Source organism: Mirounga angustirostris, unplaced genomic scaffold (genome assembly GCF_029215605.1).
Source record: "Mirounga angustirostris isolate CCGP_5_RB_7025 unplaced genomic scaffold, mMirAng1.0.hap1 SCAF_4, whole genome shotgun sequence".
In the NCBI taxonomy this organism is placed as follows: Eukaryota; Metazoa; Chordata; class Mammalia; order Carnivora; family Phocidae; genus Mirounga; species Mirounga angustirostris.
The window spans coordinates 169894200-170019687 of record NW_026991712.1 but is presented as its reverse complement, the minus strand read 5'-3'; the positions used below and the strand labels follow the sequence as shown (position 1 = coordinate 170019687).

At 44.0% G+C, this 125488-nt stretch overlaps 1 protein-coding gene and 1 pseudogene across 10 annotated transcripts; both read left to right on the top strand.

Annotated features, from left to right (window-relative positions):
- The first annotated feature begins 2652 nt into the window (after nucleotides 1-2652).
- On the top strand, nucleotides 2653-3219 carry LOC123858423 (large ribosomal subunit protein uL11-like; annotated as a pseudogene).
- A 50858-nt stretch (nucleotides 3220-54077) lies between these two features.
- Nucleotides 54078-119871, top strand: WDTC1 (WD and tetratricopeptide repeats 1). Of its 10 annotated transcripts, none has more exons than XR_010411041.1 (16): nucleotides 54078-54384; nucleotides 72892-73039; nucleotides 74488-74571; nucleotides 98941-98987; nucleotides 99390-99501; nucleotides 102191-102378; nucleotides 105126-105308; nucleotides 106063-106157; nucleotides 106575-106690; nucleotides 108118-108193; nucleotides 108786-108894; nucleotides 110234-110407; nucleotides 113468-113703; nucleotides 115185-115414; nucleotides 116292-116484; nucleotides 117886-119871. XR_010411041.1 is itself a non-coding variant. In XM_045898348.3 (16 exons), exons 2-16 carry the CDS (start codon nucleotides 72992-72994, stop codon nucleotides 117953-117955), a joined length of 1854 nt encoding a protein of 617 aa, XP_045754304.1. In that variant the 5' UTR covers nucleotides 54078-54384; nucleotides 72892-72991; the 3' UTR covers nucleotides 117956-119871. The 10 variants fall into 10 exon arrangements, 9 of the variants coding, with proteins under 9 accessions (XP_045754304.1, XP_054369025.1, XP_045754303.1 ...); XM_045898348.3 differs by having other exon boundaries at nucleotides 115185-115365; nucleotides 116350-116484; XM_054513050.2 differs by having other exon boundaries at nucleotides 115185-115400; nucleotides 116350-116484.
- Nucleotides 119872-125488: the final 5617 nt, after the last annotated feature.

Here is a 125488-nt window from a genome sequence, read left to right as displayed (position 1 = left end):
AGCCTGCTTCTCCTTCTCCCCCTCCCCCTGCGGGTGTTCCCTCTCTCGCTGTGTCTCTGTCAAATAAATAAATAAAATCTTTAAAAAAAAAAAAAAAAAAAGAATAGAGCCTGGCCTATAGAACCATTATTATGGTTCCGGTGTTGCAGATAAGAAAACAGAAGAGAATTCCTTAGCTAGTGTATAAATAGTTATATGAGTTTGCTAGAGCTGCTGTAACAAAGTACTACAAACTGGGTGGTTTAAAGAACAGACATTGGGCGCCTGGGTGGCTCAGTTGGTTAAGTGACTGCCTTCGGCTCAGGTCATGATCCTGGAGTCCTGGGATCGAGTCCCGCATCGGGCTCCCTGCTCTGCGGGGAGCCTGCTTCTCCCTCTGACCTTCCTCCCTCTCATGCTCTCTGTCTCTCATTCTCTCTCTCTCAAATAAATAAATAAAATCTTAAAAAAAAAAAATAAAGAACAGACATTTTGGTCTCATACTCTGGAGGCTAGACGTCTAAAATCAAGGAGTCAGCAGAGTTGGGTCCTTCTGAGGGCTGTGAGGGAGAATCCGTTCCTTTCTTCTCTCCTAGCTTCTGGTGGTTTGCTGACAATCTTTGGTGTTGATTGATTGTGGCAACATGACCAGTCTTCACGTGGTGATCTCCCTGGGTCTCTGTGTCTGGGTCCAAATTTCCCCTTTTTACAAGATCACCAGTCAGATGGATAAGGGCCCACCTTAATGACCGTATCCTAACTTGATCATCTTCAATAACCCTATTTCCAAATAAGTCCACATTCACAGGTCCTGGGAGTTAGGACTTCAACATCTTTTGGGAGGGTACAACTCAACCCATGGCAGTGGTAGAACTGGGATTTGAACGTATCATGTTCGTTGGAATTGGTAAGATTCAAAAGGTCATGGCTGTACACAGGAATCATTGGAAAGCTTAAGAGCAGCACCCAGCAAGCACCACATATATATGTCATTATCTTTATTTACATGTACTGAGGGCCTCAAATGTAGACTTTTAGTGTTAGGACTACATGAAGTTACACAGTCACAGGGACACATTGACAGACTAGAAGGAAGGCCCTCACATCTGTGAAATTGGTTCCATCGTGAGACCACACCACCTAGAGTGTGCTATGAATTTAATAATTTCATATAAACTATATCACTGTGTATTGTTCATGTTAAAAAAAAGGAATCAGTTAAAATGTACTGTAATATTCGTAAACCTGTTTTAGCAAGTCCTCATTTTTTAACCATTCCAGGCCCATACTTCTTGACTCAGAGAAGCCATGTTTGTGCAGACCCTTCTGCAGATCTCGGGCAGTCTCAGGATGCTTGGATCCTGGGTGGCATCTGCCCCTGCCTAGGCCATGTCTTCTCCCCTGTCCCCTCATTGAATCTTTTCACTAAAAGTAACGGGAATTTTCTGGAATTGCTGTAGCTATGACATCAATAGATATGTGGCAAATAATGTGTGGTACTAGGAAAGACTATGCTGGCCACTTACTAGTTGTACATCATGACCAAATCAAATTTTGTTATCATCACTCAGTCTGTTCATGAGTTCAAGCCCCACATTGGGTATAGAGCTCACATTAAAGAAGCAAAAACAAAAAAAGAGGTGGGTAGGGTCATAATACAGACATACCTCAGAGATATTGCGGGTTCAGTTCCAGACCACTGAAATAAAGTGAGTATCACAATAAAGCAAGTCAGATCAATTTTTTTGATCTCCCAGTGCATATAAAAGTTATGTTTATATTAGAGTGTAGTCTGTTAAGTGTGCAATAGCATGATGTCTAAAAAAACATTGTTCAAACAAAACAAAACATTGTTCACACCCTTTTTTTTTTTTTAAGTAAGCTCTGTGCCCAATGTGGGGCTTGAACTCACAACCCTGAGATCAAGAGTCACATGCTCTACTGACTGAGCCAGCCAGGCACCCCTGTGCATACCTTTATTAAAAAATACTTTATGGGGGGTGCCTGGGTGGCTCAGTTGGTTAAGCGTCTGACTCTTGATTTCACTCAGGTCATGATCTCAGGGTTGTGAGATTGAGCCCCGTGTTGGGCTCCACGCTCAGCAGGGAGTCTGATTCTCTCCCTCTCCCTTCCCTTCTCCCTCTTCCTCTACCCTTCCCCCTGCTCGTGCACATGCTGTCTCTCTCTCAAATAAATAAATCTTAATTTTAAAAAAATACTTTAGGGGCGCCTGGGTGGCTCAGTCGTTAAGCGTCTGCCTTCGGCTCAGGTCATGGTCCCAGGGTCCTGGGATCAAGCCCCGCATCGGGCTCCCTGCTCCGCGGGGAGCCTGCTTCTCCCTCTCCCACTCCCCCTGCTTGTGTTCCCTCTCTCGCTGTCTCTCTCTGTCAAATAAATAAATAAAAGCTTAAAAAAAAAATTTATAAAAAAAATACTTTATGGGGCACCTGGGTGGCTCAGTTGGTTAAGCGACTGCCTTCGGCTCAGGTCATGATCCTGGAGTCCCTGGATCGAGTCCCGCATCGGGCTCCCTGCTCGGCAGGGAGTCTGCTTCTCCCTCTGACCCTCCCAACCCTCCCCCCTCTCATGTGCTCTCTCTCTCAGTCTCTCTCTCTCAAATAAATAAATAAAATCTTTTAAAAAAAAATACTTTATGGCTTTTTTTGGCTTTCAGCTCAGAGGAGGTGAAGGTGCAACTGTCTTCGGTGGTCCCGAATCCAGGTTCATCCGACACCAGCTACCTCCACCATGCCACCCAAGTTCAACCCCAATGGGATCAAAGCTGTATACCTGAGGTAAGCCGTTGGGGAAATCAATGCCACATCTGCCCTGGCCCCGAGCCATCTCCCCAGGGTCTATCTCCAGAAAATGTTGGTGATGACATCACCAGGGCAACCAGTGATTGGAAGGGTCTGAGGATTACAGGGAAACTAACCATTCAGAACAGACAGGCCCAGATTGAAGAGATACCTTCAGCCTTGGCCCTAATTATCAAAGCCCTCAAGGAACTGTCAAGGGACAGAAAGAAGAAAAACATTAAGCACAGTGGAAATATCACTTTTGATGAGATTGTCAACATCGCTCAACAGATGCCCCTGGATCTTTAGCCAGAGAGCTCTCTGGAACCATTAAAGAGATCCTGGGACTGTCCAATCTGTGGGTTGCAATGTTGATGGCCACCACCCTCATGACATCATAGATGACATCAATAGTGGTACAGTGGAATGCCCAGCTAGTTAAGAACTACAAAGGAAAATATTTTATTTATTTTTTATTTTTTTTAAAGATTTTATTTATTTATTTATCAGAGAGAGAGAGAGAGAGCACAAGCAGGGGGAGCATCGGGCAGAGGGAGAAGCAGGCTCCCCGCAGAGCAAGGAGCCCGATGCGGGACTCGACCCCAGGACCCTGGGATCATGACCTGAGCCTAAGGCAGACGCTTAACGACTGAGCCACCCAGGCGCCCCAATCATGAATGTTCTTAATGGCATTTAGAATGATGAATCCTTTCCAGAAGGTTTTCAATTTACTTTGCCTAGTCCATCAGAGGAATTGCTATCTAAAGCTATAGCCATATGAGATATAATTTTTTTAATGTATTTCTTAAATAATAAGACTTGAAAGTCAAAATGCCTCCCAGATTCATGAGCTGTAGAATGGACATTGTATTAGCAGGCATGAAAACAACATTAATCTTGATGTACATCTCCGTCAGAGCTCATGGATGACCAGGTGCATTGTCAATGAGCAGTAATATTTTGAAAGGAATCTTTTTTTCTGAGCAGTAGGTCTCAATAGTGGGCTTAAAATATTCAGTAAACCAGGTTGTAAGCAGATGTGCCGACATCCAGGCTTTGTTGTCCCATTGATAGACCACAGGCAGAGTAGATTTAGTATAATTCTTAAGGACCCTAGGATCTTCAGAATAGTAAATGAGCATTGGCTTCAACCTAAAGTCACCAGCTGCATTAGCCCCTAACAAGAGAGTCAGCCTGTCCTCTGAATCTTTGAAGCTAGGCATTGACTTCTCCTCTCCAGCTATGAAAGTCCTGGATGGCATCTTCTTCCAATCGAAGGCTGCTTCATCTACATTGAAAATCTGTTGCTTAGTGTAGCCACCTTCATCACTGATCTGAGCCAGATCTTCTGGAGAACTTGCTGCAGCTTCTACATCACCATATGCTGCTTCAGCTTCACCTTGCACTTGTGTTTTATGGAGATGGCTTCTTTCCTTAAACCTCATGAACCAACCTCTGCTAGCTTCAGACTTCTTCTGCAGCTTCCTCCCTTCTTTCAGACTTCATAGTAATGAAGAGAGTTCGGGCCTTGATCTGGATTAGGTTTTGGCTTCACCAGGAGTAGATTTACAGCTGGTTTGATCTCCTATCCAGACCACTCAAACTTTCTCTATGTCAGCAATAAGGCTGTTTCACTTTCTTATCATTTGTGTGTTCACTGGAACACACTTTTAATTTCCATCAAGAACTTTTCCTTTGCATTCACAACCTGGCTAACTGGCACAAGAGACCTAGCTCATGGCCTATCTTGGCTTTCGATGTGCCTTCTTCACTAAGCTTAAACATTTCTAGCTTTTTATTAAAGTGAAAGACGTGCGACTCCCTTTCATTTTAACACTTAGAGGTCATTGTAGAGTTATTAATTGGCCTGATTTCAATATTGTTGTATCTCAGGGACTAGGGGGCCTGAGGAGAGGGGGAGAGATGGGAGAACAACTGGTCGGTGGACCAGTCGGAACACACATATATAAGTCTCTTGTCCTATATGGGTGCGGTTCATGTCACCCCAAAACAGTTACACTAGTAACATCAAAGATCACTGATCACAGACCACTGTAACAAATACAATAATAATGAAGAAGTTTGAAATATTATAAGAATTACCAAAATGTGGCACAGAGGGGTGCTTGGGTGGCTCAGTCTTTTAAGCATCTGCCTTTGGCTCAGGTCTTGATCCTGGGATCCTGGGGTCCTGGGATTGAGCCCCACATCAGGCTCCCTGCTCAGCAGGGAGTCTGCTTCTCCCTCTCCCTCTGCCCTTCACCCCCACTCATGCTCTCTCTCTCAAATAAATAAATAAAATCTTTTTAAAAATGCGGCACAGAGACATGAAGCGAGCAAATGCTGTTGGAAAAATGGCGCCAATAAACTTGCTCAATGCCGGACTGCCACAAACCTTCAATTTGTAAAAAAAATGCAGCATCTATAAAGCACAACAAAATGAGGCCGGCCTGCACCTGCCTGGTAAGTTATTTGAAGGATTAAATGGCTGGCGTATGTCAATCTAGGTTCCTGGCAATAGTTAATGCTCAGTAACTGTTCATTTCTTTCTTTCCTTTATTATGTAATATCACTGCCCTGCAAGTCCCTTTTTTCCAATCTCCCCTTCACTCGCTCCTTTCCAACCATACTTAGCCTCTTTGGTATTTCTCCGACTCTCTGCCTCAGGGCCTTAAGCATTTGCTGTCCCTTCTGCCTGGAACACTCCTCCCCAGATATCCACTCAGCTCCCTCCCTCACATCCCTCAAGCCTTCCCACAAGCTCCCTTCTGCACGTGGCCTACTGCCTGATAACCCTATTTAGTAGTGATGTTTCCCCTGTCCAGCCACCACCACTAACCACCCAGTCCCAGCCCTTTCTCAGCTCCTTTTTTTCCCCCCATAGCACTTTTCACCTTCTCACATAGGGTAAAATTTACCTATCTACTACATTTATTGTTTACAGCCATTTCCTGCATAGGATGTAAGTAAGATCCAGGAGGGCAGAAGAACCCTCATGAGTGAATGAATGAATGAATGAATGACAGGATATATTATTTGTATGTGAGAAAATCAAGGCTCCAAGAGGAGAGCTGCTTGCGTCCACCAAACTAGGGAGAAGAGCAGTTAGATGTGGATCCAAGTCTGTCTGACTCTGAAGCCTAAGTTTTTCCCCATTTCTAGGTTGATAAACAGAATTAAAAAAAAAAAAAAAAATTTTTTTTTTTTTTTTAGTTGCCCACACCCTGGGTAACTAGAAGAGAGTTAGGAGGATGGTCAGGAGTTAGAATTTGGGATTCAGCAAGGGGACTTTTAAGCTAAGATCATAATTCCCTTAATAAACATTTAGTCCCTACTATGTGCAAGTCCATGTGCTTCCTGCAATGGGAGCTCGATGATGAACCTGATAAACACCCATCCGTGTACTTGATACTCACATCCACTCACTGCCTGGACATCCCATGGGCACTTCCATCTCCAGGTACAAAACGCAGCCCCCCATCTTTCCCCCAAACTTGCTGCCACTCCATATGTTCCACATCCAGATGGCTTGGCCCTGCTGGAGAGGTTAAAATTTAGCAGGCCGGAGGGGAAGAGCTCAGGGTTGGAATTTTTATTAAGTGCCTTTGGGAGGTTTTGAAGCAGATGGTTCTGGGTCCTCACTTTGGAAAACTCTGGTCTGATCTATTAAAGTAAACTTTGGGGGTGACTGGGTGGCTCAGTCGGTTAAGTGTCTGGCTCTTAATTTTGGCTCAGGTCATGATCTCAGGGGTTGTGAGCTTAAGCCCTGGGCAGGGCTCTGCCTCTCTCCCTCTCTCTCTGTCCCTCCCCCCACACTTTCTCTCCCTCCTCCACCCCCAAAATGTAAACTTTGTATCACTCCCACCTCCAGCTGGCTATATACAAGTGGGACACACACAGCTTTCAGGGAGAACTTTCTGAGCCATGATCATCCTCTGTTTAGACAGCTGCATACCCCATTCTCCGCAGAGCACACAAGGTACTCTTCAGGCCCACAACTATCTCCCCCAATTATTTATAAGACAATTTGAAAGTATAAAGAGAACATAACAGGGCGCCTGGGTGGCTCAGTTGGTTAAGCAGCTGCCTTCGGCTCAGGTCATGATCCTGGGGTCCTGGGATCGAGCCCCACGTCCGGCTCCCTACTCGGCAGAGAGCCTGCTTCTCCCTCTCCCTCTGCCTACTTGTGCTCTCCCTGTCAAATAAATAAATAAAATCTTAAAAAAAAAAAAAGATAAAAAACACCAAAGTTTTCCCTTCTGAATTATCAGCTGTTATAGTTTCTTGTATTTGCTTTTAACATTTATTTGTTGGTGATGGGTTTTTTTACAGATATATGTACTGTTTTATCAAATCTTAAAAAGTCTCTTTGAGGGACGCCTGGGTGGCTCAGTTGGTTAAGCGGCTGCCTTCGGCCCAGGTCATGATCCCAGGGTCCTGGGATCAAGTCCCACATCGGGCTCCTTGCTCAGCAGGGAGCCTGCCTCTCCCTCTCTCTCCCTCTGCTTGTGCTCTCTCTGTCAAACAAATAAAATCTTAAAAAAAAAAAAAAAAAAGTCTCTTTGACCCTGCATTGGCATCAACCTCTATCATGGATGTAATGTATGGCAACTTCTATCAATGACAGGCAACTTCTATCATAAGTGTAATGTATTATTTTGACACTTTAACAAACATCTCCTCACTATGCACGCCCTCCAGCTACTGCCAAAACCTGGGAGAACCGTCTGGACTGCCCACACCACCTCTCTTCCCCTTCTCCAAAATCTGGTCCAGTTAGGTTTTCACCCCCATATGCTGTACCTAAACCTTCTTTTTTTTTTTTTTAAGATTTTATTTATTTATTTGACAAAGAGACACAGCGAGAGAGGGAACACAAGCAGGGGGAGTGGGAGAGGGAGAAGCAGGCTTCCTGCTGAGCAGGGAGCCCGATGCGGGGCTCGATCCCAGGACCCTGAGATCATGACCTGAGCCAAAGGCAGATGGAACGACTGAGCCACCCAGGCGCCCCTGTACCTAAACCTTCTTGTCAATGTCACTAATGGCCTCTGTTGGAGAGGAAAAGTCTCTTCCTCTACCCATCGTAGGGTCCCCAGCTGGGGCCCCATAAAGGAGACTGGCCAAAGACGATTAACAAGGGAAAAGCAAACAGAAGTTCGTGAACACGTGTATCGTGTACCCACAGATGAGGGACTCACAGGTTTAGTTAGAACTTGGGCTTTTATATTATCTTAGCAAAGGAACAATACATTTTTAGGGAAGTGACAAGACAAAGGAAAAGAACCTGTCTCCAGGGGCAGCGAACTGTGGGAAGGCAACCCCGCAGCAAGCTCCCTGCGCAATAGGGAGCCTGCTTCTCCCTCTCCCTCTGCTCCTGCTCTCTCTCAAATAAATAAATAAAGTATTAAAAAAAGAAAGAAAGAAAAGAAAAAAAGAAACTCTGCTCTCTCCCGGTTTTTCCCCTGGTCTTCCTCCACTCGCTGGCTGTTCCTTCTCAGCCTCCTGTCGCCGAATCCTCCCCTTCTTGGCTGCCTTCTCCTCAGCTTCTCGCACAGTCTCTGCATACTGAGGACCCAGGGTTTGGTTCTCACCTTTGCTGCTCTGTATCTAAACTCACTTCTCTGGTGATGTGACCCTTTCTTGTGCTTCAAAGAACATCTATTTGCAGACCATACACAGATTTTTTATCTCCTCTCCTCTGTACTCCAGACTACTGTGTCCAGATGAGCACTGTGCACGACTCCCTGCTTGTCCAACAGAAAACTCAAACTCAGCACGTCCAAAAGGGAGCTCCGGGCCTCCCCACCCCCGCCCTACCCCATCCCCAAACCCGATTTTGCACTGTCTTCCCCATCCAGGAAACAGCCACTCCATCTTCCCACTTACTCAGGCCAAAAACCTGAGTCACCCTAGACTCCTTTCTTTCTTTCCTGTCCATCCTCAACAAATACTGCCAATTGGATCTGCAAAATACGTCCAGGACCCAACCACTTCACACCTCCACCGTGACCACTCTGGTCCAAGCCACCGCCATTTCTTGTCCAGGTTATTACAAAAGCCTCTGAGCAGTCTCATCTGAACAAAGCAGCCAGAGGGAGCCCTCTAAAGCCTAAGTCAGATGCTGACACCCCCTGCTCAGACCCCTCCAAGGTCCTCCTTATAACTTCTAAGCCCCCCCCAATGTAGCCCCCACATCTCTCTGGCCTCACCTCTGACCTTTTCCCCTTCTTCCCTCTGCTTTAGCCACCCTGGCTTCCTTGCTATTTATTTTTCAAATACTCCAGGTTTACTGCTTCCTCAGAGCCTTTGACTTTGCTGTTCCCTCTGCCAGAAATGCAGTCACCCCCAGATAGCTGCATGGTTTTCTCCTTCCTTGGGAATTTTTGCTCAGATGTTATCTCTCAGTGAGGCCTTTCCTGAATGCTGCATCCTCTCCTTAAAATGTAATACCCCCACCCCCTTCTTCCTCTTTCCTCCTCTTTATTATTTTTCTCCACAGCTCTTTCACTGGCTACACACTGCATACATTACACATTTGTACGGCCTGTCTTGCCGTCGCTAGAATGTAAGCTCCGTGACAGCCCAGATTCAAGGCAGAGAGCGTACAAGTTAGTAGGACAGACTTGGAGCCAGGCCTCCTGGATGTGAATGACCTCACTACCATGGTCTAGTCATGTGACCCTAGGCAAGGTCACTTCACTGCGCTGCACTGTAAGATGTGAGTAAGAGGGCGCCTGGGTGGCTCAGTTGGTTAAGCGACTGCCTTCGGCTCAGGTCATGATCCTGGAGTCCCGGGATCGGGTCCCGCATCGGGTCCCGCATCGGGCTCCCTGCTCAGCGGGGAGTCTGCTTCTCCCTCTGACCCTCCTCCCTCTCATGCTCTCTGTCTCTCATTCTCTCTCTCGCAAATAAATAAATAAATAAATAAATCTTAAAAAAAAAAAAGATGTGAGTAATACTAGAACCTATGTCATAAGGTTACTATGAGGATTCAATGAGCTAATGCATGTAAAGTACTTAGAATTATACCTGCTCTGTAGTAAATGCTGCATAAGTGTTTGCTATGATTCTTATTATTAATTATTATTATTACAGAGTGCTTGGCTCACAGCAAGTCCTATATAATTGTCAGCTATTATTGTTCACTGCTGTATCCTCAGAACTGAAAATTGCACTTGGCACGTAATAAGGCACTCATGAAAGTTCTATTAGATGAATGAATTAGGATACATGTAAACATAAACAATATATGATGGGGCGCCTGGGTGGCTTAGTTGGTTAAAGCCTCTGCCTTTGGCTTGGGTCATGATCCTGGAGTCCCAGGATTGAGCCCCCCCCACCTCCCCACTTCCCCGACCCCCGAATCAGACTCCCTGCTCAGCGGGGAGTCTGCTCCTCCCTCTGCCCCTCCCCCCTGCTCATGAGTTTTCTCTCTCTCTCCCTCACAAATAAATAAATAAATAAAATCTTTTTAAAAAAACAATATATGGTGGGGCGCCTGGGTGGCTCAGTTGTTAAGTGTCTGCCTTCAGCTCAGGTCATGATCCCAGGGTCCTGGGATCGAGCCCCGCATCGGGCTCCCTGCTCAGCTGGAAGCCTGCTTCTCCCTCTCCCACTCCCCCTGCTTGTGTTCCCTCTCTCTCTGTCTCTATGTCAAATAAATAAATAAAATCTTAAAAAAAAAAAAAACACAATATATGGTATTTTTTTGTGTCTCTTAAATTTATATCAATGACATCATATCATATTTGTCCTTCTTCCTCTTTACCTTTTCACTCAATATTGTATTTTTAACATCTAGCCATGTTGATATATGTAGATCTTGTTCTTTGCTTTGAACTGCTCTATAGTAAATAGTTCATCATATTAATATATCTCAATTTTTATTTTATTTTTTTTTAAAGATTTTATTTATTTATTTGAGACAGAGAGAATGAGAGACAGAGAGCATGAGAGGGAGGAGGGTCAGAGGGAGAAGCAGACTCCCTGCCGAGCAGGGAGCCTGATGCGGGACTCGATCCCGGGACTCCAGGATTATGACCTGAGCCGAAGGCAGTCGCTTAACCAACTGAGCCACCCAGGCGCCCCTCAATTTTTAAATAAAGATTTATTTATTTATTTTAGAGAAAGAGAGTGAGCATGAGTGGGAGGGGCAGAGGGAGAGGGAGAGAGAATCTCAAGCAGACTCCATGCTGAGCGTGTGTGAAGCCCATTGTGGGGCTCGATCTCATGACCCTGAGATCACAACCTGAGCAGAAACCAAGAGTCAGACACTTAACCAACTGCACCACCCAGGCACCCCAACATATCTCAATTTTTTTTTTTTAAGATTTTATTTACTTACTTGACAGAGAGAGACACAGCGAGAGAGGGAACACAAGTAGGGGGAGTGGGAGAGGGAGAAGCAGGCTTCCTGCTGAGCAGAGAGCCCGCCCGATGCGGGACTCGATTCCAGGACCCTGGGATCACGACCTGAGCCGAAGACAGACACTTAACGACTGAGCCACCCAGGCGCCCCGTCATATCTCAATTTTTAAATGTGTTTCCCTATTGATGGACATTCAAGTTGCTCTAATTTTGTTATTGTGAACAATGTCATATCAACTGCCCTTATACATACCTCTTGATGTACATGCTTAAGAATTCTTCTCCCTATATACTTGAAAATGATTTCCAGATTGTAAGGTTTGTACATTCTCTGCTTTCCTAGACTAAAGACTCATTTTTTTAAATCTCTACACCCTACATGGGGCTCAAACTCACAACCCCGAGATCAAGAGTCACATGCTCTACTGACTGAGCCAGCCAGGTGCCCCTTCCTAAGGTATCTTTTGCTCTCTCACCTGTAAGTATGAGAGAGCTACTTTTCCCATATCTTCTCAATAGTTTGAGTCAGACTTTTTATTCTTTGTTAATTTGATGAGTAGAAAATAATGTCTCAGCATTTTTTAAAAAGGTTTATTTATTTATTTGAGAAAGAAAAAGAGAGAGCAAGAGCGGGAGGGACAGAGGGTAAGAGAGAGAGAACCTCAAGCAGACTGCACCGAGCGCAGAGCCCGACGCAGGGCTCCATCTCACAACCCTGAGATCAGGACCTGAGTCAAAACCAAGAGTTGGAGGCCTAATCAACCGCACCACACAGGCGCCCCTCAGCATTTTTTAAAATAAACTTTTTATTTGGAGTATTTATTATTGGAGTATCTTTAAATCAACAGAAAAGTTGCAAACATAGTCAAGAGAGTTCCCATTTACTCCTCACTCAATTTCCCTTAATGTTAACATTTTACATTACCATGACAGATTTGTCAAAACTAAGAAGCCGGGTGCCTGGGTGGCTCAGTTGGTTAAGCGACTGCCTTCGGCTTGAGTCATGATCCTGGAGTGCCGGGATCGGGTCCCGCATCGGGCTCCCTGCTCGGCGGGGAGTCTGCTTCTCCCTCTCCCACTCCCCGTTTGTGTTCCCTCTCTCGCTGTGTCTTTCTCTGTCAAATAAATAAATAAAATCTTTAAAAAAACAAAAACAAAAACTAAGAAGCCAACATTGGCTTATTACTATTTTTATTTATTTTTTATTTTTTAAAGCAATCTTTATACCCATTGTGGGGCTCAAACTCACAACCCTGAGATCAAGAGTCGCATGCTCTATGGACAGAGCTAGCCAGGTGCCCCAGATTATTACTATTAATTAAACTCTAGATTAATTCAGATTTCACTAATGTCCTTTTTCTGGTCCAAGCTCCCATGTAGGACACTACATTGCATTTAGTCCTCATGTCTCCTTAGTCTCCTCAGGTCTGGGACAGTTTCTTAGTCTTTCCTGTCCCTATGACCTGCATAGTCTTCAGGAGCACTGATCAGATCTTTGGCAGAATGTCCTTAATATGGGTTTATCTGATGTTTTCCTCATGACTAAACGGGGTTACGGGTTTACGAGAAGAATAGCACGGAAGTGAAGTGCTCTTCTCCACACATCCAATCGGGGGCACGTGCTACCCACGTGACTTGTTGCTGGTGACATTATTACCGTTAAGCACCTGATTAATGTGGTGTTTCCAGGTTTCTCCACTGTGAAGTTACTATTTTTCCCCTTGCCACACTCTGTTCTTCGGAAGCGTACCTAATGGTGTGATTCTGCATTTCTCTGCCTTAGGGACTTCCTCTCACAGGATTGCCTGTTCCCGTGTTTTGCCTATGTTTCAACTTCCTTCCTTATCTTTAGTTCTTACTGATTTCTAGGTGTTCTTTATATATGAATTGCAATTATCTTCTTCCAGGGAGCCATTTAGTATTTTAACTCTGTTGACAATGCCTTTGGCCACATATAAGTTCTTTATTTTAACCTAATCATATTTACAAATTATTTCCTTTATTCTTTGTGCTTTTTGAACCACCTTTGGAAACCCAGCTGTGACTCAGCAATCCTCTGATAACCATTGGTTCTCTATTCACGTTGCCCCTTTGCCTTGAATGCCCTTTCTCCCTTTTACTCTCAGGCAAACTACTTATCTTTGCTGCCATAAAACAAATGCAACCTCCTCTGTGGTTATCCCCAATTCTCCCAAGTAAAATTAGTTGGTTGCTCTCTCCACAGTTCTCCCACAACTTATTGCCCATATCTTTATTAAAGCACATATCACACTCCATTCTGTTGCCCTTTGCTCATTTGTGTATCTTCTGTTCCACTCGATTATTGCTCGAGAGGGACCTCATGCAATTCACCTCTGTCGTGCAACCCTAGGCATGATGCAGTCAACGTTTATTGAAGGAATGGATGAGGCTATAGTCTGGATCAGTGATCTTCAGACTTTTCTTTTGTGGCCCCTTAAGAGATTTTTTAAAACTCTGCATCCCTTCTGTATTTGTGAGGATTTCAACAGGAAACAAATGGCACACTCAAATTAAGACAATTCAAGATGGTTATACTATATACAAAGGGGTAACTTAGAAACTGTGGTCAAGGTAGAGAAAATCACAAGGGATGATGCAGGAAGCTGGGATGGGCAGCAGTGCCACCTGAGACCTAGAGGGGCAGTTCCTCTGCTTGAGAGGAGCACTAACTTTCTGTCCAGGGACAGGGTCAGACTGACTAGACCTGCAGAGGTAGGAACCAAGGCAATAGAGACCCTGACCTCACTTTCTTTCTTCCCCCTCTGTCTCCTGCTAAGACTCCCCATTGGCCAAACCCAAGCCAAGGTCAGAAGTCACAGAGCCGGGCAACCCTCTCGGGTCCCCTCCCTCTTTGGGAGCTTTGTACTATCACTTTGCTATCGCTCAATAAACCTTGCTTTGCTGCCCACACACACACACACAAAAAAAGTCACAGAGCTGTTGATGTCCTCCATCCAAGTGTTACAGGATTTCTTCTCCTTTAGTGCCCTTGGGTCTTGGTCCCACTGCTTTGAAGAATGAAGCGGTAGACGAAAGAGTGGTCTATAGCAAAGTGGGCAGTGGGCAGCAAAGCAAAGTTTATTGAGCGATAAAGTTTATTGAATGATAGAGTACATAGCTCCCAAAGAGGGTTGCCACCGGAATTTTTTAAGATTTTTTTTTTGAGAGAGAGAGAGCATGAGAGGGGGAAGGGTCAGAGGGAGAAACAGACTCCCTGCTAAACAGGGAGCCCAATGCGGGATTCAATCCTGGAACTCCAGGATCTGACCTGAGCCAAAGGCAGTCGCTTAACCAACTGAGCCACCCAGGTACCCGCCACCTGAGCTTTTAAGTCTAGGGGGTTTTGTGGGCTTGTTGCCAGGCTGTTTTGATCTGATTAACCCTTCTTGCACCTGTCATCCAATCAGGTTTTTGTCATCTATCTATCACGTGGGAAAAGGTGGAGGGCTCCCTGCAGGGTGGTGTAAAATCCTTTTAAGGGTGGTTTCCGCTTAGGGCAGGAGGGGTGGGGAGGGGGGAACCTTGTCCCTGCCTGCCTTTCTTCCAACTATCCTTTATCATAAGTGAGCCAACTAGGGGAGAAGAAGAGGGGGAGGAGGGGGAGGAATGGATCTGCGGGTCCACAGGCGGGATATCTGGCATTTTTTTTTTTTAAGATTTTATTTATTTGACAGAGACACAGTGAGAAAGGGAACACAAGCAGGGGGAGTGGGAGAGGGAGAAGCAGGCCTCCCGTGGAGCAGGGAGCCCGATGCGGGGCCTCGATCCCAGGACCCTGGCATCATGACCTGAGCTGAAGGCAGACGCTTAACGGCTGAGCCACCCAGGCGCCCCTGGCAGATTTTTTGATTGACAACTAAAATGTTCATCATAAATGTAAATTGTTGCAAAGGATATACTTCCTAGCATATTGTAAATATCAATATTTTAAATAAAACTGTTCCATCATCCACATACTCACTATCATTCATTCCAAGAAAATACCGGAACAAGCTCTACTTTGACAGAAATGCTATATCATTTTTTTTTCTTCTTGAATGTATAGTTATTTACATTTTGCTTCCTTTCACACAGTGTTATCCTAGGGTGATGTATTTTATGCTTGGAAGTCTATTATTGATTACCTAATTCATACTTAAACAGAAATTTATACATAAAATTACAATTTAAAAATTTTTGAAATTTGGGACACCTGGGTGGCTCAGTCGGTTAAATGTCTACCTTTGGCTCAGGTCATGATCTCAGGATCCTGGGATGGAGTCTCGCATCTGGTTCCTTGCTCAGTGGGGAGCCTGCTTCTCCCTCTCCCTCTCCCTCTGTGCTTTCCCTCTGTCTCTCTCTCAAAAAAATTAAAGAAAAATTTTTTTGAAATTTAAATATCACCAGTATTTTTATACGTATTAGTACACAATTGATCAAAGCAAGATAACATTTTTTTTAAGATTTTATTTTATTTTTGTAAATATTTTTATTTATTTATTTGAGGGAGAGAGAGAGAGAGATAGCGAGAGACAGCACAAGAGGGAAGGAGAGGGAGAAGCAGGCTCCCCGAAAGCAGGGAGCCCAACGCAGGCCTTGATCCCCGTGATGAAGGGTAATTGGAAGGCAGGCAGGCAGGGATAAGTTCACACACACACACACCCTTAAGAGGAAACAACCCTTAAAAGGATTTTACACCACCCTGGAAGGAGCCGTCCGGGAGGGTTAATCAGATCAAAACAGCCTGGCAACAAGCCCATAAAAACCCCTAGAGGTAGAAACTCCGGTAGCAACCCTCTTGGGTCCCCTCCCTCCTTGGGAGCTTTCTACTATCAGTTCGTTATTGCTTAATAAACCTTGCTTTGCTGCCCACCACTCTTCATCTGGTCTACCTCTTCATTCTTCAGAGTGGCGTGACCAAGAACCGTGGGCACCGACAGGGAAAAAATCCTGCAACGCCAGGACCCTGGGATCATGACCTGAGCCAAAGGCAGATGCTTAACCGACTGAGCCACCCAGGTGCCCCAAGATTTTAAGTAATCTCTACACCCAACATGGGGCTTGAACTCATGACCCCAAAATCAAGAGTCTCACGCTGGGTCAATAGGTTAAACGTCTGCCTTTGGCTCAGGTCATGATCCCAGGGTCCTCGAATAGAGTCCCGCATCGGGCTCCTTGCTCAGCAGGGAGCCTGCATCTCCCCCTGCCTGCCATTCTCCTTGCTTGTTCTCTCTCTGAGACAAATAAAATCTTAAAAAAGAAAAAAAACCCCACAGGCCCCCAAATGGCATTACTTGGGCCAGGCCAAGTCACCAAACCAGGGTTATCCAATTGCTCTTCAACCTCCCTGAAAAACGTAAATCCTAATCAGTCTGTCAGGAATTTTCTGATAAGCACCAATGAGGTAATCCATGCAGAGGCCTTCTCGGTCTCCCAAAGGAGGCTGAGGTAGTCGGCCTAAGACCCCTTGCCTTTCCCCCTAAGGGAAGACAATCTTGCCTTTTCTTTTGTTTATAACTTTCTACTTGCTAGATGGGATGCTACCCGATTCATGATTGAATTACTCAGTTGAATTTTGTTTCTTAACGTAAGTAATTATTAAGGCAAGAGTAAAATAATACTGAAAATGCATCTCTTATTGGAATAGACATTTGGGTGCTTGGGTGGCTCAGTCAGTTAAGCGTCTGCCTTTAGCTAAGGTCATGATCCCAGAGTCCTGGGATCGAGTCCCGCATCAGAATCCTTGCTCTGTAAGGAGCCTGCTTATCTCCCTCTGCCTGCCACTCCCCCTGCTTGTGCTCTCTCTCTCTAATAAATAAAATCTTAAAAAAAAAAAAAAAGAAACAGAATTTTTGCAATGAGTTTACATATTTCTTTTTTTTTAATTTTTTTTTAAAGATTTTATTTATTTATTTATTTGAGAGAGAGAGAGAGAGAGAGAGAGAAACAGCATGAGAGGGGATAGGGTCAGAGGGAGAAGCAGGCTTCCCGCCGAGCCGGGAGCCCGATGCGGGACTCGATCCCAGGACTCCGGGATCATGACCTGAGCCCAAGGCAGTCGCTTAACCAACTGAGCCACCCAGGCGCCAAGTTCACATATTTCTGGATAAATATTACTTATTGTTGGAATAAGGCTGGGTTCAGCCACAATTTTATATCAATTTTTTATGTCTATAAATAGAATCACTGAGAAACCATGTTACCATAGGTAAGATGAGAATGAAAGGAGCTTTGTTATAGCAATGTCACCTAATTATTTGAATTCCTTCTGAGTTACAAGCCAAAAATCTCATAGTGATCTATCATCAAAAGTTATTTTTAATGACAACAAAATTAGAACCTCCTTCAACTGTATTGAAAGCAAGGAACTAGCAACTGCCCAATTTGCAAAATGCCTTATTATTTAGTCATTAGAATCCTTCACCTTTGGTTGGTGCCCTGAAGGCACAACACCCCACCCCACCCCCCAATGCTGTGGGTAAAAACCTAGGTTGTTGTGTTTTTTTTTTTTTTTTAAGATTTTATTCATTTGAGAGGGGGAGAGAGCATGCACGCAAACAAGGGCGTAAGAGCAGGGACTCAAGAGCAGGGAGAGGGAGAGGCAGACTCCCCGCTGAGCAGGGAGCCTGACTCAAAACTCGATCCCAGGACCCTGAGATCATGACCTGAGCCGAAGGCAGACGCTTAACGACTGAGCCACCCAGGCGCCCCTAAAAACCTGGATTGAATGGCTTTTGTAAAGCATAAGCAGGGGAGATGGGAAAGAAGATGGCCCTGGACTCCAGCATGTGTTCTCCAGATGGATTTTTGGAAAGAGCACAAGTTTGAGGATCTGGACATGGTTCTTGGGAGTATCTGTGTCCATTATCCCTACCCTCAAGGCGCTCCCAATCTAGTAAGGGACGGAAGTTAGCAAATTGCCAAAGTACAGAATCTATGGAGGGGTTGGTGAGTAGTAGTGTTGGAGGTGTTCAGAGTTTACTCTGGCTGTAGCGACCAGGAAAGGCTTCGTGGATGAGGGGGCATGTGAGCTGCTTTTCAGTTTGGTACGGTTCTGACAGAAGAGATAGGAGAGAAGGAATTCTAGATGGAGCGTACCGGATAAACAGAGGCTTAGAAACAAACAACCAAAGGACATGTTTGGGGAATAAGAACAATGTAGTAGAAGCAGAATGTAGGTGTAGGTAAAGTGTAGGAGAAAGGCTGAAGACGCAGAATCAAACTCTCAAGGATAAAATCTGTGTTAAAGATCACATAATCCTGGAGCGTCTGGCTGACTCAGGCAGAAAAGCGTGCAACTCTTGATTTCAGGGTTGTGAGTTTGAGCCCCATGTTGGGTGTGGAGATGACATAAAAATGAACAAGTAAAACTTAAAAAAAGGATCATGTAATCCTGATGAAATCAATTGAAGATGACATAAACAGACGGAAAGATAATCCATGCTCATGTATTGGAAGAACCAATATTGTTAAAATGTCCATACCACCCAAAGCAATCTACAGATTTAATGCAATCCTTACTAAAAAACCAACAACAGGGGCGCCTGGGTGGCTCAGTTGGTTAAGCGACTGCCTTCGGCTCAGGTCATGATCCTGGAGTCCCTGGATCGAGTCCCGCATCGGGCTCCCTGCTCGGCAGGGAGTCTGCTTCTCCCTCTGACCCTCCCCCCTCTCATGTGCTCTCTCTCTCTCATTCTCTCTCTCTCTCTCAAATAAATAAATAAAATCTTTAAAAAAAATAAATTAAAAAAAATAATAAAAAACTGACAACATTTTTCACAGAACTAGAACAAATAATACTAAAAATCGTATGGAACCACCGAAGACCCCAAATAACCAAAGCAATCTTAGAAAGAAGAACAAAGCTGGAGGCATCACAATCCCAACGTGTACTACAAAGCTGTAGTAATCAAAACCTTATGGTTCTCACACAAAAATAGAACCATAGATCATTAAGAACAGAGTAACGAGCCCAGAGATAAACCCACACTTATATGGTCAATTAATCTATGACAAAGGAGGCAAGAATATGCAAAGGGAGAGTCTCTCCAACAAATGGTGCTGGGAAAATTGGACAGCTACATGCACAAGAATGAAATCAGACCACTTTCTTACACTAATCACAAAAATAAACTTAAAATGGATTAAGTTTAAACCATAAAACTCCCAGAAGAAGGGCGCCTGGGTGGCTCAGTCGGTTAAGCGTCTGCCTTCGGCTCAGGTCATGATCCCAGGGTCCTGGGATCGAGTCCCACATCGGGCTCCCTGCTCGGCGGGAGGCCTGCTTCTCCTTCTCCCACTCCCCCTGCTTGTGTTCCTGCTCTCGCTGTGTCTCTCTCTGTCACATAAATAAATAAAATCTTTAAAAAAAAAAAAAAACTCCCAGAAGAAAACATAGACAGTAATTTCTTTGCCATCAGTCATAGAAACATTTTTCTAGATACGTATGTCTCCCGAGGCAAGGGAAACAAAAGCAAAATTAAACTATTGGGACTACACCAAAATAAAAAGCTTTTGCAGAGTGAAGGAAACCATCAACAAAACAAAACGGCAACCTACTGAATGGGAGAAGATATTTGCAAATGATATATCTGACAAAGGCTAATATTCAAAATATAGAAAGAACTTATACAACCCAACACCAAAAAAAAATAATAATCCAATTAAAAATGGGAGGAGGACTGAATAGACATTTTTCTAAAGACATGTGGCCAACAGACACATGAATAGATGCTCAACATCACTCATCATCAGCTAAATGTAAATCACAATCACAATGACTTAACACCTTACACCCGTTGGAATGGCTAAAATTAAAAAGACAAGTGGGGCGCCAGGGTGGCTCAGTCGTTAAGCGTCTGCCTTCGGCTCAGGTCATGATCTCGGGGTCCTGGGATCGAGCCCCTCTCTCGTTGTGTCTCTCTCTGTCAAATAAATAAATCTTTTTTATTTTTTTTATTAAAGATTTTATTTATTTATTTGAGAGAGAGAGTGAGAGAGAGAGCACAAGAGGGGCGAGCAGGAGAGGGAGAAGCAGACTCCCTGCTGAGCAGGGACCCCGATGCGGGACTGGATCCCGGGACTCCAGGATCATGACCTGAGCCGAAGGCAGTCGCTTAACCAACTGAGCCACCCAGGCGCCCTTAATAAATAAATCTTTAAAAAAAACAATAAAAATAAAAAGACAAGAAATAACAAGTGGTGATGAGGATGTGGAGAAAAAGGAACTCTTGTGTCCTGTTGGTGAGGATGTAAATTGGTGCAGCCACTGTGGAAAACAAGTTCCTCAAAAAATTATAAACAGAATCACCATATGAGCCAATAATTCCATTGGTGGGTATTTACCCAAAGAATACAAAAACATGAATTTGAAAGGAGATATCCATGTCTATGTTCATTGCAGCAGTATTTGCAATAGCCAAGACATGGGAACAGCCCAGGTGTCCACCCACAGATGAATGGATAAAGAAAATGTGGTATATATATATATATATATATGCACATATAAGCACATATACATATGCAACAAAATGGATGGAGCTAGAGGGTATAATGCTAAGTGAAATAAATCAGAAATATACAATACCATATAATTTCATTCATATGTGGAATTTAAGAAACAAAACAAAGAAGAAAAGGGACCAAACCAAACAAAACAAAACAAAGACTCTTAAATACAGAGAAACAAACTGATGGTTTGCAGAGGGGAGATGGGTAGGGAGAAGGGAGACATAGGTAAAGGGGATCAAGGGCACTGAGTAATTTATAGAATTGTTAAATTATTATATTGTACACCTGAAACTAACAGAACATGATATGTTATACTTCAATAAATAAATATCGGGCGCCTGGGTGGCTCAGTTGGTTAAGCGACTGCCTTCGGCTCAGGTCATGATCCTGGAGTCCCAGGATCGAGTCCCGCATTGGGCTCCCTGCTCGGCAGGGAGTCTGCTTCTCCCTCTGACCCTCCCCTGTCTCATGCTCTCTCTCTCAGTCTCTCTCTCTCAAATAAATAAATAAAATCTTTAAAAAAATTTTTAAAAATAAATAAATAAATAAATAAATAAATAAATATCACCTAATCCAATCTTCACTGATGCCATCACCATTCTACCAAAATCCAGTTGGTGCTCAAATACATCTGGTCATAAGGACACCCCTGTCTGATAGAAATATAATGCAGGCCATGTATATAACTTAAATTTTTCTGTTAAATACCAAAAGAAAGTCAAAAGGAACAGGTGAAATTAATTTTAATGTTTTAGTTAATTCAACACATTCAAAGCATCATCCTTTTAACAAATAATCAATATAAAAACTTGTTAAAGAGATATTCTACATTCTTTTTCGTATTAAATCATCCCAATTCAGACCCAGCCACGGTTCATGTACTCACTGGCCACATGTCGCTAATGAATGAAGCACAGATGTAAGGGAACCCATTACATCTTTAGATGACTCTGGTAAGTTAGAAAGTTTTCCCCTGGACGTAGAAATGCTGGCTTGATTTCTTCCTTAAACATCTGCATCTTCCAACTTGTTTACCGTGGACATGTATGAATACAGAACCAGGATAGGAATGAGTGCCAGGTGCTACAAATGCTCATGCGAGGGGCACCCAATCCTGGCCTTGCAGGTCAGGGGAAGGTTTCAGGAGGAAGATACAAAGGAATGAACATAATTAGCGGTAAAAACAGACTTGATTATCTTCAGTTTATAATTATTCTTTAAACGGTACTTATCTGCTTAATGTACATTTCTGTGTAGGTGTATTTCACAATTTCAAAACACAGGTCTAATACTTTTCATTTAAAAAAGAAAAAAAAGGTCTACTCCCCAGTAGCAACAAGCAAGGATCCAGCATCCAGATTTTGGGTTCTAAAAAATATTCTCCAATAAAAAGAACCAGGGATCTTTGGAGAAGCTGATTCTAGACTTTAGGATTTTATCGTGTGGCAGTGGGGGGAACATTGAAGGGGTGGGGCAGAGAAAAGGCAAGATGAGCCCAGAGCGTCTCATAGTGCCAGAAAGTAAGGAAGTACTCAAAAAACAAAAGGATGGGGGCCATGGCAAAGGGACATAGGAGTCAACCTTAAAGAACACTTAGTGGCCAAAGCTGGGACAACTGGAGTAACAAAATAAATAACATAGTATTGGATTATAACCCAAAGTATGAAATAAATATATATGAGTTGAGTCCATATTGATATAATAAATAATTGAATAAATGAATAGGGAAGAAGAGACAGATCTTCAAAGAATTCCAAATAATTTTATGTACTCGTTCCCCCTTCCAGAAAGTAGAGCTTAATCCCACTCTCTACCTCTTGAGTGTGGGCTGGACTTGGTGACTTGCTTAAGAACAGAGCATGGAAATAGCAGAGGGGGGCAGGGAGTAGGGTGTGGAGTGGGTGGAAGTATCTTTACAGGAGAGAAACCTGGCAAATATCACGGAGTGATCCACATTAACGTCACCAGCCATACGTCAACACCACCATAAGTCACGTGGGTAGCACGTGCCCCCGATTGGATGTGCAGAGAGGGCACTTCACCTCTGTGCTATTCTTCCCGTAAACCCATAATCCTGTCTAGCCGTGAGGAAAACATCACATAAACCCATATTAAGGACATTCTGCCAAAGATGGGATCAGTGCTCCTGAAGACTATCTGGGTCAAAGGGACAGGGAAGACAGAACCTGTCCCAGACCTGAGGAAACAGACATGAGGACTAAATGCAATGTACTGTCCTACATGGGAGCTTGGACCAGAAAAAAGACATTTGTGGGAAAACTAGTGAAATCTGCAGTCAAATGCTCTACCCCTGAGCTATACCCCCGAAAACTAGTGAAATCTGAATACGTCTGGAGTTTAGCTAATGAAATAGATCGATGCTAAGTTCTTAGTTTTGACAAATGCACCTCGGTAGATGTCAGATGTTAATAGTAGGGGAAGTGGGGTGCCTGGGTGGCTCGTTGGTTGAGCGACTGCCTTCGGCTCAGGTCATGATCCTGGAGTCCTGGGATGGAGTCCCGAGTCGAGTCGGGCTCCCTGCTCAGCGGGGGGTCTGCTTCTCCCTCTGACCCTCCCCCCTCTTGTGCTCTCTCTCTCTCTCTCAAATAAATAAATAAATAAAATCTTCGCAAAACAAACAAAAAATAAATAAATAAAAAGGAGGTCATGCTTATTCCAAGCAGAATGTAGGAAGCATGGGAGGGGGTAGGCTGGGTTCTGGTTGAGCCTTTAGGACTTTATCCTGTGGCTGTGGGGAACCACAGAAGGCTATTGATTGAGCAAGGGTGTGGCTGATTACATAATGACTCAGTCAAGTTCACACATTTCAGCTTCCTGAGGCCCCTACAACCCTCCCCTCCTGATGCCCGTTCCTTCCACGTGCTCTTCCTTCTTTGCCTGCAGAGGTCAAGCTCAGACAAGAATCTAAGTCATTAGCACACAGGTGATTACCTCCACGTTGCACCCTGCCGCCCCCACTCTGGGCTCGTTCAGTGGTCCTTAGGGGTTTGGCATTTAGAATCTCAACATGCCACACCTGATAAAGGCTGGAGCCTCCCACCTAGCACACAGACCCCCCAGCAGGGTGGAGCTTTACCGTACAAATCACCGAGCTCTAGGTTGAGTCATTTTTTCCACCACACCCCTCTGCTCACTCCTTCCTCCCAGAGTGAAATGAAACCAGTCCATCAGTAGGGACAGGAGACTCAGGGATAGAAGAGGGACCTTAAGACTGAACCTAGGAGATTGTGCCATCAGGAGAAGTGTCCGTTATCAGTCTCTCTTCAACAAGGCTTGCTTGGAAACACAAATAAGTCCAGGTCAGAAGCTGGGGGAGGAAAAGAGAGGAAAGGAAAATGAGGTCTTGAAGGAATATATATATTGGTGTACACTTTTCCCACCAGCAGTTGTAGCCATGGGAGTTCAATCCTAGAATTTATCAGATTCTCACCTCACCTCCATTAAACCAGTTTCCACCATCCCATACCTTTTAGTCCCTCCATGGAAAAAAGAAAACAAAAGGTTAAAGTTATTGAAGAATCTGCTCTGTGCCAGGCACTATGCATAACTTCATTTAGTCCTCTGTATTAGTATACCCATTTTATAGGTGAGAAAGCTGAGGCTCAGAGAAGGTAAGTGACATGCCCAAGGGCGTGCAGCTGGTAAGGGGCAGAGCTGGGAGGAAGCAAAACCAGTTTCTGACCTCAGTCCCTGCCATGGCTAGAGCAGCCACAGCCTACAGGGAAACTCTCACCTCTAAGCCTTGCCCTTCTTTGTGCCCAGAAGGGTGTCCCCCTGCTCCCCATATGACTCCCTCTCTTCGTTCATGTCTGCCTAAAAGTCAGAGAAGCCTTTCTTTATCACCCCATCCAAACAGCAGCCTCCATCACCCACATCCCCTTACTCTGTGTCATTCATGGCACCTTAACATATTTATTTCTCTGCTTCTTGTCTGTCTCCACCCACTAGAACGTTAACTCCATGAGGACAAGGACCTGGTCTGTTTGGTTCACTGCTGTATTCCTAGTGTCTGACACACAGTAAGTCCCTAATGTACTGAATGAATAAAAAGAGGAAATTCTCCCTCCTTCCACTAAGAGTATTTGACCCCCTATTCCCCTATTTCAGGTGCGAAATCCTCCTGCCCTTCGAAGCCCCTCCCCTCTGGTCTCCCTTCAGGGACCACTTCTCCCTCTTCTTCTCCAGCCCAGGGATCGACACAGCCACCCATGCGGTTGCTCCAAGCCAGAAACCAGAAGTCATCCTCAACTCCTTCTTTCTGCCCGACCCCCCCCAACACACCCCCAGTTTCCAATCACCAACTCCAGTCCATTCTGCCTCTTAAATTGTCTCCCACATCTGCCATGTCTCCCAATCCCTGCAATGCTCCCTCCACCAGGCAGCCCTCCGTTCTTGCCTGGGTGCTGCATCAGCCTCCTCACCAGTCTTTGCCTCCAGTTTGGCCCCTGCCATTCAGTCTCCACATTAACAATCAGAGTGATTGGTCTAAAGCTCAAATTGCCTGGGTAAACATCCCATTGATTTCTCAGTGGCCTGAAATAAAGTCTGAGATCTTAATGTGACTTACAAGGCCCTGCCCCATCTGGCCACAGCCTCACTTCTAATGCACTCCACTCCTCCTGGTCGAACTACTTCCGGTTCCTAAATGTGCTCATATTTCTTTTGCCTGGGAGTTCTGGCCAACTCTTGCTCATCATACAGGTCTCAGCCTAGATGCTACTTTCTCCAGGAAGCCCTCCTCAACCTCTTCTGCCCCATCAGGCTGGTTTAGGAATCCTCAGTGTATAGAATCAGGGCTTTCTCCCCACCCAGAAGGATCCCAGTGGTCATCTGGTCCAATTTCATACCCTCTTCCCCTGCATCCTTAATGGGTGTCCCTGCTTGAAGAACCTCCACTGATTCTCACCTTTCAAGACCCATCTCAAGTCCAGACTTATCCAGAAAACCTTCTGGGGAGTGAAAAGAAGGATGTATCTGAGTCAGGATGTCCCTAGCTCAAGTCCCACCTTTGCTACTTCCTAGTGCGACCTTGGGTATGTTACGTTACCTCCAATAGCCTCAGTTCCCTCTGTAAAAAGGAGATGACAACATTAATTTCCACCTCACGGTTGTTACAAGTAAAATTATAGATGTTAAAGGACAGTGTAAACACTGAAGTGTTATGTAGACATGAGGATGATTATTATCTTCCCTGCCTCTGTGTTCCCGCAGCACCTCAGACCGTGACCCACCATTTTGCACTTAATTATACCCTGTCTCCAATGATCTGTTCTTCCTTCTGTGTGGTAGCCTGCTGTTTACCACCACTGTGGCAGCCTGCTGGGATCACATATTCTACACCCCTTCTGCATCCCCTAGAGTTCAGATACCAGTCCCAAGCAAATAGACGGTGTATGTTATTACTGTGATTATAACCAACTACCATTTACTGATCACCTATTATGCACTAAGTACTTTATGTATTATTTCTAATGCTCAAAACTACCCGAGATAGATATTTTTTATCTCCACTGTGCAAACTGAGGCTCAGAAAAATTAAATAACTTGCTCAAGTTCATAGAACTGTTACGATCTTGTGGGTAAGAACCTTGAGAATCTTTCTTGCACTGTCCCCAGCGTGATGTTAAGAGGCTCATGGATCACCTGCTGGCTCTTTGCTTGGTCATCAGTTGAGTTGTGTCTAGAGAAAGAAAAAAAAAATCATACTGGGGGCTTGGCAGAGGAAGCGGCTGCCCTGCCATGGATCCGACACAGGGACAGACTTTTGACATGTAAGTTAGGTATGGCTCCACCAAGAGCAGTTACAAAACTTGTTCCTGTGGATGGAGGGTGTGGGAGGTGGTCGGGAAAAGCTCTGGGACATCTGGCAGTGTCAGCACTGCTTGCCCAAGTCTGTGAGAATAGACTGAAGTGGGATCTCAGGGCCAAATTAGGCACAGGAAGGGAGTGGTCCACTCACAGGAGTTTCCATCCTCCTTGGCCAAGAGATTGATCCAGGAGGAGGAGGTGCAGGGTTCATAGTGCACCACTAGGTGGCACTGTGCAAAGAAGACAAAAATTACCCAGTTAGAACATTTTTTTAAAGATTTTATTTATTGGGTGCCTGGGTGGCTCAGTTGGTTAAGCGACTGCCTTCGGCTCAGGTCATGATCCTGGAGTCCCGGGATCAAGTCCTGCATCTGGGCTCCCTGCTCAGCAGGGAGTCTGCTTCTCCCTCTGACCCTCCTCCTTCTCATGCTCTCTGTCTCTCATTCTCTCTCTCTCAAATAAATAAATAAAATCTTTTTAAAAAAATTAAAAAAAAAGATTTTATTTATTTATTTATTTGAGAGAGAGCGAGAGCACAAGAGGGGGAGTGGAGGGGCAGAGGGAGAGAAGCAGACTCCCCACTGATTATGACCTGTAATCGTAAGATTATGACCTGAGCTGAAGTCTGACACTTAACTGAGCCACCCAGACGCCTCTAGAACCTTTCAACATGAATAATTAGAAGGGATTTTAGAGCAAGCAAACATAAAGTAAAAGCCTCCTTTTACGGAAGAGATGTGAGGCCCAGAGAAGTTATCCGAGTTGCCCGGGTTCTTGGGCCTGAAACCACTACCAGAGACCTCTGTCTGTCTCTTTCTAAGCTCTGTGCACTTCACCTTCAATGCTCATGAAATCACATCTAGGTGCCCATCAACTCAGGGTGTGGTCTTACTCAAATCACTGACATTTTTTTGAGCCTCAGTCTTCCTGTCCATTGAATAAAAGATTTGTCTAGGCCTGTGATGTCCAGTGTGGTAGCTACTAGCCACATGTGGCTATTTAAATTTAAATTAATTAAAACCAACTACGATTTTGGGTGCCCTGGTGGCTCAGTCTGTTGAGCGTCTGACTCTTGATTTAGGCTCAAGTCATGGTCTTGGGGTCATGAGATTGAGCCCCGCGTCCAGCTCCACGCTCAGCGGGGAGTCTGCTTGAGATTCTTTCTCCCTCTCTCTCTACCCCTCCCCCCCAAATAAATAAATATAAAAAAACCCCCAAAACCCTGGCCTTTAAAAATAACTAATTACAGGGCGCCTGGGTGGCTCAGTTGGTTAAGCGACTGCCTTCGGCTCAGGTCATGATCCTGGAGTCCCGGGATCGAGTCCCACATCGGGCTCCCTGCTCAGCAGGGAGTCTGCTTCTCCCTCTGACCCTCTTCCCTCTCGTGCTCTCTGTCTCTCATTCTCTCTCAGATAAATAAATAAAAAATCTTTAAAAAAATAAAAAATAAAAAAATAAAAATAACTAATTACAATTCAAAATTCCATTCTCAGTTACACTAGCCAACCTTTCAAGTTCTCAATAGACAGTTGCGGAGAGGGGCTATCATATTTGACAGCACAGACATCGAACATCTCCACTGTTGTGGATAGTTCTAACAGACAGCATTGACTGGCAGCAGTATCCGATGGATCCTCTGCGAGAGCATTGGAGAGTATAAGACTAAATGCATAAGGTTTCCCATTTCTCAGCCAGAGTTTTTAACCGCACACAAGCACTGGGAGATACAGAAGACAGTGAGATGGGTAAAAATCCAGCCCTTGTGGAGCTGACATTCTAACACACCTAAGGTACTAAGTCCAAAAACCACAGCTCCTGCAATAAAGGTACACTGTTTTAAACTTGAATGTGTCTAATTTATCCAGTTAAAATACAGTTTCTGGTTCAGCAGGTCTGGAGTGGAGCCTATGACCTTGCATTTCTAACAAGCTCCTCGGTGATGCTATTGTTCTTGGTCCCAGAGCACTTTTTTTTTTTTAAAGATTTTATTTATTTATATGACAGAGAGAGACACAGCGAGAGAGGGAACACAAGCAGGGGGAGTGGGAGAGGGAGAAGCAGGCTTCCTACCGAGCAGGGAGCCTGATGAGGGGCTCAATCCCAGGACCCTGGGATCATGACCTGAGCCAAAGGTAGACACTTAACAACTGAGCCACCTAGGCGCCCCCCCCACCCCCCCGCCGAGCACATTTTAAGTAGCAAGGATTTGGAGAATTTTGTGGCAAGACAAAATGGGGATGTGTGATTCAAATAAATTACTGTGTTTATATTGTGGATTTTCCTGGGAAGCCTGGGTTCAAATCTCACTCCAGGGTAGCCTATTCTTCCTGATCCTCAAAACTTGGTTAGAAAGGCTCTCCTGGGCCTCTGTCCTTCCTCACACTTCCATAGGATGGCACTGTTCATGCTACATTGCCTTTCCTTTAAAATCTTTGTCTCAGGGGCACCTGGGTGGCTCAGTCGTTAAGCGTCTACCTTCGGCTCAGGTCATGATCCCAGGGTCCTGGGATCGAGCCCCACATCGAGCCCCACATCGAGCCCCACATCGAGCCCCACATCGGGCTCCCTGCTCGGCAGGAAGCCTGCTTCTCCCTCACCCACTCCCCCTGCTTGTGTTCCCTCTCGCAGTCTCTCTCTCTGTGTCAAATAAATAAGTAAAACCTTTAAAAAAAAAAAAAAACCTTTTTCTCAGGGGCACCTGGTGGCGCACTCGGTTAAGCGTCTGACTCTTGGGGCCCTTGGGGGGCTCAGTTGGTTAAGTGACTGCCTTCAGCTCAGGTCATGATCCTGGAGTCCCGGGATCAAGTCCCGCATTGGGCTCCCTGCTCAGAGGGGAGTCTGCTTCTCCCTCTGACCACCCCCCAACTCATGTGCTCTCTCTCTCTCTCTCAAATAAAATCTTAAAAAAAAAAAAAAAAGCGTCTGACTCTTGGTTTCAGCTCAGATCATGGTCTCAGGGTCTTGAGATGGAGTCTCACATCAGGCTCCCTCTCCCTCAGCCGCTCCTGCTCCTTCGCTCTCTCTCTAAAATAAACAAAGAAATCTAAAAAAAAAAAAAAAAATCTTTGTCTCAGCCTCCCTCCTGAAGCTGCAACTTGTCGTCAGTCTCATTTAGTTCTATATCCGTTAATTCCCTAAGTACTGAGAGCATCCTGTGTGCAGGTATCCGCCAAGCTACCTGTGGAGACCCTGCAGGCAGATGATCCTGGCCTTCAGAGGGCTCACAGTATAGCAAAAGCTGACAGTGAAAAATTTCATGGCAGATGGGGTACGTGTCACAAAAGAGGAAGTAGAAGATGCCATGGGAGATTATGACCAGGGACCCACCCTAGTTTTGCTCAGGGAAGGCCTTCTAGAAGAAGAGGCATTTCATCTGAGAGCTGAAGAAGAAGTAGGAGTTAGCCAGGCAAACAGAGGAGGTATCCTAGTTACTAGGAGCACATATCAAATTCCCCCAAACGTTACTGGCATAGAATAACTATGGGACAAAAAAATATCGCTGTGGCCAGTGTTGAAAACACACTCGGCCCCAGCGGGAGGAGTGTAACAGTGTAGAGAATGCTTGAGCAAAAATCTTCCAAGGGGGAAAAGGCAGAGCCCATCTGAGGACATAAACACAGCCGAGGAAGACTGGCACGTAGCCAAGAGAAAGAGACTGGTATAAAATGAGACTTGAGAGGTCAAAACCCCCAAATCCTCATCCTTGCCCTTGAGGAGCTTGTCATCTTAACAGCTGTTGTACCTGCCTCGTGTTTCATAATTTACTATCAACAAAGCAGTACCTGAGTTATTTCCTCATTTTTTTTTTTTTTAAGACTTTATTTATTGGAGAGGCGCCTGGGTGGCTCAGTCGTTAAGCGTCTGCCTTTGGCTCAGGTCACGATCTCAGGGTCCTGGGATCGAGCCCCGCATCGGGCTCCCTGCTCAGCGGGAAGCCTGCTTCTCCCTCTCCCACTTCTCTGCTTGTGTTCCCGCTCTCGCTCTCTCTCTCTGTCAAATAAATAAATAAAATCTTTAAAAAAAAAAATTTATTTGAGAGAGAGTGGGCAAGAGTGAGCGTGAGCACAAGTGGGCAGAGGGACAGCGGGAGAAGCAGACTCCCCACTAAGCAGGGAGCCCTATACGGGCCTTCTCATTTATTTTAAATAACAACCCCGTATCAGGGGCCCTATTTACAGATGAAGACACATCAGTGAGGGAAGTGGGAGGCAGTGCAAGAGGGGCAGGGGGACTCAGTGATTTTAGTTAACACATGGATAAATATTTCACATGTTAATAGCTAACGTGTTTTTTCCTAGAAAACATCAAGCTCATGATGTCACTGATACTATAGCCTGGGACAAATCAAAGAAGTGACTTGATTTAAAGTGGACTTATGGGAAACTATTCAATGAATAATAGTATAGAAGGTCTGTGACTAGGGTAATAATGGCAAAGATGGAAGTGAAGAGAGGTTGAGAAATGTTGGCAAAGGAGTAAATGTGTGGGATCTGTCTGGACTCAGATCAAATCTTGGCCAGGTTCTAAAGGCAAATATCCCAAGAGAGAGCCAGACACGTTGTTTAGCTATCTTGTGCCTTGGCTTTCTCATTTTTACAAAATGAAAACAATTGTATCACCTCCCTTCATAGGGTTGTCATGAAGAGTAAACTAGTTAATAGCCGTAAAGTGCTTAGAATAGTTCCTGGCCCTTAGTGCTATGTGAGTGCATGTGAAGCAACTGAATTAAATTAACTGACTTAAGGGATGCCTGGGTGGCTCAGTCAGTTAAGCATCTGCCTTCGGCTCAGGTCACAATCCCAGGGTCCTGGGATTGAGACCCTCCTTGGGCTCCCTGCTCAGTGGGGTGTCTGCTTCTCCCTCTTCCTCTGCCCCTCGCCCTCCATTCGTGCTGTCTCTTGATTTCTCTCTCTCTCTCAAATAAATAAATAAAATCTTTAAAAAAATTTGAAGAACAAAAGGGAATGTTTTGGCTCTGGCAACTGAAAAGTTCATGAGTATCTGTTTGTCTGCAGGCTGAATCCAGCAGCTCAAAGTTCTCTGGCTCTCTTCCTCTTCCTCCCTCTCTCTCCCCACATCTCCGTTCTACTCCGCTCCGTGTTGACTCATCCTCAGATGACCAACCTCTCACTCAGTATTGGTCACTGCAGCTCCAGGGTCAGAGGAACACAGCCATCAGTCCAGAAGAAAGAGACACCTCCTTGCCAGTTGTAGGAAAAGCCCCTGAATTCGCTCTGATTGGTCCCACCTGAGTCAAATGACCATCCCTCCACCCATTGCTGTGGCACGTGGGAGGATTGTGCCACATGGCTGGCCTGGTCACAAAAGCGGCCCCGAATCTAAGAGGTACAGCCAGTTCACCTGAGCCACATGGACTAAGTGTGTAGGTGGGGTGGTTCCCTGAGGAAAATCCAGGTGTTCTTCAAAGAAGAAAAGAGATTAGATACTGGGTAGGCAAAGAAGCAAACAGAGAAATCTTCTAAACTAAGTAAATTGTAAATGATCTAAGTTCTCCAAACCTCATTTTCCATGTATGTAAATGAATACAATCTAAGACAGTTCCTGAAGAATAAAGTTATGACAAGTATTAAAGAAGATAAACATTTACTAAAGCTTAGCACCATATCAGTTATACAGTAAGCACTCAATAAATATTAATTATTAGTAGTGATACCCAAGTCACAGAGTTAGTCATTAAATCTCATCAGCTGAGATTTAACCTAAGTTTTCTGATTCTAAGGCCAGTAATCTTTATACATTTCTATCCGCTTTTTATAACAGCAAACCCTCCTATTTCCGTAGTATTTTGTAGTATACAAAGAGACTTCCTCTACATTTTTCTTACTTGATCTTCCTGGTAACCTATTTATTTGCTTTATGCGAATGTTGCATAGTTGGAGAACTGGAAGTTTGAAGAATAAGACATTTCCCCCATTGACTTCTTCAACAAGTATTAAATATACACCATGTTCTACTGAGCATGGCCTCTCCAAATGCTCAGCTTCCTTCCATATTTCCAATCATCTAGACTCTAGAGCAGTGTATTTCAAGTTCCAGGTCTTTACCCATTAGTGAGTCATGAAATCAATTTAGTGAGCTGTTATCAGCATTTTAATTTTTAAAATGAGATAGAAAACACCATGTATGGGCACCTGGGTGGCTCAGTTAAGTGTCTGCCTTTGGCTCAGATCATGATCCCAGGGTCCTGGGTTTGAGGCCCATATTGGGCTCCCTGCTCAGCAGGGAGCCTGCTTTCTCCCTCTCCCTCTGCCCCTCCCCTCTGCTTGTGATCTCTCTCACGCTCTTGCTCTCTCTCTCTAATAAATAAATAAAACCTTAACAACAACAACAACAACACCATGTGCATCTCGAATAGGGAGCCAGAATATTGGTTTGTGAAACTCCTTTTATTATAGTTCTGTGTATATGGGTGGATCCTGGGTCATGATGTAAAATGGGTTCCCTCTGTGAGACCTTGTTAAGAAGTTTGAGAGCCATTGACCAGGGGAGGAGCTCAAACTTTTTGATTTCAGGACTACCTTACAATCTTAAAAATTATTGAGAACCTCAAAAGCTTTGTTTTTTGTGGGTTATATCTATTGATATTTACCATGAGAAATTAAACGGGAAATTTTATTTTTTTTCTTCTTATTATTTTTTAAGATTTTGTTTATTTATTTGACAGAGAGAGAACAGAAGCAGGGGTAGTGGGAGAGAGAGAAGCAGGCTTCCCGCTGAGCAGGGAGCCCGATGCGGGGCTTGATCCCAGGACCTTGGGATCATGACCTGAGCCGAAGGCAGACGCTTAACGACTGAGCCACCCAGGCGCCACCCAAACAGAAAATTTTAAATCATGAACGTGCACAAGCATACATACCATCAGCCATCAGATCGATCTCATTATCACGTTTTGTAGCCTTTGCACACTATGACAGTGGAGAAAACAAATAACTTTTTAGAAAGATTTTATTTATTTATTTGTCAGAGAGAGAGAGAGGGAGCTCAAGCAGGGGGAATGGCAGGCAGAGGGAGAGGGAGAAGCAGGAGCCCAATGTGGGGCTCGATCCCAGGATCCCAGGATCATGACCTGAGTCGAAGGCAGACACTTAACCAACTGAGCCACCCGGGCGCCCCAGCAAATAACTTTTTAGCACTATTACGGATATTGGTTTGAATATGCAGACTCCCTGAAATGGTCTTGGGGATTGGTCTATAGGATATCTCTGTTTAAATGTTTCTGCCAATTTCAAATTCACCCTTTCCAAAATGAAGTCTTCATTTTCCTCCCCAAATCAATAGGCCTTCCCAAGGTGCCTATTTTTGGTGGCACTACTCTCCTTCAGTGACCCAGCATTCAAACTAAGGATTCTGTTTGAGATCTGTTTCTTTTATCCATCAGTCAATACCACCAAATCTCCTCTACCTCTCTTCTCTCTTCCAAGTGGACAAGGCTCAGAATTATTATTGGGAGGTGGCCTCGTGTAATGATTAAGAGCATAGATGGGCAGCTGTACAGACCTTGCCGTAGAACTTGGGGCAATTTACTAACGCATGTGCAAAATTCAAAAGTACTAAAAGATATAGGATAAAAAGTAAATCTCTTTCCCTCCCCTGTCCCAGAGCCACCCTTTCCTCACCTATGGGGTAGCCACTTCTTGAATATGAGCTCTCAGAGTTTCCGATTTCATGTCATCCCTTAACTTTTCTGTCTGTCAAACTCCAGGCTCACCTCGAACCCCTCCCTGGCTCTCCCCAACAAAACAGAATTTGTTGCTCCTTCCTGTTGGCAAACTCTACATAAACTTCTACAAAACTTAGCAAATGTACTGCTTTGAACATAGATGCATTTATTTTTCCCACTATATATATATATATATATATATATATATATATATATATATATACATTTTTTAAGATTTTATTTATTTATTTGAGAGAGAGCGAGCACATGAGCGGGGCGGGGAGGGGGGTGGGGGGCGGGCAGAGGGAGAGGGAGAAGCAGACTCCCACTGAGCAGGGAGCCTGGCGAAGTGCTCAATCCCAGAATCCCAAGATCATTATCTGAGCCAAAGACAGACACTTAACAGACTGAGCCACCCAAGCACCCCTTTTTGTCACTATATTATAAGCAAATAGAACAATGTCTTTTGTCTTTATAAGCCTGATGTCTACCTAGTTTGGTGCATAATGCAGTGTGAGTGTTCAGTGAATCTCTGACAACTAGATGTATTTCCCCTGATCAATAATTTTCAAAGACTCCCCAATGCCTATGGGGATATCAGTCTAAACTCCTCAAAGGGGGTTCCAATCCTCTCCATTAAACTTCAACTTCCCTAGGGGCACCTGGGTCAGTCGGTTAAGTGTCTGGCTCTTGGTTTCAGCTTAGGTCATGATCTCAGGATCCTGGGATTGAGCCCTGAGTCAGGCTCCGTGCTCAGCGGGGAATCTGCTTGGGATTCCCTCTCTCCCTCTCCCCCTGCCCCTTCTCACCCCATTCTCTCTCTGTCCTTCTCAAATCTCAAAAACAAAACAAAGCAAACAAAAAGAAAATTAGAACAACAACAAAAACAACAACAACAAAAAACACCCTCACCTTCCCTACCCAAACTGGCCCTCTGGGAAATCTAGCAGTAGCCAAGATAGTCTCATTAGAGCCCGTCTGCCAAATGGTTCTACAGCTGGGCCTTTGCTTGTACTGTTGCTCATCAGCTAAAATTCCGAAATCAGGGGTGCCTGGGTGGCTCAGTTGGTTAATCAACTGCCTTTGGCTCAGGTCATGATCCCGGGGTCCTGGGATCGAGCCCCAAATCGGGCTCCTTGCTTGGCGGGGAGCCTGCTTCTCCCTATTCCTCTACCTGCCACTCCCACTGCTTGTGCTCACTCTCTCTTTCTCTCTCTGTGTCAAATAAATAAATAAAATATTTAATAAATAAATAAATAAATAAATAAAATTCTGAAATCAAGTATTATATCATGTACATCCCATATTTATTCAATATGTAAATGCTTTATATGTCTCACAAGAAATTGTCTGGTTTGAAAAGTTGCATGAAATCAACCCCCTTGCAACATTGTTTAAAATAGCAAAAGATACTGGAAGTAACCTAGTTGTTTATCCATACATGTATGGGTGGTTAAACAACATCTTTGCTACATCTTTATGTCATCTTTTCTCAGTGGTATGTTATACAGCTTTTTTTTTTTTTTAAAGATTTTATTTTTATTTATTTGACAGAGAGAGAGAGAGAACGTGAGAGAGTGAACACAAGCAGGGGGAGTGGGAGAGGGAGAAGCAGGCTTCCCGCCGAGCAGGGAGCCCAATGTGGGGCTCGATCCCAGGACCCTGGGATCATGACCTGAGCTGAAGGCAGACGCTTAACGACGGAGCCACCCAGGAGCCCCTGTTATACAGCTTTTATTTTTATTTTAAATTAAAAAAAAAATTTTTTTTTTTTTTAAGATTTTATTTATTTATTTGAGACAGAGAGAATGAGAGAGACAGAGAGCACATGAGAGGGGGGAGGGTCAGAGGGAGGAGCAGACTCCCGGACAAGCAGGGAGCCCGATGCGGGACTCGATTCCGGGACTCCAAGATCATGACCTGAGCCGAAGGCAGTCGCTTAATCAACTGAGCCACCCAGGCGCCCTATTTTAATTTTTTTTTAAAGATTTTATTTATTTGACAGAGAGAGACACAGCAAGAGAGGGAACACAAGCAGGGAGAGTGGGAGAGGGAGAAGCAGGCTTCCCGCCGAGCAGGGAGCCCGATGCAGGGCTCGATCCCAGGACGCTGGGATCATGACCTGAGCCGAAGGCAGATGCTTAACCATCTGAGCCACCCAGGCGCCCCTGTTATACAGCTTTTAGATGACCTAGATCTAGATATATCAATCTGACTAAATTTTAAGTGGAATCACACAGCATGCCTAGCTCCTTTCTGTGGTGTTATGTTTATGAGAGTCATCTAGGTTGTTGCTTGTGGCCATAGTTTCCCTCTTCTCCTTGCTATATAGTATTCCACTGTATGAATACATCACAATTTATCTGTTTACTGATCTATTTTACTATTGATGACCATTGGGTTGTTTTCAGGTTTTGGTGGTTACGATTTTGCTGGTTGTCAAAAATATTCTTGTGCATATCTTATTATACATATGAACATAACATATGCTCACAATCTAGCTAGAGTAGAGGATATGCATGTATGTTCAGATTTACTTGATAATGTCAAATTGATTTCCCAAATGGTTGTACCATTTTATATTCCTATCAGTAATAAATAAGAGTTCCAGTTGCTTCACACCTCCCAAAACTTGGTAATGTCAACCTTTAATTTTAAACATTTTTGTGGGTAAGTATTGAGATCTCATGTAGTTTTATTTATTTTTATTTTTTTTAAGATTTTATTTATTTGAGAGAGAGCGAGCCAGAGAGAACATGAGTGGGGTGAAGGGCAGAGGGAGAAGCAGACTACCTGCTGAGCAGGGAGCCTGATACGGGGCTCGATCTCGGGACTCTGGGATCATGACTTGAGCTGAAGGTAGACGCTTAACGAACTGAGCTATCCAGGCGCCCCGAGAGATCTCATGTAGTTTTAATTTGCAACCTCATGACTGAGGTTGAGCAACTTTTCATATGTTTAATGGCCATATGAATTTCCTCTTCCTGTATGTGCTTATTCAGGTAACTTGTCCATTTTTATCTTGCCCTTTATTTTATTAAGTTTATTTATTTATTTTTAAGTAATCTCTACATCCATTGTGGGGCTCGAACTCATGACCCCTAAGATCAAGAATCTCATGCTCTTCCAACTGAGCCAGCCAGACACCCCTATCTTGCCCTTTATTTTTAAGTACATCTGTCCTTACTGATTTGTAGTAATTCTTTTTTTGTGTATGACTTGTAGTAATTCTTTATATGTTCTGAATATCAGCTCTTTTAATTTATATATGTTGCAACTATCTTCTCCCCTTTCTCCCTCTTTTATTTTAGCAGTATGCAAGGTTGCCCATTCTTCTCCATCTTTGTCAGCATCAAAATGTAATTAAAAAACAAAGAAATGTGTCAAAAAGCATCTCTCTCTCTTTTTTAATTAACAGATTTTATTTTTTAGAACAGTTTAAGTTTTATATAAAACTGAGTAGATAGTACAGAGAGGCCCATATATCCCTTTTCTATCCTCCCCAACAGTTTCTTCTATTATTAATATTTTGCATTAATATAGTACATTTATTACTGTTGAACCAATATTGCTATATTAACAAAGTCCATAGTTTACATTAGGGTTCAGTGTTTGGGTTGTGTACAGCAATATGGGTTTTGATAAATACATAATGTAATATCCACCATTACAGAATCATATAGAATAGTTTCACTGCCCCCCAAATCCTCTTTTCATCCATCCCTTTCTAATTCCTCCCCAAGCCCCTAGAAAACACTGATCTTTTTATTATCTCTATAATTTTGCCTTTTCCAGAATATCATACAGTTGGAATCGTATAATATGTAGCCTTTTCAGATTGGCTTCTTTCACTAAGTGATATGCATTTAAGTTTCCACCATGTCTTTTGTGGCTTAATAGCTCATCGCGTTTTGTCTTTTTTTTTTTTTTAATCACACATTTTAAATTTTTGTATTTGTTTTAAATTCTGGTATAGTTAACATACAGTGGTATATTAGTTCCAGGTGTACAATATAGTGATTCAACAATTCTATACATTACTCAGTGTTCATCATGATGAGTGTACTCTTAATCCCCATCACCTATTTCACCCATCCCCCCCAAGCACCCTCCATCTGGTAACCACCAGTTTGTTCTCCATATTTAAGAGTCTAAAAAAAAAAAAAGAGTCTTTTTTTGTTGTCTTTTTATCATTGGTCATTTTTTCCCCTTAAATTCCACATATGAGTGAAATCATATGGTATTTGTCTTTGACTTATTTCATTTAGCATTATATCCTCTAGATCTGTCTATGTTATTGCAAATGGCAGGATTTCATTCTTTTTCATGACTGAGTAATACTCCATTCTGTGTATATGGATATATATGTGTACGTATATACACACACACACCACATAAATATATATGGATATATATAGATATATGTATCCATATGCATATGTATATATGTACCCATATATGTATATATGTGCATATATGTACATATATGTATGTATGTATATCCACATTTGCACAATGTAATATTAGTCATAAAAAAAGAATGAAATCCTGCCTTTTGCGGGCACCTGGGTGGCTCAGTTGGTTAAGCGACTGCCTTCGGCTCAGGTCATGATCATGGAGTCCCGGATCAAGTCCCACATCAGGCTCCCTGCTCAGCAAGGAGCCTGCTTCTCCCTCTGACCCTCCCCCCTCTCATGTACTCTCTCTCATTCTTGCTCTCTCAAATAAATAAAATAAAATAAATCTTTAAAAAAAAAAAAAGAAATCCTGCCTTTTGCAACAACATGGACAGATCTAGAGGATATAACGCTAAGTGAAATAAGTCAAAGACAAATATCATATGATATTTGGTATATATATGGATATATATATGGATGGATATATATATATACCACATCTTCCTCATCCATTCATTTATAGATGGACATTTGGGTTGCTTCCATATTTTCTGATAGTTCATTTCTTTTTTATTTTTTTAAAGAGTTTGGTTGTTTTTTTTGTTTTTTGTTTTTAATTTTTATTTATTTTTTGACAGAGAGAGACAGCGAGAGAGGGAACACAAGCAGGGGGAGTGGGAGAGGGAGAAGCAGGCTTCCCTGCTAAGCAAGGAGCCCGATGCGGGGCTCAATCCCAGGACCCTGGGATCATGACCTGAGCCGAAGGCAGATGCTAAACGGCTGAGCCACCCAGGTGCCCCGGTTCATTTCTTTTTATCATTGATTACTATTCCATTGTATGGATGTACCATGGCTTATTTATCCACTCACTATTTGAAGGCCATTTTGATTGCTTCCAGTTTTGGGCAGTTACGAATAAAGCTGCTGTAAATATTTATATGCAGGTTTTTGTTTTGACATAAGTTTCAATTTATTTGGGTGAACACCTAAGAGTACAATCACAGGATCATATGGTAAGACTATGTTTAGCTTTCTAATAACTGCCAGGCTGTTTTCCAAAGTGGCTGTGCCATTTTACGTTCCCACCAGCAATGAATGGAAGTTACTATTGCTCTAGCCAAGAATACTTTATCCAGCTAGGATGCCATTCAAAGTAGGAGAGATAAAAAGTTTCCAGGACAAACAGAAACTAAAAGAATTTGTGATCACTAAACCAGCCCTACAAGAAATATTAAAAGGAATCCTTTAAGCAGGGAGCCCAAAAGTAATATAGACCAGAAAGGAACAGAGACAATATATAGAAACAGTGACTTTACAGGAAATACAATGGCACTAAATTCATATCTTTCAATAGTTACTCTGAATGTAAATGGGCTAATCAAAAGACCCAATAAAAAAACACAAGGTATCAAGTTAGATAAAAAACCAAGATCCAGGGGCACCTGGGTGGCTCAGTCGTTAAGCGTCTGCCTTCGGCTCAGGTCACGGTCCCAGAGTCCTGGGATCGAGCCCCGCCTCAGGCTCCCTGCTCAGCGGGAAGCCTGCTTCTCCCTCTCCAACTCCCCCTGCTTGTGTTCCCTCTCTCGCTGTGTCTCTCTCTGTCAAATAAATAAATAAAATCTTTTAAAAAAAAAAAAGCAAGATCCATCAATATGCTGTCTTCAAGAGACTCATTTTAGACCCAAAGACACCTCCATATTTAAAGTGAGGGGGTGGAAAACCATTTATCATGCTAATGGACATCAAAAGAAAGCTGGGGTGGAAATCCTTATATCTGACAAATTATATTTTAGACCAAAGGCTGTAATAAGAGATGAGGAAGACACTATATCATAATTAAAGGGCCTAGCCAACAAGAAGATCTAACAATTGTAAATATTTATGCCCCTAACATGGGAGCAGCCAATTGTATAAACCAATTAAAAACAAAATTAAAGAAATGTGTTGATAACAATACAATAATAGTAGGGGACTTTAACACCCCACTCACTGCAATGGACAGATCATCTAAGCAGAAGATCAACAAGAAAGCAAGAGCTTGGAATGACACACTAGACCAGATGGACTTCACAGATATATTCAGAGCATTCCATCCTAAAGCAACAGAATACACATTCTTCTCAAGTGCACATGGAACATTCTCCAGAATAGATCAAATACTGGTTCACAAATCAGGTCTCAACAGGTACCAAAAGACTGAGATCATTCCCTGCTTATTTTTGGGCCAAAAATGCTTTGAAACTGGAACTCAATCACAAGAGGAAATTTGGAAAGAACTCAAAGACATGGAGGCTAAAGAGCATCCTACTAAAGAATGGATGGGTCAATGAGGAAATTAAAGAAGAATTTTAAAAATTCATGGAAACAAATGAAAATGAAAACACAACTGTTCAAAACCTTTGGGATGCAGCAAAGGCAGTCCTAAGAGGGAAGTATATAGCAATACAAACCTTTCTCAAGAAACAAGAAAAGTCTCAAATACAGAACCTAACCTTACACCTTAAGGAGCTGGAAAAAGAAAAGCAAATAAAGCCTAAACCCAGCAGGAGAAGAGAATTAATAAAGATTAGAGCAGAAATCAATGAAATACAAACCAAAAGAACAGTAGAACAGATCAATGAAATTAGGAGCTGGTTCTTTGAAAGAATTAATAAGATTGAGGGACGCCTGGGTGGCTCAGTCAATAAGCGTCTACCTTCAGCTCAGGTCATGATCCCAGGGTCCTGGGATCAAGCCCCGCATCGGGCTCCCTGCTCCACAGGAAGCCTGCTTCTTCCTCTCCCACTCCCCCTGCTTGTGTTCCCTCTCTCACTGTGTCTCTCTCTGTCAAATAAATTAAAAAAAAAAAAAATCCTAAAAAAAAATTAATAAGATTGATAAACCCCTGGCAGACTTGTCAAAAAGAAAAGAGAAAGGACCCAAGTAAATAAAATAATGAATAAAAGAGGAGAGATCACAACCAACACCAAAGAGATACAAACAATTATAAGAACATATTATGAGATATGCCAAAAAATTAGGCAATCTGGAAGAAATGGATGCATTTCTAGAGATGTATAAACTACCAAAACTGAAACAGGAAGAAATAGAAAACCTGAACAGACCCATAGCCAGCAAGGAAATTGAAGCAGTAATCAAAATCTCCCCAAAAACAACAGTCCAGGGCGAGGGGAATTCTACCAAACATTTAAAGAAGATTTAATACTTATTCTTCTGAAACTATTTAAAAAAATAGAAATGGAAGGAAAACTTCCAAAATCTTTTTATGAGGCCAGCATTACCTTGATCCCCAAACCAGACAAAGACCCCACCAAAAGGGAAAATTACAGTCCAGTATACCTGATGAACATGGATGCAAAAATTCTCACCAAAACACTAGCCAACAGGATCCAGCAGTACAGTAAAAGGATTATTCACCATGACCAAGTGGGATTTACTCCTGGGCTACAAGGGTGGTTCAACATCCACAAATCAATCAATGTGATACACTACATAAATAAAAGAAAGGACAAGAACTATATGATCCTCTCAATAGATACAGAAAAAGCATTTGACAAAGTACAGCATTCTTTCTTGAATAAAACTCTTCACAGTGTAGGGATAGAGGGAACATACCTCAATATCATAAAAGCCATATATGAAAAGCCCACAAGCAAATATCCTTCTCAATGGGGAAAAACTGAGAGCTTTTCGCCTAAGGTCAGAAACATGGCAGGAATATCCACTCTCATTACTGCTGTTCAATATAGTACTAAAAGAAAAGATAGGAAAAAAAGAAAAAAGAAACATAGTACTAGAAGTCCTAGCCTCAGCAATCAGACAACAAAAGGAAATAAAAGGCATCCAAATGGGCAAAGAAGTCAAACTCTCACTCTTCACAGATGACATGATACACTATGTGGAAAACCCAAAAGATTCCACCCCAAAATTGTTAGAACTCATACAGGAATTCAGCAAAGTGGCAGGATATAAAATCAATGCACAGAAATCAGTTGCATTTCTATACACTAACGACGAGAGAGAAGAAAGAGAAATTAAGGAGTTGATCCCACTTACAATTGCACCCCAAACCATAAGATACCTAGAAATAAACCTAAGCAACGAGGCAAAGGATCTGTACTCAGAAAACTATAGAATATCCATGAAAGAAATTGAGGAAGACGCAAAGAAATGGTATTCCATGCTCAGGGAGTGAAAGAACAAATATTGTTAAAATTTCCATGCTACCTTGAGCAATCTATACATTCAATGCAATCCCTTTCAAAATACCATCAACTTTTTTCATAGAGCTGGAACAAATAATCCTAAAATTTGTTTGGAACCAGAAAAGACACCAAATAGCCAAAGGAATGTTGAAAAAGAAAACCAAAGCTGGTGGTACACAATTCCGGACTTCAAGCTCTATTACAAAGCTGTCATCATCAAAACAGTATGGTATGGCACAAAAACAGACACATATATCAATGAAATGAATAGAGAACCCAGAAATGGACCCTCAACTCTATGGTCAACTGATCTTCAACAAAGCAGGATAGAATATCCAATGAAAAAAAGACAGCCTCTTCAACAAATGGCATTGGGAAAATTGGACAGCCACATGCAGAAGAATGAAACTGGACCATTTCCTTACACCATATACAAAAATAGACTCAAAACAGATGAAAGACCTAAATGTGAGACAAGAATCCATCAAAATCCTAGAGGAGAACACAACCAGCAACCTCTGTGACCTCAGCCACAGCAACTTCTTGCTAGACACATCTCCATAGGGAAACGAAGGCAAAATGAACTATTGGGACTTTATCAAGATAAAAAGTTTTGCACAGCAAAGGAAACAGGCAACAAAGCCAAAAGACAACTGACAGAATGGGAGATGATATTTGCAAATGACATATCAGAGAAAGGTCTAGTATCCAAAATCTATAAAGAATTTACCAACTCAACACCCAAAGAACAAATAATCCAATCACGATAGGGTAGAAGACATGAACAGGGATTTCTCAAAGAAGACATCCAAATGGCCAACAGACACATGAAAAAGTGCTCAATATCACTCAGCATCAGGGAAATCCAAATCAAAACCACAATGAGATACCACCTCACACCAGTCAGAATGGCTAAAATTAACAAGTCAGGAAACGACAGATGTTGGCGAGAATGTGGAGAAGGGGAAACCCTCCTGCAGTGTTGGTGGGAATGCAAGCTGGTGCAGCCACTCTGGAAAACAGTATGGAGGTTCCTCAAAAAGTTGAAAATAAAGTTACCCTACAACCCAAGAATTGCACTAGTGGGTATTTACCCCAAAGATACAAATGTAGTGATCGGAAGGGGTACATGCACCCTAATGGTTATAGCAGCAGTGTCCACAGTAGCCAATCTATGGAAAGAGCCCAGATATCCATTGACAGATGAATGGATAAAGAAGATGTGGTATATATATATAGATATATATATATATATACAATGGAATACTACTCCGTCATCAAGGAAAAAAAAAAGAAATCTTGCCATTTGCAACGATGTGGATGGAACTAGAGGGTATCATGCTAAGCAAAATATGTCAATCAGAGAAAGACAATTATCATATGATCTCACTCATATGTGGAATTTAAGAAACAAAACAAAGGATCATAGGAGAAGAGAGGAAAAAATGAAACAAGACAAAACCAGAGAGGGAGACAAACCATAGGAGATTCTTAATCATAGGAAACAAACTGAGGGTTGCTGGAGGGAAGGTGGGTAGGGTGATGCAGTAACTGGATGATGGACATTAAAGAGGGCATGTGATGTAATGAGCACTGGGTATTATATAAAACTGACGGGGACTCCTGGGTGGCTCAGTCGGTGAAGCATCTGCCGTCAGCTCAGGTCATGATCTCAGAGTCCTGGGATTGAGCCCAGCATCAGGCTTCCTGCACAGTGGGAGTCTGCTTATCCCTCTCCCTCTGCCCCTCCCCCTGGCTTATCCTCTCTCTCTCTTTCCCTCCCTCTCTCTATCTCTCAAATAAATCAATAAAATCTTAAAAAAAAAAAAAGACTGCAGGAAGTAGCTACGATCAGCTGTCGCCCTTCATCTCTAACAGCAGTTAGGGCTACCTCTTCAGAGGCGGGGGAATGATGAAGGATAATTGGAAGGCGAGCAGGCAAGGACAAGGGCCCCCAACCCCTGCCCTAAGAGGAAAACAACCTTTTTTTTTTTTTTTAAAGATTTTATTTATTTATTTGAGAGAGAGAGAGAATGAGAGACAGAGAGCATGAGAGTCAGAGGGAGAAGCAGACTCCCTGCTGAGCAGGGAGCCCGATGCGGGACTCGATCCCAGGACTCCAGGATCATGACCTGAGCCAAAGGCAGTCGCTCAACCAACTGAGCCACCCAGGCGCCCCAAGAGGAAAACAACCTTAAAAGGATTTTACACCACCCTGGAAGGAGCCTTCACCCTTTCCTATATGATAGGTTTCCCAAAAACCTGATTGGATGACAGGCACGGGAGGGTTAATCAGATTAAAACAGTCTGACAACAAAGCCCATAAAAACCCCTAGAGGTAGAAATTCCAGTGGCAACCCCCTTGGGTCCCCTCCCTCCTTGGGAGCTTTTACTATCACTTTGCTATCGCTCAATAAACCTTGCTTTGCTGCCCACCAAAAAAAAAAAAAAAAAAAAAAAAAAATTTAAATTAAATAAAAGACTGATGAATCACTGACTTCTACCTCTGAAACGAATAATACATTCTATGTTAACTAATTGAATTTAAATTTAAAAATTAAATTTAAAAAAAATCAGCCAACTAGTTAACAAAAAAGTTACCATTGCTCTACATCCTTGCCAGCATTTGGTATTGTTAGTTTTTTGGATTTTAGCCATTCTCATACATTTGTAGTAATATCTTGTTGTTTTAAGTTGCAATTCTCTCTTTTTAAAAGATTTTATTTATTTACTTGAGAGAGAGAGAGGGAGAGTGAGAGGGAGAAGCAGACTCCCCACTGAGCAGAGACCCTGAGATCATGACCTTAGCCAAAGGAAGATGCTTAGCTGACTGAGCCACCGAGGCGCCCAGGTTGCAATTCTCTAAAGACAGCTGATGTTGAGCATCTTGAAAGCATATGCTTGTTTACTGCCTATATATCTTCTTTGGTGAGATGTCCAGATCTTTGTCCATTTTTTATTTTATCTAAAAAAATTATTTTTTTAATTCATTCATTTGAGACACAGAGATACAGAGAGAGAGAGAGAGAGAAAGCAAGATCAGGGGAAGAGGCAGGGGAGAGGGAGAAGGAGGCTCCCCGCTGAGCCAGGAGCTGGACGTGGGGCTCGATCCCAGTACCCTGGAATCATGACCCCAGCTGAAGGCAGATGGCTTAACCATCTGAGCCACCCAGGTACCCCAAGATCTCTGTCCATTTTTTAATTGGGTTGTTTGTCTTCTTGTTGAGTTTTAAGAGATCTTTATATGATTTGAATACAAGTCCATTAGCTGATATGTGTTTTGCAAATTTTTTTTCCCAGTCTGGGGCTTGTCTTTTCATCCTCTTAAAAGTGTTTTTTGCAGAGCAGAAGTTTTTAATTTTAATGATGTCCAGGTTTTCAAGTTTTTCTTTCATGGATCTAAAAACTCATCACCCCACTCAGGGTTACCTAAATTTTCTCCTTTGTTATCTTCAAGAAGTCTTATCGTTTTGTGTTTTACATTAAGTCTATGATCCATTATGAGTTAATTTTTGTGAAAGATATAAGGGCAGTATCTAGGTTCTTTTTTTTTTTTTTTTTTTTTAGTATGTGGATGTCCAGTTATTCCAGCACCATTTTTTTTTTAAAGGTTTTTTATTTATTTATTTGACAGAGAGAGACAAAGCGAGAGAGGGAGCACAAGCAGGGGGAGTGGGAGAGGGAGAAGCAGGCTTCCCGCTGAGCAAGGAGCCCAATGTGGGGCTCGATCCCACGACCCTGGGACCGTGACCTGAGCCGAAGGCAGACGCTTAACGACTGAGCCACCCAGGTGCCCCATCCAGCACCATTTTTTGAGAAGAATATCTTTTCTCCATTAAATAGTCTTTGCTTGTTTGTCAACAAACAGTTGACTATATTTGTGTGGGTCTTTTTTGGGGTTCTCTATTCTGTTCCATTAATGTATTTGTCTGTGCTTTTGCCAATACCACTCTGTCTTGATTTTTTTTTTTTTTTTTTAGATTTTTATTTATTTATTTGACAGAGAGAGACACAGCGAGAGAGGGAACACAAGCAGGGGGAGGCGGAGAGGGAGAAGCAGGCCTCCCGCCGAGCAGGGAGCCCGATGCGGGGCTCGATCCCAGGACCCTGGGATCATGACCTGAGCCAAAGGCAGACACTTAACCAACTGAGCCACCCAGGCGCCCCTCTCTCTGCCTTGATTATTATAACTTTATAATAAGTCTTGAAGTTGGGTAGTGTTAGTCCTCCAATTCATTGGTGTTTTAAAATTTGAATGTCACAATTTCAATGTGTTCTACATACATACTGCTAATTTCTATTTATAACTCTTGTCAAGTAGATGGTGGCATATGGTATACTCTATTTACAGAAGCATAAAGAGTCTAAATAACCTGTTCATCCAACAGGTAACAGAGTCTTGGCTTTTTAGTGCCTTGGTGCACTAACCTGGTCCCTGGGGAAGGAAACTTGGTCTATCGACTGCAAGGTTAACTCTTCCCCATGTACATTAAAACACTGAATTCTATTTTATCTGTTTTTTCTGAGTTTGATTATCAGAAGTTATCTCCCTGATTTTGACTGATACTAGGAACCCTGGCACTGCCGAGAATCTAACCATACAGAACTAGGTGTGGCCCCTGGACTCTGAGTTATGCCCCAAACTACCATCTTGAAAGGTTTTACAGCACATATTCCTAGTGCGGCTAGCCCAATATCTATTCATTAATCTCTTTTCCTTGGCCTCCTCTTGCAATATAGAGGCTGGAAATGCTAAAAAATTGCTTTCCAGACTTTCCCAAACCTACCTGGTAGGTAGTTACAAGACAGTTCTGGCAGGTAAGATACAACACCCTTTGGGGGCCTCTAAAAAGCTTTTGCTTTCTTTCTTTCTTTCTTTCTTTTTTTTAAGATTTTATTTATTTATTTGACAGAGAGAGACACAGCGAGAGAGGGAACACAAGCAGGGGGAGTGGGAGAGGGAGAAGCAGGCTTCCTGGCTGAGCAGGGAGCCTGATGTGGGACTCGATCCCAGGAACCTGGGATCATGACCTGAGCCCAAGGCAGACGCTCAACGACTGAGCCACCCAGGCACCCCAAAAGCTTTTGCTTTCTTAATAAAAGACAGCTAGTGATGCTTTTCTCCCCTGCCCCACCTCGATTCTTTTTGCCTTTATCGTAGATAGGATGCTTGGTGCTGCAGCAGCCATTTTATTACTAGAGTGAAAAACCAAAACTAAAGATCGTGGAGCAGAAAAAATAGAAATGAATTATGCTGAGCAGCTGAACTAATTACAGCAATTGCCTACCTCAAGACCTCTTGTTAATGTGAGAAATCTCACCTTCATGGTTAAAGCCACTGCTGGTCAGGTTATACATTACCTGTAACTGAAAACAGTTCCATCTGCTAACCCTTCTAGTGGGGCTATCCTTGCGTAGATATTTTTGGGGTGCTTCTTTTGGCAATGCCATAGGATTCCTTGACATATTCTCTTGAATGTTCTCCTCACTAACATCAATCTTTGTGCGCCCCCCCCTTTTTTTCCAGCTGTATCAGAAGGAAATGGATACATTTTGTTTAGGAAAGAAAAGACTCACTAGGGACATGAGAGCTGTATTCATTATCTGAAACTTTTTTAAGTGGAAAAGGGATTATTATGACTGCCACTCTTGCCACCCCTCACCAAATTGGCCTAGGCCTTTACAGTTTACACAAATACCACCTCATTTAATATATAAAATCTATGTTGTTACAGAGAACAGAGTTAAGACAAATAAGAACTTTTATTAAGGGCTGCCTCATGATCAGAGTAGTTCAAACACAAAAATGTGTTTCTCTGTGAGACAGAGAACATGCCTTCCTGGGAAGGACCGATCAGAGAACTGAGGGTGCCTAGCAGGGAACCCTTTAGAGCCTGCTCAACTTTAACATTCAGACCCTAGTTTGGGGAATGAGATTGGCTAATTCTTTCTTGGCCGAGCTGAGTAGAGCTTTAGAGAAAGAACCGATCAGTTAGATAAATGGGAGTAGGAGCATGATTCCAAGTAAAGGGAACAACTTGAACAAAGGTGCAGTGTCTTTAAGATGAGTTTGGATACTCTGGATGGACCAGTTGGACTGGAGTGGACAGGTTGGGCCCTTGGTAATTTGTGACTTTAGGCTAGTCACTGAACTGTTGTAGGCCATCGTTTTCTCCTTGGTAAAATGAAGAGACCAGCTGAAATCAGCAAGTCTCAACCTTTTCTTACAGTGACCCAGACTGTACTCCCCAAATGTTTGCAACTACAAGTCCTAAAGAAAATACAAGGAGGTAGAACCTGTTGTTTTTTTTTAAACAATGAGATTCTTGTATAATAATAATTACCAGAGTACAGATACAGACTTTTAACTTTTTTCTTTCTTTTCTTTTTTTTTAAAGATTTATTTATTTATTTGAGAGAGCAAGAATGAGAGAGAGTACATGAGAGGGGGGAGGGTCAGAGGGAGAAGCAGGCTCCTCGCTGAGCAGGGAGCCCAATGCGGGACTCGATCCCCGGACTCCAGGATCATGACCTGAGCTGAAGGCAGTCGCTTAACCAACTGAGCCACCCAGGCGCCCTAACTTTTTTCTTTTTACTAGACCTTTAGGCTGGTGCCTGTGTCAAGATGGATTTTTTGCCCCTTATTTAATTTTAAAAATTTTAACAAATAGGACCGTCTGGGTGGCTCAGTCGTTAAGCGTCTGCCTTCGGCTCAGGTCATGATCCGGAGTCCCAGGATAGAGCCTGGCATCCAGGGACCCTGTTTCTCCCTCTCCCACTCCCCCTGCTTGTGTTCCCTCTCTCGCTGTGTCTCTGTCAAATAAATAAATAAAATCTTTAAAAATAAAAAAATAAAATAAATATTTAACAAGCAATTATAAACTATTGCAAACTTTCAGAAAATAGTTAATAATATAACCCCCCAAGATAAAAATTTAATATTTGAATATTTTGCTATATTTGCTTCTGATCTTTTAAGATATAAAATGTTACAAATAGGGCTCAGTCGTTAAGCGTCTGCCTTCAGCTCAGGTCCTGGTCCCAGGGTCCTGGGATCAAGCCCCGCATCAGGCTCCCTGCTCCGCGGGGAGCCTGCTTCTCCCTCTCCCACTCCCCCTGCTTGTGTTCCCTCTCTCTCGCTGTGCCTCTGTCAAATAAATAAAATCTTTTAAAAAAATAAAAATTAAAAATTAAAAAAATAAAATGTTACAAATATAGCTAAAACATCATCCCTCATCTCTTCTTTCTTCCTTTTTCTCAGTGGCAACCATTCTCCCAAAATTGCTGCGTGTCTTTCCCATTTCAATTTGTGTACTTTTACCACATATGTATCTATAATATGTGATATTTTTGTGTTAAATTTTACATAAATATCATACTGAATGCATCATCTTTCAACTTCCTTTTTTCCATTCATTATTATGTTGTAAAGATTTATCTATCTTGATAACATGTAAATAAATTAATTGGTTGTGTAGTACTTCACTGTATGAACAAACGATAATTCATTCATCCTTTCGCCTCCAGAAGGACAATTAGGTTGTTTTGACTTTTTTTTTTTTGCTATTACAACAGGGCTGGAAGTAGTGTTCCTTGCCCATGTCTACTTGTACACATGTAACAGTTCCTCTAAAGTATTAGAAGTAAAATTTCTAGGTTGTAGAACAAGGGCATCTTCAATTTTAGGTTGCATATCCCTCCTTTTGCCCAGGAGTCCAATCCAGAGATGAAAATGGTTGTATCAGTGATTAGCTCTGCAGAGCTGATCAGCTGGGGCATTATCTAGTGCACTTAGGGGAGAAAAAGGAGCTACATTCATTGTCACAAGCCTTATTTGAACAATCTTTGTCTTCTTCCAAAAGCCAAACAAGAGAATATTGGAATTAGTGACTTAAATATCGACCCAACAAAATGATTGCTTCTACCGTATCCTGGACAGATAATTATACATCCTATCCTTGAATACTACCAAAAACAGAGTTTACAACCTCCCAAATCAGCCCAGTTCTATAAGTTAGAAAGTTTTCTCTTAAATTATCTAAAAACATCTCTGGATGGGAGGGGCGCCTGATTCTGAACTTAACTCTCACGTGAGCCTGTTTTTTCTATGTAAAAATGGGAGTAAGAATAAAACCTAATTCATAAGGTGGTTATGGGAATCAAATGAGTTAGTGTGTGTGTGAACGTATGTGTGCGTGTACATAGATAAATGTATGCACATATACACAATGTATATGTATATACATGTATACATATGCAATATACTCATATAGCACATATGCATATATATTCATATATGTAGAAAAGAGAGTGCATGGGAGGGCAAGTGAGCTCCTGGTAGATAATAAATAATCAATTATTTTCATTTTATTTATTTATTTTTATTTATTTATTTGACAGAGAGACACACGAGAGAGGGAACACTAGCAGGGGGAGTGGGAGAGGGAGAAGCAGGCTTCCCGCTGAGCGGGGAGCCTGATGTGGGACTCGATCCCAGGACCCTGGGACCATGACCTGAGCCGGAGGCAGACGCTTAACGACTGAGCCACCCAGGCACCCTATTTTATTTTATTTAAGAAAATAATCAATTAATTTTAGCTGCAGCTATTATTTAATGAATGGGGGGGGTGGTCAGAGGGAGAAGGACAAGGACAAGCAGAGCCTGATGTGGAGCTCGACGTGGGGCTCAATCCCAGAACCCCAAGATCATGACCTGAGCCGAAGTCAGATCCTTAACCAACTGAGCCACCCAGGTGCCCCTCAGCTATTATTAATATTCTTCATCTTATTGATGAGGGAGCAGATGTTAGCTGAAAACAAAGCGTAAGCTGACACCCTGCAACCTCCCCCCACTCCCTACTCCTGGGCGGGACAGGTATGACTTTCTTCCAGAAATCTCTCAACTATCTTAATGTCAATAACTAGCTAGAGGGGAAAACAACCTTAACTTGACAATGGCAAGGCCTGGGGTATCTTGTAGGTATCTTGTAGGTCCGTCCTCTTTAGCATATGAAAGTTCTTTTGGAACCTCCTTTTTCCTTACTTCCCCCAACTCCCAAGTATATAATCAGCCACTCCTCACTACCCCTGTGTAGTAGCTCTTTCTGCCCAGAGGCCCTCTCCCTATGCTTTAATAAAACCACCACTTTGCACCAAAGACGTCTCAAGAGTTCTTTCTTGGTCTGGGCTCCGGACCTCACCCCACCAAACCTCACCTATGTTCCAAAACCACATCACTATCATCCATTCCTTACCAACAAAAGTTCATTCTGCCAACACTTACTTACTGTCTACTATGTGTCAAAGACTGCTAGGAGCCACAGACATATCACCCACACTTCCCTGTTGGTATTTCTTAAGAGCCTCTGTGACATTGCCAGCATAGAGCAAGGGCTTAAAATGGGAATTCTGGATTCAAATAATCCGGGTTTGAATCCCAGCTGTGCCACTTCCTAACTATGCGATTTGTGAGGATTGTTTAATTCACTGATAAGAACTTACCTCTCATGGTAAACGCACCATATATGTTATTTTTCTTTTTTCTTTTCTTTTTTTTTTTAAGATTTTACTTATTTATTTGACAGAGACAGCGAGAGAGGGAACACAAGCGGGGCTGGGGGTGGTGGAGCTGGAGAGGGAGAAGCAGGCTCCCTGCACAGCCGGGAGCTTGACGCTGGGCAGATGCTTAACAGACTGAACCATGCAGGTGCCCCATGTTAGTTATTTTTCAATTTAATTGAACCAGTGACCCTAGCCAGGGTTTCAGCCTGAGCTTGGAAAGCTATGGATAGATAATCTCAGCTTTCTTCTAGTCCCAATGTTTATGATATTTTATATTCAGTGAACATCTGTGGGGGAGAGATCAGGAAGAATGACCCACATTTATAGGAGAAAAGCATTTCACAAAGCTGAATTCACAAGTAGGTTCTAACTCCTCCAAATGGGATGAAATCACCCTTTGGGAGCTCACAGACTAATTTATACACTTGATGTGAGCAGAAGCAGGAAAAAAGCAACTCATGGAGTGACAAACATGGAACAAACACTATGGATGCTAGACATGTATGTAGGCACCGCCTGGTTCTCACGGGAGGGACAGGCAGTGTCCAAAAGCTCAGACTCTGTAGTAATGCAGATCTAGGTTTGAATCCCAGTTTGGTTCCTTGTCAGCTATGTGACCCGGGGCAAGTTGGTTTTAATCTCTTTGTGCCTCAGCTTTCTTTTCCGTGAAACACAGTAAGAGTATCTAAGAAATTGTACTCAATACAGTGGTGACATAGTAAATACTAAATAAAAGCGAATTATTATTATCTGACAAATGACACCCACCCTATGGGTGAGTGACAAGTTTCCATTCTCAAAAGATGATGACAATTTCTTTTTCTGACCTGAGGCGCCTCATGGGTGGGGCCTGGTCTCTGCCTTCCCAAGTTAGGCATGATGCCTCCCTTGTCACCTTGGGAACTTCCTTAGAGAGGACGGTGTCTCCTCAGTCAGACTTGGCACTCCACTAGGCTGGAACTGCAGCTTCCTTAGAAGGGGGGGATCAGTGGTGTTAGTCTCCACCAGTTAATCTTAGAAGGACCTCGTCTCTCTCTCTCTTTCGGTCAGCCTGAGGGTTTCCATAGTGTGTGATTGGCTCCCCTCCAAGCCACTCGGTTGTAGGACTGATTACCTTTTATCCTCTTCAGGCCCAGGAGCAAGAGTGAGGAATGTGCCACTCAGCAACAACCCCAGGGCAGGAAAGAGTAAGACGAAGCTCGGCCCTAGGGGATGGGAGGGGGGCATTGGGGCCCCAGCCTAAGTCTCCCAATTCAGGGGATCTGAGGAAGTCTTGGTGAGGCTCTTAGGAGACTTGTGTCGGGCTCTGAGGGGCAACGGGTGAGTGTTAGGGGTGCCCCAGAAGCAACGTGAGGGAGCATTTTCCTTGGATGTGGGGTGGGAGGTGCGTCAGGGTAACTAATGGCAACTGGGCGGGGTGAGCCCGCTGGGCAGGAGCTCTTCCACGGGGAAAAACTACGATTCCCAGGATGCCCCGGGGCTTAGCCCGGCTTTCCCGCCTGCCCACTGGCTGCAGGTCCGACGAGCGCAGGAGCGGATTGGTTGCGGCGGTGCGGGGGCTCCCCCACTAGCAGGTTAGTAGGCACCGCCGGCAGCAGACGTTGACCGGGCGCGCGGGGCGGGGGAGGGGCCCGGCTAGCCATTCTGGAAACCGCCGGACGCTCTCTCCGTAGCGTAGCCGCCGGCTGTGAGGCGCGGGGCGGGGGCGGAGACTGCGTGGCGCAGGCGCGGTGCTGGGCTTCTCCTGGGTCCCCAGACAGCTGGAGGAGATAAACAGAGGAGGAGGAGGGAGGGGAGTGCGTGTGTGAGAGCGCGCGAGGGAGTGTGAGTGTGTGTGAGCGCGGGTGTGAGGCGGTGCGCAGGGGCGGGCGGAGGCGCTGTCCGGCCCCGGCCAGGCGCCGGGCGGGGAGCATGGGAAGGGGCTAGAGCTGCCCGGGCCCCCCAGCCCCCTCCCCGGGATCCGCGCCCCCCCCCTCCCGGGAGAGGGGCCGGGCCCCCTGGACGGACATGGGCTCCTGAAGTTGCGCCGCCGCTGGTCCTGGGAAGAGGCCTGACAGGTACTGGTAGCCACCGCCCCCTGCCCTCGCCGGGCGCCGAAGCGAGAACCGGTTCCCGCAGTCCCCGCACACGGGCCGCCCGCTCTGGGCCAGCCGCAGCCCTGCCGGCCCGGGGGGCCTGAGGCCGCCAGCCTCGGGGCTCCGAGGTGTCCCGAGAGGGGACAGGCCTCGCTGGGGCGAGGGGCAGAGTGGGCCGGGGGCGGGGTGGGGATGGAGGGCTGGCCGGGACCTGGGTGGTGGGGGAGGCTCTGGGAGTCCAGGGAGGCTTTGCCGAGGGAGAGGTGGAAGTCGTCCCATCACGGGACTTTTTTGCGGAGTTTTTGTTTGACATCTGATCTGGCGCCGGTGTCAGGAAGAAGGGGGCAGGTGGAAATGCCGGGAGGGCTACGTTGACCTGACCTGCTCTCTTAGTTTCCTGCTCTCCTGCTCTCGCTCTGTCTCGCTCGCGCTCGCTCTCGCGCTCTCTCTCTCGCTCGCTCTCCCGCTCTCTTTCTCTGTGAGAGAGAGAGAGAGTGTGTGTGTGTTTGTGTGTGTGCGTGTGTGTGTGTCCGTCCCTCCGTGGCCAGGCTTCTTGCAGCCGCAGATGCCTTCAGTGGCCCATCCTGGCACCAAGCTCAACTCTGCTAAGGTGTTTCCATCATGCGACTGTAACGCCCTTACAGAGGGCCTTTACTTGGGAACGGGCTGTTCAGGACCCACTTCAACGGGAAATAGGAAGTGTCGAATAGAAGAGAGACTGTGACCAGCAGGATCCAATTCTTGTCACTGAAAGCTGCAGAAAGCTGCAGTGGGACGCCCCCTTGCCAGCCAGATTGAATTTGCTTAGTGACCTCTGACTCTCCTCTGTAGGTGTACCACCAGGGTCTCTAGAAAAGAGGTAGCAGGACTTAATGACTAAAGTCTAACTGCCTAATTTGACTATTTTCCTCAAAGTCCTTTTCTTCTGTGACTTTAAAAAAAAACTTCTGAGGTAGTGGTAGAGCAACTTTAAAGTTTTCCTCTTAAGTTTGAGTTTAGAAACCTGATAGGGTGTCTATTACTTCCCCATTCTTCCCAAGGATGGGGTAGATGATCAGGGTAAAGTGGCAGTTAAGCGTTCCCTTTTAACAAAGTCTTAAACAGTTTTGAGAAGAAACTATTCAGACACCACCAGACTCAAAGACACTATGAAATCTCTGCCTAGGGCACAGGTATGCCCAGTGGTCTGAACGAAGCTTTTCTGTACCTTACAGTCCCTCCTGAGTGGCTAGTGTCTTCACTAAATGAAGGAACCACTTAAGGCTATTTCTGGATGGAATTGAAACTTGTCTGCTGAGTATAATAACTGGATCCTCTAGCACAGACCAGGGAGTAACTAGAAAGGCTCGTTTGGGCTGACTCTTGAGACTTAACAATGGATCTTCATTGCAGGTTGTTGTGTTTCATTGGCAGATGGAAAAACCTTTTCTGCCATAGTTTGTGTTCCTGCTGCTTTAATACTGGGGTATTTTGACCTATTTGGGGGCACTTATGTTCAAGCCACCTGTCAATTTGTAGAAGCAGTGCTTTGGGTCAACTCTGAAGAATAATAGAACAACAATTCATATTTCTGCCTGAGACTCCTTCCCTTGCAGTTACTGAAAGAGAATACGTGTAATGATTATGGTGATGGTATTAACATTGGCGATTTGCCACTTGGGGATTTTAGAGTTGTCATGCAGCTGACAAATTTTCTAGCTGGAAGGAACTCAGCAGTGACTCATGGGACATCATATTAGGGTTTTTTTCACATACCTAGACTTCAGGACCTGGAAGGATACAACTGAAAATCTTAAAGCCCTCTGCTAAATATCTTTGGACTTTGAGGGGCCAACTGCTGCAAAGACCCAGAACTATGACTTCAATAATTTTTAAATTATTTTCTAAATATTTTCTTCTCTCCTTTTTGAATTAAGGAATGTGGCCCACATGTGCAGTCGTGGGTCTCAAAGAAGGGATCATAAACAACGTGTAATATGGTGATACTTCCCTTTCTTTTGGGTCACTGATTGAATGATCCTGATTCCTTTCTTCTTTCATCCTTACCTTTCTGGATTCCACTTCATCTTTGGGCTGCCATTGCAGAGAGACTCACATAACTCCTTGGCTTCAAAAGCACAACCCTTGGCAAGTTCCATCAGAAACTAACTTTGGCTAACTTTGAGAGATATTTACTAATTAGAATACATTCTAAAAAGTGACTGACATTTATTGAGGGCCTGGTATCTATTGGGCTGTGTACTAGCTAGTATTTTACTTTATCTAATTTAGCACTCATAACTGCTCTGTGAGGCAAAAATCATTTTCCCTATTATACATATGAAGATATGAGCACAGAGAGGTTAAATAACTTGCTTAAGGTCACACTGCAAATATGGGAAAGGTTTAGAATTCCAACTAGGGCCTGTCTCCTTTGGGGCTGTGATACATGAAGAGTTGAAAGGACCAAAGCTAAGAGCCTGGGGGAACACGATACCTGCCTTCAAGTACTTGAAGAACTGTCATGTAGAAAGGGAACTGGACTTTCTCTCTGTGATTCTGGAAAGCAGCACTAGGATCAAGGGATGGAAATTTCAAGACGGGAGACGTTGGCTTGGTAGGAGAGAATTTGGCTTTCTTTCTTTCTTTTTTTTTTGTTTTGAGAATTTGGCTTTCTAAAAGCAAAATGGGCCACCTTGTGAGGGAATGAGTGTATTCAAGCAGAGGCTTTGCCACTTCTTATCAAGGATTTGGTAGAGGAGTTCATACTTAATGTAGGTAATTGGACTAAGTAGTCTTTCAGTATTTTAAGCCCTATTATTATATGGAAATGATGTCAAACTCCTGTCGTGAAAAACTAACCCATATTGCATATTTACTGTGTGCCAGGCACTTGTTAGACACTTTTCCTACAATATTTCATTTAATCCTTAGATTCCCCTATGAGGTAGGAATTATCATTATCCGCACTTTATGTATGTACTTATTTATTTGTCAGAGAGAGAGCACAAGCAGGGGGGGCAGTAGGCAGAGGGAGAAGCAGGCTCCCCACTGAGCAAGGAGCCCAATGTGGGACTTGATTCCAGGACCCTGGGATCATGACCTGAGCCAAAGGCAGACACTTAGCCGGCTGAGCCACCCAGGCATCCCTCATTATCCCCACTTTACAAATGAGGAAACTGAGGCTCCAGAAAGTTAAAAAAAAAAAAAAACTAACCTGTAGTTTACACAGCTAGTAGTAGGACTGATATTTGAACCTTTGTCTGTACCTTCTTAGCTGTGTAACGTAGGGTAAATTGTGTGTCCTCTCTAAACTATATTTCCTCATGTGTGAAATGACATTTTTGATAGTACCTTCCTTACAGTGGGTTTATGAGTACTACATGATGTAATATACAGTTCTCACTAGACCTCACTGGTTGCCCTTGAGAGCCCAGGTTTGGGGTAAAGGGGTACCGCTTTGTTTCTTTAGGGTGAATTCAGGCCTGACACACCCTGATAATTCTGGGGTTCATTCTTTGTACTATTTGTAATAGCTGCCAACTCCTTGAAGGGCTTTGTGGCATTAGTGACTAATACCTTACAAACTTGAGGCCTGAATAAGAGGAGGGTTCAGCCAGTAGGTTGGAGTATAGGAGGCAGTGTCAGAGGCCTTGTGGAAAAAAAGTCCTCACCCTATTATAGAGTCAGATTCAGGGATCATTGTTTGCATTTTTATATTTAATGTCTTATTTTAGAATGAACAAGGTCACAATTGCTAGAGCTGTGATAGAGCTGGATGCCAAGAATAATAACCCTTAATCCTCCCTGTAGCCATCTGGGGAGGTATTAACCCCATTTTCTTGGAGAGTTGGGCAGAGCAGGATCAGACGTTACCCAGGTAGCTATTCAGGGGCTCTTGGGACGGTGGCAAAATTTTATCCTTGTTCATAACCCCCAGATTCTATTTTCAGAAAGCACAAAACTGCTTCTCCATGTACCTTTAGAGAGCCTTTCTTAGAATGAGAGTCAGGCATTTCTGGTCTTGGAGTTTCATCAGTTGAGACCTGAGCATTTGGGTGCCGGTAGCTTACCTGGTTCCTTCTTGAGTCAGACATCTGGATGTAACACAGCTGCAATTGAATTGGAAGGGAAGCATTTCCACACTGATTGACTTAGTTTTCCTTAACCTCTCTGCTAGGAGGAAAGTTGGAGGGGAGGGTGAAACTTCAAAGGCTTCCCTATGAGACATACTTTGAATTGTGGCAGAATTTGGAAAGCTGCAAGTTAAAGGCAAAATCCAAGACTGCAGATGCTCAGAAATACAGTGAGAGAGGACAGCATTATCAAAGTATGCTCCCTTTCCTCTTTCTGTTCCCTTTCACTACCTTTAGGTAATTGTGGCCCTAGGAGAAAGCAGATAAATTAGCTGTAATCACTGAAAAGCAGCGTTCTGAAAACATCAAGAAAAATTTTTCACAAAGCATGAATGGCAATACAGAACCCATTCATGTAGAGAAGCCATCGAGGTGAGTTTTCATCCAGGTTTTCCCACAAAGTGAAGCATTTCTTAGGATAGACTTCCACAGAGAAAGCTTTAGTCAACCCCCTATGGAATCATTTGAGCCAGGAGCCTCGAAGATGGCAAAGAACTTCTCCAAAGATGTTTTGTTGATGGGCCTATCCTACCAACCAAACCTTTCCCAGATGCTGTCCTTGTGCCTACTTAGTCCATGACCCCAAAATACACTCAGGAAATTTATGTTTGAGACTGGCAGAGTCAAGGTGATTTTGATTCCTTAGCTTAATTTTAAGGAATGCTAAGAGCTTCTTTTAGGTAAGACTGCTTGCACATGATCTGATTAAAGATAGTAACAGTTTTTTAGTGGCTAGTGACCTGGGTCTTAGAATTAAACTATCTAGTTTGACTCTCCATTTAATAACTGAAACTTGAGCAAATTAACTTCTCTGCACCTCAGATCCTTCATCTGTAAAGTGAGGATAATAATAGTACCTGCCTCATAGGTTTATAAGGAATCTGTCAGGTAACACTTAGGAAATGCTTTGAATGTTCACCAAATATTTTTACCAGGCTTGGTATCAGGCATTTTACATGTGTGGCTCTTCACTCTGTGAAAGTAGGCATTATTGTCCTTGTTTTGCAGATTAGGAAGCTGAGGTTTAGAAATGCAGTCACACAGAAAATAGGTGGCAGAACTGGGATTTGAACCTTAGGTCTGTCGGACTCCAGCGCCCAACTCTATTTTACTATGCTACTTCCAATGACCTTTATGCTTTGGAAGTTTTCTCTTCTATAGGATTGCTCTAGTAGGTAAACTACTGCAAAGGGAGTGAAAGGAAACTTGCATACATCTTTTGCGTAATTCAGAATGTTGAAAGGGCCAGTGGTCACTCCTGCTGGGGAGAGGCATAATGTTCAGAGGAAAAAGAATACAGATGATTGGGGTTCCATCTCCACTCTACTTCTCCTAGCAGTGTGTCCTTAGAATCATGGGATAGCAGCATTGGAAGAGGTTTTGTAACTCATCTCAAAGTCTACCTCTCATTTTACAGCTGGGGAAATAGAGTGAAATGCCTCATATAGGGTCTTTCAGCTAGTTAGAGGCAGAGGCTCACCTGGAGCACAAGACCCTAGATCCTGGACCAGTCCTTATTCCTCAGTACCACATAGCACTGTGCTTCAGTTCTCCCTTGTTAAAAGGGATGATAATTTCTAGCTTCCTCACAGGATTGTTGTAAAGTTCGAGTTAAAGGTGTGAATGAAAGCACTCTGATAGGTATAAAGCACTGTATGTATGCAAGATAGTCATGCTGTCATTCATTCAGCACATACTTCTTGGCACCTGCTAAGCCCGTATTGGAGACCTAGGAGGGTCAGTAGATGAATCAGATGAAGAGCTGGCCCTCAGAATGCTTTTAGTCTTTTAAAGAAAAGAGAAGCCACAAAAATAATTACAGTTCAAGGGAGGAGACAGACGGAGGAAAGGGTGAGAACTAAATTTTCATAAGTTCTGATTTTGAGGCAGAGGAAAGAAGAAAAGGGTTTGGGGACTTTTATTCTTTAAAATTGAGATATAGGGCGCCTGGGTGGCTCAGTCGTTAAGTGTCTGCCTTCAGCTCAGGTCATGATCCCAGGGTCCTGGGATCGAGTCCCACATCGGGCTCCCTGCTTGGCGGGAAGCCTGCTTCTCCCTCTCCCGCTCCCCCTGCTTGTGTTCCTGCTCTCACTGTCTCTCTCTGTGTCAAATAAATAAAATCTTTAAAAAATAAATAAATAAAATAAAATTGAGATATAACTCATATGCCATAATGTTTACCCTTTTAATGCATACAATTCTGCCTTTTTTAATATATCTAGAAAGTTGTGCAACCATCACCACTATCTAATTCCAGAATATTTTCATCATGCCCCAAAGAAACCCATACCCGTTAGCTATCACCACCACCCCAATCACTCCCATCTTCTTCCTCAATTCCAAGCAACCATTAGTCTACTTTCTGTCTCTGTAGCTTTTGCTGTTCTTGACGTTTCATATAAATGGATTCATATAATATGTGGCCTTTTGTGACTTCTTTCAAATAACAGTGTTTGCAAGTTTCATCCCTGTTGTAGCATGAATCAGTGCTTCATTCCTTTTTATAGCTGGTTAATATTCCATTTTATGGATATATCACATTTTACTTACCTATTTATGGACATTTATCCATTGGTGGACATTTGGGTTGTTTCTACTTGGGGCTATGAACATTCATTTATGAGTTTTTATGTAGATTTATGTTTTTCATTTTTCTTGGGTTATACCTAGGAGTGAAATTTCGTATGGCAACTCTATGTTTAACCTTTTGAGAAGAGACCTTTCTTTCTTTTTCTTTCTTTCTTTCTTTCTTTCTTTCTTTCTTTCTTTCTTTCTTTCTTTCTTTCTTTCAAGAGGGAGAGAGGGGCAGGGAGGGACAGAGGAAGAGGTAGAGAGAATCTTAAGCAGGCTCCATGCTCAGCATGGAACCCCACGTGGGGCTTGATCTCACGACCCTGAGATCATGACCTGAGCCAAAGTCGAGTGAGACACTTAATTGACTGAGCCACCCAGGCATCCCGCTGAGAGCAGTTTTTTCTTATTGCAAATAATATTGTCAGTCACATTGATTAAGTATTTACAGTGTGCCAGTTATCCCATATAATCCTTACAACAATTCTGAGGTAGGTGCTATTACTATCTTGATAAAAAATAGCCAGTATTTCTTGAGCACTTACCACATGCCAGGTATTGGCTAAGTGTTTTTATAATGCATTGTCTCATTAATGTTCCCAATAACCCTATGGGGTAGAAATTATTACATATACCTACATGGCAGGTAAAAAACAAAAAATAAAAAACCTAGGAACTTAAAGGTAAATAATTTTACCCAAGATCATACAACCTAGTGTATAGTAGAGCCAGATTCAGACTCAGGTTTCTTTCAGTTTGAAGCAGGTTCCTAATGGCTATATCTATATTATTATAAAAACAATAAATGTTCACAATAGAATACTTGGAAAGTACAGAGGAACAGAAAAAAATTTTTTGTATCACCTGTTATCTTACCAGAGAGAAGACCACTGACACATTTTTGATGCATATCCTTTTTTTTTTTTTTTTAAGATTTTATTTGAGAGAGAAAGTACAAGCAGGGGGAGGGGCAGAGGGAGAGGGAGAAGCAGGCTCCCTGCATGCAGGTGGGGCTCAATCCCAGGACCCTGGGATCATGACCTGAGCGGAAGTCAGAAGCTTAACTGACTGAGCCACCCAGGCGCCCTGATGCATAGCCTTTCTTTCGTTGTTTATTTTATATTTTTTTAAAGATTTTATTTATTTGAGAGAGCGAGCACACAAGCTGGGGTAGGAGGCAGAGGCAGAGGCAGAGGGAGAAGCAGGCTCCCCGCTGAGCAAGGAGCCTGATGCGGGACTCGATCCCAGGACCCTGGGATCAGGACCTGAGCAGAGGCAGACGCTTAACCAACTGAGCCACCCAGGCGTCCCCTTTCTTTGTTTAAAGATTATATTTATTTGTCAGAGAGAGCACCAGCAGGGGGAATGGCAGACAGAGGGAGAAGCAGGCTCCCTGCTGAGCAGAGTCCGATGTGGGACTCGATCCCAGGACCCTGGGATCATGACCTGAGCGGAAGGCAGCGGCTTAACTGAGCCAGCCAAGCAACCCCCGATTCATATCCTTCTTGTTATAACATTGTAGATATGTACACTTTTTGGTTTGTCTTTTTTTTTCCCCCCAAGGCTAAGATGGCCATAGATATGTTTTAAACCTGATTTTTTTAACTATATATGATTAATGGTTTTCTATTTCATTAATCAATCTTCCATGTTTTGAATGACTGTAATAGGAAAGAAAGATTTTTATTTTTATTTTTAATTTTTTAAAATTTTATTTATCTATTTGACAGAGAGAGACACAGCGAGGAAGGGAACACAAGCAGAGGGAGAGGCAGAGGGAGAAGCAGGCTTCCCGCTGAGCAGGGAGCCCAATGCGGGGCTCGATCCCAGGACCCCAGGACCATGACCCAAGCTGAAGGCAGATGCTTAACAACTGAGCCACCCAGGCGCCCCGAATTTTTAAAAGAACTTTATTAGAGGGGCACCTAAGTGGCACAGTTGGTTAAGCATCTGAGTCTTGGTTTTGGCTCAAGTCATGACCTCAGGGTCATGAGATCAAGCCCTGCATCAGGCTCCACACTCAGCGCAGAGTCTGCTTGAGATTCTCTCTTCCTCTGCCCCTCCTGTTCGTTCACTCTCTCTCTAAAATAAATAATCTTTTTTTTTTAATGGAGTTTATTAGAGAGAATTCCAAATACATACGAAGTAAACAGAATATTGAACCCCCATATATCTGTCATCCTATTTCAATAACTCAACATTCTGCCATTCTTATTTTATCTATACCTCCTGTGCTTTCCACCTCCATTCTATTTTTTAAGTAAAATTTACAAATATTAAAATTCATTAATCTTTTTTTAAAATATTTTATTTATTTATTTCACAGAGAGAGAGAGCGAGAGCAGGAACACAAGCAGGGGGAGTGGGAGAGGGAGAAGCAGGCTTCCTGCCAAGCAGGGAGCCCGATGTGGGACTCAATCCCAGGACCCTGGGATCATGACCTGAGCCGAAGGCAGACGCTTAATGACTGAGCCACCCAGGTGCCCTAAAATTCATTAATCTTGATTGTGCAGTTTTGACAAATGGATATACTCATGTAACCCATATCCCCAATACCCATGTAACCATACTCCCGTCACTATATAACCTTTCTGTCACTCTAGAAAGTTCTCAGGTGTCCTTTACTTGTCAATCTCCACCCAGGCAACACTTTTTTTTTTTTAACTGCATTTTTGCCTGTTCTAGAACTTCATATACATTTGACTCTTGAACAATGTGGGGGTTAGGGGCACCAGCCCTGCCCCCCCATGCAGTCAGAAATTCGCATATAACTTTTGACTCCCCAAAAACTTAGCTACTAATAGCCTACTGTTGACCAGAAGCCTTACTGATAACAATTGACACATATTTTAAGTATTATAAACTGTATTCTTATAATAAAGTAAGCTAGAGAAAAGGAAATTTTATTAAAATCATAAGGAAGAGAAAATACATTTACAGTACTATACTGTATTTATTGAAAAGAATCCATGTATAAGTGGACCCACAGTTCAAACGTGTGTTGTTCAGGAGTCCAATGTAAATGGAATCATACAGTATGTACTTTTTTTTTAAGATCTCGCTGTGTCTCTCTCTGTCAAATAAATAAAATCTTAAAAAAAAAAAAAAGATTTTACTTATTAGAGAAAGAGAGAACGTGAGCCAGGGAGGAGCAGAGGGAGAGGGACATGCTGACTCCACACTCTGAGCACAGAGCCCGACATGAGGCTCAGTCTCACGACCCTGAGATCACAACCTGAGCCAAAATCGAGTCAGACACTCAACCAACTGAGCCACCCAGGCGCCCCCAAGTATGTACTTTTTTATGTCTGGCTCCTTTTGCTCAGAATCTGTGAGATTCATCCATATTGTTACCTGTATCAGTAGTTCCTTTTAAAAAATAAAATAACTTCATTGGGATATAATTCACATACCATACAGTTCACCCTTTTAAAGTGTACAATTCAGTGGTTTTTAATACTCTCACAGACATGTGCAACAATCACCAGTCAATTTTAGGACATCTTCATCACCTCAAAAATAAACATCAAACCACAATGAAATATCACTTCATACCCACTAGGATAGCTATAAATAAATTTTTTTAAAAAAACAAGTATTAGTAAGGATGTGAAGAAATTGGAATATTGTACATTGCTGCTGAAATTGTAAAATGGTGCAGCCGCTATGGAAAACAGTTTGGCAATTCCTCAAAAAGTTAAACATAGAATTACCATATGACTCAGCAGTTCCACTCCAAGGTATATACACAAAAGAATTGAAAACAGGTGGTCGAACAGATACTTGTATACGAATGTTCATAGCAGCACTATTCACAACAGCCAGGCATTGAATGGATAAACACTATGTGATATAGCAGTGCAATGGAATGGTATTCAGCCATAGAAAGGAACGAAGTACTGATACGTGCTACATGGGTGGACCTCAAAATATCATGCTAAGTGAAAGAAGCCAGTCACAAAAGGCCACATATTGTAGGATTTTATTTATATGAAAAATCTAGAGTAGGTAAATTCATAGATGCAGAAAGTTAATTGGTGGTTGCCAGATATCCGGGGGTGGGGGGGGGAGGGGCGCAGAGGGGGGAGGAAGGAAGAGGGACTGATTACTTAATAAGTATGAGGTTTTCTTTTGGTGCAATGGAAATGTTTTGGAATTACCTAGAGGTGGTGGTTGCGTAACATTGTGAGTGTACTAAATACCACTGAATTGTATACTTTAAAATAGTTAATTTTATGTTATGTGAGTTTCACTTCAATTAAAAAAAAAGGGAAACACATATCCTTTAGCTATCACTACTCTATACCCCATCCGTCCAGCACCAAGGAACACAAATCTTTCTATTCCTATAGATTTGCCTATTCTGGGCATTGCATGTAAGTGGAATCATAGGCATCCCTTGATTCTTGAAAGTTCACATTATGCCATTTCACTTTTACGAAAGACCTACATCAGCACCTTTTTTTGCTACCAAGGGAAATCCGAAGAGGATTTTTGCTTTTATGAAAAGGGTGAAAATCAGATATCATGGTCAGCATTTGTTTTGCAGTGAGCCCATTAGAGAGGCAGCGTACACCCTGAGCAGCGAGCGTGGCACCTCCCAGCTTCTCCCCTGGGAACTACACTCAGCTCAAGCCACCATAGCTTTGAGCTGTGTCTGTGAGCCTCTGTGCTTTATCTCCATTTATTTTGGTCATCCGTTAGCAAGATGGTATCAGAAAAGCCTAAGAGAGGTTATTTTTGGGGTCTGGGAAAGCTCAAAAATTTTTCCATATAAACTAATGGTAATTGCTTCACTTTATGTCATTGCAGCTTAGGATAGGTTTCATAGGAACACTTTACTTTTGGATAGCAGGAGAAACCTGTATATGACATGTGGCCTTCTCTCACTCAGCATAATGTCTTCCAAGATTCATCCATGTTGTGACACATATCAGCACATCACTGCTTATTACAGCCAGATAATATTCCATTGTATAGATATACCACATTTTGTTAGTCCATTCATCAGTTGATGGGCATTTGGGTTCCACCTTTTAGCTATTGTGAATAATCCTGTATAACCCTTCTCATACACCCTGTTGTATGGAGTTCCTTTGTTTTTAACAAAGTCACCTTTTTCCTCCTGATCTTGCATTTCTAAGCCAGCAGAAGTGAGAACGTCATCCCACTCTCTGTGCCTCACCACCCTACAATGGAATCCCCAGTGTCAGCTTTGTTGCTCTGGTAGGGAAGGAAGAAAGGGAGAAATGTTGTAACCATGCCACTGAGCATAATCAGGAGCTCTCAAGTCTTACTAGAATTCAGATTTGGCTAATAACGTCTGTTAAGCATCCACTGTAATCCAGGTACTATTTTGTACCTTCATATATATTTTATCATTTATTCCTCACAACAGCCAATTGAAGTAGATGAGCATCCCCATATTACACATGAGGAAATTGAAACTCAAAAGGTTGAGTAACTTGCCTAAGTAGGTACTAATTGGTACAATGAGGGGGCTGGACTTCAGGCCCAAGTGCCTCAGTATTTTAAGTCTGCTTCCCTTTCTGCTACATTAATCCCAGAACCCAAATAAGGACTATGGCACACCTGAAATGGGTGGTTCCTCGTGTTTATTTGGCTAGTACCATTCAATCTTTGGTTCCAGGTGAGTAATCTTTGCCAGGTGTGCTTTGTTCTAAGGCTTGTTAACCTCAGGCTATTATATTACTGGTACCCTTTGCATTATGAAGTAGATTAATTCCTCCAAATTGAGCTGTTAATTGAATTTTCTTATTAAATTCCTTTGTAATACAGAGATCTGCCTATGGAAAAGTTTCCCAGTAGCCTGAGTTAAAAGTTTGTGGAGTTTGTGGAAGGGATAGGGTTAAGTGGCGACATGCTAAGCATTTTAGGCTCTAGGAGTATAGAATACATTTTGGGAGGAGTATCCTATGCGTGGCAGCTCATATTTTCTTTATAACATTATGTCATATGTTTTCCCCTGTGCCTTAGGCATTTTTGTATTTTTCATATTCCCAACTCCCAGAAACTGGCTTCCTTCTCCCTCCTTTTATTGAGTGTCAACTAGAGTAGGCTTGCAGTATCCTCAGTGACAGCAGATGCCATTCCTTAAACCTTTGTACTTTAGCTAGAGAGATTTTTTTATTGAGCTTTCATGTTCTGCAAATTAGCCCTCAGTGTCATTAGAGCTTTAAGGGCGAACATAAGGGTATATTCAGTTCACTGTGTTATCCTTAGAATGAAGAATACACATTAAAAGCTGCTTGTGGGGGTGCCTGGGTGGCTCAGTCGTTAAGCGTCTGCCTTCAGCTCAGGTCATGATCCCAGGGTACTGGGATCGAGCCCCGCATCAGGCTCCCTGCTTGGCGGGAAGCCTGCTTCTCCCTCTCCCACTCCTCCTGCTTGTGTTCCTGCTCTCCCTATCTCTCTGTCAAATAAATAAAATCTTAAAAAAAAAAAAAAAGTTGCTTGTGGTCTGTTACAGTCCTGGTTTTTTGCTGGTGATTTCCATGTCTCCTTTCCTGCTCTCCTGCCATATGTTTAGTTTGTTTCCCCCACTGTCATTTTTGTGCTTTCTTCTAAGATGTATGATAAATGAGTATAAATAAGATTTAGTTTATTATTCCTATTCCTTCTGAATTTACTGTCCTCGCTGTTAATTTTGGTCATTTGGTTAAATTAGCCTTTTTCAGTCCATCTACGGTGTTATGGTCACAATAGCCTTGGTGCCATTGATACTCAATTCATGACAACTATGTTGTTTGCTCTTGAAGAGAAGGGTCTGTGTTTGGCTTGTTCTTTGCTGTATTTTCAAAGTCTAGTGTGGTGTTGGCATAATAGGCATTGAAAATGTTACCTTATGGATTCTTGAACTCACTTATTTCAGTCGTTTGCATCTCAGCAGAACTGAACATATAATTTGCATACTGCACCAGAGATAGAAATCCCCTTGATACAGTCTTTTCTGGTGTTTAATCATAAATATATAACTTCCTTTCTTCAATTCCAAATGTCTCCATCATGTCATTCTATATCTGTGAGTTCTCTTTGTTCTATAGAATTGACTATTCCAAAACACTCCTTAAAATAATGCTTTTAAAATTTGACTGTGATTAAATCTCGTCATATTCAAATAACTGTTCCTTTATTGATTTGATTATTTGTGTTTGAGAGACTTTGGAATCAAAGTATGAAGCTAAATTATGCCCCTTATGGATTTGGGGGTATTTCCCTCCTAATATGAACCTGTTAAATAATCTCTACTTAGAAGGCTTTCCAGTTATGCTTGCCTGCCTAAAAAAGTTTGTGGAAGGCACTGAATCCATGTTGCCTGAAAGGGGGGTGAAGGTGGGCTGTGCTCTAGAATGAGCTATCTGCTGGTGTGCTATCATTTCTTCTCAGGATGGGAACAGAAATGTTTACCAAAATACTGAGCAGTAGTTATATTAAATTTGACATTTTGATTTTTAAACCTCTGCCTCCATTCTGATACTGTTTTAAATCCCACTTTCCATTTTACCATTTACCTGACTTGTAGTGAGGGTGGGTTTTTGGTTTTGGTTTTGGTTTTGGTCTACTTTCTCTGCTTTTTCCTTCTTTTGTTCCTTTTAGTTTTTTAAGCACACACCTATCTTAGCTAAAGTCCCTTGCCTTTGATTTTTGATTCTCTGCTTTCTTAGATGCTATGTCTTTCATCCCAGTCAGTATTCCTCCATGTCTAGCACAGTGCCTGGGACTTGGTACAAACCCAGTTAATGCTTTAAGAAAATTAATGAATGAGTAGTAACAATTTAGTTGACTCTTATGGTGGATTGTCATACTGATCATTACTCTAGGAAATTATGTACCCTAGTAATTTACACACATACAAAGTGGTTAAGAGTGTATATACAGCTCTGGGTTTGAGTCCCTGCCCCAGCTTCACTTATTACCTGTGTGACATTGTAAAAATTGTTTCATGTCCATGACTCTGTTTCCACTTCTGTAAGATGATGATAGTAATAACATCCACCATACAACCTTTTGAACTAACTAGTCTTCCCCTGCACCCTTAACAGTGGTTGTTCTCTCTACTCAGAAGCTCCCTCCCCAAGTTCTTTGTGACTTCTTGTCATTCGTATTTCAGCTTGAGTGTCATCTGAGAGGGTTCCTCTGTATCAGGATTTGTAGCTGTAAGCAACAGAAACCAACTCTGGCTGATTTTTGAAAGGTTATTAGGGAAACTCACAAAATATCAGGGAAAGCCACAAAGCCAGGCTTGAAGAATGGGCTAGAACAAGGGAAGTTGGGTAGCAGCCAGGACTCTCAGCCAAAATCATTCACAGAACCAAACCATGAGGTCACTGCTGCCGCTTATACAGCTTACACCACTACCACCAGCTGACTGGGCTTTACTGGCCACGATAGCCACACCTTGCTGCCAGCATGGACACTCTGTGGCCTCTGATTTTTTGATTCCAGATCCCAATTAAGACGCTTATCAACTGAGCCACCCAGGCGCCTGAGTTTGATAAGTTCTTTATAGATTTTGGATACTAGCCCTTTCTCTGATAAGTTATTTGCAAATATCTTCTCCCATTCTGTTGGTTGTCTTTTGGTTTTGTTGCCTGTTTCCTTTGCTGTGCAAAACTTTTTATCTTGATTAAGTCCCAGTAGTTCATTTTTGCCTTTGTTTCCCTTGCCCTGTGAAGACATGTCTAGCTGCGGCCGAGGTCACAGGTTGCTGGTTGTGGATTTTGATGGATTCCTGTCTCACATTTAGGTCTTTCATCTGTTTTAAGTCTATTTTTGTGTATGGTGTAAGGAAATGGTCCAGTTTCATTCTTCTGCATGTGGCAACTTTCCCAACACCATTTGTTGAAAAGACTGTCTTTTTTCCATTGGATATTCTTTTCTGCTTTGTCGAAGGTTAGTTGATCATAGTATTTATATTCTTTTAAAAATAAAAGTAAAGAAAAAACGTTGCACCTACATTATTTCATTTGACCTTTTTAGTAGTCTTCCAAGAAAAAGGGTGTTGGGGATGAAGCATATGGGCCTTTTTCTGGTGAGGCATATATGGCCTCCTCAGTGTTTGTTCTAGTTGTTCCTGTGCCTATGAGACACAGGAATGAGATCCTATGTGGAGAGACCAAGACTTGACTAAGGCCACATAGCTTACTTATTACCAGATGCACTCACTGACTTTGGTGTTCTTTCTGTTATGATAAATCTCACCCTATATTCTTGGTGATTGTGGGGGAAATTACTGTTGGGTTTTTTTTGGGGGGGGGGTTGACCATCATATCACAAACCAGGGACATAAACATAATTGCAGGCCAGTGTTACTTCATGCCAATTTGTCCAAATTCACATTTTTAATTTGGTGGCCCGAGACCCCTGGGAAAGTTATCATGAAACCATAGTTGTTCCCAGTTGGCATCCCTAGGTGTTCTTCATGTTCACAGGTTTTGTGATCCTAAATAGTGCCAGTGACTTTCATATCTCCCTGGTAATGCTAAGATGCAATGCTGGATGTCTTCCACATTGTGGGGAAGGCTCTTGCCCTTTTAAGAGCTTATGGTCCCAAAATAGATCATGGAGGCATAAGCCCCAAAGAACTTGGGCTGAATGGGAACACCTAATCAGGTGGCAAGATTTTTATTGTCCTACTGTGTGCCTAACGCTAAAGAAAAAAATTTGCAATAACATAGTGTTTATATAGAGTTTCTTTTGTGAGTAAATGCCAAAAGAAAAGGAGTCTGCTTACAGATCAGGTGGAGCGAATATGATTTCAGGAGGGTGTGCTAGGAATCTGTAGGAGGGCAGCTGATGGAAAACCAGGGCCGGGAGATCCAGAAGTCTTGGGAATCCTGCTGGCTTGGGAGGGTTGGCAGAGAGGCTTGGTGGGCCCTGGAAGCCATTGTCACAGCACAAAGGTCCATAATGGGGAAGAAAGACTAAACTTCCTTTGTGGCTTCAGTGGTGGAATCAGGACCAAAAGTTGGAAATAACAGGGGGCAGAACTTTCTTTGAAAGCCTAGTGGTTTTTTTTTCCTCTAGCATTTCTTTTTTTTCTTAATGCAATATTAATGTGCTTTTGTAGAAAAGAATTGCAAGTATCACAAACAGAAGGAAAAAAATCAGTCACACTACTATTCAAAGATGGCTATTATTACATTTCCTTTTTTACTTTTTTATTTTTTAAAATATTTATTTGAGATAGAGAGCAAGAGTGGGGAGTGGGGGGCAGAGGGAGAGGGAGAAGCAGGTTCCCCGCTGAGCAAGGAGCCTGATGCAGGGCTTGATCCCAGGACCCAGGGATCATGACCTGAGCTGAAGGCAGATGCTCAACCAACTGAGCCAACCAGGCACCCCCCTTTTTAATTTATTTTTTAAGATTTTGTTTTTATTTATATTATTTGTGTGAGAGAGAGAGAATTCGAGACAACACAAGCGGTGGAGAGGGAGAAGCAGGCTCCCCGCCTAGCAGGGAGCCCAATGCGAGGCTAGATCCTGGGATCATGACCTGAGCCAAAGGCAGACGCTTAACTGACTGAGCCACCCAGGCACCCCGTTTATATTTCCTTTTTTAAACATAGCTTTGATAATAGTATTTATTGAAAAAGCATCATGTTATCATATAAACATTTGGTGTGATGTAAGCATTTTTCCTTTATAAGTAGCATTTTTTAAAGATTTTTTAAATTTTTATTTATTAGACAGAGACAGACAGTGAGAGGGAACACAAGCAGGGGGAGTGGGAGAGGAAGAAGCAGGCCTCCCGCTGAGCAGGGAGCCCTATGCTGGGCTCGATCCCAGGACCCCGGGTTCATGATCTGAGCCGAAGGTAGATGCTTAATGACTGAGCCACCCAGGAGCCCCTATAAGTAACATTTCTAATGCTGCTTAATATCAAATGGCTATACATTGTTTAACCATCCCTCTGTCATCGGAAATTTTGGTCCTTTTAATTTTTTTGTTTTTACAAAATCTGTGATGGGGGTACCTGGTTAGTAGAACATGCAACTCTTGATCTCAGGGTCCTGAGCTTGAGCCCCAGGTTGGGTGTGGAGCCTACTTAAGATAAAAAAATAAAATAAAAACAAAATCTGTGATGAATATGCTTGGGTATAGAACTTTAGTGTTTCTTGTATTTTGCATTTTCTTATGGTAAGTTATCATAAATGAAATTAGTAGGTTTTTCTAACCATCAGAGTTTATAACAAAGTTTGCTTCAAGAGGTGAGACTGAAAGCCTACCTACCAGGATAACGAAGAGGGATTTCTTTATCAGATCGGATTTTAGACATGATCACCTTTCCCTTTCCTGTCCACCCTTTGATTTTGTGACTCTATTAGAGGGTTGAGTGCTTTCTGTGATACTGATTTGGTTTTGGGGAGAGCCAAGATGAGGGTCAAGGATTCAAAGTATAATTAATGCATAATTGCCACAGATGCATACTGAGCAAGTGAAACTTGACATCTTTCTTGCTACATGCCTTGTTCTTATTTTCAGGATATGCTCCCATCTTCCTTCATACTCCTATCCAACCCTCCATTTTCTGGTGAAGCATACATGACTCCTTCAGTGTTTGTTCCAATACTTTCTGTGCCTCTGAGTCATTGTCTCCCCCATCCTACCCTTTTCATCTTCCAAAGGTTCTTCAACACTATGCAGCAGGGCCAGCCCACCATGTCATAAATCATAGGCAATAGCCAGTTCACTAGGTAGGCTGGTGGACTGTTTTAGGGGTAGAACCAGGGCTCTGAATCCACTTTATTCCATCCCTCAAGGTTTGATGGTTTTTTCCCCCCAGGTAATTAAATGTGTGTCTTGTGGACCTGGGCTTGGCTGGAATGCTCAAGGGTCCTGAAGATCCTTCTATAGCTTCCTGCTGTTGAATCCATTAAGAGAAGATGGCAAAAGTCAACATAACTAGAGACCTCATCTGTAGGCAGATCAAGGTAAGCACCTTAGACCTTTGAACAAGAGCATGAGGTCCTTTCTTCCTAAAAGATTCATTTTACACCTGAAGAAACTGAGGTCTGAAGTCGGTGACTTGCCTGAAGTCACACAGCTACTTAGTGGCAGACCCAGGACTAGAATCAAGGTCTCTTAACTCCCATCTTCTTTTGCCCAAGAACATAGAATTCATGGAGACTCCTCTGTCCCAGTGCTTTGTACCTGGGCTGCTGGAATTAATGAAAGCTGGTGAGGGAAGGGAGCCATCAGTGTGCTGTGCATGTGCGTACACAACTGTGTGTGCATATGTAGGTTTATGGGGGCTGCTGTGGCAGGAGAAAACGTGGCATCTTCATGTTGCTCCAGCTGCTAAGTTGTGCACGTAACAGAACCTGGAAGAGTCTTAGTCCCAGTTCAGCTTAGACTCTTTCTTCTTTTCTTTAAGGGTCTCCTGCACCTGACCTGTACAGTTTGTACATTCTGTGAGATGAATGAATGACCAGGCAGTCACATTCATTTAGCAAGGTAGCCCAGGCTTTGTCAGGGAAACCTGCAGTAAAGGAGCACAGGGATTTAATGGAAGAGTTTCCACCAAGACATTATGTGCTTCTATAGTAAGAACCCCAAACTGGGGTCAGGAGCTTAATCTCACCACTGCCCTAATTACTTATAAGACTTGAGTCATTTTACTTCCCTGTGTTTTCTGTTGTTAAATGATAATAATGTCTGCCTCTAGGTGGATCATAATGAAATCTGAAAGAACACAAGTTTTTTGAAAAGGTTAAGTGCTAAAAACATTTTTTTAATTAAAAATCTTTAAAAAATAAGTGGCATGCAGCATAAGCTGTGATCCTCATCAAAAAGGATTGAGTGTATGCCTCTACATGAGCCATGTACTTGGTGCATATCAATCTACGTTTCATATATTTTTTCCCTGCATCCCTGAATCCTTTGGGGGCTTTGTCCATTTGTGGGGGTTTTTGTAATTTCATTAGAATGGATGGCCCTCAAGGGCAAGGACCATTTCCTAGAGGCACAGAATCAGAGTTGGAGGGACCTTGCAAGTTATTTTTTTTCCCTATGAATATCCCCCACAATATGTGCCCTAAAGATGATGCCCACCCTCTCCAACCTAACAATGGAAACTCCCTATTTTGTTGTTTTCAATTTTTTTCATTTTTTCTTTTCTTTCTTTCTTTCTTTCTTTCTTTCTTTCTTTTTCTTTCTTTTTCTTTTCTCCTTCTTCTTCTTCTTCTTCTTTGGCAACCCAACAAGCACAACTTTGTGCTTTATTTTATACTCTTTTATTATTCTCTAATCCTTGCCCAAGTATAGTGCAGACCTTTTGTAGATCCTGTGGTGCCCAGCACAGTGCTGGGTATGTAATAGGCACATAGTAAATCATACTGGATTAAATTAATGAAACTGTGAGTTTGTATCTGTCCCCCAGGAGCGGGGTGCCCTGAGCTTTGAGCGGCGCTACCATGTCACTGACCCCTTTATCAGGCGGCTGGGCCTGGAAGCAGAGCTACAGGTAAGAAATCCAGTTTGCACACTAGATGCAGATGGCCAGTTCTCCATTCTCTGTCTATAGAGAACCCTCTGCATTATTCAGGGTGTAAACAAGTTTTTCTCTGCAGGTCATACCTGATGGTTACCTCTCCTTTCCAGCAGTTTTATTAGGCTGGTAAATATAGGCAGGTGAATCCAGGTTAGTGATTGGCATGGTCATGCAGAAATTATTTCTTGGTCATATTATTTGCTTTGTGCTTGGAAAAAGATTGTTGAAATGCATACCACTGTTTTTACTATTGGCTTGGACAATAATTATTCTTACCTTTGCAAAGAAAGAGTTTACATGGTGTTTTTACACACACACACACACACACACACTCTTGTCTCTCTCTCTCTCTTTCTCATTTTAGCTTCAAAGTAATGTGGGGAGGTATATAGGGAATGGGTATTTAAAAAAAAAAGGTTTAGAAAGGTCAAGCACTTTGTCCAGTGTTGTCCTGACCAGTCCATGGAAAGCCAGGCCTTCAGTCCAGAAGTTCAGCTTTTTCATCATGTCCAACACCGAGACACTCTATAATGTTAGTTCCAGTCCCTTTCCTCCCTCCAGATCATGTTTTGAATCCAACTTTTAGCTGTCCTATCCAACTTAGTGTTATCTGTAGGTTGAGTTAGAATTCTCTTTGCTGGGGTGCCTGGGTGGCTCAGTTAGTTAAGCATCTGCCTTCAGCTCAGGTCATGATCCCAGGGTCCTGGGATCGAGCCCCGCATCAGAGCTCCCTGCTTGGCGGGGAGTCTGCTTCTCTGTCTCCCTCTGCCTGCCACTCCCCCTGTTTGTACTCCCTCTCTCTCCCTCTCAAATAAATGAATAAAATCCTTAAAAAAAAAAAAAAAAATTCTCTTTGCTTCCTTCAAGTTAGTGTTCATAAGTGATCATGTTGATCTTAGAAAAAGACTAGGAAGAGGGCGCCTGGGTGGCTCAGTCATTAAGCGTCTGCCTTTGGCTCGGGTCATGATCCCAGGGTCCTGGGATCGAGCCCCGCATCAGGCTCCCTGCTCAGCGGGAAGCCTGCTTCTCCCTCTCCCACTCCCTCTGCTTGTGTTCCCTCTCTCGCTGTCTCTCTCTCTGTCAAATTAAAAAAAAAAAAAAAATCTTTAAAAAGAAGAAAAAGACTAGGAAGAAATTTATTGAATGTTCACAGTGTTATCTCGAGGTAGTGAGATTACAGATGATTGTAACTGCTTTCTTTTAATTATAAATTTTTATCCATTTAAAAATATAACTATATTAATACTGATGATCTTGAAAAGATAATTAAAAGTTACTTCTTAGTCCCATCTCCCTAATAGCAATGCTATTAGCATTTTGTGTGTAGAGACTAGGGCCCAAGATCTAGCTGTGGAGACACTCCAGCTTTTAGAAGTTGATTACAAGCTAAGGAGATTAAAAAGTTACCCAAGAAATAGTGCTCAGTGAAGTAGAAAGGAAACAAAACCAGGAGAGTGTAAAGGCCACGTAAGGAGAATATTTTAAGAAAGAAGGAGTGGTCACTTCTACTCAGTGCTTTTGAAAGGTTGAGTAAGATGAGGACAGAACAACAACTGTGGTCTTTACTGGAGTGGTGGGAATAGAGGCTAGATTGGAGTGGTTGTGAGAGTGAATTGGAGGTAAAGAAGTGACAACCATATTGTAGACAGCTTTCTTTTTCTCTCTCTCTTTTTTTTTAAATCCTTTTTTTTTTTTTAAGATTTTATTTATTTATTTTGACAGAGAGAGACAGCAAGAGAGGGAACACAAGCAGGGGGAGTGGGAGAGGGAGAAGCAGGCTTCCCGCTGAGCAGAGAGCCCAACATGGGGCTCGATCCCAGGACCCTGGGATCATGACCTGAGCTGAAGGCAGACACTTAATGACTGAGCCACCCAGGTGCCCCTTTTTTTCTCTTTTTTAAAGAGGGTGATGGAAATTTATTTATTTATTTATATATTACAAACTTTTCCCCCAGATGAGAGGAGCTAGGATGTAATCAGTAAAAAGGGTAAACTATGAAAGATATCTTCTCTTGCCCCTCTCCGTCTACATTCACCTTCCTTCAACTGTCTTGTTCTCCTGTCTTTGAGTTGGCTTTAACCAATGGGGGGTCATTTCAGAAAATTGGAGGAAGAATGGCATCTTTTTTATTCCCTCACTTCTTTCCTTCAAAGTCATTTTGTTTTGTTTTTGTTTTCAGCTTTACTGAGTTGTGTAGACAACTCTTGAAACAACTTTATTTACAAAAGGAAATGGAGAACTGGAGAAGTGGCTGGGTCTATGGGATCAAAGGAGATATTTATAAGAGTGGGAAGAAATACTAGCATGTGACTGTATGTTGATGGCAGGGGAAGGTTTGCTGATATAGGAGGACAGAATAATTGAAGGAGCAGAGTCCTGGGGAAGGCTGGAGGGGATGGGTTTCAGAGTTCAAGCAGTTCAGGCCTTTGATAAAACCCAAGACATTTCTTTAATTGTTCCAGGGTCCAGTGGGTCTGGGATAAGGAGCAAGGCATAGACTGGAATAAAAACTGAAGCGTCATTGACAGAGAGAGAGTCTATAGGAGCAGTTTTCAAAGTGTTGTCTGCAGACCCCTGGGAATCCCCACAACTTTTTCAAGGGAATCCATGAAGTCAAAACTACTTTCACTGTAGTATCAAGACATTGTTTGCAAAACAAAAATTAATTCACTTAAAATTTGCAAAAAATGGGGTGCCTGGGAGGCTCAGTCGGTTAAGCGTCTGCCTTTGGCTCAGGTCATGATCTCGGGGTCCTGGGATTGAATCCTGCATTGGGCTCCCTGCTCAGCGGGGAGTCTGCTTCTCCCTCTACCCCTCTCCTGCTGGTGTTCTCTCTCTCTCTCTCTCAAATAAATAAATACAATCTTAAAAAATAAATAAAATTTGCAAAAAAAAAAAAAAAAGTGAGTAAAACTATTGTCACCTTAGCATGGATTAAGGCAAATAGCATCAAACCGTCATCGACTTATTAACACCATGCATTTGCAGTAACCAGAAAAAAGCAGGTTTTACTTAACATGTCGTTGATGTGAAGCAATAAAAATTACTAGTTTTATTAAATTTCAACCCTTAACGTATATATCTCTTTAGTATTCTGTATTATGGGATGGGAAGTACACATAAAGTCCTGCTGCTGCGAACTGCACTATGATGGTTGTTCTGAGGAAAAAGCACTTGTGCAGTTGTTTGAGTTGCAGGCCCCACTAGCCAGTCTTTTCATCTGAAAGAAGTACCATCTGAAAGAACGAGACAAAAACAATGGTTATTCAGATATGAGTACTGGGCAGACATTTTCTTAAAAATGAATGAACTGAGCTGTCACTTCAAGAAAAACAACTGACAGTATTTGTTGCCAAGGATAAAACTTGAACTTCTAGGCAAAAAAAGAGAGAATATAGGAAAACTTGTATCTGCCATAATGAGCTTGATAACTTCTCAATATTTAAAAGGTTTTTTTGACGAGATCTGTGGTGATAAAAACAAATGTCAACAGTGTTGTATAATGAATATTAACATTGAAGATCTTTAAATTCAGTGAGTCACTGTTTTCAAAATGACCAGTGTATGATGTAACAGACTCATACATGTGTAAAAGACCTATGCATAACACAAACTAGACCAACGTGCTTTAACATAGCAAGGTACCGATAGTTCCTTTATGTGGTTTCAGATGCTACATTGTAACTTAAGAAACCATTACTTGTGGAGTTTTGGTGCAGTATCAAAGAAGGCGATCTATATTATCTGAAAAGGCTATCAAAATACTCCTCCCTATTGCAACTAATTATCTTTGTGAGGCTGTATTTTCCTTATATACTTCAACCAAAATAACATATGGCAACAGACAATGCAAAAGTAGGTATGAGAACCCACTTACCTTCCATGAAGCTAGACATTATGTAAAGCAATGCCACTCTTGTTATTAAATTCTTTTGTTTTAGAAAATATATTTACTTTTCTTTTAAAACATGTTAACATCATTTTTGTTATTTTTAAATGAAAATAATATGAAATATTTCCATTTTAATTTCTAATATGGGGTAAATATCAATAAATATAACCCCTATATACAAAAGCTCTTTGGAATCCTCAGTAATTTTTTTCAAGTTTTTTTTTTTTTTTTGAGAGAGAGAGAGAGCATGAGCGGGGAGGAGAGGGAGAAGCAGGCTCCCTGCTGAGCGGGGAGCCCAATGCAGGGCTTGATCCCAGGACCCTGAGATCATGATCTGAGTCCAAGGCAGACACTTAACCGACTGAGCCACCCAGGCAGGCGCCCCTGGCATCCTCAGTAATTTTTAATAGTGAAAGGGGTCTTGAGACTAAGAAGTTTGAGAATCACTAGTCTATAGGAGCCATGAAACAGGATGAGTGGATAATGTCACTTGGGGACAAAGTAGGAAGTGAGAGAAGCAAGCTTAGGACCAGGAACCAAGTTTGTTCAACATTTAGAGATTGCCTGTTACTGCCCTTCCTCTATCCACAGGAACCAGAAAGAATAGGCACAGAGATGAGAGAACATGGTATCAGGGAAGCCAAGGAGGAGGGAAAGTTCAAATGGTACTGAGTTTTAGAGTCTTAACTCCCAAAAAGCTATCTTATTTCCCTCTTTCCTACTTTGAGGTTGGAGGGGATATCTTTTTGTGACTCTCCCCCCCCCCCAACAAATAGTAATTAAGATACCATTATGAGTCATATGACCTTGGTTAGGTAAGTCTAACTTCACCCATTTCTTCATCAGTAAAATAACATCCATATCCTGTTTGTTAGGTTTGTGAGGAGGGATAAACAAGTTAATTTATGTAAAATTATGTAAAAATACTTAGCACAGTGCCTAGCATATGGTAAAAGTCATGTTATATAGCACTCAAATATTAGCTGGTATTATTGTTGTTATTTGTAGAAAGCTCTTAAAAGTTTCCTAAGATGCCGATTTGATGGCATCTAACTTTTTATTTATTTATTTATTTTTATTTTTATTTTTTTTAATGTTTTATTTATTTATTCATGAGAGTCAGAGAGAGAGAGAGAGGCAGAGGCAGAGGGAGAAGCAGGCCTCCCGCGGAGCAGGGAGCCCGATGCGGGACTCGATCCCAGGACCCTGGGATCATGACCTGAGCCGACGGCAGACGCTTAACCATCTGAGCCACCCAGGCGCCCCGGCATCTAACTTTTTAAAACACTTTACTGTCATTTCCTTTCCTTGTTTTATTTCCTACCCATTGTCACATATGAACTCTATTAGTTAACAGCAGTTCATGTCTAGCATTAGGAAGAGGTGATTATTTGGAGCTGGAGGTGGGATCAAAGTGGTAAAATCAACAGTAAAAGCTCCTACCTTTTTGTGGTTATTGATTATAATATTCTTTATTATCTGGGGAAGATTTTTTTCCTGGATTTCCTAATTTACTACTGTGTATGCTTTTGAAAAATTCAAAAGGATACTTTAAAGAGAACTCCTAGGACACAGTGCTGAACATTTAGTAGATGTTCACTAGAAACCTGTTGATTTGATTGGCTTTTTTGATTTTCTGTATTAGAGTTCGCTTTTTTAATCTTATCCCCATATCACTTCTCTACCTTCCAGCTTAATAATCCTGCCCTATTTTTACTTTTTTTTTTTTAAAGATTTTATTTATTTGAGAGAGAGAGAATGAGAGAGAGAGAGCATGAGAGAGAGGAGGGTCAGAGGGAGAAGCAGACTCCTTGCTGAGCAGGAAGCCCGATGTGGGACTCGATCCCGGGACTCCAGGATCATGACCTGAGCCGAAGGCAGTCGCTTAACCAACTGAGCCACCCGGGCGCCCCCTATTTTTACTTTTTGACTTTCTAGTTTGCATTTTGAGTTTAGCCAGTCTGGTATTTTGTTACCTTTCCTGTATATGTAGAATTTATACCCGCAGAGATGCCTATTTAAAAAGCATCCAAGTTAACTTTGATAACTTTATTTCTTGGATATTCTTTCCATTGTGTTCATCCTGCCAGTTCTGTAAGCTTCTGAAAAGTCTACTTTGCAAAGCTAATTTTCTTTATTTTTCATATTTCTTTCCTGAATGTTTTCTAAGAATAGTTTCCATCCACCTTTACCTGAATTAATTTTGTTCCTAGTGCTTTCTTCCTAAGGAAGATCTGAATCAAGAAGTACATCAATCTGTTGTATTCATCTCTCTTTTATATTAGGAAATTGTCCTTAACACTCTTAAATCTTGGCACTTAAAAATTTTTAAACTAAATCATGATCTAAAACTGCTCATTGTACTCTAATCAAAAATCAAAGTACTTAGCACAGTACTTAGCACTAGCATCTCTTCTTTGACCTGGAGGTTTGGATGGATGACATGAATGATGCTTCTTAAACATTTTCTTCACCTAGCATCTGACTATTAGGTCCTTTCCTTTTTTATTTACTTATTTTTTTTTTTTTTAAAGATTTATTTATTTGGGCGCCTGGGTGGCTCAGTTGGTTAAGCGACTGCCTTTGGCCCAGGTCATGATCCCGGAGTCCTGGGATCGAGTCCCACATCAGGCTCCCGGCTCAGCGGGGAGCCTGCTTCTCCCTCTGGCCCTATCCCCTCTCATGCTGTTTCTCTCTCTGTCAAATAAATAAATAAATCTTAAAAAAAAAAAAAGATTTATTTATTTGATAGAGACACAGCGAGAGAGGGAACACAAGCAGGGGGAGGCGGAGAGGGAGAAGCAGGCTTCCTGCCGAGCAGGGAGCCCGACGCGGGGCTCGATCCCAGGACCCTGGGATCATGACCTGAGCTGAAGGCAGATGCTTAATGACTGAGCCACCCAGGCGCCCCTACTTATTTTTGATTAAACATTCATATAGTTCCAATTTGTTTTTTAAGATTTTATTCCTTTTTTGACAGAGAGACAGAGAGGGAACACAGCAGGGGGAGTGGGAGAGGGAGAAGCAGGCTTCCTGCGGAGCAGGGAGCCCAACACAGGGCTCAATCCCAGGACCCTGGGATCATGACCTGAGCTGAGGGCAGACACTTAATGACTGAGCCACCCAGGCATCCCATATAGTTCTAATTTTAAAAGTTTAAAAGATCATCTCCTTCCCATTCTTTCTCAGCCACCTAATTTACTTCCCTGGAATCAACTAGTCAGTTTTAGTATCATTCCAGAGAAATTTTATGCATAAAATCTCACCCTTTTCCACAATGTTAGCTTAACATACTTACTGCTTTGTACCTTAAGTCTTTGAATTTAAAAATATTTTATGATTTAGTAAAACAGCACATAAAGAAAGATTCTTTCATGGCTTCAGAGTAATTTTTTTAAAAGATTTTATTTATTTATTTATTTTTAATTTTTATTTATTTATTTATTTATTTGAGAGAGATAATGAGAGAGAGAGCATGAGAGGGGGGAGGGTCAGAAGGAGAAGCAGACTCCCTGCCGAGCAGGGAGCCCGATGCGGGACTCGATCTCAGGTCTCCAGGATCATGACCTGAGCTAAAGGCAGTCGCTTAACCATTTATTTATTTTTTAAAAATACTTTATTTGACAGAGAGAGACACAGCCAGAGAAGGAACACAAGCAGAGAAAATGGGAGAGGGAGAAGCAGGCTTCCTGGTGAGCAGGGAACCCAACAAGGGGCTCGATCCCAGAACCCTGGGATCATGACCCGAGCCGAAGGCAGATGCTTAATGACTGAACCACCCAGGCGCCCCAAAAGATTTTATTTATTTGACAGAGAGAGAGATAGCGAGAGCAGGAACACAAGCAGGGGGAGTGGGAGAGGGAGAAGCAGGCTTCCCACCGAGCAGAGAGCCCGATGTGGGGCTCGATCCCAGGACCCCGGGATCATGACCTGAGCTGAAGTCAGATGCTCAACAACTGAGCCACCCAGGCACCCCTCAGAGTAATTTATTTAAACTGTCCCTGTTGGGGCGCCTGGGTGGCTCAGTTGGTTAAGCGACTGCCTTCGGCTCAGGTCATGATCCTGGAGTCCCAGGATCGAGTCCCGGGTTGGGCTCCCTGCTCAGCGGGGAGTCTGCTTCTCCCTCTGACCCTCCCCCCTCTCGTGCTATCTCTCTTTCATTCTCTCCCTCTCAAATAAATAAATAAAATCTTTAAAAATAAATAAATAAACTGTCCCTGTTGGCAGACATGTAGATTACTTACAGTCTTTTGTACATACATTATTCCTTGCAATATCATTGGCACATTTTGGTGTCTGTCTATAGGATAAAAACCTGTGAGTGGAATTAGTAGGTCAGAGGGTACACGCATCTGTGATTTTTAGATAATTATTATCAAAATTACCTTTCATGGGCACCTGGGTGGCTCAGGTGGTTAAGTGTCTGCCTTGGGCTCAGGTCATGCTCTCAGGGTCCTAGGATCAAGCCCTGCAGTGGACTCCCTGCAGGGAGCCTGCTTCTCCCTCTCCCTCTACTGTTCCCCCTGCTGTGCTCTCTCACTCCGTTTGTCAAATAAATAAAATCTTAAAAAACAAAAACAAACAAAAACCAAAATTATCTTTCATGGAGTTTGTACTAAATTATACTTCTTTTACACTCCTTCATTCTTTGAGCAGTGCCCAACAAATGTTGTTCTCTCCGCAACCCCAATCTCTACTCCTCCATGTGTCCCCCATTATTCTGAGAAATTTCACAAATGAGTGAAACTTGCTGGGCTAGAGAGATCACAGCTTAGTTTCCTAAAAAGAAATGTAGTCTACATTGATGCCTGAGAGATGGATGGGAGGAGCTAGATTTGGGAATTGATAGGGAGAGAAAAAGTGCTAGGTTGGCGGAATAGCATATGAGTGATGCAAGAGAGAATAGAGGGTACTCAGTTCAGAACAGGTGGTCACAAAATACAAGTGGGAGAAGGATGACAGATGAGGTTGGTTGAGATGAGTGTGGGTGTAATTGTCCTAATAAAAGACATAGTAAACTGTGTTGAAGACTATGGACTTTATCCTAAGGTCAGTGGAGAGCCATTGAATGGTTTCTACAATAGGAGCAATAGGATCAGAATTAAGCTATAAAAAAACTTATCTTGGCTTCAAAATGAAGATTGCATAGGTTTAAATATAGCCAGACTAGGGCGCCTGGTGGCTCAGTCAGTTAAGCGTCTGACTCTTGGTTTCTGCTCAGGTCCTGATCTCACAGGCTGTGGGATCGAGCCTCATGTCAGGCTCCATCAGAGTGTGGGCTTGGGATTCTCTTTTTCCTCTCCCTCTGTCCCTCCCTCTGCTCATGCACGCACTCTATTTCTCTCTCTAAAGTAAATCAATCTTTAAAAATTAATAATAAATAAATAAATAAAGCCAGACCAGCTAAGGAGCTGTGGCAGTGATTCAGGAAGAAGCGGTAGGTTACCTGACCCTAGATAATGGTAATTTGGATAGAGAGAAATCAGTGAGTTTGAAAGACATTTAAGAGATAGAATAAACAGAATTCTTGGTGGCTTGATGTGAAAAGTTAGGCAAAGAGAAGTCAAGGGTGAAGGTCAAGTTTCTGACTTGACTGGCAGAGTAAATGATAGTATCATTCACTAAGGGAAGCACTGGAAAAGGAATAGGTTTGAGGGGAAAGATAAGCTCAATATGGATGTTCTGGAGTTGTATGTTATGCGTTATCTGGAGTTGTATGTTATGCGTTATCTAGTGCTTTCTGGATAGGTAGTTGGAATACTTGGGTCTGAGCTTAAGATAAAGGTACACACTGGAGATGTTGATTTGGAAGCAGGGAACAGCATAGAGTTTGGAACAATGAAAGAGTTGTAATTGCCTTTGGGGAATGTGCAGAGTGGGAAGAAAGCCTAGGATAGAGACATAAAGAAGACCAACATAAGGGCCACATGAACAAAGAATATGCAAAAGGTACCAAGGAAGAGTAACTAGAGGAGTAGTAAGGAAAACAGAGAGAGATGGTGATGTCACAGAACCCAGAAGAATAAAGTTTCATTGAGGAGGAAGTAGTCAGCACTATCAAATACTGCCAGGGGCCAAGTAAGATAAGGATTAAGAAATGTCCATTGATTTAGGGCAAGGAAGCTACAGTAGTTACCTTGGCAAGAGCCATTTTTATGGTGTGTGGTATAGATGATAGAAGTGGGTTGAGGAATTACTGGGAAGTAAGGAAGTGAAAATATTGAGTATAGGCTACTCCCAGTCTGGCTATGAAGGGGAAGAGAAATGGAAGGCCATAGCTAGATGTGGATTTGGCATCAAGGAAGTACTTTTCTAGGTTAGAGGAACCTGTGCTTGTTTAATTCCAAGGGGAAGGAATCAATGGAGAAAAGGGAAAGTTAAAGATACAGGAGAGCTAGAATATCATTCAGGGTTGGGGTTTTGTCAGATGAATGTTGCAAGAGAATGATTTTAGTAATGAATCATGTATTCTTAGGGGAATAGGAAGGGAAATAAAGACATGAGGCAGCATGTAAAGAGAGAATAGAGAGGTTGACTGGACTTTGAGGATTTTTTAGGATGAAGAATCAGTGAGGCATGACTTGAGATTATATATATACACACACTCTCTCTTCACTTACCAATATATCTTGGAAATCACTTGTATCATTTCATAGAGTTCTTTTTCATAGCTACATAGTACTGTATTATGTAGATGAGCCAAGATTTATTCAGTAAATATCCCATGTATGGACTCTTAGGGTTGTTTCTAATAGTTATAACAATACGATAATGAATAACCTTACGTATATGTATTTTAGTATTGCTGGAGATGTATCTTTAAGGTAAAAACCTAGAAGTAGGAGTGCTGGCCAAAGGGTAAATGCATTTATGATTTTGTTAGACATTGCCAAATTTTCCTCCATGGGAGTTGTACCATTTTGCCTTCCCAGTAGTAATGCATGAGAGTGCCTCCATCTCCACAACTCAGCAACAGACTGTGTGGTTAAGCTTTGGAATTTTTTTTACCATTCTAACAGATGAAAAAATGGTATCTCAGTATAGTTTTAAGTTACATTTCTCTTATGAGTAAAATTGAATACCTTTTCCATATGTTTAAGGGCTATTTTAATATAATTTTTGCTGATTTTGGTGTAACAAAAGAGGGGGAATAAGAATTTATATAGGTACCTGCGTATTTTTGCAAACACAAGCATAGAATGGATAAGCAGAAAGTAATGAAATTGGTGACCCTCTAGCGGATGGAAGATACAGGGTGGAGAGGTTAGAGAAAAGGGAGTAACCCTTTTCCAGACCTTTTTGTAGAGTTTTTACTTTTAGAACCATGTTGAGGTTTTGCACATTCAAAAAGTAAAATAAAATCAGCAACGATGGGGAGGAGGGGGATGCCAACTAACCCAAGTAATTTTTGAACACAATACTTTGACTATATATATTCTTTGACCATATGTTTTTTGGGTTTTTTTAAGATTTTATTTATTTATTTGACAGACAGAGAGACAGCGAGAGAGGGAACACAAGCAGGGGGAGTGGAAGAGGGAGAAGCAGGCTTCCCGCCGAGCAGGGAGCCCGATGGGGGGCTCGATCCCAGGACCCCGGGATCATGACCTGAGCCAAAGGCAGACGCTTAACAACCAAGCCACCCAGGCGCCCCTGACCATATGTATTTTAAAGACAAACTTTAGGGGTGCCTGGGGGGGGGGCTCAGTCGGTCTGCCTGTGGCTTGGGTCATGATCTCAGGGTCCTGGGATCAAGCCCCACATCTAGCTCCCTGCTCAGTGGGGAATCTGCTTCTCCCTCTCCCTCTGCTGCTCCCCCTGCTTGTGCTTTCTCCCTCCTTCCCTCTCTCTCTCTCTCAAGTAAATAGATAAAATCTTTAAAAAAAAAAAAAATAGAGAGCGAGAGAGAGAGAGCGAGAACTGGTATATTGGCAGCAATTGAGTAAGAGAGCCAGAAAAGAAGATGAGATTAGAGGATTTAAATTTACTATTAATTAGGATTAATTCTAAGATGTTTTGGTATATATTTTCCTTGGACATCTTTGCTCAGCATTCCACGTCCCGCTTTAGTTACATGTACTAGCTCATCTTGTCTCAAGTGAGTTTTAATGTCATAACTGGACAGGAGCCAAATATCCTGGGATTCCAGTTTGTGGCCTACAGTCCTCACTTTTTTGGGTGGCACTTTCATTTTTGGTTCCATCACCAGGATCTTCCAAGTCCACTTTAAAAATTTTGACCACACTGTGATCCATTCTATTTCTTTCACTTGTGGGATTTCTTGGCACAATGTTCCACACGTGGAAGAGAGAGGGAGAGAAAAGGAATCTCACTTTACAAATAAGGAAAATAAAATTGAGGATTTCCAAGGTCACATAAGTGGTAAAAATAAGATTAATAAGATTGTATCAGGCCTGTCTGGCCCCACAGTTTATAATTCTTTCTACCTCAACCATGTGTCTTTAAGGGTTTAGCGGCACCCGGCTGGCTCAATCAGTAGAGCATGTGATTCTTAATCTCTGGGTTGTGAGGTCAAGCCCCACACTGGGTGTAGAGCTTACTTTAATTAATGAATTAATTAGTTAGTGGGGCGCCTGGGTGGCTCAGTTGGTTAAGCACCTGCCTTCGGCTCAGGTCATGATCGTGGGATCCTGGGATTGAGCCATCAGGCTCCCTGCTCGGCGGGAAGCCTACTTATCCCTCTCCCACTCCCCCTGCTTGTGTTCCTGCTATTGCTATCTCTCTCGTCAAATAAAATCTTTTTTAAAATAAATAAAATAAAAATAGTTCATTGGTTTAACAAATAGTTCTTGGCTTGGTGGATTCATTCTCTTGCCTTATTAGTTTTCTTAATATTTTCCGTAAATAAGTTGCAAACATTACATATCTCACCTTCACAATCTGGCTTGATTGCTTTTTTGTTCCTGTTTTATTTCTTACATAATTTGAGCATAAATTCATTAGAAACAAGTCATATCAAACTAGATTGGTCTTCTTTTTGAATATGGTTAGTAGACCAGAGAAGTTTTATAGTATAACCTTATTCTAACAAAGACTTATCAGAGGTGGGGTTTTTTTTTTGTAATATCCTTATAGAGAAGTAAATTATATACCAAGTTTATTAAATAGTCACCCACAAAGAAAAAGATGGAAGTGAGACCTGACTTTGTGAGAGATTTCAAGGAGTATTCCTTAGTAAAAGGCGAAAGATTTATGCGATCTGAAGAGAAACCAGAGTGTCAAGGAGTATTCTTTAGATCAGGGTACAGCAAATTATGGCCTATGGGCCAAATCCAGCCTGCCACCAGTTTGTTAGCTTGTTTTAGTTTATTTTTTGTTTTATTGAAGTGTACAGTTCAGGGGTGCCTGGGTGGCTCAGCTGTTAAGCATCTGCCTTTGGCTCAGGTTATGATCCCAGGGTCCTGGGATCAAGCCCCGCATCGGGCTTCCTGCTCAGCAGAAAGCCTGCTTCTCCCTCTCCCACTCCCCCTGCTTGTGTTCCCTCTCACTTTGTCTCTCTCTGTCAAATAAAGAAATAAAATCTTAATAATAAATAAAGAAGTGTACAATTCAATGTGCTTTTTAGTATTTTCACAAAGTTGTGCAACTACCACCACTATCTAATTCTAGACATTTTTATTGCCCCCAAAGGAAACCTTTTACCCATATTAGTAGTTACTACCTATCCCTAGTAGCCACTAGCCACTACTTTTTGTCTCTGTGGATTTTCCTATTCTGGACATCTCATAAAAATGGAATCATACAATACATGGCTATTTTGTATCTGGCTTCTTTTACTTAGCATGATGTCTTCAAAATTCATCCACTCTGTAGCATGAATCAGTACTTCATTCCTTTTTATAGCCAAATAACATTCCGTTATATGGATATACCACGTTTTGTTTATCCATTCATTGTTGGTGGACATTTTGGTTGTTTCCATTTTTTTAGCTATCATGAATAATGCTGCTATGAACATTTGTGTACAAGCTTTTGTGTGATCGTATATTTTCAGTTTCCTCAGGTATATACCTAAGAGTGGAATTGCTGGATCATATGTTTTTTGTTTGTTTTTATGTTTAATTTTTTGAGGAACTGCCAAACTGTTTTTCAAAGTGGCAGCACCATTTAACTTTCCCAGGAGAAATGTATGAGAGTTCTAGTTTCTCCAAATCCTCACATATATGATTTAAAATGTTTTTCTCCCATTTTGTGGGTTGTCTTTTCACTTTTTTGATAGTGCCTTTGACACAAAAGTTTTTAATTTTAATGAAGCCCAAATTATTTTTTTCCTTTTATGACTTGTGCTTTTGGTGTCATGTTTACAAAACCATTAATCATCAATTACAGCCCCACCACCAAAAAAAAAGGGGGGGATACCATTGCCTAATCCAAGGTCACAAAGATTTATATCCATGTTTCCTTCTAAGAGTTTCATACTTTTTAGATCTCATATGTAGGTCCTTGATCGACTTTGAGTTAATTTTTGTATATAATGTGATGTAGGGGTCCAACTTCATTCTTTTGCATGTGGATATGCAAGCCACTGTCTTCAAAGATCCTTTAAGCTTGTTCCTAAAGGTGGATGTTCCTTTTTCTAGGTTTTTTGGTATTTCTCTCCTTCATTATGATAGAACTTTGTCTCATGTTGCCGTGGACATGGACCTGTTTTTGTTTATCCTACTATTTATTCCCTTTTTTCCCAGTACTTTATACATAATGGGTATTGAATAAATGAATTTTCTATTTGGTCATAGTTTAGGGTAGCAATTTAATAGCTGCAGAAAATAACCCTTTTGGAAAAGTAAGTAAATAGGAAAGAATGCAGTTGTTCAAGATGTGTACCCTTTCTGAGTATCCTAGCCATGTGGGAGGGGTCTTTGAGAGCAGAATCTGGAAGATACACACATAAGTATCCCAGGTATATGAGAGAGTATACCTGAGGACTAGTCCAGGGGTGGGGGCCAGCGTTTACCAAAGTGTGTTTGCATATATTACATTACATCATTTGATCTTCACAGTGATCTTGTCAGGTTTACATGATCATCATCCCAATTTCTAAATGAAAAATATGAGGTTTGGAGAGTCTTTTTTTTTAAGATTTTATTTATTTGTCGGAGAGCGAGCAGAAGCAGGGGGAGTGGCAGGCAGAGGGAGAAACAGGCTCCCCACTGAGCAAGGAGCCTGATGTGGGATTTGGTCCCAGGACCCTGGGATCATGACCTGAGCCAAAGGCAGATACTTAACCGACTGAGCCACCCAGGCATCCCAGTTTGGGGAATCTTATGTGACTACTCATACACCTAGGAAGAGGCCAAGCCAGAGTTGAACCCCGACAACTCTTTTTACTTTACAATTCTGATTGTCACTAACCAACTTCCGCTTGTTGTATAAAATAAATTTGGACAAAAGGCTCTCTAGTCCCTTTGGTTATACCAGGATATACACTGATTTGTAGACTTCCTAACTCTTTGCTTCCCCCCCCCCTTTTTTAATTCCCTTATACAATGGTTCCTATTTTTTTCCCTCTATAAATGAATGATAGAATGACTTTTATTATTTTCCCCTTATGGATCCCACATTTTGATAGATTGCTGTCCACTAACTTGTACTTTTTTATTTATTTTCAAAGATTTTATTTAGTATTTGAGAGAGAGAGAGAGGCGAGAGGATGCACACACAAATGGGGGAAGAGGGAGAGGGACAAGCAGACTCCATGCTGAGTGTGGAGCCTGACACGGGACTCAGTATCATGACCCTGAAATCATGACCTGAGCCAAAATCAAGAGTCAAGACACTTAATTGACTGAGCCACCCAGGCGCCCCTACTAACTTGTATTTATTAATAATGTTTCCCATTTTATTTTATTTTTAAAGATTTTATTTATTTATTAGAGAGAGAGAGTGAGAGAGGGAACACAAACAGGGGGAGAGGGAGAAGCAGGCTTCCCGCCGAGCAGGGAGCCCGATGCGGGGCTCGATCCCAGGACGCTGGGATCGTGACCTGAGCCGAACGCAGACGCTTAACCGACTGAACCACCCAGGCGCCCCATAGTGTTTCCTGTTTTAATACACTTTCCACACCATTACTGCTCATCAGGCTCCTGAGTAGCACAGGTGACATACTTAGCATTACAACCCAGATTTTATAAGGGTCCCTGGGTGGCTCAGTCAGTTGAGTGTCCGACTCTTGGTTTCAGCTCAGGTCATGATCTCAGGGTCATGAGATTGAGCCCCACGCCTGACTGTGCACTCAGCAGGGAGTCCGCTTGAGATTTACTCTCTCTCCCTCTGCCCCTTCCCCCTCCACACACTCTTCTCTCTCTTTCTCAGTAAATAAATAAATCTTAAAAAAAAAAACACAGATTTTATATATTTCCAGTCAAATGCCAAAAAACAAAACAACAAAAAAATTAACATTAGGTCTAGTCTCGGCTGACCAGCCACCTGTAAATGTTCTTTTCCCACTAGAATTTTAAAATACATCAACTCAGGACGCCTGGGTGGCTCAGTCGGTTAGGTGTCTGCCTTCAGCTCAGGTCATGATCCCATGACCCTGGGATTGAGTTCTGTGTCAGGCTCCTTGCTCAGCGGGGAGCCTGCTTCTCCCTCTGCCTGCCGCTCCCCCCTGCTTGTGCTGTCTCTCTCTCTGTCAAATAAATAAAATCTTTTTAAAAAATGCATCAACTCACCAAATTTGCAACTAACTTATATGTACAACACTAAGGTAGAGGTGGGTATGGTTTAACCTTTGGAGGAATATTCCATAGCCATTTGAAGTTTATGAGGAGATTATAATAACATAGGCAAAGGCTATAATACTGGCAGGCACATAGCATTTAAGTTTTAGGCGATACAGCTCAGAATTTAAAAAGGCAGTCTGACATCATGGTTAACAGCCAAGCTCTGGAATCTGTCAGACGTGGGTTCATAATCTGGCTATACTATTTACACAATGTGGGGCTGCACTACCAACACAATTTCCTCATCTGAAAAATCCAAATAGTAATGATGTTTCCATCATAAGACCATTGTAAAGATTAACTAAAAGCATATATATGGGGCATCTGTGTGTCTCAGTTAAGCTTCTGCCTTGGGCTCCGGTCATGATCCCAGGGTCCTGGAATTGAGCCCCGCATTGGGCTCTCTGCTCAGCAGGGAGCCTTCTTCTCCCTCTCCCCTTAAATAATAAAAATCTTTAAAAAATAAATAAAAATAAAAGCATATATGGAGGTCACTGTAGTGTCCCTGGTACATGGTGAGATAGTGCTCAGTATATATCAGCTATTACTATTGCTATTATTATTATTACTTTTTTCTCTCTTTATTGAGGTATGATTTACAAAAAAATAAAGTCATAGGTCTCAAGTATTGAGTTAGATGAGTTTTGACACTTGTATAACTACTACCTGCAGCAAATTGGAAAGTACTTCCATCACCATAGAACGTTCTCATGGTACCCTTTCCAGTCAACCCTCCTACCTCAGAGCAACCACTTTCTGGCTTTTGTCTCCAAAGATTAGTTTTGCCTGTTCTTTACTTAATGTAAATGGAATTAGATAGTGTATTTTTGTATGTGTTCGGCTTCTCTTGCTTAGCATAATTTTTTGAGTTTCATCCGTGTTGCATGTATCTATAGCCCGTTCCTTTTCATTGCTGAATAGTATTTCACTGTGTGGATAGACTGCATTTTATTTATACCTTTTCTGTTGATGACCATTTGAGTTAATTCCAGTTGGAGCTTTGATTTATTTATTTTTAATTTTTTTAAGATTTTACTTTTAAGTATTCTCTATACCCAACATGGGGCTCCAGCTCACAAACCGAGATTAAGAGTCACACACTCCATCGAGCCAACCAGGTGCTCCTGGAGCTTTTAAAAATAAAGCATCTATGGATATTCTTATGCCAGTCTTTGTGTGGATAAATGTTTTAACTTCTTTCAAGTAATTACCTAGGAATGGAATTTCTGGGTCATAGGGTAGATATAAGCTTAACTTTCCATGAAACTACCGAGTGGTCTTTAAGGTGATGGTAGCAATGAGATCTTTTTTTAAATGGGCAGTAATAAGCATGACATCTGAGGTATGCAGCATAGCCAGAGAAATATTTTGGGGTTATATTGACCTGGGTTCCCAGCTGGACTCTGATGTTTATAATTTGTGTGACCCTGGGTAAGTAATTTTGTATCTCAGAGACTTGGTCTTACCTGTGGAAAGGGAGTGATAATGAGATCATATATATTAATATCTAGCATTCTACCTACTAGTGTCATATGAAGGTGGGGCTGTAGTGCAGGCTATAAGGGGTACGTAGTCTATAAAGAATTTAAAAGCAGTAATAAAACCCATTGTAAATCCATTTGCTTTTTATCATCATTATGCACCTAAAATTCTGAGCACTGTTAGGATAAAATACTTCTTCCTGCCTCCTCCTCCTCCCATATACCACACCACCCAGCAGATTATAGGGACTTACAACAAATAGTAATTATAATCAATATTTAACAAAGTTAAACAGGAACCAAGAGGTTGTAACTTGGAGTGTAAGTGAGATTTAAGACTTTTCTTGCAGGTTCTCTGTGCACTTTCTGTTTCCTCTAGGTCCCTGATGCGCAAAGCTCACCCTAAATAGCAGTATTTCCAAGGGTCCAGGGAGGCATACAAAGGTCTGTTCCTCTCTAGGAGCTGTCTCTAAGCAGTCCCTCTTCTCACTTCCTTAAAAGTTTGAGGTTTTAGGGGCGCCTGGGTGGCTCAGTTGGTTAAGCGACTGCCTTCGGCTCGGGTCGTGATCCTGGAGTCCCGGGATCGAGTCCCGCATCGGACTCCCTGCTTGGCAGGGAGTCTGCTTCTCCCGCTGATCCTTCCCCCTCTCATGCTCTCTCTCTGTCTCATTCTCTCTCTCAAATAGATAAATAAAATCTTAAAAAAAAAAAAAAAAAAGTTTGAGGTTTTATCCCTTTATTGTTTACTCACATTTTAATTCTGGTATGTCATAGGCATATTTTCTTCCATTGTATTCCACAGTGTAATTACAGATTGTGACCATATATCTAAGCCAGCCTTAGTTATCAAGGCCAAAATAACTCCTCTTAAACACTCTGTTCCTTATAAAGTAGCTTCCCAAACAGGTGTTCTAACTTAGAGACTTTTATTAATACTTTTTGTCAATAGTTACTTTGTATTTTTGTAGAATCTGATTTGAGCTTTATCTCGATACTCCCTTCAACTTACCCACCTCTAAGCTAGGTCTTACCATGTGAAAATTAATCATAAGTATCATACTTGTCTACTCTGGCCTGTCTTCTGTACTTTAGATGGGTTACTGATTTGAGGACAAATACAATAATTCTAGAGGCATTCATCCATTTCTCAGACAGTACTTAAGAGCTCAGGCTCTCAAGTTAAAATCCTGCTTCCTGTCCTCACTGTTAGTGGTGCCACATTAGGCAGGTCCAGTGTGTGGGGGGGTTTGTTTCTTTTTACACACGATCAAGCAATTCTTCAACACCAAACGGGTGCCCTACAATTTAACTCAATTCTGACATTATCGATCTGGCGATAGATAGCATCACATTGCACAGGTTAAGGGCTTAGTCTTATAAGATGGCCCGGCCACCCCTTGCACCACCCCCTGCAGATGCCAGTCACAAGCCCAGGTTATATCACCTGTAGTTCTGACCAACCGTCCATAGATTGGAGGTTCCAACAACCTCTTCCTGGGATATGATTAATTTGCTAGAGTGGTTACATTACTCAGCAACATTTTACTTACCAGATTACCCATTTATTCTAAAAGGGTATAATTCAGGAACAGCCAGATAGAAGAGATGCCTAGGATAAGGTATGTAGGAAGGGGTGCAAAGCTTCCACAGCCTCTTGGAATGTGCCACTCTCCACATGTTTACTGATGCATAGGCTCTCTGAACCCTGTTCTTTTGGGTTTCTGTGGAGGCTTCATTACATAGGCATGACTGATTAAAATATTGGCCATTGGTGATCTGTTCAACCTCCAGCTCCTCTCTGACCTCTGGGGAGTAGGACCGAAAGTTCTTTTTTGGGGGGGCGCCTGGGTGGCTCAGTCGTTTAAGCATCTGCCTTCAGATCCGGTCATGAACCCAGGGTCCTGGGATTGAGCCCCACATCGGGCTCTCTGCTCATCAAGGAAGCCTGCTTCTCCCTCTCCTACTCCCCGTGCTTGTGTTCCCTCTCTCGCTGTGTCTCTCTCTGTCAAATAAATGAATAAAATCTTAAAAAAAAAAAAAGTTATTTTTTTCTTTAAGATTTTATTTATTCATTTGAGAGAGACAGATAGTGACAGAGCATGAGCAAGGTGGAGAGGGAGAAGCAAGCCTGATGAGGGGCTCAATCCCAGGACCCTGGGATCATTACCTGAGCCGAAGGCAGACATCAAACTAACTGAGCCACCCAGTCACCCCTGGGGCTGAAAGTTCTAACCCTCCAATCATATGGTTGGTTCCTCTGGCAACCAGCCCCCATCCTTAGGTGCTTTCCAAAAATCAGTTTACATAAACTCAGGTGTGGTTGAAAGGGATTCGTTACAAACGTCAAGACATCTTTTTCTCTGTTATCACTAGGAAATCCCAAGGGCTTTAGGGGCTCAGAAATGGGGAAGAAGACCTAGTAAGTATTTCTTTTTTTTTTTTTTTAAAGATTTAATTCATTTATTTGTCAGAGAGAGAGAGAGCACAAGCAGGGGGAGGGGCAGAGGGAGAGGGAGAAGCAGGCTTCCCGCTGAGCAGGGAGCCTGACTTGGGGCTCGATCCCAGGACCCTGGGATCACGACCTGAGCTGAAGGCAGACATCCAACCAACTGAGCCACCCAGGTGTCCCCTATTTCTTATTATAAATTATTATAAATTACAATATCACAGCAGGTTACCTAACCTCTCTGAGCATTGCTTTTCTTATCTGTGAAATGAGTAATGACACTTGTTTCTTAAATAGGATAATGCATGTGGAGTCCTGAATTAGTGTCCTATTGCCGCCATAAGAAGTTACCACAAACTTAGTGGCTCAAAACAACACAAATTTATTATCTCACAATTCTGTAGATCAGAAGTCTGACCCAGGTCTCACCAGGCTAAAAGCAAGGTCTTGACAGGGCTGTGTTCCTCCTGGAGGCTGTAGGGTAGAATCCATTCCTTTGCAGTTCCCAACTCCTAGAGGCTGCTGCATTTCTTGACCCATAAGCCCCTTCTCCATCTTCAAAGCCAGCAAGAACAAGACAAATCCCTTTCCCACCTACATCTCTCTAGTTCTGCAGCCAGGAAAGGTTCTCTGATTTTGAGGACTCATGTGATCGTATTGGGACCCCCTGGATAATCTAGAACACAATCCCCATTTCAGAGACCTTAACTTTAATCACATCTGCAAAGTCCCCTTGCCACCAAATATTACATATTCATAGGTTCCAGAGCATCAGGACACAGACGCTGGGGGCCATTTTTCTGCCTACCACAAGTACTTAGTACTGTGCCTTGCTCTTTGTAAGCCCTCAGTAAGTGGTGATCACTTAAGGCCTTTGGTACTCTGGGAGATTGCAAGCTATAGATGTGATCCCAGGCACAGTAATTTACATCCTGGTGGGAAAATGAAACCGCTGAGGACAGAAATTATTCTGACCCAAAAAGAGTGACCAGAGCCATGTGTGGGGGTTTCAGCCAAGTGCCATGGGAATGTGAGAGAGGCTCAGGTCAGCAAGTGATCTGACAAGTCTGAACAGAGTGAATGCATGTAAGTGCAGAACCCAGAAAGAGATGTGGTTCAATCCAGATGAGAATCTTTATAGGACAAAGGGTAAGAGGGAAGGAGAAGGCAGAAGAAAAGCGTTTCTAACCAGATAGTTGGGGGCGCGCCTGGGTGGCTCAGACGGTTAAGCCTCTGCCTTTGACTCAGGTCATGATCTCAGGGTCCTGGGATCGAGCCCCACATTGGACTCCCTGCTCAGCAGGGAGTCTGCTTCTCTCTCAACCTCAGCCTCTGCTCTTCCCCCTACTTGTGTGCGCGCTCGCACTCTTTCTCCCTCCCTCAAATAAATAAAATCTTAAAAAATAAAATAACCTGGGGCACCTGGGGTGGCTCAGTCGTTAAAGCATCTGCCTTTGGCTCAGGTCATGATCCCAGGGTCCTGGGATCGAGCCCCACATCGGGCTCCCTGCTCAGTGGGAAGCCTGCTTCTCCCTCTCCCTCTGCCTGCCGCTCTGCCTACTTGTGCTCTCTCTTTGTTTCTAATAAATAAATAGAATCTTAAAAAAAAAAAAAAATCTTTAAAAAAGATAAAATAAAATAACCTAACCAGATAATTGTTCATATCTCTCGATCCTTCCTGTTGGTCCCACTGGATTCATTTGTTCATTCAGGCAACAGATACGTGCCAGGTTCTGTATCTGGCCTTGGGGATACAATGAATATAAGACACAAAGCCTGCTTTCTCAGGGCTACGTCTAGTGAAGCAGACAATCATATCAACATAGAGCCATAATCCAGTGTGACAGGAGGAGCCCACAAGGAAGGGTATGCCTCCTTCCCAAATTTACAGGACAGGAAAGGCATCTTGAAGGAAGTACCCATAAACTGGGACCTGAGTTTGAGCTATCAAGTTAGCATGCTTTGGGCCACAAGTAACAGTCCAAGTCAGATGACCTTAAACAATAATGAACTGACTGTCTCACTTAACTGGAAGTCCAGAAGTAGAGTAGGCATCAGTATTGGTTACTCTGGTCACTTTTGCTCCATTTTTTTTTTTTTAACATATAATGTATTATTTGTTTCAGAGGTACAGGTCTGTGATTCAACAGTCTTACACAATTCACAGCGCTCACCGTAGCACATAGTCTCCCCAATGTCTATCACCCAGCCACCCCATCCCTCCCACTCCCCACCACTCCAGCAACCCTCAGTTTGTTTCCTGAGATTAAGAATTCCTCATATCAGTGAGGTCATATGATACATGTCTTTCTCTGATTGACTTATTTCTCTCAGCATAATACCCTCCAGTTCCATCCACACTCCTGCTCCATTTTTGTATTTCCCTTTGGCTGGGCTGCCCTCTATGTGTTGACTTCACTCTCAGGCTGGCTTCCCTTGTGTGGCAATTCCAGATGTCACATCCATACACCCAGCATCCAAAAGAAGAAAGGCATCTCTCTCATAGACTGTCTCCTGAGAATGAGGAAATTCCTTTTCCAGAAGCCTCCTAGCAGCTGTACCCTTGGCATCTGATTGGGGTCACAGGCTTACTTTTGAGCCAGTCCCTGTGCCCAAGTGAATGCCATGTCCAATTTGGTTAAGGAAGGCCTAAGTTCCTAAACCTATCAGTTTGGCAAGGACAGTGGATTTATACTTGCTGAAACACATGGTCTAATTTGGAACAGGGAGATAAGTAAATGAAAATCTAGGTACCATTAGGAATGAAGGAGGGTGGGAGAACAGAAAACAGTATATAGGAATGCCTAGTGACTTGTTCCTTCCTTCTCCAATGTAGGACTCACTTCTGCCACTTTATACCTTCTGCTTTTCATGGGTTCTGTTTCCTCATGGCTCTGGCTTTACCATGATTTCTCTCTCTGCATGCTTTCACCTTCAGCGTCTGTTGGTAACTGCCTCACTCTCTCCATGTTTCTCAATTCAGACCCCCAAGCTCAAGACTCTGTCCCAGTTAACCTTACTATACCAGGCTCCACCTACTTGAAGTAAGCTCCAGAAGATGAGGGACTTTGTTTTGTATACTGCTATATCCCCAGTGTCTAAACAGTACCTGATATGCAGTGGGTGCTTGACAAATTAAATATATGCCAAATGGATGAAAGATCAGCCTTCTAGTTAATTGGCTGTCTTTGAATCAGATACTCCTCTGGGCAAATTTTCTGTGGCTGAGGGGATGTCCCAGGAAGGGGACACGTCCCTTTTAGTGGTAGGAGCAGAAATTTGTTTGGATCACACTTCTGCTTACTTTGATCTGAACTTCAGTTTACTTTTTTGCAAAATAGGATCAATGAAACCTGCCCTTTAAAAGGCTCAGGTGGGGGTTCCTGGGTGGCTTAGTCAGCTAAGCGTCTGCCTTTGGCTCAGGTTGTGATCTCAGGATCCTGGGATCAAGCCCCTCGTCGGGCTCCCTGCTCAGCAAGGAGCCTGCTTTTCCCCCTCCCTCTGCCGCTCCCCCTGCTTGTGCTCTCTCACTGTCTCTCTCTCTCAAATAAATAAAATCTTTTAAAGGTGTTGAGTATTAAGTGAGATCATGATTATGAAAATATTTTATATATTATAAGATACTAGGCAGTGTAATTCAGTTCTGGTCACTCACATGCACCAGGAAAACACTAATGATGGAAAGGCCAGTTTACCTGTTTAGTTCTACTTCTTGGTGTTGAGTCCCCACAGGAGAACCTCTAACTGGCTCTCTTGTCCCTTTCCATTTGCTCCCCCAGGGTCACTCAGGATGTGTCAACTGTCTGGAGTGGAACGAGAAAGGAGAGTGAGTATGAACTAGAGCACCTGAGAAGGTGCTGGAGATGGGAGTGGGGAGCTGGGAGAGGGGACTTTCCTCCTTCTTAGTAGATCTAAGGAAAAGAAACTGCTGCTCTTTTCTGTGTACTTAAGTTTAGTCCATCATTATCAACACACAGTTGAACAGTGACTTGGGTGACCACCCAAACCCTGTTTTTTTGATAATCTAATGCATTTAAGGAATAATGAGAAATCCTTAGGATAAAATAGAAGAGATTCAACTAAGGTTTATAAGATAACGTTGAATTCTGTGATATCTCCTGTTTGTCACACTCTGTGTGGCTTCATTCCCTATGAACAGGGGACGTGGGGGAGGGGAGCGTGGCCTGGGAACTCGAGGAGAGGTCAGAACCCTTCATTCTGCTTGCAGTTTGCTGGCCTCTGGTTCCGATGACCAGCACACAATTGTGTGGGACCCTCTGCACCACAAGAAGCTGCTCTCCATGCACACAGGACACACGGCAAATATCTTCTCTGTCAAGGTGAGCAGGATAAGGCCCAGAACAAGTAAAAGGCATGACTGGGCTGTGCACATGGTTGTGTTTGCCCATTTGTGTCCCACATACCCCCTGGGGTCACAGACACCTTGGTGATCTGAGCATCTGACTGTGATTCCTGAAACCCCATCTCTTTTCCATGTTCTACTTCCTCACTTAGGGCCGCAAGGCCAGCTCTAGGTGAATTTATATTTATTTGAGTGGTGATGGTGGGTGGTATGGTTCCAAGCATGAACTTAAATAGCAGGAAGACCTGTGTTTGACCCCCTTATCTGCCTCTTAGAAGCTCTGTGACCTAGGCAAGTCACCTGACCTCTTTGAGCCCCTTTATTCATCTGTAAATATGAAGTAGCTTAGGAAAACCCCCCGGATTCATGAGTAAATGAGTCAGTAACCCTTTAATTTTAAAAGGGAAGCAGCACATCATAGGCTTAATACTATAGTCAATGAGATGATTGTAAAAAAGCACCTGGCACAAGTGCGTTTAGCTGTTCTTCATTCAAGCTACTGATTTGTTGGTGGAAGTGAGCCGAGGAGAAGTGGGAACAGACTTACAAGTGTCTTCAGACCTCTGAAGCCCTGTAAGTGGACATGACACGAAACTTCTGCCTTTTGGTCCCAGAGAACAGACGTGCGGTTAGTGGCTCTTGAAGTCCACAGAAGCAAATGTGGGCCTGATGAAGGAGCAAAGGGTCAAATGCTTAGAGCAATTTGGAAAAGATAGAATGGGCCCTTGGAGAATGTAGTAAATGTCCAAGAACTGAGGTACTCTCCACACCGGGAACTTTATCTGTCAGGTTTACAGTTGGAGGAAATGACTTTTAAGGACCTTTCCAGCCCTGAAATTCTATAATGGATGTATGTGAGAGAGGCTGTCCTTTGGAAAGCCTCACTAAGCTAAGAAATATTTTCCTAATTAATATCAAGAAGAATCACAAGACACATGAAGAAGAAGGTAGATTTGAGAGCTGAGAACCTATTTATTTCCCTAAACCCTGCCTCCTTCCCGAGCTCTGGTTTTCACCTCCTGTTCCAGGGACCAATCCTAGATGATTTTCTGCAATTTTAGAGACAGAACAATGCTGATTCACCTCCTGCATGGCAAACAGACTGTTTTCTGTCCCCTGAAAAGTGTCAGGTTCAATTTGAATCCATGGGGTGGCATCTGGGAAAGGGCCCTGTGCCATCAGTTGAGCATCATAGAGCACAAAATGTTGAATTCAGAAACTGGAATTTGACAATGGTCTTGATACTCACTAATAGTAAAATTTGGGGCAACACACTTTCATTCACAGACCCTCAGCCTCCTGTGAAAGTGTAGAAAAGGATTCTCTCTTCAGGTAGTAACGCTACACTACACGTATTTTTACTTAACCCACAAGCTCCCCCTGGTGGCAACTACAGTGTATGATGAGTGAGGCACTAGTCCTCAAGAGCTCACCTACTCATTTCTGTTGTGCATGAAGTACATGCTGTCTCCAGACAGGATTAAAGACTACTAGTTGCCCCTAAAAATAATTAAATTCCATCTGGTTCATCTAGCCCTTGTCCTGGTGAGCCATTAGATAGTGGTGTGTGGAAAGAGTGAATTGTTGCTCTTTTCATGTAGTAGGACTTGAGCTCTTTAAATGCAGAGTAATGCCTCAACCCCAGCACCCGTTCAGCCTTGTTATGGGTTGAGAGAAGCTTTTCAATTAAGAAAGAAGATAATTAAAATTTTTGAATTCAAGAATGAAGAGAAAGAGCCAACTAACCCCATACCCAAATATTTCTTCCTCAAAACGAGGTGATAGAACTGCACACTTTTTAAAAATTACTGTTCAAAGCTATATTTATGGCTGTTCTTACCACATGTCATTTGGAATATTCTATTCTCAACTTCATCTGAATGTTCTGGTTCTCAGCTACATGGAGATGTTTCCTCCTGATGCTCAATCCTTCCCAAGGGTCCAACATTTGAGCCATTTCCAGTATTTGTCATTATGAGGAGTGCTGCTCTGAGCATTTCTGCATAGGTCCCTTTTTTCTAATAGAATTATTTCTCAGGAGTGGAAGTTTAGGGTTATAAGATAGAAACATCTTTTATTTGGTTACCTATTGCCAGATTGTTCTCCAGAAATATTTGAACCAACTTAAAATACTACTTCCTTCTTAAAACACTGGAATCCTTTTCACTTTAAGGCTAATTTATTATGTAATCCTCAGGTTATCAAATAGTCCTCATGAGGCAATATGCACATGGGAATCAGACATACTTGAGTTAACTCAATGTTAGTGCTAAACCTCAATTTTAAGTGGGTTATTTTAAATATCAATAAGATAAGGTATGTGCCCAGGTGTCTAGCACATGGTAAATGCTTAGTAAATGGTAACAGCTGTGATTATCATCCACTCAGCTCTTACCTTGGGAAGAATCAGAGGAAAAGGGTTCCTTAGTCCAGTCTGGCCTAAATCAGGACTATTCCAGCAAAGTAAAGGTGTATGTCCCAATTCTGACCTATAGGCCTATGGGCTGGGCTGATGCTTGAGAGCCAGTTGCCTTAGTGGACTGTCTTGGGCTCATTTTCTTACCTGAAATGAAGGAAAGAGGGTGCTAACATCCAGGCTAGTCTTCTTTCCTGGCCAATCCTATCCCCACTGTCTGCCAATCTCTTCTTCAATCTCTCTGGAGCAGTTCCTGCCTCATGCTGGGGACCGCATCTTGATCACGGGGGCAGCTGACTCCAAAGTGCATGTCCACGACCTGACAGTAAAGGAAACAATCCACATGTTTGGAGACCACACAAACCGGGTAAAACGCATCGCCACAGCGCCCATGTGGCCCAACACATTCTGGAGTGCTGCTGAGGATGGGCTTATCCGGTAAGGGCCTGAGGCATGGAGTGGGACCTGCATCTCCCCTGCTCACCCTGCATGTTGGCTCCCCCCATCCCATCTGCCCCTACTGCTTCCTTCCACAGGCCTGGTTCCTTCCCTTCAGCAGAGTTGCGTTATTTGTCTGCCCAGGGGACCTGTCTGTGAACATACAACTGGGAACATTTGCTTGTCCTGCTCTCCTCTTCCCCACTCTTTACCCTCTCCTCCACTACATCCAGGCCTGCCAGCCTGCTGTCACCAACACAGAGGCAGCCTCCTCTGGGCTTTCACACTTAATGTTCCCTCCACCTGGTTTTCTCTGTCCCCAGTTCTTTCCATGTTTGGCTCTTTCTCACCCTGAGATCATTTTAAGAATCACCTCAGAAGCATTTTCTCTGACTATCCTGTCTGAAGTAGACCCCTCCCCCATTTTTCTGTCTCAGCACGCTAATTGTATCCTCTATAACTCCAGTCCCATTTGTAATTCTTTTATTTTATTTACTTGTTGGTTTATCTTTTTGTCTGTATCAGTCACCGAACAGTGAACTGTCAGAGCAGCTCCATCTCTCTCTTGTCCCTGGTTCTGTTCCTAGAGCCCAGCACTGTGCCTAGCATGTAGAGGTGCTTGATACATTTCTCTCAAATAGTTGAACAGTGGGCATATGTGTGAGAAGGGGATAGCCAGCCAGAAATGGTAAAGTGGACTTTCCCCCTTTCCAGTGGCCTGGTTTGTCAACCTTTGCCTCTACTTCCCTTCATCCTAAAATGGTCTCATTGCCCTTTAACTCCTTTCTGCAAAGGTGACCTTAGAACTTTTTCCTTATCTCTCCAACCTGCTTTAATGCCTACAGGACTTTATGCCCTCTTCCCTGTTACAAAGGAGGAGAGATATCTAAATCATACATGAACTATAAAACAACAGTTAGAAACAGGGCACTGATGTCAGACAGACCTGGGATCAAGTCCTGCTTCTGTCACTCAGTGTTTGGGGCAAGTCACTTTACCCCTGAATCTCAGTTTCTTCATCTATAATGGGAATTATTATAATATCTCTCTTGTTGGCCTGAGCATTAAAATCAAGATAGTGCCTGTAAAACCTTAGGATAGTACTTGGAAGACAGAAAGCACTTTGGTCGGTGGCAGGTACAATTCCTTGTTACTCTTGTTGACCCTGACTAACCAGGCTGTGCCAGGGCAGCAGGTAGAGGCTAAGCATCTAGGGTTGGAGCCTAAGTGCTTAGGCAAAGGTACGATCAGCGAAGGTGTCCTCGCAGAAGGTGAACATACATACGCTGGGCCTTCCAGAATAGACAGGATTTGGATGGGCAAGGAAAAGCAGAGTGGACTCCCCAACTTGAGCAGTTTGTGAAGGCAGGGTAAATAACCACAGAGGGGATGGCTGTAATTGGCATCGTTAGCAAACTGAGGAACAAGGTTGGTGTGAAATCAGGTCTTAGAAACCAGACTGAGGAGTTCGGTAAAAGTAAACCAACAGTAAACTCATGCTAGAAGTATTGAGGAATCTCTGCAGTTTTTTGAGCAGGAGGGTGATGTAACAAAAACAGTATTTTAGGAAGAGCAATCTGGTGAGGTCAGCATAGAAAGGCAAGGCGGACAGGGTGGAGATTATTGCCAATGTCTAGGCAGAAGGTGGGTGAGCACGCAGGGGACATCCTCCCCATTCCCTGTGCCTGTGTATCGGCAGCACAGGAGCCCCCCAAACTGCAGGCAGGGCTGTGCTACTGCCGGGGATGTCTGGCATGACCTTTACCTCCTGAGTGGGGCTCAGGCTGGTCTTGAGGCGCTGAGTGTTTCTAGATCGCTTTTAGGCAACCTCTAGATTCTCTTTTCTGTCACCTCCATTACTTCTTCTGTTTCCTGTAAGAAATTAGATTAAAAGTGGAGTTAAGGAGCAGAGCCAGGTGGTTAAAGGCGGTCTCCCCAGCTCTGCGCTATCCCAGCTTCAGAATTACTGGCAGTGTCATCCCAGACAGGCTTCGTCGCTGCTTCAGCCTCAGCGTTCTAATGGTACCTGCGAACAGCACGAGGATTTAGATAATCCACGTACAACACTTAGGGACAGTACTGGACACAAAGCAGTTTCTCGCTGTTAGTGATCAGTAGTAGTAGTAGTAGTTAATAGCAATGTCACTGACATCTTTACAGTAGTATTTACCTTAAGTAGTTATATAAAGAATAAGATTGTGTGAGAAGCCTATTTTAGGTGCCTGGCCCACAGTGAACACTTGAGAAATGGGAATGGTTTTTCAGGGCGCCTGGCTGGCTAAGTCAGAGGAGTGTGCAACTCTTAATCTCAGGGTCATGAGTTCAAGCCCCACACTGGGTGTAGAGATTAGTTAAAAACAAAATCTTTAAAAAAAAAAGAAAGAAAGAAAGAAATCGAAGTGGTGGTTTTTTGGGTTTTTTTAAAAGACTTTATTTATTTATTTGACAGAGAGAGAGAGCAAGAGAGGGAACACAAGCAGGGGGAGTGGGAGAAGCAGGCTTCCTGCGGAGCAGGGAGCCCAATGCAGGGCTCGATCCCAGGACCCTGGGATCATGCCCTGAGCCAAAGGCAGATGCTTAACGACTGAGCCACCCAGGCGCCCCAGGAGTGGTGGTTTTTGACATTCTTATTATTTAGGAACAGGTCAAAGCTGCTCCCAGTTCCTTTGTATAACAAGACCTTAGCTTCTCCCCCGCCTCACAGGGAGGACCCAACACCTATCCCCTAACGCTGTCCTCTCTCACAGCCAGTATGACCTTCGGGAGAACAGCAAACACTCGGAGGTGCTGATTGACCTGACAGAGTACTGTGGCCAGCTGGTGGAGGCCAAGTGCCTCACCGTCAACCCCCAGGACAACAACTGCCTGGCTGTAGGGGCCAGTGGGCCCTTTGTGAGGCTCTATGACATTCGCATGATCCATAACCACAGGTATGACTAGTTCGGCCTCCTGTGGGCAGGCCTCTGGGAACCTGCTGCCCCTTTCCCTCGTTGCCATGCCCTCTTCTTTTTGAGGTGGGTTTTTTAATTTTTGTGATTTTTTTTTTAAAATTTAATCCATGTTTTGGAAAATAATGGAAAGTAAAATGAAGAAACAACCCATAAGCCACCACCTGAAACAAATCACTGTGTATAGTATTTGCTGCTTGTTCTCTTCCTGCAAGTATTTGTACAGAGTTATAATCTTGTACATGTAATTTCTTTTTTGTACATTTAAAATGTACATTTTATTTTATTTTTTTTAAAACAAATGTAGAATATAATGAGAAGCTCCATATAAGTCCCAGATCTGAGCAGCTCTGCCAGCCTGGGTTTTCAGTTGACTCCTGGGACAAGCGCAGGGATGTCTGGCCTGCTTTACTTTCATTTGTGGGTTTGGGCAACCACTGCTGTTCCTCACACTACATGACCTGGAGTGGACCTTGAACCTTAACTTCATCATCTGTAAAATGGGGATAATAGGGTGGTCATGAGGACCAAGGTGATGGATAGGACCTACTTGTAAAGCACTGTAATGTATGTGGCCATGGCTATCTATTTGGTGAAACTGTGGGGTTGCTCAGGTAAGGAAGAAAGGCACCCCCTTTCAAAGATAAAAATTTAGGTTTTCCTCTAGGGATTGTGGTCTGGTCTAGCCAGGGGTAGTGCTAGGGGTTATAACCTATACGGTTTGCCTTCCCACCAGGAAGAGCATGAAGCAGAGCCCTTCGGCAGGTGTCCACACCTTCTGTGACCGGCAGAAGCCTCTTCCGGATGGTGCAGCCCAGTATTACGTAGCAGGTAGGGCTCAGTCCAGCTCTGGACCCACATTCTTGGCTGGGCGTTGACTCTCTTCAGGGCAGTACAGGGAGATAGCATGGCGTGGTGGTCAAGAGCAAGGGTTTTAGAGCAAGGCAGATGTGAGCTTTCATCCTGACTGCTATTAACCAGCCATCCTATGACCTTTGGCAAATTACTTAGCCTTGATGAGCCTTAATTTCTTTTCCATAAAATGGCATTGTAATGATTAATGAGATAAAGTATATAAAGCAATTAGCCTAGTGCATATAGTAAGTGCTCAACACTTGCAGCTGCTTTTATGATGAAGATAATTGCTACCATTATTGATATGGTTGGCTTCACACAACTCCCTTCCCCTCTGGCGGGGGGGGGAAGATGGGGAGCCTCACATTAGGGTAACTGAGCTGCTCCCCGCAGGTCACCTGCCAGTGAAGCTGCCTGATTACAACAATCGTCTGAGAGTGTTGGTTGCCACCTATGTGACCTTCAGCCCCAATGGCACAGAGCTGCTGGTCAACATGGGAGGGGAGCAGGTAGGTATGGTTGCCCAAGGTGGCTCTGCCCCACCACCACCCCACATTCAGCAGCCAGGGCTTATACCTCACTTCCACTGCCATGAGGCAGACAAGAAGCAATAGCCTTATTGCAAATGACTGGTGAAGTGTAGGAGCAACATGGCATCATTGGAATTCCCAGAGAGGTGCCCTGGCCTTGGCTTTTGCTTAAGCTTTAGAACTGACGGACCTGTCTTCAAATTCTGGCCTTCTGTGTACTGTGAGTTTGAACTGTGAGTGTCTTCATTATTCTGAGCCTCAGTTTCCTCATCCTCCATTTTCCTAGGAGGAAACCCTGGGGCTCAGAGCCAGGCTTTGGGTTAAGATCAGCTGTAGGAGTGTTCCTTGATAATGGGCAGTTACTAACCCTTCCGTTTCCGTGTTCTCGGTCAGGATATTTAGTAAGCCTTGCTTAAATCCATTTATTTTACAAACACGCACTGAGCACTTACTCTGGGATTAGCATTATTATAAAGATGAAGGAGACAAATGTGAAATACGATCCAGCCCAGGTTGACAGGGGAGACATGGCAAGTGAACCAGTTGATGACATTACAAGGCAAGGCGGATTATGTACCAAAGAACTGGGATGGAGAGCAGGTGAATATGGTTCTGGCTTCAGATTGCTGAGCCATCACCTGGCCTAAAGATAGCATAAGGATGAATAGAAAGGCAGTCTAGCAGAGTGGTTTAGAGCCAGACAGACTTGGTTTTGGGTCCTGGCTGTACCACATGCTGCTTTTATGGCCCTGGGTAAATAAAGTCTGAGCCATATTTCTTCATCTATAAAGGGGGTGATAATAATAGTACTTCTTGGGACACCTAGCTGACTCCGTCGGAAGAGCATGCAACTCTTGATCCCTGGGGTCGTGAGTTCAGAGTCCCATGTTGGGTGTAGAGATTACTAAAAACAATAAACTAAAGAAAAATAATAGTACCTCTTCATGATGTAGTTTCTAGGATGAAATGAGGTAAGTCATAAAAAACATTTGGAGTTCCTAAAGCAAAGTAAGACTTGAATAAACATTAAATAATAATAGATAATGTTCACTGAGAGAAGTAGGTAGCATTGTTACTTTGGACAAATTGCTTCCCTTCTCTGAGGTTTCAGTTTTCCCATCTGTAAAATGAGACATTTGGCTTTGTGACCTCTGAGGACCTTTCCAACTTAAACATGTGTTTCTAATTAATGACAGTGTTTTAAGCAGTCCTCCCTCAGGGCCGGGAACTGGGAAGATGTTCCTGCCTGAGGTTTGCTCCACAGGAACCCCTCCTGGCCTTGCCGGATGGCTCCCTGCTCAACACTCTGTGTTCCTGAGAGCCATCAAGCCACCAAGGCCTTGCTCACGGCCAACCACATTCTTAGCTCACAGCCTCCGTCTCTCTTCTTGACCCTTCCACTCTAGGTCTATTTGTTTGACCTGACTTACAAGCAGCGGCCGTACACCTTCCTCTTGCCTAGAAAATGCCATTCCTCAGGGGGTAAGTTCTCTCTTGGGGTAGGGTATCTCCGCTGGGGAGCTAGGCATCTCAGCAGAGTGGCTGAGAAAGCTGCCCATTCCCTTGTGCTGTGGCTGTGATCCTCCGAAAGGACTAGATTCTCTGAACACTCTCTACAGTAAGAAGGGAGATAACAGTAGGTCAGAGAGATCTGTCAAAGGGGTTTGCATCATGGCCCTTTTCACTTCCCTCTGAAAAAGCAGTTTTTTCCCGTGGCTTGTCTCTTGAGGACCTGAAGTACTTGCCCTTCCTTTCTCGTCCTGGATCAGTCTCCTCACTGTCTCCTTCCTGGGGCCTACAGTTGATTTAGGCACCCCTCCCTCCCTTCCCCACACCCAGCTAAGGGCAGTGCCAAGTTGAAGCTGTGTCCCTCTCCAACCAGCAGAGGGCGCAAAGGCTTTTCCTTATGCACTTGCCTGCCTGTCAGAACTTGCTTTCTGGGAATGGATCTAACCCTGGGAGTATGGTCCACAGTGGAACCATCAGATCCTGTGATGGAAGCTGGAGGGCTGCTGAGGAGCAAATGAGGAGCTCCTCCTGAGTTGTTGTTGTTCTTTCTCCCCACCCCTGCCAGAAGTTCAGAACGGCAAGATGTCCACCAATGGTGTATCCAACGGCGTGTCCAATGGCCTGCACCTTCATAGCAATGGCTTCCGGCTGCCGGAGAGTAGGGGACATGTCAGGTGAGGCCAGCCTGACTTGTCCAGCTCTCCCAGTCCCAATTACACCTTATGGTACCTTACAGTATAATTGGAGGGAAGAGCATGTGTTGTAAACCTTCCATCCAGGTACATACCTCAGAGTCTGGGGACTGGGGCAAGGGATGTAATGGAGTAATGAGTAGTGGTTCCAATACTGCTCCTACCTGGTAGGATTCCAGTCATGCTCAGACTGAAGCTCCAGTCCCTTGGTATCAGTAGCTGGGGCAGAACCCAGGGGCCAGCTGCCTCTTAGTACTGAGCTCTCTCTTTAAAGGTATTCCACATAGATGGGCTTCCCCCATTACATTTTTCTTTGTCCCATACCATCTTTTGGCCTCTATTCACTGCCAGGCCCAATGCTGGGCTTTGGATATAGAGGGGTTCAAATCCTCTAAACTTTGAGAGAAACAGAAGTCTCTTTAGAGAGATCCGTGGGAGGAACTTGGGTGGTCACACAATTCAGCTCAATGTGGAGGCTGGTGGTTAGCTACTATCATGCCCAGGAGTTTGATTAAGAATTGCCTTTGGGGAGCACCTGGGTGGCTCAGCCAGTTAGGCATCCAACTCTCAATTTCGGCTCAGGTCTTGATCTCAGGCTCATGAAATTGAGCCCCGTGTCAGACTCCACACTCAGCACAAGTTGGCTTGAGATTCTCTCCTCCCTCTGCTCACACCCCACTCACGTGCGCGTGCTCGCTCCCTGTCTAATAAATTGAATCGAATCAAATCAAATTCCTTTGGGGTGCCTGGCTGGCTCAGTCAGTGGAGCATGCAGCTCTTGATCTTAGGGTCATAAATTTGACCCCCATGTTGGGGGCATAGAGTTTACTTAAAAAAAGAGAGCGAGAGAATTACCTTTAGCCTATCCATGACAGCTTCATTTCTGTTCCTCTGTTTTTTTCACTGGTTCAGAGTCTCTGGACATGTGCCTGTTAACCTATTAAGTAACCCAGGCCAAGGATAGAAGTGCTCCCCTCTTCTAAATGACAGTGCAGATCCCAGGGACCAAGAAAATACGGGTGGCGGGCGCCTGGGTGGCTCAGTTGGTTAAGCAACTGCCTTCGGCTCAGGTCATGATCCCGGAGTCCTGGGATCGAGTCCCACATCGGGCATCGGGCTCCTGGCTCAGCGGGGAGCCTGCTTCTCCCTCTGACCTTCTCCCTTCTTGTGCTGTTTCTCTCTCGCTCACTCTCTAATAAATAAATAAAATCTTTAAAAAAAAAAAAAAAAATACGGGTGGCCCTCAGGCAAGGCTGCAGACTTCCTGAGAGGCTGCTCTGACCTTCTTTGGCTGACCTGACTTGACTGTCCTTCCCCATAGCCCCCAGGTAGAGCTGCCCCCATACTTGGAGCGTGTGAAACAGCAAGCCAATGAGGCCTTTGCCTGCCAGCAGTGGACCCAGGCCATTCAGCTTTACAGCAAGGCCGTGCAGAGGGCCCCTCACAATGCCATGCTCTACGGGAACCGAGCTGCTGCCTACATGAAGCGCAAGTGGTGAGTGGACCTGGGCTAGGATGAGGGATGAAGGCAGGGGACCTGATGGAGCCAAGTTGCCGAGGCCTCCAGGGAAGGTGGCAGTGGCATCCCACTGCCTCTTAGGGCTCCTTAGGCCCAGGCTTCTCCTCCCCACCTCCAGACTAGAAGTCAGGAAGTCTCAAGCACCAAGAAAGGTCACAGTGAAGTAGAACATGTTCACAAGGAGCTTCAACATGGTGTTTTGTTATAAAGTGAGATGGCCACTGGACAAGTAGGACTTGAGAGAATGATTAATCCCAACTGTTGGATAATTGTGCCTTGAATTGGGACTATTGAAGGAGCAGTGGAATTCTTGCTAGATAGAAAAGAGGCATTTGGTGAATTCAGTTGGTATCTGTCTGAAATGATTCTGCAGCTCCTTGACCTTGGGGCTTGCTTTCTTATGCTCTTAGATCATTGGACTAAGCACAGACAATATACCAGAGATCTGAAGCTGGCTGTGGGTCATGTTGGGTCATAGTGGCTGGTGGTAAAGGGGTAAAGCGGGTTCCTGAAGAATCTGCTATCTTTGGAGACCATCAGGGCTCCCAGCCCTTTTGCCTGCGGCACCAGCAGGCAAGCAGGCAGGCAGACCCCATCCCCCAGCCGGGGCCAGGACTGGAGATGGATAGAGCTGGGCCCACAGCCATTTCTGCTCCGTCTGGCATCCGTCGGCTCTGCCCAGACAGACAGGCCAGCTGGTGTGCCATCGTCTGGCTGCAACAAGGCAGGCCAGAGAGGGAAGCGTAAGAAACCCACCCAAGTTAGCAGGATGGTAGATGGGGCTTTGGGAAGGTGCCCCCATAGGCCTTAGCTCAGGCATCAAGAGTTTGCCAAAGACTCAGATGGCAACCTAACCCAGGAGGTGATGGTTTGGGGGGCCATCCTGAGGTGTTTTGCCTCTCTGTCCCAGGAGTGGGGTAGAAGGCAGGGTCCTCATCCATGCTTTAGACTGAGAGCTGTTTCACTCTTGCATTCTTGCTAAGAGAGGCTGATGGGTGCCCTTGACATGTTCTCTGAACTCCTACTATGCACTAGATAGCAGGGACACAAAGTTCTTCACTTTTGAGTTCCTGTGCTCCAGAGTGCCCAGCCTCTGGATAGAGGACAAAGACATGATCAGGGTTCATCATGATGAGGCAGGAAGCAGTGAGTCTTTGAGTGGTCAGGTAAAAGGACTGTGGGCACTAAGAAAAGTTAGGTCACTTTAGCTGGGGTCAGGGAAGTGTCAGGAAGATGAGGTGTCTGATGGGCTTTAAGTGTGGGCAGACTTAGGCAAGGAAATGAAAAGGAGGAGGGGATTATGGGGAAAGGACATTCCCAGGGAGATGAATGGTGTGAACAAAGGCATGGGGGTGGGGGACTGACTGAAGAGCTTGTTTGCAGAACAACAAATCCATTTGGCTGAGCAGAGGGTTCTGGAAGGGACTGGCAGGAGATGAGTCTGTGAGGTAGCCTGGGGCTGGCCTGGGAAGGACTTGGAATGCAGAGTGGTGGCGTTTTGGCCTGGATTCAGTGGGATGATGGGCAGCTACTGAAGAGTTTCGAGCTGGAGAGGGATGTGCTGAGGGCTGCCCTTTCAGGGAGATTGATCTGGCAGTGAGTCTGGATGGGTGAGCCCTGGGGCCAGCCTGCTCTCCCCATCCCCACATGCCTGCCAGTGACCCGTAGAATGTCACATTCTGTCCCAGGCCAGTCTCTCCAGGGCTGCCATCTGCTCCTGGATGCGGTGGGAGCTGTCACCCCTTGGCTCCTGGTTGGTCTCTGTCTGGCTCTCTCCAGGAGCTCTGAGGGGCACTCTGCAGGTGGTAATTGGGTTTCTGAACAGTGCCTGCTCCTTCATCACAGCCAGTCGTTCTGACGCAGGCCATACCCTCAAAGCACTCTGTCCCCTGCCTGCTCCCACGCTGGTGAGCTGCTTGTTCCTGATCTGAGCATGGCTGCTGCAAGGGCTGGATGCTCCCTCTGAGTGCTGTCGGGAGAGGAGAGTCAGGAGGACCTTTCCCCTGTCAGGCCTGCTTTGGCCCTATGCAGGAGGGTTGTGAGCTGGGCCTTGGTGGAAGGAGCATCAACTCTGGGGAGTGCTGCTTGGCACAGTTGGGTTCTAGGCCCGCCTCAGCCCATCAGGGAAAGGGAAGAAAAAGAAAAAGGCTACCAAAGGAGAAGTGGCTCCTGTGACCTGTCTGGCTCTCCAAATGACAGGTGGGAACAGATGAGAGGTGCTGGAGGAGTGTAGCCTATATTCTGGCACAGGGTGGGAGAGCAGGGGACTTCTCCTTTGACCCCTCCCCTCTCGCTCTCCCCTAAAAACCATCCCCACTTCCCTTCATCCATGCTTTGGGAGGTTGAAGAAGTGAGTGGGGATAATTTGGTGTTCCTGGCATGCACATCCCCCTTCGCCATCAGCTTCTAGAGAGCTGACTCTGCCAGTCTGTCAGGCCCCATCCTTCAGCCCCGGGAGGTAGAGGCCACAGCTGCTGTGGATCAGTCAGCCAGGACAGAGGGGGGTCTGGCTGAGGGCTTGCTGCCTGCTGGTCAGACCCTGAGTCCCCAGCCTGGCACTTCTGGCTTCCCCAGACCGCAGAACTGTCCTTGAGGGCCCCCCACCTTGGCCATGGCTTTGAAGACCAGCCGGGGGGATTTGAGGAGGTAGTTGGAGGAAGAGAGAAGGAGGGCTTGGGGAGCCTGAGGTGGGCAAGATGCCAGGCCTTCTGCTGCAGAGCTGCGGGTGCCTGGGGTGAGCCAGTGCGCAGTTGCACTCTGTGCCCAGCAGAGGGCAGCCTGACACTGTTTTTCTCAAACACACACCCCCATCCCCCAACCCCCCCAAGACTTCAGGGTTCCTGACTCATCTTAACATACTCTATCTCCTGGGGAGCAAGGCCTGGGCTGAGCCAGGGTTCTTTTCATTTCCAAGTACCCTCGCCCTGAGATCTGTCAGAGGTGGGCTGAGGTGGCCACAGGAAGCAGAGGAGGCAGGGTGGACTCCTTGCTTGCCAAGTGGCCCCACCTCCAGGCCACGCTCCCCTGCCTTCCCAGGGACGGCGACCACTACGATGCCCTGAGAGACTGCCTCAAGGCCATCTCCCTAAACCCATGCCACCTAAAGGCACACTTCCGCCTGGCCCGCTGCCTCTTTGAGCTCAAGTATGTGGCCGAGGCCCTGGAGTGCCTGGATGACTTCAAAGGGAAGTTTCCGGAGCAGGCCCACAGCAGCGCTTGTGACGCACTGGGCCGCGACATCACGGCAGCCCTCTTCTCCAAAAATGACGGTGGTGAGTGGGCACTGAGGAGGGGGGTGCTGTCTCTTTCTATTTGAGGTCCTATGGGACATGCTGGAGAGGACATGGTTCTGAGATTAGAGAGGCCTGGGTTCAGATGCTGATTCAGAAATCATGTGACTTTGGGACTCAGTTTCCTCATCTGTAAAGGCAGAGTGATAACACCTCCCATTTAGGGTTTCTGTTGAGGATTCGGAATAGCATGTTTAAAGCACCTGGCGTAATGCCTGGGACTCAGGACAGGAGTCAGCTGAGCCCAGTCAGGCCATCCGCATAGCTCCAGCTGGGCCTTCTCAGCTGCTCACAGGGCCTTAGCCGTGAGTAAGGGGCAGCAGCTGGGGGTTGCACTCACTCCAGTTTGGATGCTGGCAGTGGAAATGCCTCACGCATGGGGTGTGGAACCTTTGGTTCCAGCCTCAGCTCTGCCATGTGGTCACCATGTGACCTTGGGTAAAGCACAGCCTCCCTGAACCCACTGCCTTACCCTCACAGAGAGCATTCGAAGCCCTGTCCAGCTCACCTCAGTAGCATTGGAGAGTGAGTTGGGTTTTGTGATGAAACGTGAACTCACTGGAGGCAGATGTGGATCCTCACCTCTCTCCTATGCAGTTTACTAACCATGCGATTGATTGATTTGTTTGAATAGTTACCAAGCATCTACCATGTGCCAGGCACTGTGCTGGGTCCTGGGTGTACAGCTGTGGACAAGGCAGATGGGATTTCTGTATTCATGGAGCTTACAGCCCTAGTGAAGGAACCAGGCAATGAAGGAGAGATGGAGTGTGATGAGAGCCAAGGAGGGCTGATACAGTATAGCTGCATGGGGCAGGGCTTGATGTCAGGCTGGGGTTCTAGAGGAGGAGACATGTAATCAGAGATCTCAAGGGTGAGGAAGAAGAGGTAACTAGATACAAAGTGTAGCTGTGGGAGGTGAAGACTTCCTGGCCTAGGGACCAGCTATGCAAAAGCCCTGAGGCAGGCAGAATCAAGGCCCTTTTAAGGCACTGAGAAAACTGTTGTGATTTTACCCAAGGCACTGAACCGGTCAGTGCCTCATTTGGGATCTATAAGTCGTCTTCCAGGGAGGAAGGGCTTGGACCTTACTGCCTTCAGACCTGTGGGTCTATTTAGAAAAATCATCCCTTCAAGGCTCTCAGTAGGGCTTCACCTTCCCTCCCTGTCTCTTATCTCCACAGAAACAGACTGTGGGCCTGTGCATCCTTGGGGCTTCCAGACATGATTCAGGGACCTGAGCCAAGGCCCTCCTAGCGTCCAAGGTCCCCTTTTGAACATCCTCAAGGGCTGGGTCCAAAGGTGCTTCTTCCTCACAGTCATTGCCAGCTTTCCAGGGTAGGGGTAGAGGCAGGCAGCCCTACATTGTCAGCACTTGGGCTGAAAACAGGGCCAGGCGTGGAGACAAGGTAGGGGAGGGGAGAGAGGGACAGGTCTCACCTTTCCTTGCTCTCTGCCCCTAGAGGAGAAGAAGGGAGCTGGTGGTGGCGGTGGCGGTCCTGTCCGCCTCCGCAGCACGAGCCGCAAGGACTCCATCTCCGAGGATGAGATGGTGCTGCGGGAGCGAAGCTACGACTATCAGTTCCGCTACTGTGGCCACTGCAACACCACCACGGATATCAAGGAGGCCAATTTCTTTGGCAGGTCCGAGGCCCTGAAGAGGAGGAGGGCACAGCCCGGTTGGCAGCAGGAGGTTGGGGGGGCACGGGGGCATAATGCTTTTAGAAAAGTCTCAAATCCCAGCTCTACCTGTATCCTTCACCAAATGGTTTCACCTCTGTGGGTCTCAGTTTCTTCATCTGTAAAATGAAACCAGCCATCCCCACTTATGGGGTCATAATAAGGTAATCCACAAAGCATCCAGCAGGGCCTAGACTCTGCCTTTATCCCGCACCTCCTCTCTCTCCATCTCCATGTGCCAGAGCTTGGTTTCTTGATGTGGATGCTTGGAGCTTCTCTCTACTGGGGTATGAGGCAAGAGCCCGCAGAGGCTGGCAGTCTTGGCACACTTGTGTGCTCAGAACTGTGCCCCTGGTACTGAGGGACATAGCCCATGTCTCAGACCCAATCACCCCCAACCCTCCTCTGTAGATGGTGTACTTTCTTTGGGCAGGTGAAACACTTGACTGTCGAGAGTCTCTCCATCAAGATCCCCTCTAAGTGTCAATGGTGTGTGAGGGGCAGATGTACTGTAGGGTGGGGGTTCTGGACCCAGAAAGGCTAGGACTGCTGAGGGAAGGCTTAGACAAGAGTGTTCCCAGAGACGTAGGAGATGCAAAATCTGATCCAGCACCCACGGAGCTTATAATGTGCCTTGAGGGAGAGTATCTTCGAGGTACCCAAGCAGTCCCTGATCCTGAGCCTAATAGCTGCACAGCGACTAGGGCTCTGCAGAATGGAGAGGGTTACGATGTGTGGGGGAGTTCTGAGCCATGTGAAGACCCCAGAGTTCGGGGGGAATGAGCAGCTCCAGACTTCCCTGCTCCCCCTTGCCCTAAGCCACACAGCCTCTACTTGAGGCTGTAGGGCAGTACCCCACCTGACCTCCCTGCCCTTTGCCCCTCTGCCAGCAACGCTCAGTACATCGTCAGTGGCTCTGACGATGGCTCCTTCTTCATCTGGGAAAAGGAGACCACCAACCTGGTCCGTGTGCTCCAAGGGGACGAGTCCATTGTCAACTGCCTGCAGCCACACCCCAGCTACTGCTTCCTGGCCACCAGCGGCATCGACCCTGTTGTGCGGCTCTGGAACCCCCGGCCAGAGGTGAGGGTGCAGAGAAGATGGCCAAAACTAGACAGGGAGAAAGTCTGGGCTGGACCCTGTGCAAGGCCCCTGGCTGAGCCTGGGAGGATTGCGAAGGGAAATGAGTCACCCAGAGACTAGAAGCTGCTAGGATGAGGGAACTCTTACCCAAGGGCCCAATGCTGTGTCAAGGTGGGAGCCCTCAAATTCTGAAAGTGCCAGATGCAGTAGGCAATCCCAGGGGCAGGAGTAGGTGCCTGCCTTCTGGAGGCATATCCCTGAGCAAGCGGAGAAGATGAGACTCACATACAGGAAACAGTAACCAGGGGTGCAGGAGATAGGGAGGGAACCAGAGCGTCTCCAGCGCCACCTCATGAGAACAGTACCTCAGGGGCTCCCTAGGGACCTCATATACCACTGCGTTGTGTCCTCCCCGAAGCTGGGCAAAAGCCAGTCCCTTGGTTACATGGAAAGTATGCAGGCTTTGGAGTCTGGTGAGCCTAAGTGTGAATCCTGGTCCCTTCACTCACTGCCTAAGGGACTCAACCATCTCTGGCCCAGGTTTTATCATCTGCACATTGGAATGGGAATGACAGCACCACCTCAAAAGGTTGCTTTAAGGATAAAGAAGTGATGCCGGTGAAGTGTCCAGTCCACAGGGACACTTAGGATGGGGTGGTCCCCTCCACTCCCAGGGTGGGTAGCCAGGCAGGCTGGCCTGAGGCCTCCCCTGCCCTCTGCCTCACTTCTTCCCCTCTCTAGCCAGCAAGACAGAAGTCAAGTGGTGTATCTAATTACAGAGGCAATTTACTGTGAATTTTAAAGAGAACCCTATAGGCCTGTCCCATGAGGGGAGAGGAAAAAGATAAAGGAAGGATTGTTGGGAGTGATGACAGAAAAGAGTAGGATGGGGGGGTGTTGTCTGTGCCCCCCACCTTGGGTATCTAGTAGGTGTGCCCAACAGACCCTGGTGTGAGTCCTCTCACATATATGTCCATGTATGGGCCCCCCATGTATATAACCCCATGTGGTATGTCCCCGTCGTTTCCTGTATGGGGCCCCGCCGATACGTAACCTGATATGTGTATGCCCCCCCAGTATGCATCCCAGCATGTGCACCCCCACGTATACCTCAGTGTATTGTGTCCGCCCAGTGTATATTACCAAATGGGCCCCATATGTATAACCCCATGTGGTGTGTCATCTCCCTCACATCTATATCCTGGTGAGCATGTGTCCTGTACATATCCCCGTGTGTGCATTCCCTGGCACCCAGATACACATATGAGTATACGTACAAATCCCAAGTACATCTCCTGGTATGTACAGCGCCTTCTACATATATCGCTCCATCTGTGTGTGTGTTTGCCGACCTCCCCACACACACATATATCCCAGTGGTATGTGTGCCTTCCCCCACAGAGTGAAGACCTCACAGGCCGAGTTGTGGAGGACATGGAGGGTGCTTCCCAGGCGAACCAGCGACGCATGAATGCTGACCCACTGGAGGTGATGCTGCTCAACATGGGCTACCGGATCACAGGCCTGAGCAGTGGGGGTGCTGGGGCCTCTGACGACGAGGACAGCTCCGAGGGCCAGGTTCAGTGCCGGCCCAGCTAGACCCTCCTAGCTCTGGTCCCCAGCCCCTGCTACTGGCTGGACCCTTCACCATGGGCAGGAGGTCAGGGGGTTCTGTTTTGGTTTGTCTTCCCCTCCTCCCCCCATTTTTTCATTTCCCTGTTTTGTTTGTTAGTTTGGCATTGGGGGTGGGGGGTTGCTACAACTTGCTGGCTTTCAGACTTTTGGGCAGATTGCCCCTTGACTGGCCCCAGCTCTGAGCAGAAGAGCAGGAGGGGAAGCCCCTCCAAATACCCCCCACCTCCCACTTCCATGTTCCTGGCGGGCTCTGGCCTGCCTCAGGTTGGGAGGCAAGGGCTGAAGCTGTCTTCAAGGATTGCCCTACACTTCAGTTGGCGACAGGAAGGGGAGTGGAATTCCAGTCCGTAAGGGCTAGCCTTGACCTGTTGCCACTCTTGCTCCTACGGGCAAGGCTAGCTCCTCTGTGGCTTCAGGGAAGGTTCTGAAAAAGGATGGGGTCCCACCCTCCCTCCAGAGCCACCATGTCAGGGTGGAAGCAGAAGGAAGGTGGGAGTCCTGCAGTAGGTGAGGCCAGTCCCCAGCCTGGGCAGGAGAGCGTCCTCGCCCTTCTCCCAGTGCTGGCTCTGGACCCCGCGCCTGCGCTCACTGGCCACCTCTGGGGGCTTAGCCTTTCCCAAGGGCCCTGGCAGAGGGTGGAGCACCACGCCATACCCTTCTGCACTGCACTACGACCACTCCCACTCCCCTTTCTGGGGGCTCCTTGGCCTCACTGTGACCTTTCTGCCAGAGCTCCCAGCCAGGCCTACTCTGCTGAGGTGGCGCTCCCTGCTAAGGGCCCTTTCTGCCCTCCCTCCCACTCCACGTGCTGAGCCGCCACAAAGACCAAAGAAGTGATGGCTTTTCTCTGTCCCCCTGCTGCTCTGGGGGGAGGGGGGTGGGTCTCCTGAGCCACTCAGACGGGAAAATCCCTAACTTGGCCCCCTCCCTCCTCAGCAGCCCCAAGCTTAACACTGGACAGCAGTCACCCCACCACTCACCAAGCCTCTCTCTGCCCCCTTGGCTCTCAGCTGGGAGCTGCTCCTGATAGTTGCTCAGCCTTCCTCCTCTCTCCCCCCTCTTTCCCCTCAGTGCTTACTTGGCTCCAGCCCTCCAGCTGCAGCCTCCCTTCTTCCCTCCCTCCGTCCTTCCCTCCCTCCGCCTGGTCTCTGCCAGGTGCCTCCTCTCAGTCAGGCTTCAGAGCAGCCCTGGAGACAGGAGGGCCATGTTAAAAGCTTTTTCACAGTTTTAAGAAGGGGGGTGGTGAGGATAGTGGTGGGGGGTCTGGCACCATCTCGTCATTGCTTTAATCCCAGCAACACAGGTGGCAGCTTCTTCCCCCTCCGCCCCACCCAGTCCCTCTCCCACCCCTCTCTCCTAGCTTGGTAATGAAGTATATTTATTGGTGAAGGAAACAGCTGCTGCTGCTTTTCCTGCTGCTGGGACTTGCTCCCCTGTCTCTTCTCCATGACCTTTCTCGAGCCAGGGAGGGGAAAGCAGGAGTGCGGGGGCTGGGCCCTGGGGCCCAAGGACCAGCAGGGGCCCCTTTTGCTTTCCTGTGTTTGAGCCACCTGCCATTTCCTCTCTCCCTGCCTCCCACCCTCCCTCCCTCCCTGCCCCCCCCTCCCCGCCCCCTGCCTGCCCAGCCTGGGCCCTGCAGTGTGGAGAGACACATAAGCCTTACTGTCCTCTGGGGGCAGGAGCCGAGCCTTTTTGTTGCTCCGCTCCCAGGAGAGTGAGGGTGACGCAATTGATTAAAACCATTTTGTTCTAGGTGTGGCTGCTGGCATTTGTGGGGTGCAAATGGGTCTTGGAACCAAAGTGAGGGTACCTGATCCCTCACCTCTGTAGCTATGTGACTTTGAGTAACCACATTCTACTGGGTAGAATGAGGCCTGCCTTGCAGGATCCCTGTGAGCAGTGGGCACCCAGCATAGCGGGGCTGAGTGCAGCAGAGCCTGGTACTGGTGGTTGTGAACTGCGGGAATCAGCTTTCCCTCGCCAGGCTGTTCTCTCATCTCCAAAATGAGGAGGTTGAAGTCTTAGTGGCTTTTCAAACTTCTAAAATCAACCCAAACAAGAAATACACATTTTACACTGTGACCCAAGATACCCATGCTTATTTGTGTGTATATAATGAACATAAGTTTTACGCAATAATATTTGCCCTTGCTACATGCAGTGTGTTCTATTTACCATTATGGTGTTTTATGAAGGAGAAAAAATGCTGGCTATAACCCACTAAATGGATTTCACAACCTACAGTTTTTTGATGTGCCCTGGATTAGAGGATATCTTAGACCAGAAGTTCCCAAACTTTCTCAGCTCATAGCACTAACCCAGCATTAGTGGCTCGGTAATTTTCTCACAGAGCTTCTAAACCAAAAGAAATGCCTAACAGTTCTATTTATCAAGTAATTATACTCAAATCACATATTAAGGACTATGTCTTACCAAGTCACTGTTTTAAAAAATAATAATACATACAAACTAGAAGAAACAATACTTTTATTTCATTCTTAAATACAGCAATGGGATCTGTGTGCTTGTTGGGCACTATAAAGCTCGTTGGATTTTCTAATCAGACTGGACACTACTACCCTCACTTCCTGTTCCACATTGACTTTCAGTGGCTTTTTATCACAGCAACCACCAAAGACCCAGCTTCTCAAAGATGACCTAACCAAAGGAATGTATCACAACCTGAGGATGAAACTATGATCTACCTTGAGCTAGTAGATCTCTCTGTAGCCAGCAGACGTTGAGTATCTCCCAAATTTAAAATCTCCTACCACGCCCCCTATGAATTTGCTATGGCCCCCCAAGGTTGTTGATGCAGTTTCGGGACTGTGGTTCAAGACTGTGGGAACAATAACTTCACTACTGAAATTTTGTTAATTCTTCTGTTTGTACATTTGGAAAGAACAGGGAGTGATGGGAAGGCAGCAGGGTATGCTAGGGTATTCTTGGTTTAATTCAGGAGACAGGAAGGAGATCCTGACAGAAACAGAAGCACAATAGGTGGTGTTATGAAGCAGGTGCTTTGGACCAGTATCACTTCTTTGTGTCCAAACTGAAATCTGCAGAAACTTCTTCTGCAGACCAGGCAAGGGAGGGACAGTGTCCCAGGTCAAGAGAGTAAAGTCCCAGATTCCCTCCTGGAGCCCGAATGATTCAGTTCAGCTGCACAGTAGAGGGTGGAGTGGCTCATGGGCTGAAGGGGCAGTCTAACTGTAGAGGACTCCCTGTGCTTGACAAGAGGCTGTAGGCTTGGCCCTGTAAGCAAGGAGGAGCCACTGGAAGACTTCATTCGCCAGGGGCTCCCTTTCATTTGGAGTTGGTAATCCCCCCCCACTTTTTAATAGACTATTTATTTATTTAAAGATTTTATTTATTTGACAGAGAGACAGCGAGAGAGGGAACACAAGCAGGGGGAGTGGGAGAGGGAGAAGCAGGCCTCCTGCTGAGCAGGAAGCCCGACGCGGGGCTCGATCCCAGGACGCCGGGATCATGACCCAAGCCGGAGGCAGACGCTTAACCGACTGAGCCACCCAGGTGCCCCCAGACTTTATTTTTTAGAGCAGTTTTAGGCTTACATTCAATTGAGCAGATAGTACAGAGTCCCATATATCCCCCTCTCTCCCTGGCTCAGATTCTCCTATTATTAACATCTTGCATTACTGTAGTGTGTTTATTATAATTAATGAACCAGTATTGATTTTTTTTTAAGATTTTATTTATTTATTTGTCAGAGCAAGCAAGCACAAGCAGGGGGAGCGGCAGGCAGAGGGAGAAGCAGGCTTTGCGCTGAGCAGGGAGCCCGACACAGGCCTCGATCCCAGGACCCTGGGATCATGACCTGAGCCGAAGGCAGACGCTTAACCGGCTGAGCCACCCAGGCGTCCCTGAACCAGTATTGATATATCATTATTAACTAAAGTCCCTATGGTTCACTTTCTTTATTGTATAGTTCTGTGGGTTTTGACAAATGTATAATGTCATGTATCCATCATTACACTGTCATACAGAATAATCTCACTGCCCTAAAAATCCCCTGTGCCCCAGCTATTCAGCACACTCACACACACACACGCACACGCACACACCGCTTAGGGGTAGATCTGACAAAATATGTACAAGATCTATATGAGGAAAACTATAAAACTCTGATGAAAGAAATCAAGGAAAATCAGAATAAATGAAGAGATACTCCATGCTCATGTATAGGAAGACTCAATATTATTAAGATGTCATTTCTTCCCAACTTGATCTATAACTTTAGTGAAATCCCAATCAAAATCCCAGCAACTAGTTTTGAGAATATCGGCAAATTGATTCTAAAGTTTATATAGAGAGGCAAAAGACCCAGAATAGCCAACACAATAATAAAGTCAAGGAAGAACAAAGGAGGATTGGCATTACCCAACTTCAAGATTTATCATAAAGCTACAATAATCAAGACAGTGTGGTACTGGCAAAAGGACTAGACAAATAGATCAATGGAATGAGTATAGAGAACCCAGAAGTAAATCCACGTAAATACAGTCAGCTGATCTTTGCCAAAGGAGCAAAGTCAATTCAATGAAAAAAGGATAGTCTTTTCAATAAATAGTGCTGGATTTAAACACTGTACACCATTCACAAATGTTAAAAGGGTTCATAGACCCAAATGTAAAACAAAACAGTAAAACTTCTAGAAGATAAACAGGAGAAAATCCAGGTGACCTTGGGTTTGGTGATGAGTTTTTAGAAACAACATCAAAAGCACAATCCATGGAAGAATTGATAAATCGGGTTTCATTAAAAACTTCTCCACGAAGTCATCGTTACGAGAATGAAAAAGCCAAGGACTGACCAAATATTTGCGAAACATTTCAGATAAAGGGTCTGTACCCCCAAATATACAAAGATCTACAAAGAACTCTTAAAATTCAATATGAAGACTAACAACCCAATTTAAAAATGGGCAAAAGATCTGAATAGACACTTCACCAAAAAGGATATACAGGGGACTAATGAGCATACAAAAAGATGCTCAGCCCTATGTCATTAGGGAGTTGCAAATTAAATCAGCAATGAAATCCTATTACATACCTATTAGGATGGCTAGAATCCAAAAACTGACAATACCAAATGCTGACAAAGATGTGGAGCACCGGGAATTCTCATTGCTGGTGAGAATGCAAAAATGGTACAGCCACTTGAAAAGACAGTTTGGCAGTTTCTTACAAAGCTAAATATAGTCTTACTGGAGGATCCAGCAATTGCTGTCCTTAGTATTTACCTAAATGAGTTGAAAACTTATGTCCATGCAAAAACCTGTATACAAATGTTTGTAGCAGCTTCATTCATAATTGCCCAAAACTGGAAGCAACCAGGAAGTCGTGCAAAAGGTGAATCGACAAATTGTGACAGAGACACACAATGTATTATTCAGTGATAAAAAGAAATGAGCTATCAAGCCACAAAAATATGGGGGAAACCTAAATGCATATTGCTTAATGAAAAAAGCCAGTCTGAAAGCCACACTGTATGATTCCAAGTATATGACTTTCTGAAGAAGGCAAAACTAGAGGGAGTAAGAAAGGTTGCGTGGTGCTCCATTTTTAATGTGTTTCTGCATGTGTGACTCACCCAAAGCTCTCACCAGCCCTACGGATAAGAGAGGTGGGGTCAGATGAGCCCGCCCAGTGAATGTACAGCAAAACACTCTTTTTTTTTTTTTAAGATTTTTTTTATTTTTAAGAAATCTCTATACCCAACCAACATGGGGCTAGAACTTACAACCTCAAGATCAAGAGTTGCAGTCTCCACTGGCTGAGCCAGCCAGGTACCCTGGCAAGCAAAACAGACATTAGAATTGGGCCCCCTGTGGGGCACCTGGGTGGCTCAGTTGGCAAGCATCTAAGTCTTGATCTCAGGGTCATGAGTTCAAGCCCCTGCTGCCACACTGGGCTCCACACTGGGCAGGGAGGCTACTTTAAAAAAAAAATTGGGCCGCCTGTGTTTGTGGTGGGTAGGTGTGGCCTTAGAGGCCTGTTCCCAGTCTCTGCTTCAGCACATGCTGAAATGTGGGTGCAGAACGTAAAGGGCAATGAGAGACTATCTAGCTCAGAGGTTCTCCACTCTAGCTATACCATCAGAATCATCCAGGATACTACTACTACTTTTTTTTTTTTTTTGAGAGGGTCGGGAGTGGCAGAGAGGGAGAAAGAGAATCTGAAGCAGCCTCCATCCATGCTCAGTATGGAGCCCTCAGGACTCTGAGATCATGACCTGAGCCGTCCAGGAGCCCCTCACCTAGATACTTTAAAAACTACCAGTGTCCCACCCCAGAGATTGTTTTAATTGATCTGAGATAGGATCCAGGCATCCATCCATTATTTTTAAGCATCCCAGATTCATTCTAAGTATGGCCAGAGCTGAGGATCACTGATCTAGCCCTAAACTCCACATTTTCAGAAGAGAGACAAGGAGTTCCAAAGAGGGGCAGGAAAAGGGGATGGGCTGTCCAAGGAACCCAGTGAATTAGAAGCAAAACCAAGACTGGATCCCTAATCTCTGATTCCTAGTCCAAGTCTTTAAAAATCATTTTCTTACTTAAATGTCATGATCCTTTTTGAGCTCCTCCTCTGTGCCTAGCACTGGCTTAATGAAAGTGCACACAACAGACTAATCCCTGATCTCCTGGAACCTCCACATTATCTGGAAGACGTGCGATAGAAATGCGGATTGTGCGTGGTCCCTGAGCATTGGATTTCACTGGGAATCATAAGTCCTCCCCTGTACATTCTGCCATGGAGTGCCCCACCTTTTGCCAGGCTCTGTGTCTGGCAGGGGTGGTGTGGGAGGAAAGCATTCTGATGGACATGATGGCAGGCATGGGGTACTCTATTGTTTGGTCTTGTTCTGCCTCCTCCTCTCGACTCATTTTTTTTTATATATAAAATAGCCTGGTCCTAGTGAGGCTATAGTTGGCACCTATTTTGTGGTGATTTACCGAATCTCAGGCTGCTCTCAGCCTTATCACTCTTCAGTAGACCTAAGAGGGCTCACCAGCAGAGAAAGCCAGGGTCGAGGCTCAAAACCCCAACTATCTAATATGTGCTTAGATCTCAGAAAAGTTCCTGAACCTCTATGGGCTCATTTCCCTCATCAGTAAAATGGGTATTTTGATACCTGCTCTGGTTATTTCACTACATTGTAAGAAGGCCCCAAATCATAGTGAGATTATGTGCATCCAAGTGCTTTTTAAGTGAGTAAGCGTTCTACAATTGTGATGGGTGCTTTTCACCACTACAATAGCTAACATTGAGTGTTTATTTGGGGCCAGAAACTGTTCAGGCATAGCCGGTCAAATAAACCTTACAAGAACTCTATGTGAATTATC

Coding starts and splice junctions, on each gene's coding strand:
- WDTC1 (XM_045898346.3), top strand. CDS start 72,992: ATGGCAAAAGTCAACATAACTAGAGACCTCATCTGTAGGCAGATCAAG. Junction 106,158..106,574: donor AGCCCAGTATTACGTAGCAG/GTAGGGCTCAGT, acceptor TGCTCCCCGCAG/GTCACCTGCCAGTGAAGCTG. Junction 116,485..117,885: donor TCTGGAACCCCCGGCCAGAG/GTGAGGGTGCAG, acceptor CTTCCCCCACAG/AGTGAAGACCTCACAGGCCG.